Genomic DNA, 131,439 nt, shown 5'->3' on the forward strand with positions numbered 1-131,439 from the left:
TTATCCATAGTTTCAGAGATGGCAATGTTTCCAGTATACAGTGGTGCTTGAAAGTTTGTGAACCCTTTATAATTTTCTATATTTCTGCATAAATATGGCCTAAAACATCATCAGATTTTCACACAAGTCCTAAAAGTAGATAAAGAGAATCCAGTTAAAGGCGAAATTAGACTCAGGTGTTTTCAGTCAATGGTATGACAATCAGGTGTGAGTGGGCACCCTGTTTTATTTAAAGAACAAGGATCTATCAAAGTCTGATCTTCACAACACATGTTTGTGGCAGTGTGTCATGGCACAAACAAAGGAGATTTCTGAGGGCCTCAGAAAAAGCATTGTTGATCCTCATCAGGCTGGAAAAGGTTACAAAACCATCTCTAAAGAGTTTGGACTCCACCAATCCACAGTCAGACAGATTGTGTACAAATGGAGGAAATTCGAGACCATTGTTACCCTCCCCAGGAGTGGTCGACCAACAAAGATCACTCCAAGAGCAAGGCATGCAATAGTCGGCGAGGTCACAAAGGACCCCACGGTAACTTCTAAGCAACTGAAGGCCTCTCTCACATTGGCTAATGTTTAATGTTCATGACTCCACCATCAGGAGAACACTGAATAACAATGGTGTGCATGGCAGGGTTGCAAGGAGAAAGCCACTGCTCTCCAAAAAGAACATTGCTGCTCGTCTGTAGTTTGCTAAAGATCATGTGGACAAGCCAGAAGGCTATGAATTCTGAATTATACCAGCAAATTCTAAAGGAAAATGTCAGGATATCTGTCCATGAACTGAATCTCAAGAGAAGGTGGGTCATGCAGCAAGACAATGACCCTAAGCACACAAGTCGTTCTACCAAAGAATGGTTAAAGAAGAATAAAAGTTAATGTTTTGGAATGGCCAAGTCAAAGCCCTGACCTTAATCCAATCGAAATGTTGTGGAAGGACCTGAAGTGAGCAGTTCATGTGAGGAAGCCCACCAACATCCCAGAGTTGAAGCTGTTCTGTACAGAGGAATGGGCTAAAATTCCTCCAAGCCAGTGTGCAGGACTGATCAACAGTTACCGGAAACGTTTAGTTGCAGTTATTGCTGCACAAGGGGGTCACACCAGATACTGAAAGCAAAGGTTCATATACTTTTGCCACTCACAGATATGTAATATTGGATCATTTTCCTCAATAAATAAATGACCAAGTATAATATTTTGTCTCATTTGTTTAACTGGGTTCTCTTTATCTACAGTACTTTTAGGACTTGTGTGAAAATCTGATGATGTTTTAGGTCATATTTATGCAGAAATATAGAAAATTCTAAAGGGTTCGCAAACTTTCAAGTACCACTGTACATGCAGTGTGTTAATGCTGTGTTGAAGGCAAGGTTGCAACTTATAATTTCCCGAAAACGCCCCCTCGATTTGAAATTTCAACTTGTCAACTTGGAGTTGTCTTATCAACTACTAGTTCCTTCCCCGTTTACAGAATGAAATCACATCAACATGGCTGCCCACACTGTAAATAGTGTCAAGTTCCCTTATCTACTTTTAAATGAGTCTGTAACAGGCTTTGGCTTTAGATCAGCAAACATATAGACACAGTATGTGGCTAAATCTATAACACTGGCCAACGTCTCATGTTTTGAGAAGGTAATCATCAACATTAGAGTTATCAGTCGTATAATTAACATTAGCTACCGGTAGCTAATTTGTTGCTAAGCTACTCCCTATTGTGTTGCAGTTTCAATCACATGGATGTTTGAAGTTCACTACAGAAGAATAATACCAATAACTACTCAGGTCTTTAACTGTAAAAATGCAGTGAAAGTAGCTTTTTATTAGCTTTATGTGCTGTGACAGAGCAAATAAAAGCCATGCATTTGTGGAGGTGTCCATATTTTCTTCCACTTTGCACGTTGAAAGTGCCAAGGTGAGAAATGACGTTACTGCAACTTAGAAGTTACCTCTTACAAAACACTATGAATGCAGCATTAAGCAGAAAACACTGGCAGTATGGTACTTGGCAGAATATAGATATTCTATCTGACAGATGTTATCACTTTGACAGATGAAAGCTTATGAAATAATTCTGCATGGTACATCCAGAACATCTTGGATACATATTCAATGCAGGTGCTGAAATGTAAAAAAAAAAAAAAAAGGACATTAAAATGTTCACATTATAAAACATATGGCCAATTAACTATAAATGCAAATCTCTTTTAAAGCCTAAATCCAGATTTCATTTATGAGCCTTCTGATTGCTGGATTTGCACAGGTCTCAAGATATACTGTATATACACTCAATAGCCACTTTAATAGGAACTTGTTCTTGAGTTTAAGATTCCTGTTCTTGGCTGGCAGGAGTGGAACCCAATGTGGTCTTCTGCTGTTGCATGCTGAGATGCTTTTCTGCTCATCACAGTTGTAAAGAGTTGCTATGAGTTACTATATCCTTCCTGGCAGCTTGAACCAATCTGCCCATTTTCCTCTGACATCTCTTATCAGCAAGGTATTTGTTTCCACCCATAGGACTGTCACTCACTCAATGTTTCTTTGTTTTTCGTACCATTCTGTGTAAACTCTAGAGACTGTTGTGTGTGAAAACCCCAGGAGATCAGCAGTTTCTGAAAGACTCAAACTAGTCCATCTGGCTCAAACCAACACCCATGCCACAGTGAAAGTCACACTTTCAGATCACAATTTTCCCCATTCTGATGTTTGAAGTGAACATTAACTGAAGCTCATAATTTGAATCTGCATGATTTTATGCATTGTGCTGCTGTCAAGGAATCGGCTGATTAGAGAACTGCAGAAAGCAGCAGGTGCATGGGTGCTCCTAATAAAGTGGCCAGTGAGTATATCTAAAGTATATCATGGTGTCAGTGAGCTCTCTCTGGAGAATAAACAGATTATAATCTTTGCTGTAAAGTTGAAAGGATAGGTCCATTAGATCATCTCAAATGAATGTGTAGTGCTAAATAAAGACCTACCATCATCCAATTGACTGAACACATTAAGCGTAATCCACAAGCAACAAGATATATTAAAATGGCTGCTCATTACACTATACCCAGTAACAATAGAAAAATATACAATAATAAGTAAGGAATACAACATGACTGGGTGATATTGAGAACTAACATGTTGTGGAGGTTCTACAAAATAAAACTGATCTATAAACAGTTCAAAAGCATGAAGTCCTGTTCATTAATACATCAAAAATGGCAAATATTGGAAACTTGCTGTGGATTAAGAGGAATAAAACACTGTGGTGTGCTGTAACAGTTTAAAAAAATCCACAACAGGTTGTATGATACGTACTGATGCAAAGCCAAATAATCTACCCAAACTGGATTATTTTCTGATAACAGTACATCCTGAAATGCTGTATTTCTCTTATAACACAGCGAATTGCCAGCAACTGCATTTTTTTTTTCATTTAATGACAGTTTATGCTTTTTACCAGTTTATGGTTACATTTAATGTTGTAGAACATCTAGAAGAAAAGTTAGTTCTTGTTATCACTTACAACCCCAATTCCAAAAAAGTTGAGACGCTGTGTAAACTGTAAATGAAAACAGAATGTGATAATTTTCAAATCATGGAAACCCTATATTTCATTGAAAATAGTACAAAGACAACATATCAAATGTTGAATCTGAGAAATGTTATTGTTTGAAAAATATATGCTCATTTTGAATTTGACATCAGCAACACGTTTCAGAAAATTTGGGATAGGAGCAACAAAAGACTGAAAAAGTTGTGTAATGCTAAATAGAAACTAATTAGGTTAATTGGCAACAGGTCAGTAACATGACTGGGTATAAAAGGAGCATCCCAGAGAGGCGGAGTCTCTCAGAAGTAAAGATGGGGAGGGGTTCACCACTCTGTGAAAGACTGTGTGGGCAAACAGTGCAACAATTTAAGAATAACATTCCTCAATATAAAACTGCAAAGAATTTGGGGATCACATCATCTATGGTACATAATATCATTAAAAGATTCAGAGAATCTGGAGAAATCTCTGTATGCAAGAGACAAGGCTGAAAACTGACATTGGATGCCTGTGAGCTTCAGGCCCTCAGATGACACTGCATTAAAAGCAGACATGTGTTTGTAGTGGAAATCGCTGTATGGGCTCAGGAACACTTCAGAAAACCAGCGTCTGTGAAAGCAGTTCATTACTACATTCACAAATGCAAGTTAAAACCAGATATAAACAATATCCAGAAACACAGCTACCTTCTCTGGGTCTGAGCTCTTTTATGATGGACTGAGGCAAAGTAAAAAATTGTTCCAAGGTCTGATGAATCAAAAGCAGAAATTATTTTTAGAAATCATGGACACCACGTCTTCCAGGCTAAAGAGCAGAGGTGCCATCCAGCTTGTTATCAGTGCACAATTCAAAAGCCAGCATCTGTGATCATATGGGGGTGCATTAGTGCGGTGCTTCTCAACCACTGGGCCGTAGCCCATTAGTGGGCCACAAAGTGCCATCTAGTGGCCGCAATTTTTTTCCCAAGTTGAAGGTAATTTTTACTCCTAGTAGGGTACAATTGCTGGGTTACATCTGATGTCACATCCACCTCATTAAGCTATGGTCACGCTACAGCTTGCAATGCTTTGCGATGGGTTATTGATGAAAATGAGGCATTTTGGTGGTGATGCATGGCGATACACAGATGAGCTAAAAGTTGTGGTTATACAGCAGGTGAACACTTGACTGTCACGCCTTTGCGCACTTGAGTCTGGTGAAACTCAAGCAGTTGTGCGCACTCTTGGGACCCAGTCATTATGAGAAACACCTAATGCTGATTTGAGCGCAATCACCACATGCAGATACAGACGCTGTTTTCACAGAGGCTTTGCAAAGTATTATTATTTATCACTGTCACATTTGTTTTGAGCCATTTTTATAATTGTTTAAATACTCTGCTTTATGAGTCCGCTGTGCTTTCGTTTGTGTTTTGTTTTCATAAATATCACGCCTGCTAATAAACACTTCCTGCACTTAGATCCGTCTACCGCCGTTTATCTTGTAGTGTCCTGATCCCCAGATCTTTAACCCAGCCACATATAAAAAGTTGTACGCCTCCATTCTCTTCCAGGTTTTCATCTATGTGTCCATGTAGAACGAAGTCTACAGCACCAGGTAGTCTGAGACGTCGGGGAACCCAACGGATGGATAATTTTCCCACTCGTAGGAAAAATCCTTCTTCATTAGCATGTAAGGATCTATCCCCTTGAGTGGTTTCTATATCCACTTCTTTTGATTGTACTTCCTGGTTTTAATAACTTGCTTTTTGCTGTACACAAACATGGCAATAAGTTCTTGTGTTAATCATTAAAAGTTAAAAGTTAAGCCAGACTCCACTTTTGGCTCTTTAATCCCTTTTGACTGAGAATGCCCTGCACGCATGGTTTTATATTAGCTTCTGGCACATCCATACAGTTTTAAATACAATACCTACAATTAAAAAGTTTGTTTTTATTGCACTTATTTAATTCCTGGGCTCCCATCTGTAACAGGGAGTAATGTTGCATTCCATTAATACACTTTACAATAGATTATTAGATTCTAATAGAATAGATAATCCAAAATTATTGGGGATTTGTTGTTGTTTGTTTTTTTTTTTTAATGGGCCCCGACTTGTTAGGAGTATGAATAGGTGGGCATTAAAGTAGAAACATTTGAGAACTCCTGCATTAGTACACATGACATGGGTAGCTTGCACATCTGGGAAGGCATCATTAATGCTGAATGATATATACTGTATATGTTTCAGAGCAATATGCTGCCATTCAGACAAAATCTTTTCAGGGAAGGCCTTCCTTCTTTCAGCAAGACAATGCCAAACCACTTTCTGCACATATTAAAACTGCATGGCTGTGTCGTAAAAGAGTCTGGGTGCTAAACTGGCCTGCCTGCAGTCCAGACCTGTCTCCTATTTAAAACATTTGGTGCATTATGAACCGTAAAATACAACAAAGGAGACCCCGAACTGTTGAGCAAATGAAATTGTATATCAGGCAAGAATAAGACAACATTTCTCTTTCAGAACTACAGCAATTCGTCTGCTCAGTTCCTGAATGTTTACAGAGTGTTGTTAACAGTAGAGGTAATGCAACACCGTGATAAACGCCCCTGTCCCAACTTTTTTTGAAATGTGTAGCTGACATCAAATGCAAAATTATCATATATTTTTCAACAAACAATAAAAAATTCTCAGTTTCAACATTTGATATATTGTCTTTGTACTATTTTCAATGAAATATAGGGTTTCTATGATTTTGCAAATTATCACATTCTGTTTTTATTTACAGTTTACACAGCATCCCTACTTTTTTGGAATTGGGATTGTACTTTACAGCAGCTGTAAACAGTTGTTCCTTCATCAAGATCTCTCTCTCTCTCTCTCTCTCTCTCTCTCTCTCGTGTAGTTATTAAGGCTATAAAAAAAGAACATTACCATGAATCAGAACCTGAATCAGAAAGCGCCAAGTCCTCTATCCTGAAGCCTTTTTCATGTTGGAAAGCACTTTAATATTAACACAGCACTGACATTGGAGACTCATTCCATAAATGTTAAATAAACTTAAATACACTGAAATAGTTACACGTTTTCTTAATCTATTTTTATTAGACTATGATTATGTGTAGTATCTGCTGTCCAGGTCCCTGGGAATGAATTGTTGTTACTATGGAAAAAAAATTACATACTTGAGGAAGTCATTAACATAACCCTATTATTTAAATTACAGCAGGAAATACTGTCAGAGCTGCAGTTATAGAACATAAATCCACATGTTCAGATGCAAGAGTTCAACATCATTGTGATATAAATGATACAAATGGTAGAGATAAAGGCCATTAAAAGACAGTGAAGCATTAGATGTTGTAATATAGCCAAGACAAAACAACATGCATTGTAGTGCATGCAGAAAAAAATAGTGCATACAGTGCAATAATGTTAAACACTGTAATGGAGACGGTGTGGACGTGTGCAGTTGCAGGGGTGTGAAATATTCCCAAGCTTAGTGGCTCATGATATGACCAGTATGTCACCAGTAAGCCAAAATAAATAAACCCATCACTTTATTATGAAGAGATACAAAATGCGCATGTCGGTGTTTTATGTATGAACCTGGAGGTCTAAGTGCATCACAAATCCAAAGAGGAATAACTTTTCCACTTAAAGCACTGTCAGTATTTTTTTTTACCTTTTTATGGTCATGTTTTATGCATCACACCATCATATCCTGCAGTATATACATCAATATATATTTAATAATTGATGCCTTATTAGCATTCAAATGTACACAAAACCAAACAATGGTAATTGCACCCTCATTAAAAATACATTTGCACCTGAGATGTTAAAGCAAGGCAGTTTTCAGACTTTTTTTTTTTTTACTTTTTTAAACCCTCCATGTTGGTACAGAAAACACTTTGTGTTTATGGTGTACCGAGTGGTGAGTTTTTTATTCCAAGCAAGTTGGCACTTCCCCCAAGACAAAATGAAATAAATGAGATAAGTAACTGTATACTGTGCTGGGATTGTTAAAATGCACTTAACCTGAAACAGATTTTTACATTGTCACCTGATAATCATGGTTTAATCGCTGTATGTTTCGTCTCATTCTCATCTCATTATCTCTAGCTGCTTTATCCTGTTCTACAGGGTCGCAGGCAAGCTGGAGCCTATCCCAGCTGACTATGGGCGAAAGGCGGGGTACACCCTGGACAAGTCGCCAGGTCATCACAGGGCTGACACATAGACACAGACAATCATTCACACTCACATTCACGGTCAATTTAGAACCACCAATTAACCTAACCTGCATGTCTTTGGACTGTGGGGGAACCCAGAGCACCCGGAGGAAACCCACGCAGACACGGGGAGAACATGCAAACTCCACACAGAAAGGCCCTCGCCGGCCACGGGGCTCGAACCCGGACCTTCTTGCTGTGAGGCGACAGCGCTAACCACTACACCACCGTGCCGCCCCTGTATGTTTCATCTTCAATAAAATAACTTACGAATCATGTTTGTTCTACACTTTTTCCCTCATAAATTTGCTGCCCTCCCTAGTGTTGCTTGTCGTCCCTTTGCACCAAGCTGAGCATTAAATGTACATTTGATAAAACTTAATATATGGTTTCCTTCTTGTCTGGATGATTGTGTATACTTTCAGTCTGTCGTGCAGCACAGTGAGAGATCTGAGTTGGAAATGACAATATCAGAAAAAACTACAGGTAAATGGCAGAATGTTGAAAAAATCCTGACTGGTATGTGTTACCAGGGTGTCCACCCATTGTTATTCCAGCTGAAACCATTCTCTGAAACAGCAATTCAATTTGCGCCATAGCTTTCAGGATAGTCAGAGCCACGCTACTGGCACTTGATTTCTGGCATATTGTCAGTTCCATTCGGGAATGAAATCTGCTGGAATGCATCAGGAGTATGTGTATGCCATTGGGCCACTGCTGATTCATTTAAATTGGTTCAAAATTCATTTAAATTGGTTTGATAGCTACTTGTGCTGCAATCCAAAATAAATTCATAGGCAGGATTTAAACTCGGCATGGAGAATGTGTTAAATGTAAGAGACTCGAACATGGTCCTGCTGAGTTTATTTTATGAGAGGTATGATGGCATATCGGTACGAATGTGAGAAAACACAGCAGTGGAAAGAGTAAAATCAGTTTGATTGCTACTGTAGTGAAAATTTGCATGAGCTAAAACATTGCTCAGGTAAGTCTATACAGTATTTACTTTACAAATGACTTTTTCACATGTCTACAATTGACACAACTAATCTGAAAATGCTCCATTTTCTTTTTTTTTTCTTGTGGTAAATAAGCAAGTGGAGCTATGTTGTAGTGTGAAACACCACAATTACCAACAGTATATAGAGAAAAGTAACTTTTTCTGTTTAGTTAAAGGTACTGACTGCAAAGTAATTTGAAATTTTTACATTTTTGTATTGTGCATGGCACTTTCCTAGGTCTCTCCCAAGAACAATATCATGCGGATGAGATGTAATCATTTTGATGTGCTGAGGATCGCTTTTCTCTGTTTTGGGACCATTTTCCTACCTCTTGAGGTAAACAGTATGACCCTACGGAAACAGCCTAACGCGAGGAGCTTTAACTAATTAGCATAACTATGGAAGGCGTCACACCAAGATGGCGACACATGGGAAAGCATCGTGACTCTGCATCGACCTCAGGGAGTTTTGAGTCGCAGGAAAGTAATTTGTGGTTGACATTCGTGAATAAGTCCATGAAAGAAAAGATGTCTTTTCTCTGTTACTGCTTTTCTGTTATCATTTCTTTCTCTGTAACATCAAAAGATTAGGTGTATAACTCCATGCTCGCTGCCGTAGAGTCGAGCCCATGAATTCTAAAGCTAAGATAGCTAAGCACTAGCTAGAATGATTTAGTTATCTGTCCAGAAAAATCATCTAGCCTTGCTCTAGCTTGCAGTTGCACTCACTAGGCAGCATGGGCGATTGCTCTAAGACAACGAGGGAGGCTCAGCCTCCTCTAAAAATGACAAACATCGTGTAGGATGAAATTGTGCTAGGCTTATGTTATAGCCGACCTTATAACATTGCTATTTCAGATCCAGAATCATAGAAATATATGTGCTCAACCCAACTACAGTGCGAAATCATTCCATTATAACTTTCCCCAGTTCGCCTAATGTGTGCGTGAGTTTTTCCCCCTCGTGACAGCGCGATGCAGCCCAGCCTCAGTGGATTGGGAGCTATGTGCTTGTCAATCTCAAAAAGCAAGACGATTATTGGACAAATACTGCGAAAATGCCCGCCCACGGAGTCTCACGGACTCCCAGCCTCAATGGACTTCAATGGCATTTGGGAGCTATGCGCTTTTCAATCTCAAAATGCAAGACGATTACTGGACAAGTACTGCAAAAATGCCCGCCCACGGACTCCGAGCCTCACATGGGAGGGACATGGCAGTTTCCGCGAGGAGACTGGTGATTGGTGAAAGCGGCCGGATATTTTCTTTGATTGACAGCTCGTTTCAACTATAGACAGGCAGCAGTACAGTGTTGCCAGATTGGGGGGTTTCCCGCCCAATTGGGCGGTTTTAAGTGCATTTTGGCGGGTTTTGAACACATTTTGGGCTGGATAACGTCAGCAGTATCTGGCAACATCAGTTCAGTCCCAGGCAGATTCGCAAGTGCTGTGGTGTATTGTAAGAGATCAGCTTACATTTCAATTTCATTCATTACATACGGTTTCTACCAGCTTTTTTAGTTTGTATATATTTTCATTGTAAATAAAGTGTAAATATAGTGTTGTCAAGTTTGCTATCTTAGTTCCAGAAATTTCGTTTATTTGAGTTACTGAACTTGAACTTGAGGGGGCTAGTCAGCTAGCAAGAAAGCTGCGCACGGATGCCAAGCATCTCATCTCATCTCATTATCTCTAGCCGCTTTATCCTTCTACAGGGTCGCAGGCAAGCTGGAGCCTATCCCAGCTGACTACGGGCGAAAGGCGGGGTACACCCTGGACAAGTCGCCAAGTCATCACAGGGCTGACACATAGACAACCATTCACACTCACATTCACACCTACGGTCAATTTAGAGTCACCAGTTAACCTAACCTGCATGTCTTTGGACTGTGGGGGAAACCGGAGTACCCGGAGGAAACCCACGCGGACACGGGGAGAACATGCAAACTCCACACAGAAAGGCCTTCGCCGGCCCCGGGGCTCGAACCCAGGACCTTCTTGCTGTGAGGCGACAGCGCTAACCACTACACCACCGTGCCGCCAGATGCCAAGCATTGCTGATTTAATTTTGGCGAAGCCATTTGCCAGTCTTCCTTTCGAGGAAAAAATTAAAATTAAAGAGCAGGGTAGACCAACGCCTCAAATTGACTTGGTGAAAAAGGTAGGGAATAATACTCATTCCTTTCAGCTCTCCTGGTACGAGAAAGTGAATTGGCTAACAGCAAGTGACCCACATCAACAACAGTAAATAGGCTACTTTAGTAATATGTCATGGATGGACCAAAAATATAGAATCTATTTAAAATGTTTATGCTGAGTATATTATATTGGAATATATGTTTTTCTGGATATGAATTAAACACCGCTACAATTTGGAAAACATTTTTAAACAAAAACACAGCCGAGGTCAATTTTTAAACAACATGCCACAATTTTAAAATATAAAATGTTAAAATACACCCCCCCCCAACACCACCATCATGTATATTGGACAGTAGGCTAATGGGCCAAAAGAACCTGTTATTTCACAGTTTGTGACCCTGCCAACAATCAGCCAGATCAGCGGCAAGAGTATGGGCAAAATTTATGTTTTTTCTTTTAAAATCTGGAAATATCGTAACCGACCAGCCTCCCCTGTTTGAAAGACTGCCAGCCGCCACTGCTAGGCAGGCTTTCCTTTTCTTTTCCACTGGCTTTTAGCTGGCAGGAGAGCAGTCAACCATATTTGCCCATGCCAACTTGTTTTGGTTAAAAGCAGGTCAAGCACACCCCACAGTGGTCACATGATATTGTTGCTTATTTCCTTCGGCAATCTCTGGAATCGTAAAATGCGGGATGCGTTTTATCTCAGCAAAACACTTACACATAGGATACGCGGTGTGTGCAGCAGTGAAACATCTCAAAACTCCAACAACAATAGAAATAAAACATTTTGCCCAGAATTCAACTTTGCAGTCAGAATCTTGAACTTTAGCCAAATGCTGTTGGGGTTGCAGCAGCTTGCTAGGTTTGTTAGCTCATGTAAATTCATACGTTTCTATCTACTTACATAGTTAGCTTTCTCGCAAAGATACCCCTTAGACGTTATCCTATATAGGCTATAGCAGCAATTAGCTATATTTCCTACAACAGGCAGTCACTACAGAACATCAAACTGACATTTTACATTTAACACAGAGATTTCATACTGTAAAACAGCAAAAGATTTAACTAACTAGTTTAGCTTAGTCAGCTCGCTAATGGTTTATGCTAACCATACACTTGATCACTTTGAAAAGACTAAAGCCTGACACGTTGCATCTAAAGACAATGTGTCATTATTTGCAGTTTTTACTCACATCTTTTTGAGAGCTGTTACTGTACCTGCTTTGCAGTGGCGGCTGGTAGTCTTTCAAACAGGGGAGGCTGGTCGGTTACGATAGTTCCAGATTTTAAAAGAAAAAACACATCAATTTTGCCCATACTCTTGCCTCTGATCTGGCTGATTGTTGGCAGGGTCACAAACTGTGAAATAACAGGTTCTTTTGGCATATTAGCCTACTGTCCAATATACATGATGGTGGTGTTGGGGGGGGGTATATTTTAACATTTTATATTTTAAAATTGTGGCATGTTGTTTAAAAATTGATTATTGAAAGCAGCTCTTTGTCAGGAACCTCAGCAGTAGAGCTGGGTGCCACACATTTCATTCAATGACACTTTCCCTATATTTTACTTATTTTGACTGAGAAATGTTTTATTGACAATTTTGATAACCCTTCACTTTTAATCCAGGTCTGTAGTGTGAAATGTTCTCGGCTGTGTTTTTGTTTAAAAATTTTTCCAAATTGTAGCTGTGTTTAATTCATATCCAGAAAAATATATATTCCAATATAATATACTCAGCATAAACATTTTAAATAGATTCTATATTTTTGGTCCATCCATGGCATATTGCTAAAGTAGCCTATTTACTGTTGTTGATGTGGGTCACTTGCTGTTAGCCAATTCACTTTCTCGTACCAGGAGAGCTGAAAGGAACGAGTATTATTCCCTACCTTTTTCACCAAGTCAATTTGAGGCGTTGGTCTACCCTGCTCTTTAATTTTAATTTTTTCCTCGAAAGGAAGACTGGCAAATGGCTTCGCCAAAATTAAATCAGCAATGCTTGGCATCCGTGCGCAGCTTTCTTGCTAGCTGACTAGCCCCCTCAAGTTCAAGTTCAGTCACTCAAATAAACAAAGAACTAAGATAGCAAACTTGACAACACTATATTTACACTTTAATCACAATAAAAATATATACAAACTAAAAAAGCTGGTAGAAACCGTATGTAATGAATGAAATCGAAATGTAAGCCGATCTCTTACAATACACCACAGCACTTGTGAATCCGCATGGGACTGAACTGAGATTCACCGCTGCCTGTCTATAGTTGAAACGAGCTGTCAATCAAAGAAAATATCCGTCCGCTTTCACCAATCACCAGTCTCCTCGCGGAAACTGCCATGTCCCTCCCATGTGAGGCTGGGAGTCCGGTGGGCGGGCGTTTTCGCAGTATTTGTCCAATAACCGTCTTGCATTTTGAGATTGAAAAGCGCAGAACTCCCAAATGCCATTGAAGTCCACTGAGGCTAGGAGTCCGTGGGACTCCGTGGGCGGGCATTTTCGCAGTATTTGTCCAATAATCGTCTTGCATTTTGAGATTGAAAAGCGCAGAGCTCCCAAATGCCATTGAAGTCCACTGAGGCTGGGCTGCATCGCGCTGTCACGAGGGGGAAAAACTCACGCACACATTAAAATTATAAGGGAATGATTTCGCACTGTAGTGGGTTGAGCACATATATTTCTATGATTCTGGATCTGAAATAGCAATGTTATAAGGTCAGCTATAACATAAGCCTAGCGCAATTCATCCTACACGATGTTCGTCATTTTTAGAGGAGGCTGAGCCTCGCTCGTTGTCTTAGAGCAATTGCCCGTGCTGCTTTGGTGCTTCCTGTTTGGTGCTGAAGATGGCTCAACTATTGATTCTTGACACTGTGCACGTCACTATTTGCATGAGCCAAGGCTAAAAATTTTATAATACTGTATTAAACACGGTTGATTTTATTGTTGCATCAAGACAAGAAAAAGACTGACTTAAGACAGCTTTCCTGACACCTTAAAGCAAGCGATCAAGATGACTGGAGCACACCACAACTCTAGCAAAATTCTCATGATGTTATTCCGACACTGGAAATTTACACTCACCAGCCACTTTATTAGGAACACCCATCCACCTGGTGTTTTATGCAGTTATCTAAATAGCCAATTCCTTGACAGCAGCACAGTGTGTAAAATCATGCAGATACAAATCAAGAGCTTCAGTTAATGTTCACTTCAAACATCAGAAAGGGAAAATTGTGATCTCAAAGTGTGACTTTCACTGTGGCATGGGTGTTGGTTTGAGCCAGATGGACTAGTTTGAGTCTTTCAGAAACTGCTGATCTCCTGGGGTTTTCACACACAACGGTCTCTAGAGTTTACACAGAATGGTGCGAAGAACAAAAAAACATTGAGTGAGCGACAGTCCTATGGGTGGAAACAAATACCTTGCTGATAAGAGATGTCAGAGGAAAATGGGCAGATTGGTTCGAGCTGCCAGGAAGGATATAGTAACTCATAGCAACTCTTTACACCTGTGATGAGCAGAAAAGCATCTCAGCATGCAACAGCAGAAGACCACATTGGGTTCCACTCCTGCCAGCCAAGAACAGGAATCTTAAACTCAAGAACAAGTTCCTATTAAAGTGGCTATTGAGTGTATATACAGTATATCTTGAGACCTGTGCAAATCCAGCAATCAGAAGGCTCATAAATGAAATCTGGATTTAGGCTTTAAAAGAGATTTGCATTTATAGTTAATTGGCCACATGTTTTATAATGTGAACATTTAAATGTCTTTTTTTTTTTTTTTTTTTTTTTACATTTCAGCACCTGCATTGAATATGTATCCAAGATGTTCTGGATGTACCATGCAGAATTATTTCATAAGCTTTCATCTGTCAAAGTGATAACATCTGTCAGATAGAATATCTATATTCTGCCAAGTACCATACTGCCAGTGTTTTCTGCTTAATGCTGCATTCATAGTGTTTTGTAAGAGGTAACTTCTAAGTTGCAGTAACGTCATTTCTCACCTTGGCACTTTCAACGTGCAAAGTGGAAGAAAATATGGACACCTCCACAAATGCATGTCTTTTATTTGCTCTGTCACAGCACATAAAGCTCATAAAAAGCTACTTTCACTGCATTTTTACAGGTAAAGATCTGAGTAGTTATTGGTATTATTCTTCTGTAGTGAACTTCAAACATCCATGTGATTGAAACTGCAACACAATAGGGAGTAGCTTAGCAACAAGTTAGCTAGCTAATGTTAATTATACGACTGATAACTCTAATGTTGATGATTACCTTCTCAAAACATGAGACGTTGGCCAGTGTTATAGATTTAGCCACATACTGTGTCTGTATGTTCGCTGATCTAAAGCCAAAGCCTGTTACAGACTCATTTAAAAGTAGATAAGGGAACTTGACACTATTTACAGTGTGGGCAGCCATGTTGATATGATGTTCCTTCCCCGTTTAGAGAATGACTAGTAGTTGATAAGACAACTCCAAGTTGACAAGTTGAAATTTCAAATCGAGGGGGTGTTTTCGGGAAATTATAAGTTGCAACCTTGCTTTCAACACAGCATTAACACACTGCATGTACAGTGGTGCTTGAAAGTTTGCGAACCCTTTAGAATTTTCTATATTTCTGCATAAATATGACCTAAAACATCATCAGATTTTCACACAAGTCCTAAAAGTAGATAAAGAGAACACAGTTAAACAAATGAGACAAAATATTATACTTGGTCATTGTAAGGTTCCCTACGCGTGGGTGGAGCACAGAGGACAGCAGGACAGAGATCAGGTTCACAACAAGGCTTTATTGCCACACTTTTCAGTGATCAATATTTTACACAACCAGACACACACACAACCAGCGTCTAGTTCAGGGATGAGCTCCTCTGCTCTCGCTCTCCCTCCTTAAGTAGGGCGCGGTCACTGGGAAGACACACACAAACACAGGTTAATTGATGTCAGGTGTAGTGATTCTGCCGCTTACCTTCCCCGACTCCGCCCTCCTGTCACAGACCGGCGCTTGACCATGCCCCCGCTGCCACAGTCATTTATTTATTGAGAAAAATGATCCAATATTACATATCTGTGAGTGCCAAAAGTATGTGAACCTTTGCTTTCAGTATCTGGTGTGACCCCCTTGTGCAGCAATAACTGCAACTAAGCGTTTCCGGTAACTGTTGATCAGTCCTGCACACCGGCTTGGAGGAATTTTAGCCCATTCCTCTGTACAGAACAGCTTCAACTCTGGGATGTTAGTGGGTTTCCTCACATGAACTGCTCACTTCAGGTCCTTCCACAACATTTCGATTGGATTAAAGTCAGGGCTTTGACTTGGCCATTCCAAAACATTAACTTTATTCTTCTTTAACCATTCTTTGGTAGAACAACTTGTGTGTTTAGGGTCATTGTCTTGCTGCATGACCCACCTTCTCTTGAGATTCAGTTCATGGACAGATATCCTGACTTTTTTTTTTTTTGCAAAAATTTAGCTGAGGCTGGATGTTTTTCTTTGTAGGAAAAGGTTTCTTTCTTGCAACCCTACCCCATCATCCAGACATACGGAGAATACGGGAGACTGTTGTCACATGTAGTACACAACCAGTACTTGCCAGAAATTCCTGAAGCTCCTTCAGTGTTGCTGTAGGCCTCTTGGCAGCCTCCCTGACCTGTTTTCATCTTATCTTTTCATCAATTTTGGAGGGACGTCCAGTTCTCGGTAATGTCACTGTTGTCCCATATTTTCTCCACTTCTTTCACTGTGCTCCATGGTATATCTAATGGCGTGGAAATGTTTTTGTCCCCTTCTCCTGACTGATACCTTTCAACGATGAGATCCCTTTGATGCTTTGTAAGTTTTCTGTGAACCCTGGCTTTTGCTGGAGGGTGCAACTGAGTAAATGTCTGAACTTTATTTGGGGTTAATCAAAGTCATTTTAATTGATGGCAGATGTGAACCCAAAAAGACCGAATGCTGTAATTAAATCAAAAGGTGTTTCAACAAAGTATTAGTTTAAGGGTGTGTACACTTATGCAACCAGCTTATTGTATGTTTTTTATTTTTTATGCTTTTCCCCCAACAGATTTGTTTGTTTTTCAATTGAATTGTACAGGTTATAGGTCACATTAAAGGTGGAAAATGCTTTGAAATTATTTATTGTGGTCTCTTTTTTTTTTTTTTTTTACATCAGAAAAACCTATCATTTTAACAGGGTGTGTACACTTTTTTTTTATATCCACTCTGTGTATAACAGTGAAATCACTTGAAAATTTGTCAGGCTGGCATTACTTGTACAGCAGGATGGATGTTGGCATAATTTGTTCAGATAATTTGCAGAGCATTATCATGCTGTTTTTTTGAAGCATGTCAAATAGAACATACCTGATAAATTGTGCCAAGGATAGTCATCTTTCTGCACTGTCTCAGTCATTGCTGCTAAGTATTTGACACCTGAAGCGTCGACTCTTCTCGGCTCATTTTAATTGGGTCTTGAATAATATAATTTCATTATTTAAGATTCACACATGCTGCCTTTTAATTTGCTTGTAATGTCTTCCAAGGTTAAATGCCTTATTATTTTTGACTCTGTAATGACGATCAAAATTAAATGCAGTAAAATTGTTTTTAAAAATCCATTACAGTGAAATGTACTCAAGTACGGTCATCGAAATGCATGTCGTTTGTTACTTTCCACCCCTGCTGCAATAGTTCTCCAGTTTAACCACTGAGGTCACTTACAAAAGCATTATTCTAGGTGCAGATTTTTAAAACAGGTTAAATTGCTTTTTGAAGAACAAACCTATTAGAGGCAAATGAAAAATGAAATGCGACTTCGATATTGTTTTTGATAATATAAAGCTTGCACTGCTGCACGGTCTTATTTTTCTTTTAATGTCGTTGTCTTGGGTCGTAAGATTTTTCATTATGTTCCACCCCTAATTTGTGCTGAGTTAGTGTCTGTGCAACAGAACAAGCTTGCCAGTCTTTTTCCTATAATTGTCTATGAAGTCTGTAGATGAGCTTAACATACCCATAGGGCTAACATACTTTAGTCTGCCACATCATATTGTTTAAAATATTTCTACATTATCCACACTTCCATATTCTAATCATGTTCTCCTCATTTCCTAATTTTCTTCAGTGGTGGAAATAGCTTGGAGCAAGGTTAGCTTTTGAAAGTGCTCCTCTTTATACAGTTCAGAGGAAAATGTCTCTAATTCAGAGACTCAGGACAAAGTTCATAGTAATAAGTGTAGTGTGAGAGTGAAATTAATGATGTGTCTGTAATATGTCCCAGAATTATCCATGAAGATGATACATGAAAGTTTGGTGGTTGATATTTGTTATGTATTAAGTTGAATTCTTGAAAATTCTCAATTGGTGTATTGGTGTGTTACAGCATGGTTCGGACAGCAAGTAGCGCTGGTACAGGTATGTGTACAGTGGTGCTTGAAAGTTTGTGAACCCTTTAAAATTTTCTATATTTCTGCATAAATATGACCTAAAACATCATCAGATTTTCACACAAGTCCTAAAAGTAGATAAAGAGAGCCCAGTTAAACAAATGAGACAAAAATATGATACTTGGTCATTTATTTATTGAGGAAAATAATCCAATATTACATATCTGTGAGTGGCAAAAGTATGTGAACCTTTGCTTTCAGTATCTGGTGTGACCCCCTTGTGCAGCAATAACTGCAACCAAACATTTCCAGTAACTGTTGATCAGTCCTGCACACTGGCCTGGAGGAATTTTTGCCCATTCCTCCATACAGAACAGCTTCAACCCTGGGATGTTGGTGGGTTTCCTCACATGAACTGCTCGCTTCAGGTCCTGCCACAACATTTCCATTGGATTAAGGTCGGGACTTTGACTTGGCCATTCCAAAACATTAACTTTATTATTCTTTAACCATTCTTTGGTAGAACAACGTGTGTGCTTCGGGTCGTTGTCTTGCTGCATGACCCACCTTCTTTTGAGATTCAGTTCATGGGCAGATGGCCTGACATTTTCCTTTAGAATTCACTGGTATAATTCAGAATTCATTGTTCCATCAATGATGGCAAGCTGTCCTGGCCCAGATGCAGCAAAACAGGCCCAAACCATGATACTACCACCACCATGTTTCACAGATGGAATAAGGTTCTTATGCTGGAATGCAGGGTTTTCTTTTCTCCAAGCATAACGCTTCTCATTTAAACCAAAAAGTTCTATGTTGGTCTTATCCGTCCACAAAACTTTTTTCCAATAGCCTTCTGGCTTGTCCACGTGATCTTTAGCAAACTGCAGACGAGCAGCAATTTTTTTTTTGGAGAGCAGTGGCTTTCTCCTTGCAACCCTGCCATGCACATCATTGTTGTTCAGTGTTCTCCTGATGGTGGACTCATGAACATTAACATTAGCCAATGTGAGAGAGGCCTTCAGTTGCTTAGAAGTTACCCTGGGGTTCTTTGTGACCTCGCCGACTATTACACGCCTTGCTTTTGGAGTGATCTTTGTTGGTCGACCACGCCTGGGGAGGGTAACAATGGTCTTAAATTTCCTCCATTTGTACACAATCTGTCTGACTGTGGATTGGTGGAGTCCAAACTCTTTAAAGATGGTTTTGTAACCTTTTCCAGCCTGATGAGCATCAACAACACTTTTTCTGAGGTCCTCAGAAATCTCCTTTGTTCATGCCATGACACACTGCCACAAACATGTGTTGTGAAGATCAGACTTTAATAGATCCCTGTTCTTTAAATAAAACAGGGTGCCCACTCACACCTGATTGTCATCCCATTGATTGAAAACACCTGACTCTAATTTCACCTTCAAATTAACTGCTAATCCTAGAGGTTCACATACTTTTGCCACTCACAGATATGTAATATTGGATGGCCAAGTATAATTTTTTTTTCTCATTTATTTAACTGGGTTCTCTTTATCTATTTATAGGACTTGTGTGAAAATCTGATGATGTTTTAGGTCATATTTATGCAGAAATATAGAAAATTTTAAATGGTTCACAAACTTTCAAGCACCACTGTATATGGTTCTATAATGTACAGCCAATTCACATCATGTTGTCATTGATTATTGGTCTATAACAGCATGCCCCATTGAGTCTTTTTTTATTTTTATAATCAAATGTACCAAGTTACTCAGCTTAAGCATATTGATATGACCATGCTATACCATGCTATGAAATGACTGAGTGTTCGGGGTGAGCCCCACTATGGTCAAATAATTCTGCCTTGATGTGTGATGGGTTTTCATCTCACAGTTTCTCTGACTCACCAACTTTGATGATGGCTGTAGTGCAGCTCTGAGTCTAGCACTGCCAAGAAAGTTCTTGATGCACTTTCAAACTTCTCCAGCTCTTTGTAGATTTGGGGAAAATAAACCTGCAATGCAGGGATAATTTCAGTGCAATTTTAGTGCAATTAGATAATTTTGCCAAATATTAGGTGTCATGAAAATCATGCAGGTAGGTGGAGTGTCCCTAAGTGTGAATGAGTGTGTGCATGGTGCCCTGCGATGAACCAGCATCCGGTCCAGGGTGTATTCTTTCGTCTTAGAGACTCCGGATCTACTACAACCCTGACCAGGATAAAGCACTTTCTGAAGATGAATGAATGACAAGTCTTTACACGATGGTGCAGTGGTTATCACTGCCGCCTCATGGCCAACACAGAGTTTGCATGTTCTCCCCATGACTGCATGGGTTTCCTCCGGGTGATCGGGTTTCCTCTGACAGTCCAAAGACATGTGGTTGAGGTCAACTGGCTACTCTAAAATGCCCATAGGTGTGAATGTGAGTGTATGAGTGTAAGTGGCTGTTTTTCTCTGTATTGGCCCTGTGATAGATTGCCAGCTTACCCAGGGTATACCCGCTTCTCACCCAAAGTCAGCTGGGATTGGCTCCAGCTCCTGCCACGACCCTGAAGGATAAGCGGTATAGAGAATGGATGGATGGATTATAAGTCTTTGTAATGTAACACACACACGTTCAGTTGAAGAGTTGGCCATGATTCTTTTTTAACATCTGCATCCAGTCACTGCTGATGGAATGATTTAATAAAGCTTGCCATTTGAAAACTGAGTCTATCTGTAGAGCCAAAAAACAAAACTGGATAATTTCAGCAATAAAACATTCCCTTCTGATCAATAAAAAAGTTAAGAGCCTACTTAAGTTAAACACTGTTCTCAGGAGTAGCTAAATAAAACCTGCCATTCTTCATCAGTTTCACAGGATATCAACTCACGCAAGCTTGTTATGATTACACAATGATGAATTCGTCTTTGGACTCCAATCTCTACTCATCCTATCCATGTTCTATAGTTGATGTTAAAAATGAGCAAAAATAATCCAAAATTATACAACTCCCTCTGATGGAAATGTCATCGTATTTATGAACTTGACACACTGTTGAAGCATCATCAGTGGACGCACAGGGCGGCACAGTGGTGTAGTGGTTAGCGCTGTTGCCTCACAGCAAGAAGGTTCTGGGTTTGAGCCCAGTGGCCGACGGGGGCCTTTCTGTATGGAGTTTGCATGTTCTTTCCATGTGTGCATGGTTTTCCTCCAGGTGCTCCGGTTTCCTCCGACAGTCCAAAGACATGCAGTTAGGTTAATATGGGGCAACCATGGCCTGAAGGTTAGCCTGAAATGCCCTTGAGCAAGGTACCTAACCCACAACTGCTCCCTGGGTCCACTGCTCCTGGTACGGTATGTGTGTGTGCTCATTGCTCACTTGTGTGTGCATGTGTTCACTGCTTCAGATGAGTTACTGTACATGCAGAGGTTAAGTTTCACTGTGTCTGTGGTTAAGTGTACATGTGACAAATAAAGGCTTCCTGGCTTAGAAGAAATTGATTTCTTGTTAACAATCTGTAAACATATATATGAATATTAAACTATACGGGAATTTATGTATGACCAAAAGTGTTTTTTAAGCTACATGCCTAGAAAATACCTAGTTTCTTCAGGAAATATGTTAAAATAAACTTTAACTACAACCCCAATTCCAAAAAAGTTGGGACAAAGTACAAATTGTAAATAAAAACGGAATGCAATAATGTGGAAGTTTCAAAATTCCATATTTTATTCAGAATAGAACATAGATGACATATCAAATGTTTAAACTGAGAAAATGTATCATTTAAAGAGAAAAATTAGGTGATTTTAAATTTCATGACAACAACACATCTCAAAAAAGTTGGGACAAGGCCATGTTTACCACTGTGAGACATCCCCTTTTCTCTTTACAACAGTCTGTAAATGTCTGGGGACTGAGGAGACAAGTTGCTCAAGTTTAGGGATAGGAATGTTAACCCATTCTTGTCTAATGTAGGATTCTAGTTGCTCAACTGTCTTGGGTCTTTTTTGTCGTATCTTCCATTTTATGATGCGCCAAATGTTTTCTATGGGTGAAAGATCTGGACTGCAGGCTGGCCAGTTCAGTACCCGGACCCTTCTTCTACGCAGCCATGATGCTGTAATTGATGCAATATGTGGTTTGGCATTGTCATGTTGGAAAATGCAAGGTCTTCCCTGAAAGAGACGTCGTCTGGATGGGAGCATATGTTGCTCTAGAACCTGGATATACCTTTCAGCATTGATGGTGTCTTTCCAGATGTGTAAGCTGCCCATGCCACACGCACTAATGCAACCCCATACCATCAGAGATGCAGGCTTCTGAACTGAGCGCTGATAACAACTCGGGTCATCCTTCTCCTCTTTAGTCCGAATGACACGGCGTCCCTGATTTCCATAAAGAACTTCAAATTTTGATTCGTCTGACCACAGAACAGTTTTCCACTTTGCCACAGTCCATTTTAAATGAGCCTTGGCCCAGAGAAGACGTCTGTGCTCCTGGATCATGTTTAGATACGGCTTCTTCTTTGAACTATAGAGTTTTAGTTGGCAACGGCGGATGGCACGGTGAATTGTGTTCACAGATAATGTTCTCTGGAAATATTCCTGAGCCCATTTTGTGATTTCCAATACAGAAGCATGCCTGTATGTGATGCAGTGCCATCTAAGGGCCCAAAGATCACGGGCACCCAGTATGGTTTTCCGGCCTTGACCCTTACACACAGAGATTCTTCCAGATTCTCTGAATCTTTTGATGATATTATGCACTGTAGATGAGATATGTTCAAACTCTTTGCAATTTGACACTGTCGAACTCCTTTCTGATATTGCTCCACTATTTGTCGGGGCAGAATTAGGGGGATTGGTGATCCTCTTCTCATCTTTACTTCTGAGAGCCGCTGCCACTCCAAGATGCTCTTTTTATACCCAGTCATGTTAATGACCTATTGCCAATTGACCTAATGAGTTGCAATTTGGTCCTCCAGCTGTTCCTTTTTTGTACCTTTAACTTTTCCAGCCTCTTATTGCCCCTGTCCCAACTTTTTTGAGATGTGTTGCTGTCATGAAATTTCAAATGAGCCAATATTTGGCATGAAATTTCAAAATGTCTCACTTTCGACATTTGATATGTTGTCTATGTTCTATTGTGAATACAATATCAGTTTTTGAGATTTGTAAATTATTGCATTCCGTTTTTATTTACAATTTGTACTTTGTCCCAACTTTTTTGGAATTGGGGTTGTAAATCTTAGTTATTTTATGAAGTAAGGATTTACAAACACTGGGATGGTTTGATTTGACCCGTTGTGATGCACATCCCAAAGTGTGTTATTATTCTTATACTACAGCAATTAGATTTCACACCAGTATTTATTAATGAATGACCCATTGTATTTTTTATCTGTTTACAGTTACATTTAATGTTTTGGAACATCCATGAAACAGATTATTTCCTGAAAGCGTAAACTCATCCTTCCTAAAGGAAATCTTACTGACTGTTACAACATGCTGACACTGACAACTTCCATAACTATAAAAAATAAAATAAAAATCTCCTCACAAGAGATCAGTGGTATCAATGATGATGCATTTTCTTTATATTTCTTCAATCCATCCAGTACGACTGCATTAATATGAACCTATCATTTGTGTTACACCCGGAACCACTGTGCGCTGTTGTAGAAAATGAATCCACATCATCTGATTGGAGAATTCAACAGTGCTATAGGGTGTCACACTAAAGTAAAGTAAAGCATTATCACTATGTCTTTTTTACTTCTAATTTTCCTGACTGATTCATGAAAATGATATGGCAGAAGGTTTCTGTTCTTTTTAAAAGTAGGCTATATATTCCTAAATGTATATTATAACTGAGAACATCTCATAAAAACATTTGTAGCTCAGAGATAATATACTGAATCATAGCCGTGATTAGGTTTATAAGAAAGACAGCAGGCGATACAGTGGCATAAGCTGGCTCTGCATGGTTCATTCAAAACCAACATGGCTTCAGATGCACAAATTGCTCAGGCTGTCTGAACAAGCAGCTGGGACAAGGAATGGTTGTTAAACTACTCTTGACTATTACCAAGTACTGTAATTCATTTTGTGCTACTGGATGTTTCTGTTCTATTCTTTGTGCTGAAAACTGGCAGATCTTCAAAACACTTATAGCCATTGAAGGATTCGCTGTGAGTGTAAATGTCTGGTGCACTCAGCAGTGGGAACATTCGCAGACATTTTGGCCCACCCCATCAAATGCCAACCAATCACTCTTCTTCTCCTTTCAGGTTTACTCTAACGCTCGAATGAATGCTCCCCATTTAAGCATCATTTCTGGTTACTGTCTGTGCAGAGTTTCTCCAATTCTCGTAGTGTCTTCTTGGGTTTCCTCTTAAACAACCCCCCCACCCCCCCACCCCCCCCAAAAAAAAGCCAGTAAGTGGAGAATCTGTGCCAAATTGACAATAATTTGAATGTGTGTGTGCATGGTGCCTTGTGATGGATGGTCCAGGTGTTCCCAGGATAGACTCCAGATCCACCACGACAACAGGAAAAAGCAGTTACTGAAGATGAATGAATGAATGATCCCCATGAATTAGTACATAAAGAATTATTCTGTGACCAAGACAAATATTAAGCAAATCAAAATTATTTTGTATTTTAAATTCTTTCTTCCTAATGAAGCTTGGTACACTCTTTGAATCTTCAACAGTCAGCTTCTCTGTTTCTACTGTACATTCAAAATGAAAATTGATTTTTTTAAAAATGTTGATTTATTTAGTCATCTTGAGCAACTACTTTACCCTAGTTAGGGTTTCCATGGATCCAGAGCCGAGCTCAGGAACACTGGGATGAGGTGATGAGGTGGGAATATACCCTGAATGTGCTACCAGTCCATTCCACTGGCCTTTAATAGTTTTTAAATAAAAACTACTTATTAAAAGGCATTTTAATTCAGAAATAAATTGAAAACTGTACATGGGCATTAACTAAAAAGCAAGTTTCAACTATAAGCCTTTATCAAAAGACAAAATATGTATACATTACAAGTCAAAAGTTTGTACCCACCTTCTAATTCAATGTTTTTTCTTTTTATTAACTAAGACGCTTCATGTCTTAAAGTAATGATGGATGTCGTATCTCTTTACTTAGTTGTTCGGTTTTTGACATTATACGGATTGCTACAGTTATGGAATAGGGCTATTTATCCATCCATCCATTATCCGTAACCACTTAACCTGTGCAGGGCAAACTGGAGCCTATCCCAGCTGACTATGGGTGAGAGACGGGGTACACCCTGGACAAGTCACCAGATCATCACAGGGCTGGCACATAGACACAAACAAACAATCATTCACACTCACACCTACGGTCAATTTAGAGACACCAGTGAACCTAAGCTGCATGTGTTTGGACTGTAGGAGAAACCGGAGGAAACCCACACAGACACGGGGAGAACATGCAAACTCCACACAGAAAGGCTCGAACCCAGAACCTTCTTGCTGTGAGGTGACAGTGCTGACCATTACACCACTGTGTTGCCCCTTGGGCTATTTGCTGTATTTTTATTATTTACTATTTACTGTTTGATCTCAAACACATTAAGAAGGCAAGAAATTGCACTAATTAACTTTTGACGAGGCGCAACTGTTAATAGAAAAGTATTCCAGGTGACATATGACCAGGTGGCTTGAAGCCGGTTCAGATAATGACAATAGTGTGTAAAGCATCATCAAGGTAAATGGTGGCTACTTTGAAGAATCTAAAATATCAACCATATTTTGTTTTTTAATACTTTTTTGTTTACCGCATAATTCCATATATGTTCCTTTTGTTAGTTCATAGCTCTGACGTCTTCAGTATTGTTCTATAATGTAGAAAATAGTCAAATTATAGAAAAACCTATGAATGCATCCAAACGTTTGACTGGCACTGTATATACTCAATCTAGGCTGTTTTTTGTTAATGTTGAACTTGAACTTGTACACCCAAACACCAAAAACCTCCCACTCTGTGATCAACCCCCCCAAGAATCTTGTAGCCCGTTTTAGAGCTGAGGCTGTGCAAGTTATATTTCATGCTGTCACGCTTGCTGCAACATTTGGACAGAGCATGGTTTCGACAGGAGATTTTTGACTCATCCACTGACTTAATGTATTTGGTGTGGTATTTTGCCCACATCTCCCAGTTCTGCGATTCACCTTCCCACAGCAAATCAATGTGTAAAAATTGAGCCTCATAATTTGGTGTCAGAGTGGTTTCTCCGATCAGTGAAGCATGTTTCCCATTGATGCGCCAGTGCCATCATGTGGTTCTCTATTTTGCAGTGTAGTACACTCCGTTTCACACTGTCCTACAAGCAACAATAGTTTTGAGTGCTGCAATCTGTTACAGACCGTGGGATCTTGCCCAAGTAAGTGTGCAAACACAATCAATATTTTTCCATAGGGTGAAATGATATATCATGAGGTGACATCTTGTAAACATGCTTGGGGGGATGAAGTGTAGGATTTATGGATTGCCTGAGTTTCCATAGAAACATGACTTCTAAGCAAATCATTTCCAGTGATTAAATATGCACGATTTAATTAAAAGTCAAATTCAAAGTCTAAACAACCTCAGTTTTCACTACATTTTAATTATTTTAATCAAATTCCCATTGAAGCACATTGACTGCTTGAACAGTTTCATCAGCAAAATGAGAAGGTTAGAAAAGAAACTATTTTTACTTCATATTATATCTGAAGTGGTTAATCATCTTGTGAAGGCAGAGAAGAAAGATAATGAAAAGCAAAATGAGAGCAAGGCGAAAATGAATGTGCTTCCTGCTAAAGAGATCTATGACAGTAAGATTCAACTAAACTTCCTCTATGTTGCTAAAAATATGTAAAGCAAATCAATGTCACAGACTGAGCCTGTAACAAGGCTCCAGTCCATGCAAGACATTCCATAAACATGAAGTGCGTGGAACATCTTACGAGTAGGTAAACAGACATTATGAAAGATGCTGATGCAATTTTAAAAGGTCTGACTGTTGTTATTGCTTTTGTGCGTGCATAGGCTGAAAGAGTGTGTGAATGTGTGACATGTCATATAAGCAAGACAAGCACAACGCCGTGAAAATGATTACTACATTTTTTTTAATAACATGAATGCAAGCAGAAGTTCATGATGGTGAGGACAGGAGAGGACATAAGTGGAGAAGAGGTTTATCTGAAATGCTGTCGTAGAAACCCAGCACTCTGCGGGCCATCCATCCAAATGCCTCAAGATTCCACCACCTGACTGAAAGTGCAGCTTTTAAAAAATAGAGATATATAAAGTAAACATCAAACACTGGCCATTTTTCACCAAAGGACCTCCAGGAAGAGGCAGCCAAATCCATTAGAAACCCACACCACTTAAGCAAGCCAGATGTCAAACAGTTAGCACTTCATTTTTTTAGGTGGTGGAAAAGGAATCTAATATAACCTGACACCACCACCATCCCGAAATTTTCACTATTTATGTACTTTACTCAATTCATTAGAGTCTATAAATCGAAACAATGTCAATGATGAAAAATGGCATCTTTTTAATGTAACTTTCAGTATACCGTTATTCTTTTTTCTGCTGCTTCTTTTTGTCCAGAAAAGGACACCTTACTTCCTCCGGGAAAAAGGTGCGGACTTCATGCCAGTTGATTTGACACCTGAGGATGGGGCTGTGGTCTTGGCAGGGGCAGGAGCAGGAGTGGGGCTAGATGCCTTGGGGGTAGGGAGCACAATCGGCTGAGTTGGGGGTAATATTTTCTTGGGGGCAGGTGATGGCTTGATGTCAGGTATCTTGTCACCATGCTTGTAGACACTGACAAGGACATCCGCTAATTCACCACCGTATCTGTTCTGCACACATATGGTAAACTTGCCCGAGTCATCTAGGCTCACGCCCTTGATGGTGAGGCTGGCGAACTTGCCCGAGTCCAACGAGATCAAATATTGGTCGTCCTGCTCCACCTCCTGGTCATTCTTGAACCAGGTGATCTGTGGTTTCGGGTCACCACACACCGTACAGGTCAGGCTCAGGGTCTATGGAGAACCAAGAGCAGAGAGGATGTAATAAATGGGATTACATCATTTCAAACAAAGGGATTTTAATCTTAATAGATCTAGTGTGCATAGAAAAGCATTTCTCCAAGGATTTGGGGGTAATCATGGGTTCTCAGTATCTATGACAAGGAAAACTCAGGGTTGTAGTCTACAGTTTTCATCATTTAAATCAAATTCCCACTGTAGTATATTGATTGTTGGTTGAGAATTGTATAAAAACATATTAAAAAGCGGGCGGCACGGTGGTGTAGTGGTTAGCGCTGTCGCCTCACAGCAAGAAGGTCCTGGGTTCGAGCCCCGGGGCCGGCGAGGGCCTTTCTGTGTGGAGTTTGCATGTTCTCCCCGTGTCCGCGTGGGTTTCCTCCGGGTGCTCCGGTTTCCCCCACAGTCCAAAGACATGCAGGTTAGGTTAACTGGTGATTCTAAATTGACCGTAGGTGTGAGTGTGAATGGTTGTCTGTGTCTATGTGTCAGCCCTGTGATGACCTGGCGACTTGTCCAGGGTGTACCCCGCCTTTCGCCCGTAGTCAGCTGGGATAGGCTCCAGCTTGCCTGCGACCCTGTAGAAGGATAAAGCGGCTAGAGATAATGAGATGAGATGAGATATTAAAAAGCTTCATTTCTGAAAAATTCTTCTACCAGTTAAGCTACAGTCCTTGGATGGGTTATACTGCTTCAGGAAATCAGCAAAATACACAGGCGCTAAACAGTTTTGAGGTTTAATCATCATAAATCATAACTTTGTAGTCAATCTAGAACTTGCTTGAATAATACTGGGATAATATGGCCTATCTTTCTCTTTCAGGTAAAGTCAAAGTCTGCATTCTCAACTAACTGAAATTTGATTAAAGGGCCAGCAGGGCAGCCAGCCAGCAACACATTGCCATAGTCTATGAATAATGTTTTTTCCAATATTACTCTCCATTTAAACTAAGGTTTGGGTCTTGATGCAACATGTCCATCCTGCTTCTCATGTTTTCAAACATAGGAGCCATGATACAACACATTTTGGGGAGAGGGATGTTAAACTAAATATTCCACCTCAAGTGCATTCAATACACCTGCAACTGTATTTCCCATTCACAATTGATTCAGAAGTTACAGATGTGTGCAAAGCATGTAGAAAAATATCAGATCAGACCCGATGTACATAAAAATCTAGGGGATTTTCACTCTGTATAATCACCTTTCAGGCACTGTGAGACTGCTTGAGTCTACAGCCTGGGCTAGAAAGAAATCAGCCACAGCATTATTCTTAATGCTATTCTGTGTATTTGTTAACAGTAAATAATCTGATGTGGTTGTCAAAATTGAAGGACAGTGTACTTATACTGTATATATCAGAGGTGGACAAAGTACCCAACTTCATTACTTAAGTCAAAGTACAGATCCCACTGGTTAAATGTTACTCCGATACAAGTGAAAGTTGTCCAGTCAAATTTTTACTTAAGTTAAAGAACTAAAGTACTTGCTTTTAAAAATACTTAAGTATTAAAAGTACATTTTCTGTCAACGCATTGTTGTATTATTGAAGAAGAAACCTTTATCAGTCACTTTACAGTGAAATTCATCCTCTGCATTTAACCCATCTGAAGCAGTGAACACATGCGCACACACTCAGAGCAGTGGGCAGCCACACCAGAGCGCCCGGGGAGCAGTCAGGGGTTCGGTACCTTGCTCAAGGGCACCTCAGCCCGAGGCTGCCCCACGTTAACCTAACTGCATGTCTTTGGAGTGTGGGGAAAACCGGAGCACCCGGAGGAAACCCACGCAGACACGGGGAGAACATGCAAACTCCACACAGAAAGGTCCTCGCCGGCCGCTGGGTTCGAACCCGGAACCTTCTTGCTGTGAGGAGACTGTGCTAACCACTACACCACCGTGCCACGCCACAGCGCTTACAAAACCTAATGCCTCTGAAGCAACCGACTGGATTTACTGACCAGCTTGTAGAACCTGTAGAATAAACATCTTTCAACACAGATTTCTATATTCTGTTTATTTGGCAAGATTATGCTAAAATATATTTCTGAAAGGACTTCAGATAAGTTAACATTATTCATGTTAGCGTAACTCCGTTTTTACATGCTAACTGTCCAAGTTAACTAGCTGTGTGTTAACATTAGCCATGGACAAGGCGACGGCAACTTGGTGGGCAAACCCATGGAAATTCATTTGACTAACCAGACTGCATAGCAATTGCAATGTTATTGCTAGCGCTAAAAGCACAGACAATTTCAGTGCAAGCTTTCTCTTGGAATAAAACGTTTACATCCCTCAATATGCTTCCGCAGGTTGGACGGCGAGTTTTTATAGGCCGTGACATGGTTCGTTTTAGGCAAACAAAACAAACAATTAAAATGAAATTAATCTTTAATCCGTACAGAAAACTGAAACATGGGTTCATGGGCCATGGGTGCCTGCATTCCCCAGAAGAACCGCCTCCTTCTGTTCGGCCGTCAACTGATCGTGTTAAATAATGCTGCTGAGAAATCATTGAACTTGATTTTATAGTCTATGAACGTGACATGACCCTAGTGATGACTGATCGGCTGTCTCAGTGTCACCTGCAAAAAAAAAAACCCAATTACGTTTTAGAAAAGAAGATAAAAAACATCCACTTTCAAAGCTGCTTCATAGTAACAAGGACCTTGATAAAAATATAGTGGAGTAAAAAGTACAATATTTGTCTTTCAAATGTAGTGAAGTTAGTCATAAGTTTCCAAAAAATTAAGACTCGTGTAAAGTACAGATACTCAAAAAGTGTACTTAAGTACAGTACTCAAGTAAATGTACTTTGTTACTGTCCACCTCTGGTATATATTATATTAACAACAAAAACAACAACAAACATCATCCAGGTTTCCCAAAGGCAAAGCCATGGCTTTAGTGGGTTTATGGTAAATAGATTTTTCAGACTATATTCCCGACAAATTTTCTAGTGAACATTCTGCTCCAGCATGTAACGGACACTCAACTTGTGCTCTCACTAACAGGCATAAACAAGGTTGCTCATCTGGACTCATAATGCTTCTGTGGCTATAATAATGGACCTGCTCCAGCAAGACCTTGGGATTTCTTTAACAATAACCATCTTATCCACTCTCTAGCTTTAAGGGAGCTCTCATTAGAGCAGTGTCCATTGTAAGAACCCCGCTAATGCCCCATGTGGTAGCTGCTTGCCTTTTAATGGGATCTAACAGCTATGAACTTACTGCATTCACTTGCTGTTAAAGAAAGAGTATGTGTGTGTGTGTGTGTGTGTGTGTGTGTGTGTGTGTGTGTGTGTGTGTGTGTGCTTGACATTTCCACTGTTGTCTATTCAGATGGAGCCACTGAATAGACAACATTCCTTGCAGCTTCCTCGACAGTGGATTACAAGGCTGGAGACAATGGAGTATCATCCAACCCCCCAAGCACACGCTATTCGTAATGAAGAGAGGAGATGATCCTCTGGCTTGTTCACACACCACCACACACCATTCGGGATCACTACAAAACTGCCCGGTGGTGTCTAGGATCACTAATGCAATCGCATCATTACCACGGGGGCCAAATTAATGGTCTGCAAAATGCAGAACAAAATTCTCCACTACCCAATACAAGCTGTGCTGATTCTGTCAGTACTGCTTTCCTCCAAATTCAAGCAATTTCAATGCCCAAACAAAACCATGCGTATGGCTTTCACTGATGATCCATAGGGGCAACTGGGGCATCATGTACAGCAAACATTAATCATAAAGTTCACAACTCAATGCATTTTAAATTACATCAAAATATTTATAAACTCTTTTGGAAGCTGGAAACTGCAGCAAGTGCTAAAAGAGGTCCACTGGGGAAGGAATCACGCTGCCCCATGCATGCTCTATGAACACTTTCAGTGTGGAAGGAACAAAGGATAGGAAAGTAAATGACAGAGCTGCCAGGGTTGTGATGTTTACACAAAAGTGATAATAGTTTTAAAATACTCTGCAGCCAACAGGATTGTGTTTTATGGCAAATAATCATCTCATTATCTCTAGCCGCTTTATCCTGTTCTACAGGGTCGCAGGCAAGCTGGAGCCTATCCCAGCTGACTACGGGCGAAAGGCGGGGTACACCCTGGACAAGTTGCCAGGTCATCACAGGGCTGACACATAGACACAGACAACCATTCACACCCACATTCACACCTACAGTCAATTTAGAGTCACCAGTTAACCTAACCTGCATGTCTTTGGACTGTGGGGGAAACCGGAGCACCCGGAGGAAACCCACGCGGACACGGGGAGAACATGCAAACTCCGCACAGAAAGGCCCTCGCCGGCCACGGGGCTCGAACCCGGACCTTCTTGCTGTGAGGCGACAGCGCTAACCACTACGCCGCCATGCAAATAATCATAATTGCATGTAATAAATTTCTGCAAACCAAGGCAAAGTGTATGTGCAGACAGTGTGTCTATGCTGTACAGAACCATTAAAATTCTACATTATTGTCTCCACAGTGACTGGATATGAGCAATCTCACACTCTGATTGATTGGCTACTCTACTACTAGGATATCAGCTCATATAATGTGAGTAGAGAAAAAAAAAATAGTGGAGCGTGTTGCTGAACCAACCGAGGACAAAATAAAAACTCTACTCAAAAACAAAACCCCAAAAAATACAAACAAAGCAATAAAATATGGAATAAAAGTATTTGATGGTGTCAGCCCTGTGATGACCTGGCGACTTGTCCAGGGTGTACCCCGCCTTTCGCCCGTAGTCAGCTGGGATAGGCTCCAGCTTCCCTGCGACCCTGTAGAAGGATAAAGCGGCTAGAGATAATGAATGAATGAATGAATGAATGAATGAAATAAAAATGCTGTGTTTCTCAAAATCCAGTGAATGTGGATAAAATAAAATACTTATTCCATTCAATCTCATCATACATGGCTTATAGCCAACTCAGCGCTACGTGCCTCATCGTCTGTCAGCTCGCGTCTCATCTCATCTCATTATCTCTAGCCGCTTTATCCTTCTACAGGGTCGCAGGCAAGCTGGAGCCTATCCCAGCTGACTACGGGCGAAAGGCGGGGTACACCCTGGACAAGTCGCCAGGTCATCACAGGGCTGACACATAGACACAGACAACCATTCACACTCACAGTCACACCTACGGTCAATTTAGAGTCACCAGTTAACCTAACCTGCATGTCTTTGGACTGTGGGGGAAACCGGAGCACCCGGAGGAAACCCACGCAGACACGGGGAGAACATGCAAACTCCACACAGAAAGGCCCTCGCCGGCCACGGGGCTCGAACCCGGACCTTCTTGCTGTGAGGCGACAGCGCTAACCACTACACCACCGTGCCGCCCATGTCAGCTCGCGTATGACTCGATTTTGCGTAATAGCTGTTAAATATGCCACAAAGATTGAGTCAAGAAAGAGGGATTATAGAGAGAGTAATAGCTGTACATCAGAAATACATTTGCATCACAGTGGCCTTATTTTCGACACAAAGGCTGAGAAAATGAAGTAAGAATGTGTCTCCCTTTTCCAATTCCTGATTTTTTTTTTCAGGCTAGTTTCAGGTCTATCCAAAGAAGCTTTTTAAGATGTAATGGAGCTGGAAATTTAGTTCCAACCTGACAACCCTGGTTAATGATATTACCGCCATGACGATGGTCATGGGAAACATACCTGCTTGAAAACAAGCTGCTAGACTGTATACTGGATTATTTTATGAATTCTTACCTTTATAACATCATTGTAACTTAAGGTACAAAACATTAAAATTGTTTATTGGTAGTGTGCATGAAGTAAGGGTTAGGGCTAGAAAACTAATCATATACCTAGAAGGGTAATTGCAGTATACTTCAAAACTAAAAAGTGGACTAGAAGTGTGTAACGAGTAAACCAATAGTATATTTCCAGTATACTATAAAGTATACTTTAGTAAACTCATAAGTGGACTAGAAATATAAAATAAGTAAACTCATAGTATATTTCCAGTATACTATGAAGTATGCTTTTGTAAACTAAAGAGTGGACTACAAGTATAGAACTAGTAAACTATTCGTATATAAAAGTTTACTTGTGGTATACTTGCAGTACAAAATAAAAAAATACTAGTTGTATACTCAAAGTTTACTTCTCTTAGACTTAAAGTATACTTTTTATAAAACAAAAGTGGGTCAATTTAGTCCCAAGAAGTATTAGATTAGTTTACTTACAAGTATACTGTAAGTACATTGATATCAGTATACTTGGTACACAAAAGTATACAAAAGGAAATATACTTTACTTAAGTATACTTAATAAAATTAACTTGAAGTATACTTCTTTTTGATAAGGGGAGGCTGTCATTATTAATGTAGCCCTGCCTAACAAAAATTTATGGTCACAAGCCACTGCAGATGACTTAAGGTTTGTTATGGGACACCAATGCTGAGGTGATGCCAAACCTTCTTTTCCATGATGGTTGCGACATCAGGCAGTCCACCAATGACTTTACCACGATCTGAAAATACAAACGTTGCACCCCAGTCAGACTGAAGGATGTAATTATATCAATAAAAGAAGCTGTGACAAGCGCCGACGACTTGAATGAGTGTACTCACTCTTTTCAGCATATGCTTCCGCTCTGAAAGGCAACAGAAGAATGGTGTTGTTAGCAGGATCATTAGCGCACACGCTAATATTTTATCCACACACTGACATGTGCCACACATGCTCTGCATTTCTAAACATTGAAGGGAAGACAAGAGAAGCGAGCAGCCTCCCAAGCAATGATGATCTTACTTGAGTCTCTGGAACTCTGCATAAGCATCATCATAGACTAGAGGGGTGGATAAAGGGGAGAAAGAAGATAAATGTTAAGCACACACCAAATGAGACACAAGAAAGAGAAAAACAATTTCACGTTAGAACCCTCTAAGGGACAGCATAGAAAAAAATAATCTCTAATTATTTTAATAGCTATATTTTACTGCATTACAAGGTATAACTGTTTTTTTTTTTTCTATTTAATTACTGTCTTTACTCTACTGATTCCAACGTTTTCAGGCAGCACATGTGACAGGCTGTGGACGATCTGCTGCCAAAGCCAGGATCTGCACCTTTGTTAGGTTGTTACCAGTAACTCTACTGGAATTACCCAATTAGATCACTGGTATTTACTGCTACAGCACTGGCCTTTCCTTTCAACTCAAAATCCGTACGGGTATGTGTAGCAATGGCCATAGATGACATTTCGTAGAGATGAAAATGTTCAGAGGGCAAGGAATTTAGGATATTTTTAAAAATAGTTCCTGAGATTAAAAGACCTGCCAGATGCTTTGGCAACACTACTTGCGAACACCATTCCACATGGAGCTTGGAGCTGGCATTAATGTTGTGCTTGGAATCTCAATCGAGGGTGTGCTGTTTTGCAAATGCATTATGTTTAATCAGAGATCAAATAGTGTGCACAGTTAAAACCTTTGTTTTTAATTAGAACTTGCCTACAAGACTGCTTGTGCCAACAAGACTGCTACTGAACTGCACGGAGAATTCTATAAACCATATGAAATCTCTATTTTTAAGGATGAAGCAAAGGCAAGCAGTGTGCAGCATTTCTTACCTTGCCCAGACAGTTCAATGGTGCGAGTGTACGTCTTCTCAGTGTCTGTCATCACGAAGGTATATATTCCTTTGTCCTTTTCAGTAGGTTCAACTATCTCCAGACTGGCCATGGCTGGGGTGCCACCAACACGCATCCTTTCAGATGCAGTAATTTTAGTGTTCCTGTTAAACACAAATCAAAATTACATATAAAGCTGATACAAATCTGTCGCTACTATTACCTTTGCAAAGAGTGATAATACTGTACATTATTATACATACAGGCTACTTTTTCCATGGAATAAAAATGTATATTCTATTCCCTTCTAGTGAGTTTATTGATAGCATGCAATATTATCATATCGCTTATCCTCTGTGTATTATGCCACTCTCCCCAATGGAGAATGAGAGTGCAACATTGTTATAATATTGCATGTTGTCAAGACAACACGACGTCACACATCGGAGCTCATGCAAAGAGCCAATGACAAAACTTTTCTGCTGCGCATGCGCACAATCATTTCTTTGTCAGCCGAGAAAGAGAGAAGACGAGGCTAATCCAGTGCTAGGTTTAAGCACAAAATAAATAAACTGAAAATTGAAACTAAAGATGCGCTGAACACCCGAAAGGTTACCAAAACTTCATTATATATTCTTCACGCATAGTTACAAGAGAAAAACATACCAACGGACATCGAAAAACCGGTAAAGAGACATGTTGGAGATGTAAAACTTGCATGCTAGTGAGTGACTGTGACAGTTTGTAAACAAACATGGCCGCGAGGTTTGCTTCGTTAAAAGCGGAAGATTTTGAGAGAGTTTGGCTGGCAGGTCGCTCCTTTGTGTGTCGCTGTTGATGTTGATTTTAAAAGTAACTAAGTAAATTACACAGGGAAAATAATAATAATAATAATAATAATAATAATAATATTTGGCTTGACTGCGCTAGCATTGGCCTTTGCTAACACTACAGCAGCTAGAAGGTAACTGGACTGCCGAGCTAACAGCACTGAGTCGCGGGTAAGCTAGCACTGGCCTTTGAGAATGCTGACATGAAGAGTGTGTATGTATGTATGCATAATAATAATAATAATAATAATAATAATAATAATAATAATAATAATAATGGCTTTTTTCGTGGTCTATCAGATATAGTCCATTCAATTAGCGTGATCATGAACTCATCTTCAACTCCTTCAATATCATGCTAGCTGAATGGAATATATCTGATATACCACTCAACGCCAGACAGTATTATTTATTGTGTTCAATAGAGTGTTCAATACAAATGTGTAATTGAATGGAATAACCTCCCCCTCCACCTTAAAAGTTTTACATCCATGATTAGTTTTAAACGTAATCTCAAAAACCACCTATTCGCATTCCCCAGCCACACTTGGCCTTTATCTTTAAGTAAAGTTCAGTCTTGGATCAAATTGTAAAATATTACACTACATCATGCACCAGGCTTCTGTTATTAGTACAATATTCATTCACCATTTGAAATCAATCAATTACACTTTTTTTATTTTATGTATAGATCCTAGGTTACATTTTATTTGTTTCTTATTTTCACTAATTAACTTATATTTTGTTATCTGCAATTGACATTTTGTTTATATTTGTTATTTCAGTTATGATACCAGTTACAGTTGAATGTATAATTTTATCAATTATAATATTATCATTATTTGTTATTATTTGTTATTATTTACTACTGTTAATATAGTTATTCTCTAATTTGTTAAATTTGTATTAATTACTTGTTAATTTAAATGGGGAAGACTTAGAACACGCCATTGTGCTTTTTTCTTCCCCCAGCACGTTTTCTGTTTTTGTTCCATTTATGTTTATCTTGTAAATTTCTTTTATCATGTGCAAATAAATAAATAAATGAAAATATAATACACAGAGCAGTGTATTGGTAAGCAGTTTGCTTTCCCAATCATTTACTGATAGAAATGTATAATTTTTTCATATATTCAGTGGTCTATGGAAAGGAAAATCATTATGTAACTGTAAAAAAATGCTTTCCGTATCCTCTCAGTGCACACTTCAGTGTGGAAATAATTCGGAACATTCAGTGTTGTTTCAGAACATTTAAATGATATTGGCTGGCGTTGAGTGGTATATCAGATATATTCCATTCAGCTAGTATGATACTGAACGAGTCAAAGACGAGTTCAGTATCATGCTAGCTGAATGGAATATACCTGATATACCATGAAAAAAGCCATTATTATTATCTCATTCATCTCATCTCATCTCATTATCTCTAGCTGCTTTATCCTTCTACAGGGTCGCAGGCAAGCTGGAGCCTATCCCAGCTGACTACGGGCGAAAGGCAGGGTACACCCTGGACAAGTCGCCAGGTCATCACAGGGCTGACACATAGACACAGACAACCATTCACACTCACATTCACACCTACGGTCAATTTAGAGTCACCAGTTAACCTAACCTGCATGTCTTTGGACTGTGGGGGAAACCGGAGCAAACCCACGCGGACACAGAGAGAACATGCAAACTCCTCACAGAAAGGCCCTCACCGGCCACGGGGCTCGAACCCGGACCCGGGTTTACGCACACTTCACGCCAGTTTACGACTAGTTTGTGCACTGGCACGACTCGAGTCGTGCCAATGCGTGCCACGGAATCGTGCAAGTGTCAGCCTAGCCTTAAACTCCTCCACTTGAGGCAGGACTTCTCCACCAACCTGGAGAGGGCAAGCCACCCTTTTCCAGTCGAGAACCATGGCCTCGGACTTGGAGGTGCTGATTCTCATCCCAGCCACTTCACACTCGACTGCAAACTGCCCCAGTGCATGCTGAAGGTCCTGGTTTGAAGAAGCCAACAGGACAACATCATCCGCAAAAAGCAGAGATAAAATCCTGTGGTTCCCAAACAGGATTACTTCCGGCCCCTGGCTGCGCCTAGAAATTCTCATCTCATTATCTCTAGCCGCTTTATCCTGTTCTACAGGGTCGCAGGCAAGCTGGAGCCTATCCCAGCTGACTATGGGCGAAAGGCGGGGTACACCCTGGACAAGTCGCCAGGTCATCACAGGGCCGACACATAGACACAGACAACCATTCACACTCACATTCACACCTATGGTCAATTTAGAGTCACCAGTTAACCTAACCTGCATGTCTTTGGACTGTGGGGGAAACCGGAGCACCCGGAGGAAACCCACGCGGACACGGGGAGAACATGCAAACTCCACACAGAAAGGCCCTCGCCGGCCTCGGGGCTCGAACCCAGGACCTTCTTGCTGTGAGGCGACAGCGCTAACCACTACACCACCGTGCCGCCCCATTATTATTATTATTATTATTATTATTATTGGGTGGCACGGTGGTGTAGTGGTTAGCGCTGTCGCCTCACAGCAAGAAGGTCCGGGTTCGAGCCCCATGGCCGGCGAGGGCCTTTCTGTGTGGAGTTTGCATGTTCTCCCCGTGTCCGCGTGGGTTTCCTCCGGGTGCTCCGGTTTCCCCCACAGTCCAAAGACATGCAGGTTAGGTTAACTGGTGGCTCTAAATTGACCGTAGGTGTGACTGTGAGTGTGAATGGTTGTCTGTGTCTATGTGTCAGCCCTGTGATGACCTGGCGACTTGTCCAGGGTGTACCCCGCCTCTCGCCTGTAGTCAGCTGGGATAGGCTCCAGCTTGCCTGCGACCCTGTAGAACAGGATAAAGCGGCTAGAGATAATGAGATGAGATTATTATTATTATTATTATTATGATGCATACAGATTCCTTTCGGATGTTCAACGCGTCTTTCTCTTTCAAAATTCTCTCAAAATCTTCCGTATTTAACAAAGCAAACCTGGCGGCCATGTTTGTTTACAAATTGTCACAGTCGCTCGCTAGCACGGAAGTTTTACGTCTCCGACATGTGACATCACATTGTCTTGACAACCATGCAATATTGTAAACCATATTCAACGCTCATTCTCCATTCGGTAGAGTGACATAATACATGTAGGATAAGCGATATGCTAACAATATTGCATGCTATCAAGCCAAATGAATGAAACCTGCTTGAAGGAAATAGAATACACGTTTTTATTCCATCGAAAAAGTGCCCTGTATATATAATAATCACTTATATTGTCCATACAGTACTAAAATGCCCATGTGTGCAAGATGAGCAAAGGAAGAAGATTCATCTCATGTGTTAGTATTCTACATGCATCCAGTTTGCACCTCGGGGCTGAAGTATTAGGTGACTGTAGATCTGATAGATTTGATTTGTATTGACAGTCTCGTAGGTCTCTTGTCACTTGGCCCTGCTAATTTCCCATTGTTCAATAATCGGTTTCTTGCGCCACACACTAAAGCAACACAATTATAGACAAAAATCTCCAAATCGTGTTTACATGCAGGGCCATCGTCATGCTCAGAGGTGTGAGCGAGCATGCATATCTCAATTCCATGGCTATTTCTATCACTCTATTCAGGAACTTTGCTTCTCAAGAGGGAAAGCAGGGAGAGAATAAGCATACTTGTGCATCCAGTGGATCTTCATTTCTTCTGTGTAATATTTCATATGGCACTGCAACATGATGCCCTCGGCAGTGCAGTGGACAACCAACTCGGACGCACTGGACCCTATTCAAGTCAAAAAAAAAGAGAGGCACTTCCTCAAATTTAAGTCAGGCTGTAGTTTTTTTTCTATTACAGAACACATGAGGTCTGGGTTGAGGTGCTCCTTAGGGTTTTTGGGGAAGAGTAATTGGTGATTGGTTTGGGAAAAGGGGATTAGTGCTGGGATGTTGGAAGACGTGCAGTACTCCAACAACGCAGAAATACGGCTAATGAGAGGCTCAAGGTGATTTGGCCAAAACGATAGGCCGCTTTCTTCGAACTAGCTAGTTAAAATTCATAATGCATAATAAACTATCACGTCTGGTCACTTATGATGTGTGTATTTTTATTTACTCCTGTAATCCGTGTATTTTGTTCTCCAGCCTGTCAACAACATTAAACATGCCTGATATAATCCAGATACAAAAACACAACTTCTGATAGACACTATTTGGCTGGAAAGGAAGATAAAATTATCGGAATTTCTTTCTTTCGATTCCTTCCAACAATGCATTACCTTTTCATTTTTCTGTCACACCTTTCTTTCCTCACTTATAGTCTCTAATTTGGTTTGTGTACACGCTCACTGTCTTACTCTTTCTCTCCACTGATTGGTTGTCACTTGTCACCAGGTAGTTGCATTTCTTTTCTGTACCTGACGTTGGGTCCTGATGGTATTTGACACATCTGAGCTGGGACACGACGTATTCATACTAATTTTACTCCGATTCTGACCTGAGACTCCTGACAACGCACCGAGTGTCAATTACTATTACAGGACAAATCAGCATGATGAACAGCAGTTCAGAGACATCCTATTTTTCCTCCCTTCACTAAATAATCATGGTTTTCCTTTTCATTTTCAACAACAAGCAAAACATTTAATTGGGAACATAGAGACAATGTCAAGTCAATATACATTACTGTATATTTAAATATGAAAGTCTTGTTTAAAAGTTTGGCATTTAACATTTAACTGGACTATGATATTAATTATAGTTCTGTTTAAGATAGCACAGATCTTTCTGTCTACTGAGTGAAATCTGATGGATTTGACATCAATCTTTGGTTATGTACTGAATGCTGACTAGCTTTAGAAAAGTAAAATGAGAAGCACAGACCACAGATATACCAAAATACCAATGTAATACATACCAGCAATACGTGAAAGCTCGGTAATGATGTTGTCAAAGGCTGCAGGTGAGAGAAAAGGTAAATTCAGGAGAGTTTAAGTGTACAAATATTTGCGAACCTGCAACAATCTGAGGTGAGTGCACTATTACCTTTCCCAGAAATATCAACCTGAGACTCGTCTTTTCCTCTGTCATCACTGATAGTTGCTTTGTACACAGCCACATCCTTCTTGGAGAACTGGAGGAAGAAATTCAGAACACGGTGTTTGCTAAAACAGGTCACTGGAGTATGTTTTCTGTGGGCTACTCATTCAACACAGCTCGTTTATGTAGTATTATATGTTCTTTTCCCATTACTGGGACTTCAAAATGAAATGTTAGGCAGCGGTGGTTGGGTGAGTGGGGGGGTTAAAAACGCCCACTGCCAGAATAACCAAAGTGTTTTGATTACTGCTAAAGCACAAACCTCCTTTCAAATGTCTGCTCTGAGCCCATGTCTTGGAAAGGAAGTGATCATAATTAGCTCTGGAAACACGTCCGACTCCCTGATGTTGTGCAATTATGTAATTGACCACAATGTCGACCATCTAGTGTACAGTACATTTCCACAAGGACTTTTATGTTTGATTGCTCGTTAACTCACTCACTTTAAAAGCCTGAATTAATACTTTGCTGTATTTTACAGTGTTTTTATAATGTTAAGAAAAACATGACTGTTTCAATCTGTCCAAGTTGTGGTATCTGTTAGTTATGGAGCAGGAAATGTTTAAATGTCCTATCAGAACAGCAGACCTTTACATTGATGCCAATGCCTCAAAATCAAAATAATCGTATTTAGGTTAGGAATAAGAAGGCATTAGTATAAATACGGAGGTGATTATAGAAAAATGTGCGTGCTGATTGGTCAAGAAATTTGGACTACTTTTTAATAATCACCTCCAGTGACTCGGCAAAATGGTGACCAGTCACCATAAAGAAGGAAGAATTAGAAATTATGAAAGAAAATGCCGTTCCTAAAAGCACGAAAGATCCTACAATGTTTGGTCTAAAACTATTCAAAGGTAAGGCGGAATTGTGATTTATTTTATCTATTTTAAAAGAAAATATTTTATGTGAGTCGGCATAGATAAGTGACACAGGTCTGCGCCGTGCTGTTATTACATTTGCATACTGCTTTTGTAATTTGAAATAAATTATTTTTCAATATGATTTTTTAATTAAATACCTGTGTATTTATACTAAAATGGTTATCCACCTCAAGCTCAGTGAATGTCAGTGAATAATAACATCAACTTCATATCAGTTATTATTCAGCAATATTCACTTCGCCTTCAGCAAATATTTGTTAAATATAGTTTTTATGACTTCATGTTCAGGATGCAACTGAATACAAATACCCGTACATTATTCAGAATGAAGAGGGGCCGCACGGTGGTGTAGTGGTTAGCGCTGTCGCCTCACAGCAAGAAGGTCCAGGTTCGAGCCCCGTGGCCGGCGACGGCCTTTCTGTGCAGAGTTTGCATGTTCTCCCCGTGTCCGCGTGGGTTTCCTCCGGGTGCTTCAGTTTCCCCCACAATCCAAAGACATGCAGGTTAGGTTAACTGGTGACTCTAAATTGACCGTAGATGTGAGTGTGAATGGTTGTCCGTGTCTATGTGTCAGCCCTGTGATGACCTGGCGACTTGTCCAGGGTGTACCCCACCTTTCGCCCATAGTCAGCTGGGATAGACTCCAGCTTGCCTGCGACCCTGTAGAACAGGATAAAGCGGCTAGAGATAATAAGATGAGAATGAAGAGATCGTACAATTCCAAAAAAATTCCAAACCCAAATTCCAAAAAAAGTTGGGACGCTGTGTAAACTGTAAATACAAACAAAATGCAATAATTTGCTAATCATGGAAACCCTATATTTCATTGAAAATAGTACAAAGAAAACACACCAATGTTGAAACTGAGAAATTTTTATTGTTTTTTGAAAAATATATGCTCATTTGAATTTGATGTCAACAACACTTTTCAAAAAAGTTGGGACGGGGCGTGTTTACCACTGTGTTGCATTACCTCTATGTTTAACAGCACTCTGTAAACGTTTGGGAACTGAGGAGACCAATTGCTGTAGTTTTGAAAGAGAAATGTTGTCCCATTCTTACCTGATATACAATTTCAGTTGCTCAACACTTTGGGGTCTCCTTTGTCGTATTTTGCGCTTCATAATGTACCAAATGTTTTAAATAGGAGACAGGTCTGGACTGCAGGCAGGCCAGTTTAGCACCCAGACTCTCTTATTACGGAGCCATGTAGTTTTAATATGGGCAGAAAGCGATTTGGCATTGTCTTGCTGAAAGAAGGAAGGCCTTCCCTGAAAAAGATTTTGTCTGGATGGCAGCATATTGATCTGAAACATGTATACATCATTCAGCATTAATGATGCCTTCCCAGATGTACAAGCTACCCACGCCATGTGCACTAATGCACCCTCATACCATCACAGATGCTGGCTATATACTGATAACAACCCGGCTGGTCCCTGTCCTCTTTAGCCTGGAGGATGTGGTGTCCATGATTTCTAAAAAGAATTTCTACTTTTGATTTGTCAAACCTCGGGACAATTTTCCACTTCGCCTCAGTCCATTGTAAAAGAGCTCGGGCCCAGAGAAGGTGGCGGTGTTTCCGGATATTGTTTATATCTGGTTTTAACTTGCATTTGTGGATGCAATTATAAACTGTTTTCACAGACGATGGTTTTCTGAAGTGTTCCTGAGCCCATACAGTGATTTCCACTACAAACACATGTCTGCTTTTAATGCAGTGTTTCCTGAGGGCCTGAAGATGACAGGCATCCAATGTCAGTTTTCAGCCTTGTCTCTTGCATACAGAGATTTCTCCAGATTCTCTGAATCTTTTAATGTTATTATGTACCACAGATGATGTGAAACCCAAACTCTTTGCAATTTTACACTGAAGAATAATGTTGCACTGTTTGCCCACACAGTCTTTCACAGAGCGGTGAACCCCTCCCCATCTTTACTTCTGAGAGACTCCACCTCTCTGGGATGCTCCTTTTACACCCAATCATGTTACTGACCTGTTGCCAATTAAACAAATTCGGGGGTTTTTTTTAGCATTACACTATTTTTTCAGTCTTTTGTTGCCCCGTCCCAACTTTTTTGAAATGTGTTGTTGACCTCAAATTCAAAATGAGCACATTTTTCAATAAACAATAAAAATTTCTCAGTTTCAACATTTGATATGTTGTCTTTGTACTATTTTCAATGAAATATAGAGTTTTCATGATTTGCAAATCTTCGCATTCTGTTTTTATTTGTTTTACACAGTGTCCCAAGTTTTTTGGAATTGGGGTTGTACCGTATGTTCTGAACAAATAAAACTGTAGCTATGAATAGGTGGCATACTATATGTTTTTTTTTGTTTTGTTTTGTTTTTTTTAAGAAAGCTGACCAGAACGGTTCACAGATCATCTGGCTAAGACTAGAACTCGACAACAAGGGATTAGGGAGTCAAACAAAAAACTACACAAGAAGGAAGTTTTTATTTTCATGTGATCGACAGGTCAGATATGAAGGTTGTGAGTGTGAGCAAGCAGTCAGATCGCGTGACAAAGAAAGACCACATTTATTACTATGAATGTGAGGCCCTGCAAAATTCACTTAAAAGTTTGAGTCATTCATTCTTAGTAACTTCTTGGTTTAAATTATTCTGCTAGTTTGTTTATATTTTGGGAAACAGAACCAACTGAGTTTGTTCGAAAATATCGTAGGCAGGTTCAAACAAAAATAACTCATCTCGTGCACATCTACTGTATAGTTAGACCAATTATGAACGGTCAACTGCTTTCATATGAACTTTCCAGTATTTCCAGTAGGTTAATATTCCTTAAGTCCTGATTTAGGCCACACCCACTTTAGGTTTAAATCTGAATACAGATATGAATATTTGGAGCACTAAACAGATACATATCTAAGATTGTAATCCTATGTGTTTGGTTCAACAGTTTTCTTTTCATCTTCAATTCATTTTCTCCTGTTCATCTTGTTTTCTCCTGAGAGTAACAAAAACTTTTAATCATGCAATTACACAGATCGTCTAAGTTATTAGTATGAGCATCTGTAACATCGTCATTCCCATTAACCGACATCAAAGCTTTGAATGCAATCTGCTGAGACATATAAATCGACATGTTCACGATTATAAAACCAAAAGACTGCAAAAAAAAAAAAAATTTGACGAACTTCTGCAAACAATGGGAACATAAAAATTATTAAGGGAGCCAATTCAGCAGGAATCGTGCAATTATTCAGATTACATTGTATACTGTGTTGTGCACTTGAAAGACATCTGTTGCTTCTGAAGGTACCATTATTACAGCAGTCCCTCAAAATAGTTCTCTTTTATTCCCTAGGTTGAGTTAATGCATTGCTGTTTTTTTTTTCATGAACCCAAGATCTCACCAGAGGCAGGGGGAGTTTGCAGACTCCAGAACTCAGGTCAGCAGGCACGTCAGGTATCACCTCTACATCATTTTTAAACCAGTGGAATGCAGACTCTTTCTTCAGATTAGCCACCTGAGGAGAGGAGAGGACAGGACACACATCAGGCGGTGGGCAGCAACAGTTGAGCCAGCCTGAAACATGGCTGCTCAGTGTGCCTCTGAACACCAAGCCACCACAATGATATCTTTATGACTGAGCTGAATAAAGCATGACACATTAGTCATTCGGACTGGCACTGACAATAAACGCAGGCCATTTGTTTGAGGTGTGTTGAGGCACAAATATGGCTTCGCTTGCCTTGCAGATGAGGCTGACACTAGCATCTTCCCCAATGTGAACAGACAGGAACTGGCTAAAATGAGGTCCTAGCAAAAGGGAGATTATTGGCAGTTGATGACACAATCACAGCAGCAATGAAAAATGAGCAGATTTACATCTGAAGGATGACAAATGCATCCGCCTGGCTTTTCAGAAATTTGCATTTTGGGTTTCTGTATTCTAGTCTCATGAGTAGAATAACACCATCTATCCATGTCTATAAATACATCCTGTAATTGAAACCTAATAACTATAATTCAGGCTTAAATTCACCTAATATTTTTTGCTCCATTTTCATCTTCACTTCTTTAATTTATTAATGAGCTTCAAGCTTCTACTGTGAAAAATGGTAGCTTTATACTTGTTACAGAAATGTATATTTATTCAGAATGAACAGATAGTGTTTGAAACAAATACAAAATACAGATACGGATACGAGGCACACTATTTTTTGTTCCCTTTTTTTAAAGTGACTACTTGTCCGGGGTCGTATATCTTGGGAGACAGCCTGCTCATAGGCATCGTATAGGCCGTTATCATAGGCAGGTATAAACATAAACAGTAACTCTGTGAACAGGAATAAAATAAACAGTCCCGTTATGAACTGGATCGATGTAGTGGAGGTTAAGGAACTGTCAGAGCCAGAATTCACAGACTATACTGACATTTATAGCTCTGAGTTTTTTGTCCAGTGTTTTCCCGTAATATTTAATTTAAAAAAACCTTCCAGTTTTACCATCTTTGAGTTTAAATCTGAGTACTGATACAGATATGTATATATGTATAGTTGGAGCACTAAACAGATACATATACAAAACTCAGATAGTGTCACTGCATTACACCTCTAGTTTATAAGTATAGGTTTTAGGTACGGTACATAAAATGTATATAGAGGATGTGTATTAATAAACCACAGATGAATGTTTCTACTCCTTCTCTTTGATTTACTATACCCTCTTTCACACGGATGTACTCCCTCCTCTGATATTCAGCCTCAGCCAGAGCTGCCTTGAAAGCTGGAGTAAAAAAAGAAGCTAGGGTTAAGTGTCTGCAAACCAAATCATAATGGAAATATATACAGTATATCTTGTGTGTGTGTGTGTGTGTGTGTGTGTGTGTGTGTGTGTGTGTGTGTATATATATATATATATATATATATATATATATATATATATATATATATATATATATATATAAAATTCCACAAAATCAAGTCGTACATGAGCTGATAGCCAGCGAGGCATGTAACGCCAAGATTGAGTGGAATAACTGTTTTATTCTGTCCACATTCACTGGATTTTGAGAAACAGAGCATTTTTTTTTTTGCAAATTTGATAAATAAAAACTTTATACAAAATGACAATCAGTTCCCCTTAGAATGTAAACAAACTGGTGAAATGACATGAGCAATTTGTGAAAAATGCTATAATAATAATAATTCTTAAAAAATAAAAAAGATGTTCTTACCATCAGTCATTCCATATTTTGTTGCTATTTTTTGCATTTTTAGGGGTTTTGTTTTCGAGTAGAGTTTTTGTTTTGTCCTCATTTGGTTCAGCAACATGCTCCGCCATTTTGTTTTTCTCTACTCACGGTATATGAGCTGATAGCCTTGTAGTAGAGTAGCCAGTGGATAGAATATATATATATGTATATATAAAAAAATTTTTATTCCAAAAAGGTTGGGACACTGTTATCAGTGCAGCTTATCAGTGCACAGTTCAAAAGCCAGCATCTGTGATGGTATGAGGGTGCATTAGTGCACATGACATGGGTAGCTTGTACATCTGGGAAGGCATCATTAATGCTGAATGATATATACACATTTCAGAGCAATACGTTGCCATCCAGACAAAATCATTTTCAGAGAAGGCCTTCCTTCTTTCAGCAAGGCAATGCCAAACCGCTTTCTGCACATATTAAATCTGCATGGCTCCGTAATAAAAGAGTCTGGGTGCTAAAATGGCCTGCCTGCAGTCCAGACCTGTCTCCTATTTAAAACAGTTGGCACATTATGAAGTGCAAAATACGACAAAGGAGACCCTGAAGTGTTGAGCAACTGAAATTGTATATCAGGCAAGAATGGGACAACATTTCTCTTTCAAAACTACAGCAATTGGTCTCCTCAGTTCCCAAACGTTTACAGAGTGTTGTTAAACATAGAGGTGATGCAACACAGTGGTAAACATGCCCCTGTCCCAACTTTTTTGAAAAGTGTTGCTGACATCAAATTTAAATGAGCATATATTTTTCAAAAAACAATAAAAATTTCTCAGTTTCAACATTGGTGTGTTTTCTTTGTACTATTTTCAATGAAATATAGGGTTTCCATGATTTGCAAATTATCACATTCTGTTTTTATTTACAGTTTACACAGTGTCCCAACTTTTTGGAAATTGGGGTTGTGATGTATGTATTGAGGAATCACAAACGTGCAGACGGCCTCACCATCTCCAATTAGCACCAGAGAGGACTGAGCCTTTCCTTTTCCATCCTGAATCTGCACGGCGTATGTGCCCTCATTGTCCTCAGTGAAGTGATCCAGCACCATCTCAATCACACCCGTGGCTACATCGTGTTTCATTTTAGTTTGCTGGAGCAAAAACATGAAGAAAGCAAAACAAATAAGGAAGCAAATTGTCCTCATTGGTGCTTCTACTAGCTTTATGGGAATTTCAATTTGATCGGATCCATTATTACGTTTTCTTGGAGGCATTCACTGTGAGACTGTGCATAGTGCAGTGCATGTTCGGGTCAACTTAATATAAAACCTAAAGCAGTTCTCACCATGCACTTGAAGATTTATTCCGATGTCACAAGCTGTCCATGACGCTCATTGCTTACCTCACAGTTGACAAGCTCCTTGTGATTGACAAAGAATTTGTAGGTCACAGCAGAGGAGATGTTCTCAGCTTGCAGCCATAAGCGCACACGACCTCTCTCCAAAATTTTGTACGCAAGCTCAGTCTTCAGAGGGATAACTGAGGCGAAAACAGAAGCGGCAGAGATGAATATCATGTGCTCTCATGCTTCACACATACATATGACCTTGAAAATGACACACAAATCCTCACAGGCTCTGAGAACACATTGGCTAAGAAGACACTGGTCAAGGCTAATGCAATAATTCTCAGTTTTAACTCAGTTTCTGAGATAGTCATGGAATGAGTCGGCAGAAACATAGCAGGACAGCAACAGTTACTTGGTTACTTACTTGGATGGCGGATATCATGGCTGAGTGCCAGCATTTTCTGAAGCTCTGAAATCAAGAAAAATGCATCAAATACTGCCAAATATCTGTGAGCACTGTGCAAGAAAAATGATAATTTGAAATGCTGCATATGGTGCATTGTTTTTGACAACCTGAGATTACTTGCCTAATGACAGTGATTTTAAGACATGATTATGTTCCAGTGGACAAAGTTGGAAAAATCTTTAACCCCAAATTATGCTTGTGCACAGTTCATGTGACATCACATTATACAAGGTGTTTTAAAATATTTGATATAATTTCACAATCCAATAACTTTACCAGTTCTCATTCAACTGACCTCAAATTTTAACAGCACGTGTGGAAACAGGTCGAAAATTTATGTTTAATGTTTTTTGTTTTTATCTTTTTAGGAAAAGAAATGCCATTCACTGGAAAAGAAAATGCGTTTTGTGTGTTCAAGTACGCTCGAACACAGTCGAACAAGCCTGTGCAGCGTGCATTTAAGAGATAATTCTCTAAAAATGCACCAACTGCAATGCAGATTTGGACATGGCACAAAAAGTTCAAAGAGGAAGGCTGTGTGTGCAGGGCAAAAGGATCTGGATGACCACCAGCGTCGGAAGAGACAGTCGAGCGGGTTCGCGAATATTGAAAATTTGTGAAATCGTTCAAGGAATCCACATACCTTTTGAATTTCCCATTGAAATTTTGAGGAATAAATCTTACCGGTATACTGCTCAACATTAAGCCTGGTCAGTTTCATTTGCCTAGACTATGTAGTTTCTGGGATATATACATCTCAAATAATATCAATTTTTTTTAAACACCCTGTATAATCACAGCTATTTAGAGAACTGAATAAGACACTGGCTGCATCAATGTTATTGTCAGGGCTTCATCAAGAAGATTAATTTTCATTTATACTGAGAATCGACCGTCCTAATACACTTGACTATATGCAATACATCTTCAACAAGCAGCAATACAGCCGATCCGCCCACAGACTCACTGAAACTGAGCAGTTAAAGATTGGAAAAAAGACAAGGTGACATTTCTGCAGTCTGCCCACTGTGTCCACCGTAGCCTTAGATTCCTGTTCATGGCTGACAGCACTAGAACCCAATGTGGTCTTCTGTTGTTGTATTTCTCCTCACGTTTGTTTGACGTGTTCTGAGATGCTTTTCAGTTCATCACGGTTGAAAAGAGTGTTTATTTGAGTTCCTGTCAGCTTGAACCTATCTCCAGAACTACCACTCACTAGATGTTTTGTTATTGTTGTTGCTGCTGTTGTTGTATTTCACCCCATTCTGTCTAAACTCAAGATATATTCTCGAGTGTGAGAAAATTCCAGATCAGCAGTTTCAAAAAATATACAAGCCATCCCAACTAGCATCACGGTCAAAGTCACCGAAATCACATTTTTAACTCATTCAGCTGTTTGCTGTGAACAATACACTGTAAATGCAAATATTCAAATTAATTAGAAATGATTAGTGAATCAAACTTAGAAATCATCAACCTGTTGTCAACACTAATATTAAATAAATAACTGCTAATTTCAAGTTGGAGAACACACTTAACTTAGTGTACTCCACTTCAGTTAAATTAGAAAATATAATTTATTGTCCCAGAGTCCTTTGGGCATTGTGTTTAGACATGCGCAGACCTGCCCCATCTACGCGCGGTCTTTTCAGCACATGCACCAGGATTAACAAAAGTGGAACATGTTTCCAGAGCCTTAAATGATGCGTTGTTTAGCATTTAAAATAAATGTTAATTGCAAAGTAAATCCAATGTGTTCACCATTCATTTGTTTGGGGGCTCATTACCTTGTATTGTGTGTTTTTGTTTTTTTTTTTTATTAAATTAGCATGTGTCCTATTGTCTTTCGCAAAACTCTTTGGTCAAGAAAATTAAAGTTAAATTGGCCTCAATATGAAGGATGAGTAAAACTAGAGAATTAAGCTTTCACAATTCATGAATATTAAGTTAAATTTATGAAAAAAGATATCTGAAAGCCATTGATTTGAGTACTGTAAACTTAAAATAAATAAGTTAATGTAATCAAACTAATCTAAGTTAATTTGAGTACTGCAAACTCACAAAAAATAAGTTAATGTAATCAAACTAATCTAAGTTAATTTGAGTACTGCAAACTCACAAAAAATAAGTTAACCCAATCTAATTTATCTAAATCAACATAAATGACTTTTTTTGAGGCAACGACTTTGCATATTTTTTTTAAGTAAAGTCAACTTATTATATTTTACAGTGTACCTAAAGCTCTTGACCTGTAGCTGCATGATTTTAAACATCTGTGCATATGTTCCGACTAAAGTTTTCTGCCAGTCAAAGTGGAATCTGCATTCAGGGACAGTACATAAGGATCAAGGTCTAGTTCATTGGCTTTGCTGAAGTGCTGTTTATTCTCTTCTGAAGTGAGGTGAGTAAACTTTTGCCTCTAGTTGCATTTATGCTGTGCAGCAATGGCTGCATATGGCACTAGGATATGAAATGACTGTGGTTTGTCACATCTTTGGCCACTCAGATGATAATTTCTGGCTAAACATCTATGCATTCAATGTGTTGAGAATATCAATAATGACTATAGTATATTGTTATACATGCAGGACACTTTTGTGATGGAATAAAAACGTATTCTATTCCCTTCTAGCCGGTTTCATTCATTTGGTTTGACAGCATGCAATATTGCTCACATATCGCTTATCCTACTTGTATTATGTCACTCTACCCAATGGAGAATGAGTGTGCAATATTGCTACAATATTGCACATTGTCCAGATAACACAACGTCATACTTCAGAGTGTGAATATCCAATGAGAAACTTCTCTCATTTCTGTGCTCGCCGGGAAAGAGAAAGACGCGTTGAACACCCAAAAGGCTACCAAAACTTCATTGGATCTTCTTGACACATATTTACAAGAGAAAAACATACGTCAAAAGACTTGAAAAGAGACATGTCAGAGACGTAAAACTTCCACGCTACCATAGCAAGCGACTGCAGCAATTTGTAAACAAACATGGCCACCAGGTTTGCTTCATTAAATACGGAAGAGTTTGAGAGAATTTTGGCTGCCAGGTCACTCCGTTGTGTGCAGTAGTTGTTGATGTTGATTTTAAAAGTAAATTACATAGGGAAACGAATACTTAAGTCTGAGTGAAAAATACTGTGGCAAGTGTGCATGGAAGAAGAATCTGGAGACAGAAATTTTCATTTCTCCATCGTTAGCCTGTGTTACTAGCTCTCGGTAGCACTGGCTTGACCGCTTTATTAGCATTCGCTAACATGACTGATGAATGCTACACCAGCTGGAAGATAACTGGACTGCCGCACTGACAGCGCCAACCCACGGGTAAGCTAGTGTTGGCTTTCAAGAATACTGGAGATGCTGATATGAAGAGAGCGTGTATGTATAATAATAATAGTTAGCTAGCTTTTATCATGGTATATCAGATATATTCCATTCAGCTAGCATGATATTAAACTCATCTTCGACTAGTTCAATATCATGTTAGCTGAATGGAATATATCTGACGTACCACTCAACACGAGCCAATATTATTTAAGTAGACTATAGTACTACGATAGTATATGCATTATATTTCTTCCTTAATCACCATCTCTCACCTTCTGATGAGATTTTGTAACTGGCTGAAGCACCATCAGTGTTGGTGACAGAAACCGAGTAAGTGCCTATATCCTCTTTGTCTGGGTTCTTGAACAACAAAGTTGAGCTTTAACAAGCACAGAGAAGCAAACGACACACTGGGTCAGTGCACAAACAGGCTTAAATATGTTTTAATACATATGAAGCTGTTTCAGATGCTTTTCATAACAGCTAGCCACAAATACTGCTTACCAACTGCCTGATGTTTTAACTGCAATATCTTTGGAGAAATCTGTGATTTCTTCATAGGACTTCTTCCACACAAACTGGGATTTCTCGGTCATCTGACAGCTCTCAAAAGACAGATAAATGTCCCCAGTCTCCTTGTCCACGCCACACTTGATTTCCTGAGCACCTTCAAAAGAACACGTATAAAAACAAGTGTATACACATAAATCAGCCTAACTTCAGAAATGTGTAAGGGATATTGGGTAGACATGTCGGATTTATGGCATGGATACAGTGGGATTATGGGGCACACTCGCCTCCAACGCATCTGTCCTTCATTGTCCGATGGTGTCCTATCCTCACACTGTCTCTCTCTCTCTCTCTCTCTCTCTCTCTCTCTCTCACACACACACACACACACACACACACACACACACACACACAAGTCCACAGTGCACTCTGCTGGTGGAAGGGTGTGCCTTCCTTTCTCGTGTATGAATGTTTTAACCAGTTCAAGATGAATCATCTCGTTTGCTTTTTTTTCTTATCTACAGCCAGGCAGACATCTGCCTCCTGCACCACTTCAGAGTGCCGTCTCCCTCCCTCTTTCTATTTCTCTCTCTTTCTTTAACATGACCTCTCACACTGCAAGCTGTTTACGTTGTTCCCGTTTCTTCAGCCTGATGCCTCCCGATATAGCTGAGATGGTTGGCAGTCCATGTAGTAGTGGGCGTGTGGGCTGCTTAAATCTATGTGTTCGTGTGTGTGTGTGTGTGTGTTACCTGGAAGCGCCTTGGCACACACGGAGTCAGAGGATATCGAAGTATTTCCAATTCCTTGGGCGTTCTCAGCACGCACACGGAACACGTAGGATGATCCCATCTCCAAGTCCTTCACCTAAGAATCACACATTACATTGTTTTTTGTGTTATACATTATGTGTATTTTATACTGTATACAGTGGTGCTTGAAAGTTTGTGAACCCTTTATAATTTTCTATATTTCTGCATAAATATGACCTAAAACATCATCAGATTTTCACACAAGTCCTAAAAGTAGATAAAGAGAATCCAGTTAAACAAATGAGACAAAAATATTATACTTGGTCATTTATTTATTGAGGAAAATGTTCCAATATTACATACCTGTGAGTGGCAAAAGTATGTGAACGTCTAGGATTAGCAGTTAATTTTAAGGTGAAATTAGAGTCAGGTGTTTTCAATCAATGGGATGACAATCAGGTGTGAGTGGGCACCCTGTTTTATTTAAAGGACAGGGATCTATCAAAGTCCGATCTTCACAAGACATGTTTGTGGAAGTGTATCATGACACAAACAAAGGAGATTTCTGAGGACCTCAGAAAAAGCGTTGTTGATGCTCATCAGGCTGGAAAAGGTTACAAAACCATCTCTAAAGAGTTTGGACTCCACCAGTCCACAGTCAGACAGATTGTGTACAAATGGAGGAAATTTAAGACCATTGTTACCCTCCCCAGGAGTGATCGACCAACAAAGATCACTCCAAGAGCAAGGCGTGTAATAGTCGGTGAGGTCACAAAGGACCCCAGGGTAACTTCTAAGTAACTGAAGGCCTCTCTCACATTGGCTAATGTTAATGTTCATGAGTCCACCATCAGGAGAACACTGAACAACAATGGTGTGCATGGCAGGGTTGCAAGGAGAAAGCCACTGCTCTCCAAAAAGAACATTGCTGCTCATCTGCAGTTTGCTAAAGATCACGTGGACAAGCCAGAAGGCTATTGGAAAAATGTTTTGTGGATGGATGAGACCAAAATAGAACTTTTGGGTTTAAATGAGAAGTTTTATGTTTGGAGAAAGGAAAACCCTGCATTCCAGCATAAGAACCTTATCCCATCTGTGAAACATGGTGGTGGTAGTATCATGGTTTGGGCCTGTTTTGCTGCATCTGGGCCAGGACGGCTTGCCATCATTGATGGAACAATGAATTCTGAATTGTACCAGCGAATGTCAGGACATCTGTCCATGAACTGAATCTCAAGAGAAGGTGGTTCATGCAGCAAGACAATGACCCTAAGCACACAAGTCGTTCTACCAAAGAATGGTTAAAGAAGAATAAAGTTAATGTTTTGGAATGGCCAAGTCAAAGTCCTGACCTTAATCCAATCGAAATGTTGTAGAAGGACCTGAAGCGAGCAGTTCATGTGAGGAAACTCACCAACATCCCAGAGTTGAAGCTGTTCTGTACAGAGGAATGGGCTAAAATTCCTCCAAGCCAGTGTGCAGGACTGATCAACAGTTACCAGAAACGTTTAGCTGCATTTATTGCTGCACAATGAGGTCACACCAGATACTGAAAGCAAAGGTTCACATACTTTTGCCACTCACAGATATGTAATACTGGATCATTTTCCTCAATAAATAAATGACCAAGTATAATATTTTTGTCTCATTTGTTTAACTGGGTTCTCTTTATCTACTTTCAGGACTTGTGTGAAAATCTGATGTTTTAGGTCATATTTATGCAGAAATATAGAAAATTCTAAAGGGTTCACAAACTTTCAAGCACCATTGTATGCTGTACACTTTTTGTCCAAGTGTCAAACTGACAGTCCAGTAAAATGTTTTTGCATGCTTACTTTCACATAGACATCACCGGAGACATTACCTTTAGGTAGCAGTGGGTCACAGCACTGGCATTAGTAGTGATCCAGGTATCAGTACCTGTCTTACACATGTCCACATAGTACCCAGTGATGGAGCTGGCACCACTGTAAACAGGAGCCTTCCACTGCACCACCATAGAGTCATCTCTGACTTCAGTGACACTCAGATCATAGGTTGGACCTGGGCAGAAAGTTTCCAAAAGTCGGAGTCCACCATCCTCAATAATTGTTTTCAATTCATCATTTTTCTAGTAATACTGATCATAAATCAAGGCAGTGTCATGGGTGGGTGATATTTTGATACATGAACATTATTCTACAACTCTACATTGTCTAAATGTGTGTCAGATGTGCTACTGAAATCCAGTCGAATCTATATCACACCCCAATCTACAGGGTGTCCCCAAAAAATGTGCTCACATTTTGACTCCTCATAACTCATTGGATTTTTCATTTCTTTTCAGATCAAATTAGCCCTAATAATGGCAGAAGTACGACTAAGTTTTGAAGAAAGAAAATGTATCATAAAGTGCTACTTTAAAGTGTTTAGAGTGTTTCGGGGGGGGCTTCTGTTTATGCCACGCCCATTTTATGTTGAAATCCAAATTATAGATATGTACATTTTTAGTGTAAAACACAGATAGAGAAACAATTGTATTATTATAGCACTCAGGACTAACTTATATCTGCAAGGAAATGAAGTTTGATTTAAAAATTTGATACCTACAATCGTTTAAATACTTTTTTTCACCTGATATTTGGTGTCTGAGGTTTACAATTTCAATAAACATTAATGTAGCTAACAACTGATGGATGTTCCATAAATCTATGCTCAGATGACACTGTAAAACTTTGAAATCTCATTTTTAATTTGTGATCGTGTCAAACAGACGGCATAGTCCATGGGTTCAAAGTAAAAAAAAAACGTATTATCGTCAGTGTCACTTCAAGCTTTCTGGTACATTACATTACAGGCATTTAGCAGATGCTCTTATCCAGAGCAACGTACATTGACCACACACACACACATATCCAGTGCCTGGAGAGCAGGTAGGGGTTAGGTGCCTTGCTCAAGAGCACTTCAGCCATGGATTTTCCTGCCAGTTTAGGGAATCAAACCAGCGACCCTTTGGGCCCAAGGCTGTGTCTCTCACCTTTAGGCCATGGTTGCTGGTATAATTATGAAGACTTCCAACTACTTCTATTATCCAGTGAAAAGCTAACAAAGTGAATACTAAACACTAGAAATGTTTTGGCTTGGCTGAGAACATGTACAGAAAATTGTTTCAAAGATTTTTTTCACCAAACGATGACTAATTTTATTGGGGAAGAAAATGCAAAAGCATTTTCACTTGCATTGTTTAAGGCTTTCATCAGGTCACGTAGTATTTCTTTAATGTACAGTCTGTGTGGTGTTTGTTACCTGGCTCAGGCATGTTCCATGCCTCACATACGAACGGAGGGCTAACAGCAGATGGATCACTCAAGCCGATTAAATTAGCAGCATAAACCCTGAACTGATACACTGACCCAGGAGTCAGGTTTGGAACCTGTAGACATGGAAAAGAAAAATGACACATCATTTGAAATTTTTCATCTAAAACTAACGTCAACCATGGCAGAGTGTAGCAGGTAAATTTGTAGAAACCTTGTATCGCCTCTCCTTAAGGGGAGGGACGTTGACTTCGTGCCATGCTTTCTTGGCCACATTGTACTTGTCGATGTAATAGGCAGTGACCTCAGCTCCCCCGCAGCGGACAGGATGCTTCCAGCTGAGCACCATGGATTGGCCATCGCAGTGGAGGAGAGCGATGTCGTATGGAGCTGAGGGAGGCTCTGCACACAAGATAGATGACTTGCGCTTTACGTGCCTATTACTCAATGTCCACAGCAACACGCTGTACTCTGGCTATCTCTGGCTTTTAATAAAGTCAATTCGTGACCATTTATTGTCTGCTGTGACTTATAATGCAGGAATGATTTATGGTGGATGCAATACATTATGACTGGTATTTGTTGCGAATTATGAATACGAGCCTGACATGAAAGTGGTTGTTTAAATCAACATTCAGAAAGTTTTCTATGCTAAGTCACAATGCATCCACTGTCATAAACTCCTGCAGTATTAAGGCCACACACTGATTTATGAAGCAATTTTATTTGCTTCAGCATTATGCTGAACGTAATATGGATGACTGTCTGGGCACATACTGATTATTCGGTATATTTGATCTGAAATTTTTACGTGTGTAATGTATATTCACTCCCTCACTGGGTAACCACTTTATTCTGGTTAGGTTGTTCTTCAAGTTTCTATTTCAATGCTTCACATTACTTTCGAGGAAGCACAGTGATGTAGTGGTTAGCACTGTCACCTCACAGCAAGAAGGTTCTGGGTTCGAGCCCAGCAGCTGATGAAGGCCTTTCTGTATGGAGTTTGCATGTTCTCCCCGTGTCTGTGTGGGTTTCCTCCAGGTGCTCCGGTTTCCCCCACAGTCCAAAGACATGCAGGTTAGGTTAATTGATGGCTCTAAATTGACCGTAGGTGTGAATGTGAGTGTGAATGGTTGTCTCTCTCTCTCTCTATGTGTCAGCCCTGCGATGACCTGGCGACTTGTCCAGGGTGTACCCCACCTCTCGCCCATAGTCAGCCAGGATAGGCTCCGGCTTGCCAGCGACCCTGCACAGGATAAGCAGTTACGGATAATGGATGGATGGACATTACTTTCAGACTTGAAGAAAACCAAATAGGCTACAGTGGTCCACAGCATTGATTATGTGCAAGACTAGATTAATACCAGCTTTTTATTCTGAAAGACTTGGCGAAATCCAAAGGATATCTGTTGTCAGGTGTTGTGTTTCACACCCAGCTACAACCCTGATTCCAAAAAAGTTGGGATAAAGTACAAATTGTAAATAAAAATGGAATGCAATAATTTACAAATCTCAAAAACTGATATTGTATTCACAATAGAACATAGACAACATTTCAAATGTCGAAAGTGAGACATTTTGAAATTTCATGCCAAATATTGGCTCATTTGAAATTTCATGACAGCAACACATCTCAAAAAAGTTGGGACAGGGGCAATAAGAGGCTGGAAAAGTTAAAGGTACAAAAAAGGAACAACTGGAGGACCAAATTGCAACTCATTAGGTCAATTGGCAATAGGTCATTAACATGACTGGGTATAAAAAGAGCACCTTGGAGTGGCAGCGGCTCTCAGAAGTAAAGATGGGAAGAGGATCACCAATCCCCCTAATTCTGTGCCGACAAATAGTGGAGCAATATCAGAAAGGAGTTCGACAGTGTAAAATTGCAAAGAGTTTGAACATATCATCATCTACAGTGCATAATATCATAAAAAGATTCAGAGAATCTGGAAGAATCTCTGTGCGTAAGGGTCAAGGCCGGAAAACCATACTGGGTGCCCGTGATCTTCGGGCCCTTAGACGGCACTGCATCACATACAGGCATGCTTCTGTATTGGAAATCACAAAATGGGCTCAGGAATATTTCCAGAGAACATCATCTGTGAACACAATTCACCATGCCATCCGCCATTGCCAGCAAAAACTCTATAGTTCAAAGAAGAAGCCGTATCTAAACATGATCCAGAAGTGCAGACGTCTTCTCTGGGCCAAGGCTCATTTAAAATGGACTGTGGCAAAGTGAAAAACTGTTCTGTGGTCAGACGAATCAAAATTTGTAGTTCTTTATGGAAATCAGGGACACCGTGTCATTCAGACTAAAGAGGAGAAGGACGACCCAAGTTGTTATCAGCGCTCAGTTCAGAAGCCTGCATCTCTCATGGTATGGGGTTGCATTAGTGCGTGTGGCATGGGCAGCTTACACATCTGGAAAGACACCATCAATGCTGAAAGGTATATCCAGGTTCTAGAGCAACATATGCTCCCATCCAGACGACGTCTCTTTCAGGGAAGACCTTGCATTTTCCAACATGACAATGCCAAACCACATACTGCATCAATTACAGCATCATGGCTGCGTAGAAGAAGGGTCCGGGTACTGAACTGGCCAGCCTGCAGTCCGGATCTTTCACCCATAGAAAACATTTGGCGCATCATAAAACGGAAGATACAACAAAAAATACCTAAGACAGTTGAGCAACTAGAATCCTACATTAGACAAGAATGGGTTAACATTCCTATCCCTAAACTTGAGCAACTTGTCTCCTCAGTCCCCAGACGTTTACAGACTGTTGTAAAGAGAAAAGGGGATGTCTCACAGTGGTAAACATGGCCTTGTCCCAACTTTTTTGAGATGTGGTGTTGTCATGAAATTTAAAATCACCTAATTTTTCTCTTTAAATGATACATTTTCTCAGTTTAAACATTTGATATGTCATCTATGTTCTATTTTGAATAAAATATGGAATTTTGAAACTTCCACATCATTGCATTCCGTTTTTATTTACAATTTGTACTTTATCCCAACTTTTTTGGAATCGGGGTTGTACTTTGGAAATCATGGAACACACAGTAGTTAACATTTAGTTTTGAAAAGATCCCAAATGTCATTTGGAAGAGGTTTTTTTTTCTTTTTCTGCAATTTGACAGAAAAATGTGCTTGAAACTGTCCGTGAAAATAGTTGAAGTTTCAAATGCCTGGTTCCATACTAAAGCAAGTGTTGCAGCTATACCCACTGGATGACTAACAAAGATGGAAAGCTGCTGCTTTAAGGTCTTAATCAAAGTTGGTCAAAGAGGTACATGAGTATTTATATGGGGAAAGTTATGTGTATTCAGAGACGGGTTATTCCATTCCATTCCATTATCCGTAACTGCTTATCCTGTGCAGGATCGCGGGCAAGCTGGAGCCTATCCCAGCTGACTATGGGCGAGAGGCGGGGTACACCCTGGACAAGTCGACAGATCATCGCAGGGCTGACACATAGGCTACATCCACACGACAACGGCAACGAGATTTTTTTTTTTTAAATATCGCGTCCACATGGGCAACGGATCAGTAAAATATCAGGTTCATATGGCAACGCAATGCTTGCTGAAAACAATGCAATTCACATGCCACACCTCTACGTGCGCTGTAAGACGGTCCCATCGGAGACACCAGAACAATAGAAGTAGACGCATGCGCAGTTACTATCCCTGTCACTGTCACACGCACACACTTTCTCACTCCCTATCCTATGGATATGGTCCCTTTAAATCACGTGCTCGTTTTTTGAATGGAGACACCGAAAGAGGAATGAACAGGGGTAGATGGAAGCCGGTACGCCAACATTCTGATATCCTCCAGAATTCTTTAATGGTCCGGAATAAATTGAATGCTACACATTGATGGATTACTTTGTTCTTCTACGCCCTTTTTGAGGAATGTATTGTCGGACTTAAACCAACATCTGAAGAGGTGAGATCGCTCCTTTTTTTTCCCCATTTTTGCTGGCGGGATTGACTCTGCCCTAAGGGCTATTCTCTCACTCTCTCTCTCTCTTTCTCCTCTCTCTCTCACTTTGCACCATTACACAATAAATATCTCATCTCATCTCATCTCATTATCTCTAGCCGCTTTATCCTTCTACAGGGTCGCAGGCAAGCTGGAGCCTATCCCAGCTGACTACGGGCGAAAGGCGGGGTACACCCTGGACAAGTCGCCAGGTCATCACAGGGCTGACACATAGACACAGACAACCATTCACACTCACACCTACGGTCAATTTAGAGTCACCAGTTAACCTAACCTGCATGTCTTTGGACTGTGGGGGAAACCGGAGCACCCGGAGGAAACCCACGCGGACACGGGGAGAACATGCAAACTCCGCACAGAAAGGCCCTCGCCGGCCCCGGGGCTCGAACCCAGGACCTTCTTGCTGTGAGGCGACAGCGCTAACCACTACACCACCGTGCCGCCCACAATAAATATTCACAGTGAAAATATTTTGTAAGCGCGTTTCATGAACCAAGTTATAGGATTTGTTGACAACTCGCATCGAGTTCGTTACACTTCTACCCGGCGTGAAGCACGTGGTTGTGACGTCATCGTAAACAAATCCGTTCTCCTCATCCAGACGACTTCGCAACGGCTCCGTTGCCAGATTTTTTTCACTCTGGAACCTGTTCTCAAAAGATTTCGTTTTGGGGCACCCAAAATGCCGGTGCCATGTGGACGCCAGGCCGAAATGATAAACAATTTTATCAGATTCACCTGAATCCGTTGCCGTGTGGACAGGGCCATAGAGACAAACAACCATTCACACTCACATTCACACCTCCAGTCAATTTAGAGCCACCATTTAGCCTAACCTGCATGTCTTTGGACTGTGGGAGAAACCGAAGGACCCGGAGGAAACCCACACAGATACGGGGAGAACATGCAAACTCCACACAGAAAGGCCCCAGTCAGCCACTGGGCTCAAACCCAGAACCTTCTTGCTGTGAGGCGAGAGTGCTAACCACTACACCACCGTGCCTCCCAAGAAGGGTTATGCATAGACTTCAGTGTTTTTCCTCTATGTGTGCCATCCTTATTATGCACTTGAATTGAGTGTCAGTTTTGGGATATTTCAAAAGCATCTTGACCACCACCTTTAAGTGCAAGCGCTTTCCTTAAAACCTGAAAGAAACTGGGGATAGAAAATACTGACTTCAGAAGCTGCTCTTTTTTTTTTTTTGCTCTTAAGTGCAATACAAGGTAAAAGTCATTAGCACTGAAGTCAGACAGAATAGGCAAGTTTGAAAAGGGGTGTTTTAAGATGGGATTTGAAGGTTAGAAGACAATCAATATTATGAATGTCATGAGGAAAGAAAAGCATTCCAGAGGTGATGGGCGACACGACTGAAAGCTCTAAACCCCATGGTTATGATGGAATGAGTTGGAGGTATAATGAGATTGATGGAAGAAGAAGATCTAAGAGTACGAGAAGGTGTGCAGATTTGAAGTAAGTCAGAGAGAGTCAGAGGTGCTCGGTTATGAAGTGCCTTAAAAGTGAGAAGCAGAACCCAGTCAATACAGTTTTTAACAGGAAGTCAGTGAAGCTGCTGGAGGACAGGAGTCATATGTTCTCCTGAAGGAGTTCTAGTAATGATACAGGCAGCTGAACTCTGAACCAACTAAACTTTATGAAGAAGTTTGTGAGGAAGACCAGAGAGGATAGAGTTATAATAATCAACTTAAATTTATTTTGATTATCATAATTAATGTATGAGACCAATAAAAAAAGAAAAAAGACCAATATGATAACATGGTGATTAAATAAACATCTCAAAGGAATCTAGTATATTGGCAATATATTGCTGCATGAATCGGCCTAGTATTAATAGTCCTAATTATCATATTACATATCATGGCAACTTTCCATCTTTCCTGGTTAAGACAGTGGACTTCTGATAGGAAGGTTGTGGGTTGAAATCCCAGCACCACCAAGCTGCCACAGCTGGGCCCTTAATCCTCAACTGGTCTGTTGTATAAATGTAATATTACATAACTGAAGTCGCTCTGGATAAGGATGTCTGCCAAATTTCATAAATATAATTATTATACATACAGGGCACTGCTTTGATGGAATAAAAACATGTATTCTATTCCCTGCTTGCAGGTTTCAGCCATTTGGTTCGATAGTATGCAATATTGTTAGCATATCGCTTATCCTACTTGTATTACACCACTCTACCCAATTATGAATGAGAGTTGAATATGGTTTACGATATTGCATGGTTGTCAAGACAACGTCACACATCGAAGCTGATGTGAATATTCAATGAGTTTTCTGCTGCGCATGTGCAGAACCATTTCTTTGTTCGCCTGGAAAGAGAAAGACATGTCGAACACACAAAAGGCTACCGAAACTTCATTAAATGTTCTTCATACATATTTACAAGCAGTGACGAACCATTACTATTAGAGCTGGGACTTCAGCTCAGCCAAAATTTAGCCAGACACCAAAAAAGCAACAGGCAAAGGATTTTGTAAGGGATTAGCAGCAGGCTGCCAGTTAGCTCCGTTGTGTGTAGCTGTCGATGTTGATTTTAAAAGTAACTAAGTAAATTACATAGGGATATGAATACTTCAGTATGAGTGAAAAATACTGAGGCGAGCATGCATAGAAGAAGAGTCTGGAGGCAGAAATCTTAGTTTCTCAGTCATTAGCCTGTGCTACTTGCTCTCAATAGCACTGACTTGACTGCTTTATTAGCATTCACTAACACTACTGATGAACGCTACACTGGCTGGAAGGTGACTTCACTGCCAAGCTAACAGTGCCGACTCGCAGTTAAGCTCGCGTTGGCCTGCAAGAATGCTGATATGAAGCAAGTGTGTATAATAATAATAATATTATTATTATTATTAGCTGGCTTTTTTCATGGTCTATCAAATATATTCCATTCAGCTAGCATGATATTGAACTCGTTTTTGACTTCAACGACAGGCTTGACAGGCTTCCACCCTGATTGTTCTGAAATTTGTACAGTAGCACTTGATCCAGCTTGTCCCATTTTGCTTAACTGTTCAGACTTAACATATGTGCAGAATGTAGGATATTTTATCATGCTTTAATTTGCTATATTATTTTGTCAAATTAATAAAATAATGCCAATTCTATGTGCTCTTCTCAGAAGAAAATTTGCCCACATTGTAATTTATTGTTAACTCTTAACTACATACATTTTATTAATCTCTGAACAGGGTTGAGTTTACTTTTTTTTTATTCGTGCTTTCCATAATGCTTTTTAGTCCATCCCTGTCAGTGCAATAGCAAACTGGCAAAGACAATTGATTATTCTCCTAAGAAGACAAAATGGACTTTGTGTCCCAGCTTGACAGAGTAGTGGGCTTGGTCATGCACATACGTACTGAGAGCAGCTTTGACAGTCAGTGGCGCTGATTCCTGCGACTCCTCACTGAGACCCAGCTCATTGATGGCCTGCACGCGGAACGCATACGTTTCACCTGTTTTAAGACCGTGAATGACAAACCTGAAACACAAGCAGCGCTGCTTAGGTTTAAATCCAAAATGGTCAGAATAACAGATTTTGAGTATCACTTAAAATTAAAACACTTTTCAACTTGTACTTGCTACATTTCCAAACACATCACTACATTTCTCTGTTATCATATTTGTAAAGCCATAAGGTGACTTTGTTTTTTGCATCAAACAGCTGAGTTGATTGAAATTCCTAACAGAGATAACAGTAAAAATGAGACCTGATACCAATCACTGTAATCTGTCTGTTATTACTTACACTTCATACATTTATCAAAGCAGTTTGTACTGTGACAGCTAGCTATTAGCTTGTTATTATCTTGCTAGCTAGCAATTTGAGAGATTACGATTAAAGCTATTGCGAGTTACCTTAGCTAATGTTTTCTACATTCCTTTGTGAAAAGGCCACTAATTTAGCATCAGCAAGTAAAATCTGTGTGGGATGTCAATCAGATGTCTTTTTCTTTTATGAATATTTCTTTGACTTTTAGCATAATACTTTTAGTAAATTTCGGAGTGTATACTTTTCTACTTTAACTTGAATGAAGAATTTCATCTTTTACTAAAAGATGGGTAATTACATTATTTAGTGAAGAGTAAAGAATTTCTGTACTTTTACCACCTATGATCCTAGAAAGCTTCTTTTTTCTTTTAATGATTTATACATTCTATTTACCACTATCAGACTGAAACTTGCTCAGGAAAGCTCAGAAAACTGCAATATGCATTACACCGTTTTGATTAGAGGACATACTCTGTCTTCTTGTGCGGCTTGTGGTTGGCAGAGATCCAGTTCTTTGATCCTTTAACACACAAGTCAATATAATAGCCAATGAGGTTATTTGGCTCCTTTGGAGGGGCCCACTGGATCAGAACAGATGTATTGGTTTCTCTTGTGGCCACAACCTGACCAGGAGCTGAAGGAACACCTGGAGAATCAGAGAACCTCATTACAATGATCATCCACTGCTGATTAAACTTCCAGATGACTTTCAGAGCATGCATTTGTTACGGCTTATAGCAGCATTGGCAATTTAATTACTGTTCTCCTGATCTAGCCTTGAAATCAACTTCCATTTTTGGCTCACTCTTCAGGTCGAAGTGTAGCTATGGGGGGTGTTCAGGGTAATTCCTAATGTGGGTGGTTGGCAAATACTTATACCACGTGTTTGAGTATGTATATACACACAGTATTTGCACCTAAACATCAAATAAATGTGTCCTTTAGTTTGTTTAATCACATTTCTTGGCTGCTTTTATGAGAAACAGGATTAAAAAATTAAAAGTCTGTGTGTTCCAGCTACACTCTGAGCATAGGGATATTGAACAGATGAAATACTGGAGGCTCACTGTGCCATGTGTGCCCAGAATATATATAAAATATTATATATATATATATATATATATATATATATATATATATATATATATATATATATATATATACACACACACTACCGTTCAAAAGTTTGGGGTCACTTTGAAATTTCCTTATTTTTGAAAGAAAAGCACTGTTCTTTTCAATGAAGATCACTTTAAACTAATCAGAAATCCACTCTATACATTGCTAATGTGGTAAATGACTATTCTAGCTGCAAATGTCTGGTTTTTGGTGCAATATCTCCATAGGTGTATAGAGGCCCATTTCCAGCAACTCTCACTCCAGTGTTCTAATGGTACAATGTGTTTGCTCATTGCCTCAGAAGGCTAATGGATGATTAGAAAACCCTTGTACAATCATGTTAGCACAGCTGAAAACAGTTGAGCTCTTTAGAGAAGCTATAAAACTGACCTTCCTTTGAGCAGATTGAGTTTCTGGAGCATCACATTTGTGGGGTCGATTAAATGCTCAAAATGGCCAGAAAAAATGTCTTGACTATATTATATATATATATATATATATATATATATATATATATATATATATATATATATATATATATATTTTTTTTTTTTTTTTTTTTTTTTTTTACAAATCATATGGTGGTTTTATTTAGTATATTTCTTTGAAATTCATTCCTGGCTACACCACTGACTTCAGATGACCATTTCTGTAAAATTTATTTCATAAGACCCAATTAATCTTATCCTCCTAACTATAAGCAATATAAACACCCAAACAAAACACACCATTCACATGCTTGAACATCCTCTTAATGGCAGATGTGAGGGTTATAACAAAATACAAAAGACATTTGAATAGGAAAAAAAACACTTTGGAATAGAAATACATAAATAAACATATTTCTATTTGTGAAATCATGCCTGGGTAGAAAAATAAAATGCCTTGAACCATTTTGTTCAAGTTCTTACCACGCAGTTCTTGAGTTTTGATGGGGGCAGTGGGCTTGGAGGGCTCACTGGTGCCATACATGTTCGCTGAGAGGATGCGGAAAAGGTATTCCGTCCCTTCAGCCAGGTTGAAGACGGCGTAGCGCGGTGAACGCACTGGCACTTGAGTGTTCACTCTCTGCCAGGAGTTACTGCCAACCAGAGTCTAAGCCATTGAAAAGCACTCCATTACTTCACCCAGCTGTGTCAGCTGACAATCAAGAAACTCTTACAATAATTCCAGTCTCTCAATTCACAGATTTAAATAGATGGTTAATTACAACTGTCTTTAAAGTGTTAACATCAGCAGTGAAATTGATTTGATGGGGGGGTAGTGAGCTTTGTGGAACAGAGAGTGAGATTAAAATCGAGTGTGTGGGTTTTTTGTTTTTTTTTATCACTCTTTGCCAGCAACGGCTTCCATCCAGAGATTAAACCAATCCATCAAAAAGCACTCCATTACTTCACACAACAATGCCAGCTAGCAATCGAGAAATGCTTACACCAAACTGCTCCTCTTAGTTTATGTGCATAAACTGATGGCTAACTGTAAATAAAAGTGTGAACGTGATACGGACTAAGTGAGCATCAAATGGGTTACCTTTATGGCACTTTATGACTGTACCAACCTTCTCGATGTAATACCACATGGGGGTCCTGTTGTGGTACACCGGGGGGGTCCAGCTGAGCACAACATATGTTCGATCAGTCTCAGAGGCGTAGACACTGGATGGCGCTCCAGGAGGTGTTCCCTCAGCTGCAGCCAAATCACATCAAACAGAATTACTGCATGCGAAAAACAGTGTTTCATCTTCAATCCTTTTCTCATCCACAAACACTTCTCGAAAACATCTCAGTGTCATTCGTTATGCTTTCAAAAGATATTATATGATGGGACTGTTAAAATGTGAGCATCATCTGCATTATTGGTGTAAACACCCACACAAACACACACACTCCTGACAACAGTTGATGTGTTAATTCCAGTTTGAAAAAGTGCCACAGATGGTCGGACACTCCTTTCCTGATGGAATTCTCATCAAAATCTAATCAGCACCTCTCGATTGGTGAGCCAATTATGGCCGGGATAATTACTGTTTTTTGCAACAACAAAAAAAGATAAAACCATGAGAGGAATAATGAAAATAAAACAAACAAAAGGTGATGGGCCAAGGTTTAATTGTATCTACAAGGAATAATACGAGTAAAGCTGATCAGAGGAAAGCAAAACAAACAAAATATGACTGAATAAAGTACGGTGGTGCTTGAAAGTTTGTGAACCCTTTAGAATGTTCTATATTTCTGCATAAATATGACCTAAAACATCATCAGATTTTCATACAAGTCCCAAAAGTAGATAAAGAGAACCCAGTTAAACAAATGAGACAAAAATATTATACTTGGTCATTTATTTATTGAGGAAAATGTTCCAATATTACATATCTGTGAGTGGCAAAAGTATGTGAACCTCTAGGATTAGCAGTTAATTTGAAAGTGAAATTAGAGTCATGTATTTTCAATCAATGGGATGACAATCAGGTGTGAGTGGGCACCCTGTTTTTCAATTTAAGAACAGGGATCTATCAAAGTCTGATCTTCACAACACATGTTTGTGGAAGTGTATTATGGCACGAACAAAGGAGATTTCTGAGGACCTCAGAAAAAGCATTGTCGATGCTCATCAGGCTGGAAAAGGTTACAAAACCATCTCTAAAGAGTTTGGACTCCACCAATCCACAGTCAGACAGATTGTGTACAAATGGAGGAAATTCAAGACCATTGTTACCCTCCCCAGGAGTGGTCGACCAACAAAGATCACTCCAAAAGCAAGGCGTGTAATAGTCGGTGAGGTCACAAAGGACCCTAGGGTAACTTCTAAGCAGCTGAAGGCCTCTCTCACATTGGCTAATGTTAATGTTCATGAGTCCACCATCAGAAGAACACTGAACAACAATGGTTTGCATGGCAGGGTTGCAAGGAAAAAGCCACTGCTCTCCAAAAAGAACATTGCTGCTCATCTGCAGTTTGCTAAAAATCACGTGGACAAGACAGAAGGCTATAGATAGTTTTCACTGATGTCACGGCATTCCGGGGAACGCCCCCCAGCCGCCATCTTGCGGGGCAAACAAAACGGACCATCGCCACTACCGGCTACGTTATCTCGGACGAATTTATGAAGTTATATAGTCAGTTTTCTAAAATAAAGATCAATGTCGGCAAAATCAAGCAAATAGAAGTATATAGATACATTAGACGACATCTCACGACAACGGTATGCAGCCAAACTGGCCTTGATTGGGGGAATTGACCCCTACGAAGTGGACAAAGATGCATTTTCAAGTGACTATGCAGGGCTGCCAAAGCCTGAAACTGCCAAAGCCTGCTCCAAAGCCTGAAACTGACTTCATCAAACTTTAAAGGCTGTCTGATATATACAACTTTATATATTCACAGCCATCGGCGTCGCCAGGGGTATTTTACTGGGGCACGTGCCCCAGTATAGATCTGTAGTGCCCCAGTAAAAAAAATCCAGTGACGAAACGCTCTGAATTTTAAACTTGGGAATAGCTGCAATTTAATTAATTCATAACGTGGGGTAGGCTAACCGATGCGCGAAGAAGACCATCTACAATGCTTTTACATTGGTAGTTTTGGCTGGCCTCGCGCACACTAAGCAATGTGAAAAAAGTGTGCGCGTGACATGAGTAACATCTTGGTTGCTATGGGGACCGCAGACTCCAGCAGCCCTCAGATGCAATGAAATTCAGAGCAGGGGAAACCATCTCTCCGTGTTTTTCAACTGTTTACAGGTTAGTAGACAGTAATTCCACTGTCATTTTTGTAACACACACACACACACACACACACACACACACACACACACAGTGGTGCTTTTAGAGGCTTTTGGATTGTGTTTAGAGATGTTCAATGCTGAAAATGCGTGTGCTTACAAAGATATGTTTGGTGATTTAAAAGGTATCAAGTGTGAATACTGTTGGCCATTAAGTACTCTTGGTTGAGTTTAAAAACTCGGCGGTGTTGTATTGTATGTTAATATGTTCTTTTACAATATTACCAACAGTATAAGTATTACATTGCTATTATCACAAATGTTGCAAATATTCATACTGTTATTATTAAATGATTGACCTGGATTCAGTGTCCTCGTAATCATTTTGAGTTTTACAGCTCTAGTGACTAGTTTTAAGCAGGCCGTTTCTAAATATAAATATCAATATATAAATATATATTACATAAAATATAATATATATTACATAAAATGTAATATATATTATATAAAAAATATAAATATAAATATAGTGCAAAATTTTTAGCTCGCGCGCTTCGCGCGCTCGCATACATTTCCTGTGCCCCTTTTGTGCCCCAGTATGGTCTTGGGTCTAGTGACGCCCCTGTTCACAGCGCGCCTTTTGTCAGATGCCGCCTGAATCGCGCGGATCCGATTTTTTTTTTTAGGGGGGGCGTTGGAGTGTCTGATTATAATTTCAAAGTAAATTCTGTATTAAAATTACTAAATAAGCAAATCCGTTACAGTCCATGAAACAGGAAGTATAAGGATGAGAAAAAAACAGTTTAAATCGGAAAGCTGCGCACATTTGCGCAGTCCTGCACACCGGATCTGCGCGATTCAGGCGGCATCCACCAAAAGGCACGCTGTTTGCATCCCAAACACAAATCAAATCATACAGAATAGACCTAAAATGTTTTTCAAAAATTACCCTTGCGTGAGTGAAGTGACAAGTTTCAAATAGAAACGTGACAAACGAGCGATATTAAGTGTACATTACAATGTAAACGTACACTCAGTGGTTCCAGTTAGGCATTCTCCAGAGATTGTTCACATGATGTTTTGGTTTCCAAAAACAAACTTAAACACAATTGATTGTTTATTTAAACAACTTACCACTTATAAAATGATCGGAGCAGACTTTGCTGTGTTTGGAAGGCTGATAATCCTTGCGGTTGATTCTCGCAAGCCATAGATTTCTCCTTTGTATGCTGAGTTTCTTTGTTTGCTCACCTTTGTGCTCCCGTACAGTGGGAATTCCATAAAAGCTCCGCTTGACGTCATCATCTGACCTATTACGACAGCCGTGAATACAACAGGTGTGCACCATTGCTAGCTTTAAATAGCCTGCTTGGGTTCTTTTGAAGACTTTGTACTCGCGCGTTACAATGTGTGCTCAGTCACCCGTACGGTAAGCTTGACCCACAAGATGGCCGCCACTAGGGAATCCCCGACTCTGTGACGTCATGTGAAAACTATCTATTGGAAAAATGTTTTGTGGACGGATGAGACCAAAATGGAACTTTTTGGTTTAAATGAGAAGCGTTATGTTTGGAGAAAGGAAAACACTGCATTCCAGCATAGGAACCTTATCCCATCTGTGAAACATGGTGGTGGTAGTATCATGGTTTGGGCCTGTTTTACTGCAACTGGGCCAGGACAGCTTGCTATCATTGATGGAACAATGAATTCTGAATTATACCAGCGAATTCTAAAGGAAAATGTCAGGACATCTGTCTATGAACTGAATCTCAAGAGACACTGGGTCATGCAGCAAGACAACGACCCAAAGCACACAAGTTGTTCTACCAAAGAATGGTTAAAGAAGAATAAAGTTAATGTTTTGGAATGGCCAAGTCAAAGTCCTGACCTTAATCCAATCAGAATGTTGTGGAAGGACCTGAAGCGAGCAGTTCATGTGAGGAAACCCACCAACATCCCAGAGTTGAAGCTGTTCTGTATGGAGGAACGGGCTAAAATTCCTCCAAGCCAGTGTGCAGGACTGATCAACAGTTACCAGAAACGTTTAGTTGCAGTTATTGCTGCACAAGGAGGTCACACCAGATACTGAAAGCAAAGGTTCACATACTTTTGCCACTCACAGATATGTAATATTGGATCATTTTCCTCAATAAATAAATGACCAAGTATAATATTTTTGTCTCATTTGTTTAACTGTGTTCTCTTTATCTACTTTTAGGACTTGTGTGAAAATCTGATGATGTTTTAGATCATATTTATGCAGAAATAGAGAAAATTCTAAAGGGTTCACAAACTTTCAAGCACCACTGTATGCATTTATTGATTTCCTTTATTGATTTTTGGGTCAAAACATCTAGATTTAGGAAAGTTAATTTTTTTTTATTATTTCAGCTCTTTTTGAAAGAGATAAAATATTTAACAATTTTTCCACAAAATCGAGTCATACATGAGCTGACAGCCGATGGGGCGTGTAGCACCAAGTCGGCTATAAGCCATGTATGACAAAATTGAGTGGAATAACTGTTTTATTCTATCCACATTCACTGGATTTTGAGTAAGAGAGCAGTTTTATTTTTATTTTTTTCAAATTCAATAAATAAAAACTTGATACAAAACATCCGACTTCGACGTTCATTTCCACTTCGAATGTAAACAAACCGGCGAAATGACAGTAGCAATTTGTGAAAAATGCGAAAATAATAATTCGTGAAAAATAAAAAAGATACATTCTTACCATCAAATACTTTCATTCCATATTTTGTTGCTTTTTTTATATTTTGGGGGATTTTGTTTTCGAGTAGAGTTTTTATTTTGTCCTCTGTTGGTTCAGCAACACACTCTGCCATTTTGTTTTTCTCTACTCACAGTGTATGAGCTGATATCCTCGTAGTTGAGCAGCCAATCAGAGCATGCGATTGCTTATATACAGTGAATGTGAATAGAATAAATTTGAATATCCTCTTTGGACATGGGTTTTTTCTTTATTTAATCATCATAAACTGATATTTTCTATTAAATTAACTGCTACTGACTCAAATAATACATTAATGACTAGTCATTATCTTGTGTAAATAAAATTGATGGAATAAAAATGATTCTTGATGAAAGTCAAAATTTGTGACATTAACCATTTCACGTTAATATGAACACCTGTACAGCTGCTCATTTGTGCAAGATTGGAAAAATATCAGTTTCAGCGAGTCTGTGTCCTCACAGTCATGTTCTTGGCTTACAGAAATGGAACACGATGACACCTTCTGCTATTGTAGCACATCCGCACCAAGGTTCAGCATGTTGTGCATTCTGAGATGCTTTTTTGCTCACCACGGTTGTAAAGAGTGATTATTTGACTTACCATGACTCTACTTATCAGCACAAACCATTCTGATTATTTTCCTCTGAATCGATCTTTCACAACAACAAGGTTTGTTGTTGGTTCCCCCCCCCCCCGTACCTTCTGTGAAAAGTCTAGAGACTGTTGTGTGTAAATATCCCAAGAGATCAGCAGTTTCTGAAATACTCAATCCACATCATCAGGCCTCAACAGCCATGCTAAATTAGGAAAAGTCATTGTCAAAGTCAAAGTTCTAAGCATTGCACTGCTGCCCCATGATAATTGCATGAATGAGAAGGTGTGCAGGGGTTCCTAATAAAGAGGTCAGTTTAGTTTTGAAAGAACTGAATGATCACATGATTCCACACTACCTTCAAGGTCATCGTGATGGGTAACAATGTCAAGTTTTCCACCGAGTCTTGCAGCTGTTAAAACAAAAAGCAGGAGTTAATCCAGAATCTGACACACACGATATCATTTATAACAAATTAGAGATTTTGCTTATTTTTACCATGAAGTCTCTCAAACTCGGTAGGATCCACTGCAGCGATGGGTTCAGACATTCTGGAAGGTCTGCTGATGCCATGTGCATTAACAGCACGCACACGGAAGTAATAGGAATGACCCTCGAACAGGCCGGGCACGGGGTATTTACAGATCTTAATGGGAGAGTCATTACACTGCACCCAGTTCTCCGTTCCAACCTCACATCTGTCATGGGGTTCAAGCAGAGACAATAAAATGGACAAGGACAAGAAAATTATTTTTCCTAAAAGCATCCATTATGACTGTCTCACCATACAATTGAAAAGTCAATGAAAATTACAGTCCATTATTAAAATGTGTAAGTGTTTAAGACATTTCGTGCTTACTCATAACAGACAAACTCTTTTCTTTTTTACTATTTTCAGAAAGAAAATCCCATAGCATGTTACGTTTCCAATGATATGATCACTATTGTGTAAAAACAAGATTTCCAGACCATATAATAAGGAAAAGCCTCAAAATGTGTGTAGTGTTCTGACGTCTGTGTCTGTTCCTGAAACTTAAGCTTAATTAAAAAAAAAAAAAGCCTCAATGAGGCTGTAGCTCATACCAGCCACTGTTTTTGTGTGGGAGTTTGAAATGCAATCAATCCTGTGGGAGGAGTAGCGATTTTCGTGAAATTGCACGTGACCCCTCTGTAGCCTCAGCCATGATAGGTGGCGCCACCTGGTGAACAATTCTTGTTGTAATATGTCTTTAGAGTCTTCTGGGTGAGTTTCAGTGAAAACATCCCAGCAGTTTACGAAGAGCACCGTTTAATGTGACAAGTCACCCAAAAATTTCAGACGCCAATAAAATCGTAAATATGACAGGTGGTGCAACTGTCTTGACAACTTTTTATACATACCAACCTGGGGAACATTCCATAGGAGTTTGATCAAAATTGGATCACTCCTGTAGGAGGAGAAGCGATTTTCGTGAAATTGCACGTGACCCCTCTGTAGCCTCATCCATGGTAGGTGGCACCACCTGGTGAACAATTCTTGTTGGAATATGTCTTTAGAGTCTTCTGGGTGAGTTTCAGTGAAAACATCCCAGCAGTTTACGAAGAGCACCGTTTAATGTGACAAGTCACCCAAAAATTTCAGACGCCAATAAAATCGTAAATATGACAGGTGGTGCAACCATCTTGATAAGTTTTATGCACACCCACCTGGGGAAGATTGTATGCGAGTTTGATCAAAATCTGATCAATCCTGTAGGAGGAGTAGCAATTTTTGTAAATTGTGGACAGACAATGATGGACGACGGACGGACGGCGCATGATTGCATAAGCTCATCCAGCCTGGCCTGCAGCCGGATGAGCTAATGAAACCACCATTTCCAAAATACAGTATCATATAGTTTGATGACGCAAACAAACCTGTTCCTGTATGACTCATGAAAGGTCTTATTTGACAATCTGGCTTGCTTATAGCTCAACCAACTTGTGCCTTGGAAAGTCAAGTAGTGAATAAATAAAATTACAAAAACCTCACTGAGTGCTGGTTTGTAATTCAAACAAAATGGGGAAAATCTTTTTTTACTGCTAAACTGTGAAGCTGTGAGTGGATTTCCAATTATACATTTTTATATGCATCTCTGTGACAAGATTTAAAGAATTTCAGTGCATTTCTATGCCAAATAATACCTACATTTGAAAGCAATAGGTAAGACATTAGTTTTGGCACTGGCAGCATCACAGAAGGGTTAAAGTTGCCTTAAAAAGAAAGGCAAATACTTCCTCCAAATATTTTTTTCACTCATTTTTGAAAATGACTAATTAAAATGGCTCGAAATTACACTCCCAAAACACCTAATATAATATGTTTGTAAAATGAGATCCCTTTGATGCTTTACCATACTCTAGCACTCAGCAGCAATTAGTTAAGTTAGTTAGTTCGTCATGAGAGTAATCAGATACGTCAGCCCGCTCAGTCACCTATCAACAAAGTATCCAATGATGGGGCCTTCAGTGGTGGTGTTGGGTGGCTTCCAGGATACAATGACATAATCCCTGTTTGCATCATGGATCTTAATGTCCATGGGGGCTCCAGGGGCCAGAGGAACTGGAGGGGGACCATCTGTAAAAGAATCACAGCTCTGTGAAATGCTCAAGAAGATCTGCTCTTGTTACCATTTGAACATAATATAGCACACAAAATGATGTCATTATTTAACATAATTACTGTAAGTAAATCCAGTGTACTTCACTAACAAATACATAAAAAGTTCATCACAGTATACGGTAAAGTTTTCAGGGGAACAGAGCATTTTTGACAAAATTCCATAAGATGTCCTGCACATAAAACACACATGCCTGATAGCTGTACAACCCCAATTCCATAAATTTGGGACACTGTGTAAAATGTAAATAAAAAACAGAATATGACGATTTGCAAATCATGGAAACCCTATATTTCATTGAAAATAGTACAAAGACAACATGTCAAATGTTCTAACAGAAATTTTGTTGTTTTTTGAAAAATATATGCTCATTTTGAATTTGATGTCAACAACACGTTTCAAAAAAGTTGGCATAGGGGCATGTTTACTGCTGTGTTGCATCACCTCTACTTTTAATAACACTCTGTAAATGTTTGGGAACTGAGGAGACCAATTGCTGTAGTTTTGAAAGAGAAATGTTGTCCCATTGTTACCTGATATTTTACGCTTCATAATGCAGCAAATGTTTTCACTTGGAGACAGGTCTGGACTGCAGGCAGGCCAGTTTAGCACCCGGACTCTTTTACTACAGCGCCATGCAGTCTTAATATGTGTAGAAAGCGGTTTGGCATTGTCTTGCTGAAAGAAGGAAGGCCTTCCCTGAAAAAGATTCTGTCTGGATGGCGGCATATTGCTCTGAAACATGTATATATTATTCAGCATTAATGATGCGTTCCAAGATGTACAAGCTACCCATATCATGTGCACTAATGCAGGGGTTCTCAACCTTTTCTACTTTGAGACCCACCTATTCATACTTGTAATGAGTCGAGGCCCATTAAAAAATATCCCCAATTATTTTGGCTCATCTATTCTATTAGAATCTAATAATCATTTGTAAAGTGTATTAACGGAATGTAACATCACTCCCTGTCACAAATGGGAGCCCAGGAATTAAATAAGTACAATAAAAACAAACTATTTTAATTGTAGGTATTGTATTCAAAACTGTATGGATGTGCCAGAAGCCAACATAAAACCATGCATGCAGGGCATTCTCAGTCAAAAGGGATTAATGATCCAAAAGTGGAGTCTGGTCCATTAACATAAGAACTTATAGCCATGTTTGTGTACAGCAAACAAGCAAGTTATTAAAACCAAGAAGTACACTCAAAAGAAGTGGATATAGAAACCACTCAATGGGATAGATCCTTACATGTTAACAAAGAAGGATTTTTCCTACAAGTTGGAAAATTATCCATCCATCGAGTTCCCTGACATCTCAAACTACCTGGTGCTGCAAACATCATTCTACACGGTCAAACAGATGAAAACCTGGAAGAGCATAGAAGTGTACAACTTTTTATATGTGGCTGGGTTAAAGATCTGGGGATCAGGACACTACAAGATAGACAAATCTAAGTGCAGGAAGAGTGTTTATTTGCAGGCATGATATTTAAGTCAAGTTTATTTGTATAGCGCTTTTAACAACAGACATTGTCACAAAGCAGCTTTACAGAGAATTAAAGACTTCCAGCATGAGCTAATTTTATCCCTAATTTATCCCGGTGGCAAGGAAAAACTCCCTCAGACTACATGAGAAAGAAACCTTGAGAGGAACCAGACTCAAAATGGAACCTATCTTCATCTGGGTAATGACAGATAGCATGATTATAAATAACTTGCTTCTATAACTGTGTCCTATATAGTCACAGAGTATAACTGTGTAACCAGGAAAATCATTATAGTTTTAACATGAAGTCTGTTTTGTTGAAGTTATAAACTGTTCATTGATGGAAACTTGAGTTCAAAACTGTTCATGACAACTGCAGTCCTAAAGTTAGCAAGTCGACTGTAGTCCTCAGCCATAAAAGCATAACTGTAAGTGTCCAGAGCCACCTTCCAAGTGGTGTTTTTTTGTTGTTGTTTTGTTTTTTAACAAAAGCAGAATCATAAAGCAGAGTATTTAAACAGCGTTATAAACATGGCTAGAAACAAACATAGCAGTGATCATGATAAGGCTTCGCAAAGCCTCCGTGAAAACAGCTTCTGTATCTGTGCTAATTGTGCTCAAATCAGCATCAGGTGTTTCCCATAATGTCCGGGTCCCAAGCACGCAGCCACTCGAGCTGCACTAGACTCAAGCGCACAAATGAGCAAAAGTCAAGTGTTCACCTACTGTGTGACCACAACTTTTAGCTCACGTATATATATCGCCATCAAAATGCCTCTTCTTCATTGATAATCCATTGCAAAGCATCATGAACTGTAGTATGACCGTAGCTTAATGAGGCGGATGTGATGTTGGATGCAACCCAGCAATTGTACCCTACTCCGAGTAAAAATTGTGAATAAAAAAAAAACCTTCGCCCCAGAGCAGCTTTTCCTAATGAATAATACACCATTATTAGATACCTTCCTTCTGGTCTTTGACTGTATAATTTAGTCTAATTTAACAATAAATACATTTTTTAATAATAATAATAATAATAATAATAAATAAATAAATATTTAGAATAAAAATTAGCTTCAACTTGAAAAAAATTCGCAGCCCACTAGATAGCGCTTCACAAGCCCATTAGTGTGCCACAGCCCAGTGGTTGAGAAACACCGCACTAATGCACCCTCATACCATCACAGATGCTGGCTTTTGAACTGGGTACTGATAACAAGCCAGATGGTCCCTCTCCTCTTTAGCCTGGAGGATGTGGTGTCCATGATTTCGAAAAAGAAATTCTATTTTTAATTCATCAGATGTCAGACAATTTCCCACTTTGCCTCAGTCCATTGTAAAAGAGCTCGGGCCCAGAGAAGGTGGCTGTGTTTCTGGATATTGTTTATATCTGGTTTTAACTTGCATTAGTGAATGTAGTGATGAACTGTTTTCACAGACGATGGTTTTCTGAAGTGTTCCTGAGCCCATACAGTGATTTCCACTACAGACACGTGTCTGCTTTTAATGCAGTGTTGCCTGAGGGCCTGAAGATCACAGGCATCCAATGTCAGTTTTCAGTCTTGTCTCTTGCATACAGAGATTTCTCCAAATTCTCTGAATCTTTTAATGATATTATGTACCATAGATGATGTGATCCACAAATTCTTTGCAATTTTACATTGAGGAGCGTTAATCTTAAATTGTTGCACTGTTTGCCCACATAGTCTTTCACAGAGCAGTGAACCCCTCCCCATCTTTACTCATGTCAGTACCAGCGCTGAAAACCTGAGTTCGGCGCAGTCTCCAAACATGGCCGCTCTTGACTACACTTCCCAAACGCTATGGCACCCCTCATCACCAGAATTCTAACATCAACACCTGTCTCTAATTTACCAGCAATCACCTTCCCTATATAAGCTCAGCTCTCACACTCTGACTTTGCGAAGTATCGTTCTGTGTTCCATGTCTAACTTTACTGAGCTATTTGACGAGCTGCCATGACTTCCCGTTATTGAATTCCATTTACATTTATTTCTGATTGTTGTTTCGCCAGATCTCTGATATTCTGTTCGCCGATCAACTGACCCTTGCCCATCCCTGACTACGTCTCCAGTTTCCCAATCTGGCTTTGTTTACAGTTTGCAATGCACCCACTCTCCCCTGCGTTTGTATCCGTAAGTGCCTGCACCCTGACAACTCCTGAGAGACTCCGCCTCTCTGGGACGCTCTTTTTATACCCAATCATGTTACTGACCTGTTGCCAATTAACCAAATTAGGTTTTTTTAGCATTACCCAACTTTTTCAGTCTTTTGTTGCTCCTGTCCCAATTTTTTTAAATGTGTTGTTGACATCAAATTTAAAATGAGCATATATTTTTCAAAAAAACAATAAATTTTCTCAGTTTCAACATTTGATATGTTTTCTTTGTACTATTTACAATGAAATATAGGGTTTCCATGATTTGCAAATCTTCACATTCTGTTTTTTTATTTACATTTTACACAGTGTCCCAAATTTATGTAATTGGGGTTGTACAAAGAAAGCAACAACAACTAGGTTTGAGCTCTGACTATGCAAAAGTTTAGGCACCCTAGATGTACTTCTTTATTTCACACCTACTGCAGTAGTGTCTCAGTAGAAAAGGAAAAAATTTTATACATTCTACACACTTACTATTTTTAAAGCAATGTTAAATAATAAACCAAGGTTCTGATAAAATGTCATCAAGGCTGTCTATGATTTTACATTCGAGAATGCATGCACTTTTAAACCTAAAGGCAAGTTATGGATTGACTATATTGTTTTACTGTTCAGTTTCATTTCATTCTTTTCAAAGGCACCTTCACTTCACAGAATTTCTTGCACCCAAGACCTTTGCACAGTACTTTATATATAAATTATAGCAAGAATGTTGTGTCAGCATTAAGGTTAAATATGTTTACCTTCCTCATAATTAGGAAGGAATAAAGAATTCATTGACCTCTTCTTTGAGCTCAGAACTTTTTACCTTCCACATAGACGTAAGCCCTGTGCACTGCATCTCCTCCTTTCGTCACCATGCGCAGGGTATAAAGACCTTCATCATCCTTAGCGAGATGAGTCAATGTGAGCTTAGCAACACCTCCCCCAGACTCCATTTTCACCCACTTTGACTCCTTCAAAAGGTGCTCTATAAGTTTTAAAAGACACAGCTCAGCATAATATATCTTTTTCACCCCCAGTGTAAATGAAAAATAAGCCTTCCTTTCAAATATCCCTGTGATGTGCAACAAAGGTGTAATTGAATCATGTTTTTGAGACCAGCAGCTGAGGAGGTGAGAGTCTGAGTCACAAAATGGAGAAATATCTCAAGGTCTGTGTCACAGATGGATATTTCATGACTGATAGTCGGAAAAAAAGCATAGAAAAAGTATATGTAAAAGCTTACAGGTTGCCATTATAAATGAATGCATGTTGTAGAAAGCACATTTATACCTTTAACCCCTTAAATTCACATCATATTACATTACATTACAGGCAGTTAGCAGATGCTCTTATCCAGAACGATGTACAACATACCCAGAGCAGCCTGGGGTTAGATGCCTTGTTCAAAGGCACTTCAGCTATTCCTGCTCCAAGGAATTGAACCAGTGACCTTTTCGCCCCAAAGCTGCATCTCTAACCATTAGGCCATGACTTCCCCAATCATATTCACTTGTTAATCTTAAAGCATATTACTATGTACAGTTGTGATCAGAAGTTTACATACACTCATCATGGGCATCAACATCATGGTAATTTTGGGCTGTTAATGATTTCCTTGAACTGTTCTTTTTCCAGGGTGGAATGATTGTATAGCATACATCTTTACTGACTTCAAAAAACAAGAATTGAGTGTACAAGCTTGAATTTATTTTGAATTTTCTCTAATCCACACAGGGTCAAAATTATACAAACAGACTCAAATATATACATACATTCACTTAAATCTGTTAAGTGGTGCTGAAGGTTCTACAATGTCTTTTAACTTGACAAGGCCAAGACCTATTAACTTCTCATAAGTGATCATGATTGACTACAACTGGTAGTTTCTCTTTGCCAGCATAAAAAGGATTTGTTTGACAGCACTCATTGGATTGACCAATACTCAAAACCATGGGAAAGTCCAAGGAACTCACTGAAGATCTAAGAAGGAGAATTGTAGATTTACATAAGTTGGGAAGGTCTCTTGGAGCCATTTCTAAGTAACTGAAGATTCCAAGATCATCAGTTCAAAGAACTGTACGTAAGTACAAGTTATTAGGATACGTCACCACTTTGGCAAGGTCTGGAAGAAGACCCAAACTGTCACCCTCAGATGAGAGGAAATTGGTTAGAATGTTCAGGAACAACCCAGGAACCACCAAGGCTCAAGCCTGCCATTATCTGGAAACTGCTGGAACACCAGCATCAAGGTCCACAGTGAAGCAAGTTTTATATCGCCATGGACTGAGAGGATGCCAACCAAGAAAGAAACCCCTGCTCCAAAATCGACACCTTCAGGCTGAAATGAAATTTGCAGCTGCTCACATGGACAAGCCAAATTCATTCTGGAAAAAAGTTTTATGGTCAGATGAGACAAAGATTGAGCTATTTGGCCACAATGACATGAGGTATGTTTGGAGGAGTAAAAGTGAGGCTTTCAAACCTAAGAGCACTGAACCAACTGTCAAGCATGGTGGTGGTAGCATCATGCTCTGGGGCTGTTTTGCTGCCAGTGGGACTGGTGCATTGCACAAAGTGAATGGAAGAATGAAGGAGGACTACCTCCAAATTCTTCAACTTCACCTCAAATCAACAGCTAGATGGTTGAAACTTGGAAACAATTGGGTGTTCCAACAGGACAATGATCCCAAACACACATCAAAACTGGTTTTGGAATGGATAAAGCAGGCTAACATTAAGCTTCTGGAATGGCCTTCCCAAAGCCCCAACCTCAACTCTATTGAAAATTTGTGGACTACTCTTAAAAGCCAGATCTGTGCCAGGAAACCAACCAATTTAAATGAATATCAATTCTGCCGGGCGGCACGGTGGTGTAGTGGTTAGCGCTGTCGCCTCACAGCAAGAAGGTCCTGGGTTCGAGCCCCGGGGCCAGCGAGGGCCTTTCTGTGTGGAGTTTGCATGTTCTCCCCGTGTCCGCGTGGGTTTCCTCCGGGTGCTCCGGTTTCCCCCACAGTCCAAAGACATGCAGGTTAGGTTAACTGGTGACTCTAAATTGACCATAGGTGTGAATGTGAGTGTGAATGGTTGTCTGTGTCTATGTGTCAGCCCTGTGATGACCTGGCGACTTGTCCAGGGTGTACCCCGCCTTTCGCCCGTAGTCAGCTGGGATAGGCTCCAGCTTGCCTGCGACCCTGTAGAAGGATAAAGCGGCTAGAGATAATGAGATGAGATGAGATCAATTCTGCCAAGAAGAGTGGTCAAATATCCAGCCAGAATTATGCCAGAAGCTTGTTGATGGCTACCAAAAGCATCTGATTGAGGTGCAACTTGCTAAGGAACATTTAAGCAAATATTAGTGGGGGTGTATGTATATATTTGAGCCTGTATGTATAATTTTGACCCTGTGTGGATTAGAGAAAATCCAAAATAACTTGTGCACTCAATTCTTGTTTTTTGAAGTCATTAAAGATGTATGCTGTACAATCATTCCACCATGGAAAAAGAACAGTTCAAGGAAATCATTAACAGCCAAAAATTAACATGACATTCATGCCCATGATGACTGTATATAAACTTCTGACCACAATTGTACATATAGTGAAACTCACTGCAACGTTTATGTATTTAAGGGTCTAAAATAATACTCATTATTCTGTCAACACTCACTGGATATGAGCAATCGTATGCTTTGATTGGCTACTCTACTACTAGACTATCAGCTCATATACTGTGAGTAGAGAAAAACAAAATGGCAGAGCGCATCAAGTCTGTTATATCACTTTGTTATCGAGTGTTTAAAAGAAACAGAAATAGCTAAAAGAATATAATTTTTTCCCCCCAATATCTCCTGTTCCACACTCCAGTCCAGTCGGTGGCGGTAATAATGCACCTTCAAGTTGGTTTGCCAACTGGCAAAAAACCCTAAAGAAGAAGAAGAAAATGGTGGCGCGTGTTGCTGAACCAACCAAGGACAAAATAAAAATTTGAATCGAAAACAACCCCCCCCAAAATACTAATATATATACACACACAGTGTATATAAAAAGTATACACACCCCGTTAAAATTATAGGTTTTTCTGATGTAAAAAAAAAAAATGAGACCACTATAAATAATTTCAAAACTTTTCCCACCTTTTATGTGACCTATTACCTGTACAATTCAATTGAAAAACAAATCTGTTAGGGGGGGAAAGCATAAAAAATAAAAAATGTACAATAAGCTGGTTGCATAAGTGTGCACACCCTTAAACTAATACTTTGTTGAAGCACCTTTTGATTTAATTACAGCATTCAGTCTGTTTGGGTCGGAGTCTATCAGCCTGTCACATCTAGATTTGGCAATATTTGCCCACTCTTCCTTGCAAAAGCACTCCAAATCTGTCAGATTGCGAGGGCATCTCTTGTGCACAGCCCTCTTCAGGTCACCCCACAGAGTTTCAATTGGATTTAGGTCTGGGCTCTGGCTGAGCTGTTCCAAAACTTTAATTTTCTTCTGGTGAAGCCATTCTTTTGTTGATTTCAATGTATGCTTGAGGTCATTGTCGTGCTGAAAGATGAAATTCCTCTTCATCTTCAGCTTTCTAGCAGACACCTGAAGGTTTTGGGACAAAATTGACTGGTATTTAGAACTGTTCATAATTCCCTCCACCTGAACTAAAGCCCCTGTTCCAGCTGAAGAAAAACAACCCCAAAACATTATGCTGCCACCACCATGCTTCACCGTGGGTATGGTGTTCTTTTGGTGATGCACAGTGTTGTTTTTGCGCCAAACATACCTTTTGGAATTGCGGCCAAAAAGTTCAACCTTGGTTTCATCAGACCATAACACATTTTCCCACATGCTTTTGGAAGAGTTGATGTACTTTTTTTTGCAAAATTTAGCCGGGCCTGGATGTTCTTCTTTGACCCTATCTCATAGTCCAGACATACGGAGAATACGGGAGATTGTTGTCACATGTAGTACACAACCAGTACTTGCCAGAAATTCCTGCAGCTCCTTCAGTGTTGCTGTAGGCCTCTTGGCAGCCTCTCTGACCAGTTTTCATCTGGTCTTTTCATCAATTTTGGAGGGACGTCCAGTTCTCGGTAATGTCACTGTTGTCCCACATTTTTGATGACTGTCTTCACTGTGCTCCGTGGTATATCTAATGCTGTGGAAATGTTTTTGTCCCCTTCTCCTGACTGATACCATTCAACAATGAGATCCCTTTGATGCTTTGTAAGCTCTCTGTGAACCCTGGCTTTTGCTGGAGGATGCAACTGAGTAAATGTCTGAACTTTATTTGGGGTTAATCAGAGTCATTTTAATTCATGGAAGGTGTGAACCCAAAAAGACTGAATGCTGTAATTAAATCAAAAGGTGCTTCAACAAAGTATTAGTTTAAGGGTGTGCACACTTATGCAACCAGCTTACTGTACTTTTTTTTGTTTTCCCCCAAACAGATTTGTTTGTTTTTCAAATGAATTGTACAGGTTATAGGTCACATTAAAGGTGGGAAAAATTTTGAAATTATTTATCGTGGTCTCATTTTGGGGTGTGTACACACACAGTGGATATAAAAACTGTGTATATATATATATATATATATATATATATATATATATATATATATATATATATATATATATATATTTGTTGGTAAAAATGTATCTTTTGTATTTTTCAAGAATTATTATTACAGCATTTTTCACAAATTGCTACTGTCATTTTACCGGTTTATTTGCATTCTAAGCAGAAATGATTTTGTTGGGCGTTTTGTACAAACTTTTTATTTATCGAATTTGCAAAAAATAAAAATGCTGTTTCTCAAAATTCAGTGAATGTGGATAGAATAAAACCATTATTCCACTCAATCTTGCCGTTCATGTACGACTCGATTTCATGGAATAACTGTTAAAAATTTCTAAATGTGTGTAAACTGTGTTGTAGGCAGCATGTTGTATGTTTTATGCTTCGTACCATCTCTGTACCACTTGGCTTCAGGCTGAAGATTTGCAAGATTGGGGTTTATAGTCATCTTACAGGACAGAGTCACACAGTCACCCTCTTTACCAAACATCACATCGAACGTCTCCAAAAAGTTGATGTTGATCTTTGTATATTTAATCTCTGGTAAAATTGCATCTAAAAGAAAACAATAAAAAGCATTTTTTTTTTATTTCAGATATTAATAAAGATAATGTAGAATAAAGATATGGGTAATATTTCAGTATAACGTAAATGTAACAACATTGGGGCTCTAAACAAGTATAAATGTATAATTTGTAAGGAGTAAAACACAACAGTGCATGCTGTTCTAGGAAATTAATCCACACTGGGATGGTTTGATTCTGTTACCAACCTAAAGTGGATTATTTTCCTATAACAGCATGTCCTGAAGTGTTTTATTCCTCTTATACCACGGCAATTTGCCAACAATTACATTTTTTTTTCATTTATTAATAAATGACATTTGCTTTTTAACATTAGAGACTCCTTCCATAAATATTACACATCTAATAAAGCTTCAGCATATCAGCAAGTACACATTTTTAACTCCAATATTATTATCGTCCCTCATTTATGTGGCGTGTCCATCATACAAGTCCCTGTGAATGTGTTGTTACTATAGAAGTGATAACTTATTAGAATGAGAGCATTCATATAAACCTCACATTTAAATTCCAACCAGAACTAATGTCAGAGCTGTGCTGTTATAGAAAATTAATCCTCACCTTCGATAGTGTTGTGGGATAAGGCGCAGAAGTAAAACTTGCTTATGCAAGGTGAACATGAATGTAAGTGCATTGATAAATAATATATAGACAACAAAATGTTATCAAATAGCTTTTAGACTTACAATGATATGGCATCCAAGAAAAAGGGCAGGTTTTCTCTGCATCTTTGAGCCCTATGCAATGTGCACAACAAAGGGTTACTTCCCAATTACTGAAACAGTGTACAACACCATTCATATAGAAATTATTAAAATAAAACAACTTATGAAGAGTTTATATGCAGGAGAGTTCGCTAGTCTGATTTGGCTACCAGGAACATTTTCTATTTTACCATTTATTCAACATTTAATGTATTGTATATGCATCATCTATCCCAGACTGCCCCCCCTCCAAACCACCAGAGGGCACCCTCTTCTAAATAATAAACCCACTTCCTCTGTGTTATTTGCTAGTTCCTGTAGAACTGCTATATAAAGCATATTTAGTTTTCCTGCATTCTTGTAGGATGTTTCTCTGTGTTTGATTTTCCTTTTGGTCTGAGGCTATTTTTACTATTTTTGGTATTTTCACCCTGCCTTGTACCTTGACGTTGTGCTTGGACTGTGCTTTAGATCTTTTCCTGTTTGGGCAGTTTTTCTGGCTTTGAACCCTGCCTGTTTTTGACTTTGTGCCCTTGTCTCAATAAATCTCGTGCATATTGATCCTTACTCTCTGAGTCCCATGTTATAATTAACAGTTATTCCACGAAATCAAGTCATACATGAGCTGATAGTCGACGAGGTGCATAGCACCGAGTTGGCTATAAGCCATGTACGATGAGATTGAGTGGAATAACTGTTTTATTCTATCCACATTCACTGGAGTTTGAGAAACGGCGCATTTTTATTTTTTGCAAATTCGATAAATAAAAACTTTATGCAAAACATCCGATAAAATCATTTCTGCTTAGAATGTAAACAAACCAGCGAAATGACAGTAGCAATTTGTGAAAAATACTATAATAATAATTCTTGAATTCTTGGATTTTGTTTTCAAGTAGAGTTTTTATTTTGTCCACTCTGCCATTTTGTTTTTCTCTACTCATGGTATATGAGCTGATAGCCTAGTAGTAGAGTAGCCAATCAGAGCACACAATTACTCATATCCAATGAATGTGGATAGAATAATACAGTTTATCTTTTTAACCTAATTTTCTCCAAATTTTTTGTCATTTCCATTTGTCACAAGGCAGCTAGTAAGGTGCTTAATGTCCACTTCTGTATACATGCGCTCACAAATGCCCATGACTGGCTAGAGAATCTAGTTACTGAAGATTCACTGATTCATTAGTGAGTATTTAAAATTTTGTTAAACTTAACAATTTCTGAAATCCTTGCCCAAAATTTAAAAGTCTATTTAAAAAAAAGCTTTAGCTGTACCATACAGCCGGGACATTACACCATCTCATCTCATTATCTCTAGCCACTTTATCCTGTTCTACAGGGTCGCAGGCAAGCTGGAACCTATCCCAGCTGACTACGGGTGAAAGGTGGGGTACACCCTGGACAAGTCGCCAGGTCATCACAGGGCTGACACATAGACACAGACAACCATTCACACTCACATTCACACCTACGGTCAATTTAGAGTCACCAGTTAACCTAACCTGCATGTCTTTGGACTGTGGGGGAAACCGGAGCACCCGGAGGAAACCCACGCGGACACAGGGAGAACATGCAAACTCCACACAGAAAGGCCCTCGCCGGCCACGGGGCTCGAACCCGGACCTTCTTGCTGTGAGGCAACAGCGCTAACCACTACACCACCATGCCGCCACATTACACCATACAAAGCACTATTCTTCTTCGCTATCCACAACTTCCTGGTAAATACTCTTTGCAAAGTCTTGCCAACTAGCTATTTACAAGTTCTGAGCCTTGATATTTTTCTGACTGCTTTGACCTTTTTTTTAAGATTACTCTTTGGATTACTGTTTTGTTGTGTTGGATGCAGATTGGGGTGGCACGGTGGTGTAGTGGTTAGCGCTGTCGCCTCACAGCAAGAAGGTCCGGGTTCGAGCCCTGTGGCCGGCGAGGGCCTTTCTGTGTGGAGTTTGCATATTCTCCCCGTGTCCATGTGGGTTTCCTCCGGGTGCGCCGGTTTCCCCCACAGTCCAAAGACATGCAGGTTAGGTTAACTGGTGACTCTAAATTGACCGTAGGTGTGAATGTGAGTGTGAATGGTTGTCTGTGTCTATCTGTCAGCCCTGTGATGACCTGGCGACTTGTCCAGGGTGTACCCCGCCTTTCGCCCGTAGTCAGCTGGGATAGGCTCCAGCTTGCCTGCGACCCTGTAGAACAGGATAAAGCGGCTAGAGATAATGAGATGAGATGAGATGGATGCAGATTATGAACTTTTGCATTGAGTTTTGAAATAGCACATGGATCCTCAACACTTTGCCAAGTCCTTTTTTTATCCTACTGTATGGCTGTATGTTATCCCGATAGCTTGTTTAAGGAGGTACTCACTCTTGACAATCACTGCAGCCTGAGAGGAGGCCTGGCCGTGAACGTTAGCGGCAACAGCTGTGTACTGAGCAGTGTCATCAAGATCGCACCTGCACAAGGAACACACACACACACACACAGGAATCAGTGTGAACTCGGATCAATGTACAGAATCAATAACAACTTCAATCTCATTCGACTTGTTAATCAAATGATAAACCTGCCAGGGCTGCATAATGTCTGCTTTGATCAGATATACAGCATGGCAATTTCCTAATTGACAACTGGACAGTGTGCAAAATTCTCCCTAGTGTATAATACAAAAAGCTGCCTTTGATCCAGTGCTGTGGGGAAAGTAAGCATGCTAAGCTGCATGCAGTAGAGAGCTGCTTACACACAAGATTAAGAACAGATAACCTTTTTTACACACTGCTTGATTTCTTGAGGTTCTCTCAATACAATCAGCTGGGACTGAAAACCAAACTGACAGAATTATCTGAATGGAAAGGACCTGGTCAGCGGTGAAGTGTAAATGGCAAATGTACTGAGCTGCCAGGAGAAGAAAGAGTCATGGTAATGTGACCTTCACCTCAATGTTGCTTTTTTAAAGCGCTTTCATCTCCCTTGCTGTAGCAATATACATATAGTACACTACCGTTCAAAAGTTTAGGGTCACTTTGAAATTTCCTTATTTTTGAAAGAAAAGCACTGTTCTTTTCAATGAAGATCACTTTAAACTAATCAGAAATCCACTCTATACATTGCTAATGTGGTAAATGACTATTCTAGCTGCAAATGTCTGGTTTTTGGTGCAATATCTCCATAGGTGTATAGAGGCCCATTTCCAGCAACTCTCACTCCAGTGTTCTAATGGTACAATGTGTTTGCTCATTGCCTCAGAAGGCTAATGGATGATTAGAAAACCCTTGTACAATCATGTTAGCACAGCTGAAAACAGTTTAGCTCTTTAGAGAAGCTATAAAACTGACCTTCCTTTGAGCAGATTGAGTTTCTGGAGCATCACATTTGTGGGGTCGATTAAATGCTCAAAATGGCCAGAAAAATGTCTTGACTATATTTTCTATTCATTTTACAACTTATGGTGGGAAATAAAAGTGTGACTTTTCATGGAAAACACAAAATTGTCTGGGTGACCCCAAACTTTTGAACGGTAGTGTACATGCTTCCCTTGCTTTAAAGCGACAAGGTTTTTGAAAAAATGTCGGGTGTGGAAAATTATTAAGAAATGTTAGTCATATGTGTAGTACAGGGGTGTCAAACCTGATCCATAAAGGGCCTTGTGGCTGCAGGTTTTCATTCCAGCCATGCAGCAGCACACCTGACTTGGCTCATTCAATCAACTGAACTGTCTTCACACAGTCAAATACTTGCAGCCACACCCACCCTTGATTAAAGGGTGGGTGTGTCAGTTGATTGAATAAGCCAAATCAGGGTGCTGCTGCATGGCTGGAATGAAAACCTGCAGCCACACGGCCCTTTATGGATCAGATTTGACACCCCTGGTGTAGTAGCTGTGTAAGAGCGGAAATTTGAGAAAGCATTAACCTTGTCCTGAATTTTATTGTGATTCAAAATGTGCCCTTTTACAGAAATAAAAGATCACGTTAAAAGCTCAGAAGCAAAAGACGATTTTGAAGTGAAGGCCCAAGTGGAGATTATAGTGATATCAATGTACGAAGGGATAGAGAATGTGATCCTGAACACTTTAAAGCACTGGCAGGTCGCATGACGCTGAGCTCAGCACTTGGGTATGAACAGCTGACGGGAGCTCAAGACATGTTAGGGCTTAGACTAAATTGGGATAAAAGCTCTCTCTCTCACACACACACACACACACACACACAAGCTTCCTTTTGTGGATGAGTAGAGAGCACTGTCCAAACAAAATGGCTCACATTCATTAAAAATTTGTCCAAAATACAGTACTGTGCAAAAGTCACCTTAGGCACCTTATTATAATTTTTTTTTTTTTTTTTTAGTGCAAACTTTGTTAATAACCTGGCGACTTGTCCAGGGTGTACCCCGCCTCTTGCCCTTAGTCAGCTGGGATAGGCTCCAGCTTGCCTGCAACCCTGTAGAACAGGATAAGCAGCTACAGATAATGGATGGATGGAAACTTTGTTATAGATTTCTATTTTATACCTCTACTTTATGGAACCAGTACAAAAACACTTTAGATTTCCAAGCATTAGTTTTCCAGCACAAAATGTTGTTTGTATGTCAGTAAAGAAAGCAGCATATTACATAAGAGAGCACTTTTCAGATTAAAAAAGAAAACATAATGAAGGCTACTGGGTTTTGGTGCAAAATTAAGAAACGACTGTGACAAAGTGTCCAGAAGAACTGTGTCTGGTTCTGTAAGATGCTCCGTAAAACCTACAGCTCATTTCCTTATAAAACTGCACTCATTGTACCCGAGACTACTATTTTTTTTTTTAAGCAAAGGGTCGTCTCACACCAAATATTTACTTTTTCCATTCATTGCTGCTTTCTGGTCTTTCTGGTATTTTTTTAAATGTAGAAACATTTAATTCCATTATTTTTGAAGGCATCTTTGCTCTACAGCATTTCATTGCATGTGCCTAAGACTTTTCCACAGTGCTGTATATCAACATGCCTTCTGGCTTTAAATGCTAAAGAATTCAGTGAGGATCTGATCCTTAACCTGTAATCTTATCCCGAGGCTCTGGAAGGGGAAGGATATGAGCCAATCATAATTTTCATGACAGGATTATGAAAAACTATAGAAGGGAATAGGTGTAGTGTGATGTATTATGTGAAAAATTCAACAATCGCCCCTATTCTTTCCAAGCTTGCAAAGAGATTGGTTATTCTAGACAAACAAACAGTAGACACAACACCCTCTTATGATGATTTAACATCCAGTGGATGATAAAATCCACACTAATGCCTTGATTACTTGATGATGTTCAGGCAGTGAATTCCACCATTTCTTTCCACAAAGTATTTCCCGGAAGAAATGTCGATCAGGATGTCATCCTTGAACCTGATAAAAGCAAAACAAAGAGTAAAGAAAGATGATTAACACTTTTAATGAGGATGTTCGGGATGACTTTGTGCAAATTTCAGCCCATATTGCTTCATGCACCTGATTTAATGTGTGTATTAAATTTCTACTCTGTCTTTAGATTTATATTTAATATGTTTTCAGTCACATTCTCGCCTAAATAATAATGTGGAAGAAATGCCACAGTGACTTTGCCAAGGCAGATGATTGATTTGCGACATCTTGATGTAATTCTTATATCCAGTCCAAGTCGACAGATTTATTTTAAATTTAGTGAAAAATATTCAAATAATGGCGGCACGGTGGTGTAGTGGTTAGCGCTGTCGCCTCACAGCAAGAAGGTCCGGGTTCGAGCCCCGCGGCCGGCGAGGGCCTTTCTGTGTGGAGTTTGCATGTTCTCCCCGTGTCCACGTGGGTTTCCTCCGGGTGCTCCGGTTTCCCCCACAGTCCAAAGACATGCAGGTTAGGTTAACTGGTGACTCTAAATTGACCGTAGGTGTGAATGTGAGTGTGAATGGTTGTCTGTGTCTATGTGTCAGCCCTGTGATGACCTGGCGACTTGTCCAGGGTGTACCCCGCCTTTCGCCCGTAGTCAGCTGGGATAGGCTCCAGCTTGCCTGCGACCCTGTAGAAGGATAAAGCGGCTAGAGATAATGAGATGAGATGAGATGAGATGTTTTCAGTCACATTCTCGCCTAAATAATAATGTGGAAGAAATGCCACAGTGACTTTGCCAAGGCAGATGATTGATTTGCGACATCTTGATGTAATTCTTATATCCAGTCCAAGTCGACAGATTTATTTTAAATTTAGTGAAAAATATTCAAATAATGGCGGCACGGTGGTGTAGTGGTTAGCGCTGTCGCCTCACAGCAAGAAGGTCCGGGTTCGAGCCCCGTGGCCGGCGAGGGCCTTTCTGTGTGGAGTTTGCATGTTCTCCCCGTGTCCACGTGGGTTTCCTCCGGGTGCTCCGGTTTCCCCCACAGTCCAAAGACATGCAGGTTAGGTTAACTGGTGACTCTAAATTGACCGTAGGTGTGAATGTGAGTGTGAATGGTTGTCTGTGTCTATGTGTCAGCCCTGTGATGACCTGGCGACTTGTCCAGGGTGTACCCCGCCTTTCGCCCGTAGTCAGCTGGGATAGGCTCCAGCTTGCCTGCGACCCTGTAGAACAGGATAAAGCGGCTAGAGATAATGAGATGAGATGAGATATTCAAATAATTTTAATTTGAAGTATTACAAAGATCATATTTTTGGTCATTTTAACCAATAAGACAAGTAAAAGTGTGGAAAAGTGAACAGTCTTTATAAATATGAAGTGTAAAGGTGACGACAGACCCTGTTTAACCTCTTACCTGACTCCACACATACCTGAAATGAGGTCCTCACTCACTAACAAGCATGTGAAGAGTTCTAGTGCACTTATCTCATCTATTTCTAGATATGCGACTTGGCGAACAGCATATCAGTTGGACAGAAAAGAATGAATCGTGTTTCCCTTTGTATCTTTGACAGGGACTAACCATTTGACGTGTGGGGTGGGGTATCCTTCCACAGTGCAGAACAGCTTCACCAGACTGTTTTCAAACACAGTGTGTGACCTGAGCCTCGTCAGGAACCTGGGGCCCCTGATCATAGATGATTCACGGATGTACTTTTCAGGAATCTTCCTGTGCACCTGTCAGAATGGAAAAAAAAAGGACCATTTCATCATTTGATCTTGATGTGGGGATATATACAGTATACACACATTCATTTCAAGCCTGAGATTATAGAACACATTGTATAAAGCCTGTATTTATTTCTGAGCCAATGTATTTATTTCCAACCCTTTAAACTCTCGGCGTTTTTTGTTAACGTCTATTCTTCAGTGACTACAATGAAATCCAAGAAGAAGCACATAGTTATGAAAATGAGGAAAATGAGGCGACAGCCAGATTGTAAATGAACCTTACCACATTCTGGACATTCTTCTGCGTTTGGTATTCATATCTCACTTCTTGGACTTCAGAGCTAAAAACACAGTCATTCATATCCTTTACAAATGACGTCATTGACTGTACATTAACTCACTCACGTACACGTCGGTATGCAAACATTTCCTGTACATCCATCGTCGAATGAATACACAAAGAGAAATATATTGTAAATTCAACAATTGGAAGATTAACATGCATTATTTATTTGATGTTGATTAAAAACAGGCCATGACTTTCAGCCCGAAAGTGAACTTAATTCTATATCCAATGTAAAGGTTTTTCTCATGAACTGGTCATTCGCTAGATACAGTGAAGTAAAATGCAAACCATGATGACAGAAATTACTTTTAGGAAGAAAAACTGTGTCAAAAAAACCAATGTGCAATGTGTGTGCAGTAAAGTGATCCCTGATGACAGAAATGATAAGGGCGGAGATCTTTAGTCAAACCCTTCATACAAAATCCACCATGCACAGCATCTTACCTGGAGTACTCCTTGACCACGTATCTTGACTGCTTACTATGATAGTCGTGAGTGAAGTGCTTGTGTCTGGCGATGGCTGCAGCCATGTTCAACTACCGGAAAAGGGCCTGTGAAGTGAAACCAATCATGAAGGCATGCACTTTTGCAAATACAACGTAACGAACAATTGAGTAATTTAGTCATGTACAAAAATGCAATCTTAAGCTACTCGAATTCAAAGTTATTTTCTGTGATTTAGGTGCTCCATCTTTATGAGATATTACAGCATGCATAAAGTCATGCTCGAAAGCAAAGAGCTTGTCGGTTGGAAGATCAGAGAGGACTAAATTATGGGATGTAGAACATGAGCAATGATCTGTGCAAGAAAAAAAAAATCACTTGAATGAAATGACTTGTTCATGTTCATTAAAGGCTTTATTACAGCCACAGTTCGAAGATGTTTAAGATGGAGGAATACACATTATTCATTATGATTTGTTGAAGGAATCCAGTGATCTGTGTAAAATATTACGTAATTCAGTGAAATTATTTGATTACTTATGGTACTGTTAATGCTAATATATCATATAGTTGGTAAACAAATATTCAGTTCCCTGTTCAGTTTTAAATCATGTGCACATAATAGACACCATATTATATGTGTGATATTATAATGATCAGAAACAGAGCTTTATATTAAGCAACATTTACGGCAAGGACCGAGATAGCTCAATCACCAAGATTACATTTCAGTCTTTTTCAAATAGATGTATAAAAGGCATAATATGTTTGTTTGGTTTTGTTTTGTTTTTTTAAATTTCACCATATTCATAAGTCAAGTTGCATGGAAATTTGCTAAATGTGCAATATACACCCATCATGCCAATCATTAATTTTGTACTAGTTGTATTAATTACAATTGGGTCGTTCCAAGCTTAAACAAGTACAAAACTATAAGCATGCATCTAAGCCTGAAATATTAAACATGCCTTTTCGTTTGCAGAAATATTTATATATTCAACAGCAAAGCACTCCTCGCTTTGACACGCCCAAAATGTCAAATGAGCTTCAGACATGCTTGAGGAACTGAACTATGAACAGAGACATTAAAATGGCATGTAATATAGAAAGAGATATATACAGAAAGATAAGAAATGATACAATTCTTCAGTTTCCTATTACAGTGCTGTAGTTCCTAGGTTGCCAGCTCATGCACGAATTCCCTTTTTGCATGATGTGTAATTAATAACAGTCATGATCCGTCAACAGCAAAGCTAAAAATATAAAATAGCTTAATCAGGCCAATCAGGCTATCATATTCCATCACTCTCATCATCATCATTATTATAATGATCATCATCATTATAATAATGATCATCACTGTCATTACTGTTCATTTAGGCACTCAAGCACAGAACTCATTCCCAAGATGCAGTTTCAGAACACAGCCTCGTGCAGTAATCGATTTTTCCACTGTAAATAAAGGCCATGTTAAAGGCTTTAAGTGGAGAAACATTACATGAAGTGCACACTTTACACACTTACCCAGGCAGAGTAGAGAGCAGCGCTTAACACACACACACATCAGACTCAGCTCGCCTGGGAGTCAGTGGCTGATGAAAACAAAACTCTTCATGCCCCCACACGGAGCTCTCCACATCCCTGGACACCATTTATGGACACGCAACAAGATTATATATAGCATTTAAACTCACGTCCCACCATCATTTCTTACAGAGAGATGCTTATGTCTTAAAGGACAGTGGATTGTACAGTAATGGCTCTGCCAAGTGTTTCATAGTGTGTAATGATGGATTTGGTAGCTTCAGCAAACAGCTGCTTCTCAATTAGTAATGATAAATTTTAGGCCTGGACTGAGCATTAAGGTATATGACTAGCTATATAACAATTCAGTTATGTTTAAAACGACCCATTCTTATGTTTTATTAGCTTGTTTTAACATCCAGTTTTCAAGCACCAGTTCCTTCAACACAACTGTGCTCCTAGAGTCTTACGCTGGTTTCTGAGGCATTTGAGACGGCCTTGTAAAGACTGCAGTACCTCCAAGTTCTATTTTTAACAGCAGATTAAGTTTACAGTTTACAGTGAGGACGATAGCCCTCAAGTGAAACACCCAGAGACACTCACTGGCCACTTTAATCGAAACACCTTATCCAATCAGCCAATCATGTAACATTACATTACATTACAGACATTTAGCAGACACTTTTATCCAGAGCAACATACCCAGTTGGGGGTTAGGTGCCTTGCTGAAAAGCACTTCAGCCATTCCTGCTGGTCCAGGGAATCTTTTGACCTTTTGGCCCCAAAGCTGTTTCTCCGACCTTTAGGCTATGGCTTCCCCCTGTAGGAGCACAATGCATAAAATTATGCAGATATAGGTCAAGAGCTTCAGTGAATGTTCACATCAAATATCAGAATGGGGGAAATTGTGATCTCGGTGACTTTAACCATGACATGGTTGTTGGTGCCAGATGGACTAGTATTTCAGAAACGGCTGATGATCTGGGGTTTTCACACACAACAGTCTCTTGAGTTTACACAGAATGGCGCAAAAAACAAAAAACATTGAGTGAGCAACAGTTCTGTGGGTGGAAACAAACACCTTGCTAATAAGAGAGGGTCAGAAGAAAATGGCCAGACTGGTTCGAGCTGCCAGGAAGGATATAGCAACCCTTTACAACCGTGGTGAGCAGAAAAACATCTCAGCATTCACAAAACGTTGAATCTTGAGTTGGATGGGCTATAGCAGCAGAAGACCACTTTGGGTTCCACTCCTGTCAGGCAAAACAAGAATCTGAGGCTGGCATGGGCACAGGTTCACACTAACCATACAGCTGAAGGTTAGAAAAAAAAAATCACCTGGTCTTTTTCCAGTCTTCAACAGCCACGGTTGAGTGAATCTGTGCTCATGATAGCCTCGGATTCATTTACAGGCCTCGAGTCTGGAGGAAGCGTGGAGGCACAGAATCCAAGGTGTTTGAAGTCCAGTGTGAAGTTTCTGCAGTCTGTGATGATTTGGGGTGCCATGTCATCTGCTGGTGTTGGTCCACTGATTTTGGACTTGATAAAACACAACGCAGCCATCTACCAGGAGATTTTAGAGCACTTCATACTTCCATTTGCTGACTAGCTTTATGGAGATGATGATTTCCTTTTCCAGCAGAACTTAGCACCTGCCCACAGTGCCAAAACTACTGCCAAATGGTTTGCTGGCCATGATATTACTGTGCTTGACTGACCAGCCAACTCACCTGACCTGAACCCCGTAGAGAATCTACAGGGTATTGTCAAGAGGAAGCTGAGAAACACCCGACCTAAAAATACAGACGAGCTGAAGGCCGCTATCAAAGCAACCTGGGCTTCAATAACACCTCAGCAGTGCCACAGGCTGATCACCTCCGTGCCACACTGCATTGATGCAGTAATTCATGATAAAGGAGCTCCAAGTATTGAGTGTACAGTGCCTTGAAAAAGTATTCATACCCCTTGAACTTTTTCACATTTTTCCACCTTACAACCACGAACTTAAAAGTTTTTTATTGAGATTTTATGTGATCGACCAATGCAGAGTGGCACATAATTGTGAAGTGAAACAAAAATGATAAATGGTCTTCAAAATTTTAAACAAATAAAAATCTGAAAAATGTGTTGTGCATTAGTATTCAGCCCCCTGCATCAATGCTTTGTAGAGCCACCTTTTGCTGCAATTACAGCTGCAAGTCTTTTGTGGCATGTCTCTACCAGCTTTGCACATCTAGACACTGAAATTTTTGCCCATTCTTCTTTGCAAAATAGCTCAAGCTCAGCCAGATTGGATGGAGAGCATCTGTGAACAGCAATTTTCTAGTCTTGCCACAGATGCTCAATGGGATTTAGGTCTGGACTTTGACTGGGCCATTCTAACACATGAATATTCTTTGATCTAAACCATTCCATTGTAGCTCTGGCTGTATGTTTAGGGTCATTGTCTTGCTGGAAGGTGAATCTCTTTCTCAGTCTCAAGTCTTTTGCAGCCTCCAACAGGTTTTCTTCCAGGATTGCCCTGTATTTAGCTCCATCCATTTTCCCATCAACTCTGACCAGCTTCCCTGTCCCTGCTGAAGAAAAGCATCCCCACAGCATGATGCTGCCACCACCATGTTTCACAGTGGGGATGGTGGGTGCAGGGTGATGAGCAGTGTTAGTTTTCCACCACAAACAGCGCTTTGCATTTAGGCCAAAAAGTTCAACTTTGGTCTCATCTGACCAAAGCACCTTCTTCCACATGTTTGCTGTGTCCCCTACATGGCTTCTTATGCCTGTCTTTCAGCAATGGCTTTCTTCTTGCCACTCTTCCAAAAAGGCCAGATTTGTGGAGTGTATGACTTATAGTGGGCGGCACGGTGGTGTAGTGGTTAGTGCTGTTGCCTCACAGCAAGAAGGTTCTGGGTTCAAGCCCCGTGGCCGGCGAGGGCCTTTCTGTGCGGAGTTTGCATGTTCTCCCCATGTCCGCGTGGGTTTCCTCCGGGTGCTCCAGTTTCCCCCACAGTCCAAAGACATGCAGGTTAGGTTAACTGGTGACTCTAAATTGACCATAGGTGTGAATGTGAGTGTGAATGGTTGTCTGTGTCTATTTGTCAGCCCTGTGATGACCTGGCGACTTGTCCAGGGTGTACCCCGCCTTTCGCCCGTAGTCAGCTGGGATAGGCTCCAGCTTGCCTGCGACCCTGTAGAACAGGATAAAGTGGCTAGAGATAATGAGATGAGATGACTTATAGTTGTCCTGTGCACAGATTCTCCCACCTGAGCTGTGGATTTCTGCAGCTCCTCCAGAGTGATCATGGGCCTCTTGGCTGCTTCTCTGACCCTTGCTCGCTCTGTCAGTTTAGGTGGACGGCCATATCTTGGTAGGTTTGCAGCCATACTTTTTCCATTTTTGAATGATGGATTGAACAGTGCTTCTTGAGATGTTCAGAGCTTGGGATATTTTTTTATAACCTAACCCTGCTTTAAACTTCTCCAGAACTTTATCCCTGACGTGTCTGGTGAGTTTTTTGGTCTTCATAATGCTGTTTGTTCTTCAGTGTTCTCTAACAAACCACTGAGGCCTTCACAGAAGAAGTGTATTTATGCTGAGAGTAAATTACACACAGTAGGACTCTATTAACTAATTAGATGACTTCTGAAGGCAATTAATTGCACTGGATTGTATTTAGAGGTATCAGAGTACAGGGGGCTGAATACTAATGCACACCACATTTTTCGGATTTTTATTTGTTTAAAATTTTGAAGACCATTTATCATTTTCGTTTCACTTCACAATTATGTGCTACTCTGTGTTGGTCTCTCACATAAAATCTCAATAAAAAACTTTTAAGTTCGTGGTTGTAAGGTGGAAAAATGTGAAAAGTTCAAGGGGTATGAATACTTTTGCAAGGCACTGTATGATCTTCAAACCCGGTGCCAGTCAAAGCTCCAGTGGTGTCTAGAGAATTCTAGGTGCTTATGTTTACGGTTATTTGGAAGAAAAGGCTTTCTTCTGCTACACCAGGGGTGTCGAACACATGGCCCGCAGGCCACATCCGGCCTGCACAAAGATTCAAAACGTCCCGCTCATCAACCAAAGAATGTAGGTTGTGTCAACCATTACTCCAAAACACAATTCATCATCCATCTACTAGGTGGTGACAACCTATTTCAGGTAAACAGCTAGTCATTCATGACTAAAGAAAGATCGCGAGCTAGCTTCTTGCTGTCAAGTGTCAAGATGCTGTCAAAGAAAGGAAAAGTTGATAAAGACTCGAAGCTTTCAGGAATAGTGGACAAATGCCTACTTATTTTGGGAAATTAAGAGTAAGCCAATTTGTTTAGTTTGTTCGCAGCAAGTCTCCCTCTCTCTCTCACTCACACACACACACACACACACACACACACACACACACAATCAAATACGCTTTTTACTACCACATAGTTTTTGAATGGTGAGGACAGGCAAGTTTATAGCTTATATCGAATGTAAATTGTTGGCTGCACTTATTTTCATTAAATGTTAAGAATTCTACTGTGTTAAAAACATCAAATGAAACACTGGAATATACTTGATTATTATACATATACGACACTTTTGCGATGGAATAAAAACATGTATTCTATTTCCTTCTAGTGAGTTTCATTCATTTGGTTTGATAGCATGCAATGTTGTTAGCATATCACTTATCCTATGTGTATTACGTCACTCTACCCAATGGAGAATGAGCATTGAATATGGTTTACGATATTGCATGGTTGTCAAGACAACATGACGTCACACGTCAGAGACGTAAAACTTCTGCACTAGCAAACAACTGTGACAACTTGTAAACAGACATGGCCGCCAGGTTTGCTTCGTTAAATACGGAAAATTTTGAGAGAATTTTGAAAGAGAAATACGTGTTGAACATCCGAAAGGAATGTGTATGTTTAATAATATTAATGCTGGCTGGCTTTTTTTGTGGTATATCAGATATATATTCCATTCAGCTAGCATGATATTGAATGAGTCAAAACAAGTGGAATATTTCTGATATACCACTCAACGCCAACCAATATTATTTAAATATACTGGGAATGAATGAATGAATGAATGAATGAAAGTTGAATTTTAAAGATGTTCCTACTGAAACCAAACTTAAGTTTTTATTACCACACAAGTTTATAGCCTATTGACATATAAATTGATGACTGCACTTATTTTCATGTTTCAATGTTAAAAGATATCAAACAAAAAGTTGGAAATGTATTGAAATGGAATCAAATGAAATGAATGGGAAATTAGCCTAGTCATTGTTTTACTGATTCTCAATGAAACAGCGTTCAAAATTTCTTGAATAAACTAATCATTTTGCCAGGCAGATTTCATGGTTGCCCTTTTTAAATGGATGTTCAGTGATTATTTGGCCCTCGATGACCTAGAAATTTAGTGATGTGGCCCTCAGTGAAAGAGTTTGACACCCCTGAGCTACACCTTCCAAATAGTTTGTTGTTATGGAGGTGGTGTCTAATTTGAAAACTTGGTGGCCCCAAAATTCTGCCATCTTCTGCAAATCTTCACAGATCCCTGAGGGTCCCCAGACCCATGGGCGTAGCGGACGCGGGGTACGCAGGGGACATGTCCCCCGCACTTCCCGTATTTGTGCCCTCTGTCCCCACACTTTTTTACAGCCATTACAACCACTCAATTCATTTTTAACATGTGGAAACGCGTTTTTCCGAGCCGCCTCTAAACGCATCATGAGCAGGCGGAGCTAAGGCAGCAAATAAACACCGCTGTTGTGTGTGATCAGAGACGCTTTAGAAAATATTGTATGAGTATCTTTGGTGTGATTCAGATCTGGGCAGTGCTTCTGTATGTTCAGCAAACCAGCCAAGAGGCTAAAGACTTGACAGTTTTTTCCAAACAAACCGTGTAAGTTGAGTAATGCTGTTGAATGTAGATAATGTTTAGCTAAAAGATGGCAAATAGATGTCAATTTAGTTAGTTAAGCTAGCTAGCTAACAAAAGGGGTGTTCACACGGCACATATTTGCATCGATGCTGCACCGATGTATTTTGTTGCGATATATCTTACACCGGTGTAAATTTTGTGGAGCGTTCACACATCACAAACCTGCTTACTAGAGAGAAGCGTGTTAGCACCGGTGCAGCCCCACTTGCGTTCACACGGCAGTTTTTGCGACCGTGCTATACGATAGTAATAATGCGGAAATGAAATATGCGCATGCATGAAAATGTACTTCCTTTTCCCGCCTTGTTTGTGATTGATATAGGCCTATCGAAAAACCATGGTTTATACTTCTCCAGAGAAACTTTCTACGTTGTGGTCTATCAGACACCGTAAAAGGGTAAAAGAGAGAAAGGAAAGGTTGCACAAGTACAAGAGAGCACGAAAACAACGCATTCATTCGGCAACAAATCGACGACCTTGTGTCATTCATGGCCATGTGGATATTTGCCATTTTGGAACGCTACAGGGTGTAGCGTTCAGACATACCATTTTATATCGGTGCTGCCCCGCAAACTAGCATTTACTCCGGAGTAAATTTCTTAAACCACCTCCCGAGCAGGGTTAGATTTGCACCGGTTTAAGCAGCTTTCAGGGGCTACACCGGTATAACTTTGTACCGTGTGAACGCTCTACCGGGGCAGCCCCGGTGCTACACCGGAGTAAAAGTTGCCATGTGAACACCCCTTTAGAGGCGGTAGTAACTAGTTACATTTACTCCGTTACATTTACTTGAGTAACTTTTTGGATAAATTGTACTCTTAAAGGAACAGTCCACCGTACTTCCATAATGAAATATGCTCTTATCTGAATTGAGACGAGCTGCTCCGTACCTCTCCGAGCTTTGCGTGACTTCCCAGTCAGTCAGACGCAGTCAGACGCGCTGTCACTCCTGTTAGCAATGTAGCTAGGTTCAGTATGGCCAATGGTATTTTTGGGGGCTGTAGTTAGATGCGACCAAACTCTTCCGCATTTTTCCTGTTTACATAGGTTTATATGACCAGTGATATGAAACAAGTTCAGTTACACAAATTGAAACAGCGATTTTCTATGCTATGGAAAGTCCGCACTATAATGACAGGCATACTAACACCTTCTGCGCGCTTCAGCAGCGCATTGATACGGAGCTCAGATATCAATGCGCTGTCGAAGCTGACTAGGAGGTTGCGCAAAGCTCGGAGAGGTACGGAGCAGCTCGTCTCAATTCAGATAAGAGCATATTGGTTTTTTGAAGGATTATTATTATTAGGGCCCGAGTACCGTTCGGTGTGAGACCCTATTGTTTTTTGAAGGATTATTATTATTAGGGCCCGAGTACCGTTCGGTGCTGTCAGGACCCACAGAGACAGACAAGACAAGAACTCAATCCAGGGTGATTTATTGTAGCACACAGTGTCAAAGGCAACTTAGGAAATCTTCTCTTGGACATTCCATGGAAAAACTAAAACAAGCCAACAGGCAAAAGTTCAGAAGAGAGTTCGTACCGTACTTGAAGAACAAAGGAACACCAAACATCAACAAAGGAGGGTTTTCGGTACGGTTTCAGTGTCAGAGTCCAAGAGTCTTGTGGCATCCGGTGAAGAGGTCAGAGACAGAGTGCTGGGTGAGTGGGACTTAAGTAGGGAGCAGTCTAACGACATGCAGGTGAGTGATGACCAATCAGGAGAGAGAGAGAAGGAGCAGTGGGGACCAGGGGTGTAGTGGTAAAAAAAGAGGTGGGTAAACTATAAATTTTGGGATCGGGGGACCACGACATTGTAAGGGCCAATTCATAGTCGACGCAAGCATGACGGAAGGATGCTACGATGCGTATTGTATGAAACAACTTTTCTGACACATAGGAGTGTGTGTGTGTGTGTGTGTGTGTGTGCATGACAGTGCATGTGTGTGTATATGACAGAGTGTTTGTGAATGTGCATGTGTGTGTACTTGTGTGTGTGAGTGCATGCATGTATGTGTGTGACAAGGGTTCCCTGAGGTCTCTACTCTATATCATTCATAAAACAAGATACACAATAAGTATGTTTGAGGTTTATTAAATCTTAATAAAGAGAAATATAATGTCAGTGTGAAAGAATGGCAAATTACACATACCAACAGTAGGCCATATGAAATCCATAAGCTGACAGATATATCACAGCAGTAGACCTTGCACTAGAAGAATGTTAACTTTTGTATGTGTGTGTATGAAAGTGTGTGTGTGTGTGTGTGTGTGTGTGTGAGTGTGAATGTGCATGTGTGTTTACTTGTGTGCATGTGTGAGTGAGTCCAAGCATTTGTGTGTGTGTGTGTGTGTGTGTGTGTGTGTGTGTGTGTGTGTGTGTGTGAGAGACACCAAGTAGAGTGGTGTTTATGAAATCTAAATAATCAATAAAGAGAGAAAAATAAAGACTGTGTGTAAGAATGGCAAATTACACATACTTTCAGTCCAGATGTGTGGATGGCATCTGATGCTTTCTGATACTGTCTCAGTTTCCTCTGCCTCCATTTTGTCTGTCTCTGCATCTTCTCTGTCTGATTCTCCTCCCTCATTAGGGCCCGAGCCCTATAGGGCGAAGGCCCTATTGTTCTTGTAAGAGTTCACTATTATTATTCTTCTTTATTTTTCTCCGCTGTTGGGCCATTTTCGGGGCGCTTGCCATGGGCGAAAACGCGCGAAATTTGGCGCCACTTCCGAGAATTGCCACCGCTACTCAGAACCAAAAGCCCACACTTGGCCGGGGCTCAGGGCCTCTATAGCGCCCCCTAAGTCGTTGTGATTTTGGCATCCCGCTTTAAGGTGCCTGGTTGCCATATAGTTTGTAGTAGTGGCATGCCATTTGATATGCATATGTATCTTACTAAGCCGGACAAAAATGTAATGCCAATGCATTAGCCACGCCCAACAGGAAGTGAGGTAATTTCACTTTTGTGTGAAATGCATGGCCACGAAGACGGCGCAACTCCTCCTAGACCGTTCATAGGAATGTCACCAAAATTGATACACATCATCTACAGACATGCCTGACAAAAGTTACTAAATACGTTTCACGTAGGATAAACCGTTCAGAAGTTATACGTCAATCAATTTTCACTTCAAAATTTTACATGCTAAAAAATTCATAACAAATCTTCTAATTGCTCAACACTGCTCATACTTCACAAGCTAATCACTCATTGGGCTTCTGACATGTTACCCAATTTCTGTGATATTTCGCCACTGGGGGCGCTGTTTTTGGGCAAAAAATCCAATCTTTCCTCAAATTTGGTCAAACTTCACGGCCACCCTCTTACTACCTCCCATGTCATGTATACCACATTTTGGGAATTTTCGTCCATGGGGGGCGCTGTTTTTGGCCGACGCAATTTCTCCAAAACGGGTTTTTGGTAAATTATTCCATAATGCTTTTCCTTTACACCACTACCTTGTGATAGTGCGTTGCTGTTGTGGACACTTATTTTTCCATCTCATAATCACTCATGTACAGCATAGCGCCACCTACTGACATGGGAAAAACCAAAAAATTTATTCTTCAAAAATCTATATCTCATCTTCTGTTTACTCAATTGTCATCAAACTTCATACGCAAACTCTTCATAGCTCACCTGACATGTACGCCAAATTTTGTGCACTTTCGCCCCTGGGGGTGCGGGTTATGGCAGAAATGATATTGCAGCTTCTGATTTGTCAAACTTGGCAAGCAAACTCTTTACAAGACCCTTTTTGGGGCGCTTGCCATGGTCGACATCGCACGAAATTTGGCTCCTTTTTCTTAGACTCCCACCGCTACTGAGAACCAGAAGCCCAGATCCAGGCGGGCCTCAGGGCCTCTATAGCGCCCCCTAGCTCATTGTGATTTTGGCCTCCCGCATTAAGGTGCCTGGTTGCCATGTAGTTTGTAGTAGTGGCATGCCATTTGGTACGCATATGTATCTCACTAAGCCGGACAAAAATGTAATGCCAATGCATTAGCCACGCCCAACAGGAAGTAAGGTAATTTCACTTTTGTGCGAAATGCATGGCCACGAAAACGGCGCAACTCCTCCTAGACCGTTCATAGGAATGTCACCAAAATTGATATACATCATCTACAGACATGGCTGACAAAAGTTCCTAAATACGTTTCACGTAGAATAAACCGTTCAGAAGTTATACGTCAATCAATTTTCAATGCAAAATTTTACATGCTTAAAAATTCATAACATATCTTCAAATTGCTCAAAACTGCTCATACTTCACACGCAAATCACTCATTGGGCTTCTGACATGTTACCCAATTTCTGTGATATTTCGCCACTGGGGGCGCTATTTTGGGGCAAAAAATCCAATCTTTCCTCAAATTTGGTCAAACTTCACGGCCACCCTCTTACTACCTCCCATGTCATGTACACCTCATTTTGGGAATTTTCGTCCATGGGGGGTGCTGTTTTTGGCCAACGCAATTGCTCCAAAACAGGTTTTTGGTAAATAATTCCATAATGCTTCTCCTTCACACCACTACCTTGTGATAGTACGTTGCTGTTGTAGGCACTTATTTTTCCAACTCATAATCGCTCATGTGCAGCATAGCGCCACCTACTGACATGGGAGAAACCAAAAAATTTATTCTTCAAAAATCAATATCTCATCTTCTATTTTCTCAATCTTGATCAATCTTGATACACACACTCTTAACAGGTCACCTGACATATGTGCCAAATTTTGTGAACTTTTGCCACTGGGGGCGCTGTTTTCAGGCAACAATTTATATCTCGGCTTCTGATTGGTCAAACTTGATCAAACTTTACAAAACAACTCTTCATAGGTCCCTTGACATGTATACCAAATTTGGTGAACTTTCACCACTGGGGGCGCTCATTGCGCTGTAGCAGTTGCAGGACAGGTGTTTACAATCATGAGGCACCAGGAGTATGTTGTTTTGGTTGCCTTAAACACACATGACTTGTGGACCACTGGGGGCGCTCATTGCACTGTAGCAGTTGCAGGAGAGGTGTTTACAATCATGAGGCACCAGGAGTATGTTGTTTTGGTTGCCTTAAACACACATGACTTGTGGGGAATGGGTAGGCAGTCGGGAGCAAGTGTTGTAGCATAGCGCCACCTACTGACATGGGAGAAACCAAAAAATTTATTCTTCAAAAATCAATATCTCATCTTCTATTTTCTCAATCTTGATCAAACTTGATAGGCACACTCTTAACAGGTCACCTGACATATGTGCCAAATTTTGTGAACTTCTGCCACTGGGGGCGCTGTTTTCAGGCAACAATTTATATCTCGGCTTCTGATTGGTCAAACTTGATCAAACTTGACACAACAACTCTTCATAGGTCCCTTGACATGTATACCAAATTTGGTGAACTTTCACCACTGGGGGCGCTCATTGCGCTGTAGCAGTTGCAGGAGAGGTGTTTACAATCATCAGGCACCAGGAGTATGTTGTTTTGGTTGCCTTAAACACACATGACATGTGGGGGATGGGTAGGCAGTCGGGGGCAAGTGTTGTAGCGTTACATACAGACTAATAGATGTCTAACAGAAGATAATCCTATGTAGCTATAGCTTGGTTACTGATGAGGTAAATACATTAATTTGGTTGGGAAGCCATGGCATAAAATCTTCTGTCCATGACAACATCTCAGCGCACCGTGTACTCTTTGTCCAATTCTGTGCTTTGTCGCCATTGTGGGAGTAATGTCTCTTGCCGAAGAAGCTGTGGAAGGTATTTCGCGGGGACGCATGCCCCCACCCCCCTTGGCCGCTGGCGCGAGGGCCCGTCGAGGCCGCTTGCGGCTTTAATTTTCTCTTCCTTCTGTTCCGTCTATTTCTGTTTTTCTTCCCTCATTTTCTCCTCTCTCTGTTTCTCCCTCAGTTTCCTCTATCAAAGTTTCTCTTAAAGGCCTATCTGATTCTCCATCCATTTGCCTTCTCTCTTTTCCTCCCTTTTCTCCTCTTGTAGTTGATCCTGTTTCATCCTCTCTTTGCCCTATTTTCCTCCTCTCACTCTCTCCTCCTTCTGTCTCTCCTCCTGCTGTTTCTCCTGGCCCCGCAACACTGTCTGTCTCTCCACCACTATCTGTAAAATTAAATTAAAACGGCTAAGTACACCAATCATGTGGACAAGTATTTCTGCCCAATCTGAATGCTATAGCCTTCTTTAAAAAATAAACACCCACACCCACACACCGAGAAGGGCGGGGAGGAGTGACTTGCCTAACGTTACTTTAGGCTAAGTTCTCTATATTATGTCCGTGACATGAAGCTAGCATGCTGTCATCATGACTTCGAGATTAACATGAAATGACAACTATTTGTCTTACAATGCGCTACAAATACTGAATTTATGTTGATATAATAATTACCAAAAACTTTAGACTGCACTAACAACGTCATTTGTCTGCCAGAAAGGTAGGCTAATTTGTTGGCACAAGTTAACAACCTAACGTTAGTTAGTGGCATGGTTCACAAACCAAAACGATGGGGAGTTTATCCTAAAAATGTGAAGTTCAGGATTCTTTTTGGACTCACTGTGTCGAGACGTTTTGCTGGTATCAGCTGGAAGGGTGATGCTCCGACGCTTCAGAAATCGCCTAATATCCATTTCTTCACCATTTCTTCACACACGTAATCAGTGACTAATGAATCTTGCAGTCTGCTGGCTCCCGCAAGAGGGCGAGCGGTAGACAGACAATTACTACGCGTAGGCTACACAGTGTTGATAAAACCCACAAGAACTTGTGCAGGATCTACTAGGTGTAGGCAATTGAAAAATAACGGAAAAGCTGTTTTAATATCTGTATAAAACAAGAGACATACGTGCGTAAACTGTATTTAGAGGTGGGTAAACTATGCTTGGACGTGCGTAAACTATATTTAGAGGTTCATAAACGCTATTTCCTAAAATCTGGAGGTGGGTAAACGGCGTTTATGTGCGTTTACGCACCACTACATCCCAGGTGGGGACAGATTGGTTAATTAGTAAATTGGGGAGAGTGAGCAGGCAGGTGTGGTAGAGTGGGACTGATTGGCAGTTTGGGAACCTGGCCTGGCTGTGACAATACCCCCCCCTCCTGGAGACGCAACTGAGGACGAGGGTGCCCGGCGAAGCGGCCGGCCTCGGCGGCGAGGGGCCGGTCGACTGGGATGGGCTCAGTGGAACTCTGCAAGCAGGGAGGGGTCCAGGACATCATCCCTGTAGACCCAAGAGCGGTCCTCTGGACCATACCCCTCCCAGTCGATGAGGTATTGGAGACGGCCATTGCGACGTCGAGAATTGAGAATCTCTCTGATGGCATACACGGGACCCTCGTCCAGGAGGAGCGGCAAAGGGGGTTCTGAGACAGCGCCAGGTTCTGTGGAGGAAGGAGAGTGGGGTGAGTGATAAGGTTTCAAAAGAGACACATGAAAAGCAGGATGGATCTTATAATCAGGAGGAAGCTGAAGGTGATAAGTGACTGGGTTAATCTGCTTCATTATAGGGAAGGGACCTATGAATCTGGGACTTAGCTTCTTGGAGGGAAGACGCATGCGGATGTCCCGGGTGGAGAGCCACACCTTCTGTCCCACCTCATAGTCCAGTGCAGTAGACCGTCGGGTGTCTGCATGGTGTTGTTGGCGACGGACAGCCCGTTGTAGGTGACGGTGAGCTTGACTCCAGACCCTCTGGCTTTCTCGGAACCAGGTGTCGACCGCAGGCATTTCGGATGGTTCCCCAGACCAGGGGAAGAGCGGCAGTTGATGGCCAAGTACGCACTGGAAAGGGGATAGGCCCGTGGAGGGTTGACGCAGGGAGTTCTGAGCGTACTCAGCCCAGGGGAGAAACTTGCACCAAGCATTCTGTTGGTTGTGGCAAAAGGTGCATAGGAAACGGCTCACCTCCTGGATCTTCCTCTCTGTTTGTCCATTGGACTGAGGGTGGTATCCTGATGTCAGGCTCACAGTGATGCCCATCTGACGATGGAAGGCTTTCCAAAAGCAAGAGACGAATTGTGGCCCTCTGTCAGAGACAATGTCTTCCAGTATCCCAAAGTTTCTGAAGACATGGGTGAACAGTGCTTCTGCTGTCTCTGAAGCAGTTGGGAGACCTGGCAGAGGGATGAGCTTGCATGACTTGGAGAACCGATCCACCATTACTAGGATGCCGGTGTTCCCGTCTGAAGGAGGAAGATCGGTGATGTAGTCCATGCCTAGATGTGACCATGGTCTTTTTGGGATGGGAAGCGGAGTTAGTTTCCCTGCTGGAAGGCGTCTGGGGGTCTTGGCCATGGCACACTCAGCACAACCTGCTACAAACTTCAGCATGTCTTTGGCAAGTCCAGGCCACCAGTAGCGGTCACGGAGGAGTGATAGGGTTGCCCTGGATCCAGGGTATCCAGTGCCTGGTGAGGAGTGTGCTGCAGTCAGGAGCTGGGTGCGGAGACTACGGGGAATAAAGGTGAGATTAGCTGGAGTGTTTGGAGGGGCCAGATCAGCTTCTGTGGCTGCAGCAATCTGGTCATCCAAGGTCCACTGGATGGGACTCACGACCATACCAGCGGGGATGATGGTCTCCAGCTGTTCGAGATTGTCCTCTGTGCTGTGGATTCGAGAGAGAGCATCGGCTCGGCAATTGCGGGACCCTGGACAGTATCTGATGGTAAAGCTGAATCTTGTGAAGAACAGGGCCCATCTTGCCTGGCGAGGGTTGAGGCATTTGGCTTCTCTCAGATACTGGAGGTTCTTGTGATCCCTGAGGACCAGGAAGGGATGTTTGGAGCCTTCCAGCCAATGACGCCACTCTTCAAGGGCAAGTTTAATAGCTAGGAGTTCTCGGTTGCCTATATCGTAGTTGGTTTCTGCTGAGGAGAGCTTCTTAGAAAAATAAGCACATGGGTGGAGACGTGGTGGGTTGCCATGGTTTTGGGAGAGGATGGCTCCGACTCCTGAGCTGGACGCATCCACCTCCACGATGAATTGACGATCTGGGTCTGGTTGATGGAGAACAGGGGCTGTTGTGAACGCTTCCTTGAGATTCTGGAAAGCTTGGGAGGCTTCTGGGTTCCAGGACAGGGTTTTGGGTTTCCCACGAAGTAAGGAGGTTAAGGGTGTAGAGAGTAGGCTGTAGTTGTTAATGAACCGTCTATGGAAATTGGCGAACCCAAGGAAGCGCTGGAGGTCCTTGATAGTCTGGGGAACTGGCCAAGACAGAACTGTGCTCACTTTTCCATCATCCATAGAGACCCCCTGGGGGCTGCTGATGTAGCCCAGGAACTGAACAGAGGGCAGATGGAACATGCACTTCTCCACCTTGAGGAACAGATGGAACTCTCTGAGCTTGGTTAGCACCAGGGTGACATGCTTGATGTGTTCGCTGAGATTGGGCGAGAAGACTAATATATCATCCATGAACACAATCACAAATTGATTCAGGTAGTCCCGGAACACTTCATTCATGAAGCCCTGGAAGATGGAAGGGGCATTTGACAATCCATATGGCATGACCAAGTACTCATAATGTCCCGTGGGGGTCACAAAGGCAGTCTTCCACTCATCGCCCTGACGAATACGAACAAGATTGTATGCACTCCGGAGATCCAGTTTGGAGATGTTTGCTCCTCGTAGTTGTTCCAAAGCAGCAGGGATGAGAGGAAGGGGATATCAGAACTTAACAGTGATTTGGTTCAGGCCTCGATAATCGATACAAGGCCTAAGGCCACCATCTTTCTTTGTCACAAAGAAGAAAGGGGATGCAACTGGAGATTTGGAGGGGCGAATGTAACCTAGCTCAAGGGCCTCCTTGATGTAATCCTTCATGGCCTCTTGTTCTGGCAGAGAAAGGGGGTAGATCCTACCATGCGGTAGTGGTTGGCCAGGGATCAGGTCTATACTGCAGTCCCATGGTCGGTGAGGGGGCAGTCAGGACGCTCGTTGTGGGCAGAACACATCCTTGTAAGCTTCATAGGCCGATGGAATGTTGACAGGGCTACTCTGTTGGGGACTCTCTATGGAGGTTGCACTTAGGGTGACACCAGGTGGGGGGTTACGGCATAATGGGAGTTCAGGACAGCAAGATGCTATGCATCCATCACCCCAGCTAAGAATTTCGCCATTTGCCCAGCATACTGTGGGTGAGTGTTTGACTAACCAGGGACGCCCTAGAATAACATCTGCTGTTGAGTCTTCCAGCACAAAAAGGGAAATGGATTCTACGTGCAACAGCCCTACTTGCATGGATAGGCCCTCAGCTTGACTCTTAATTTGTTTGCGTGTTAAGGGCTTACCCACGATGGAGTTCACGTTGAAGGGGGTTTTGCAAGGGGTCCTCGGGAGTTTGAGGCGTTGGCAGAGGGAGCCGGAGATGAAATTCCCGGCTGAACCGGAGTCTATCAAAGCACAGACAGAAAATGAGGATGAGGAGTGGATCAACGTGACTGGCATGGTTAAGGGCTGTAAATGTACTTCAGGAGCACAGACCGTACTCACCAATGCTCGGGAGGGCCGTACTGTACACTGGGCGATGAGATGATTGGAGCCCGCACAGTAAAGGCAAAGACCTTGGGACATCCGTCTTTGGCGCTCAGTAGGGGTGAGATGCATTGTGCTTACTTGCATGGGCTCAGCTGGGCATCCTGGATCCGCATTTGTGTTGGAAGGAGCATGGGTTGATGGAGTGAACTGCAGATCCTGGAGGCAACTCTCTCTCCGGTGTGCAACCCGAATGGCCAGCTGAATGAAGCGTTCAAGGCCCATTGCGTCATCGTAGGCTGACAAGCTGGGGAACAATAGTCTGTTAAGGGTGGGAAGAAAGGAGGGAAGGGGGAAGAAGGGAAAAAGAGGAAAAAAGAGGGAAAGGGAAGAGAAAAGATTATTAAGGGCTCAGCTTATAATTTTTAGGATTTTTAAGTATTGAACCATGGTAAACATTAGTTGTGAATAATTTTTAAAAAATAATTTTTCTATTTTCCCATAAATATATTTGACTTTGGCATCGCCGGTTCGAATCCCACCTCCGGCGAAACAATTTGACATTCAGTACAATTGTAATATTTCATCAACTTTTATTAATATTGATATTAAACATGTTCCATCAAGTACTGTTGGCTTTTTTTTTTAAGGTTTTTGGCTGTTAAAGGTTTTTGATTGAGTGACAGCTAGTGTAAAGACTGACAAGTGTCTTTTGAATCACATCAGATTACATTATATAACATGTTAACACTGATTAAAATAGACATTTGCCTCATATTTTCATCCAAAGTGTTTTTGCTATCCATGTGGTGTTAAAGGTATATTCTTCAAAGATTGTATTATATTATTGCCACAATTATTCCCACTGGATGGAGCTTTTGTAGAATCCTTATTATAAAAACCTTAATTAATATATATATATATATATATATATATATATATATATATCAGCTGGATAGTACAGTGGTAATGCTCACTGACTATGACGCAGGAGATTGGGGTTCGAATCCCGGTCGGGGCAAAACATCATCCAGTAAGGGTCCTTAGGCAAGACCCCTCATGATATATCGGCCTACCTCAGGAATGAGTGAAGACATAACTGATAGAGTCATACCGGCTCAGACGTCGCCCGGGTCAACAAGGTCTGCGTCAGTTGCTAGGGACCTTAAGGACCTTCATCCAGAACTCAATGGAAATGTGGAAGACAACCCTAGAGGCCAACTCAAAACCCATTGCCCAAGTCAACATCAAGTGCGGCATATACCAAGGAGATGCGCTATCACCACTGCTGTTCTGCATAGGCCTGAACCCCCTCAGTCAGATCATCACGAAGAGCGGCTACGGGTACCGATTCCGTAGTGGGGCAACAATCAGCCACCTGCTCTACATGGATGGCATCAAGCTGTATGCCAGGAACGAGCGAGAAATAGACTCGCTGATCCACACCACCCGGATCTACAGCGATGACATAGGGATGTCATTCGGATTGGACAAGTGTGGCCGGATGGTCTCAAAGAGAGGCAAGATGATCCGGACTGAGGGGATTGACCTACCAGAGGGCAACATAGGTGATATCCAAGACAGCTACAAGTACCTTGGCATCCCACAGGCTAATGGAAACCATGAAGAAGCCACAAGGAAGTCAACCACAGCCAAATACCTCCAGAGAGTAAGGCAGGTCCTGAAAAGTCAGCTGAATGGTAAGAACAAGGTCCGAGCCATCAACATGTATCATCAACACTACCAGTCATCAGATACCCCGCTGGCATCATAAACTGGCCAAAGGAGGAGATAGAAGCCACAGATATCAAGACTAGAAAGCTCCTCACCATGCATGGAGGGTTCCACCCCAAGTCCAGCACCCTGAGACTATACACTAAGCGGAAAGAGGGAGGCCGAGGGCTAGTGAGCGTCAAGACCACGGTCCAGGATGAAACATCGAAAATCCGAGAATACATCAGAAAGATGGCCCCAAAGGATGAACTGCTAAGTGAATGTCTCAGGCAGCAGAACCCTGATGAGAGTGCAGAGGAGGAGGAGGAACAGACAACCTGGAGAGACAAACCCCTACATGGTATGTACCACCGTCAGATAGAGGAAGTGGCTGATATCAAGAAATCCTACCAGTGGCTCGATAATGCAGGACTGACAGACAGCACAGAGGCACTAATCATGGCAGCACAAGAACAGGCCATAAGCACAAGAGCCATAGAGGCGAGGATCTACCAGAGTAGATCAGACCCAAGATGCAGACTGTGCAAAGAAGCCCCTGAAACAGTCCAGCACATAGTAGCAGGGTGTAAGATGCTAGCTGGATCAGCGTACATGGAGAGGCACAACCAAGTGGCTGGGATAGTATACAGGAACATCTGCAACCAGTATGGAATAGAAGTACCCAAGTCCCAATGGGCCAGACCACAGAAGGTGGCTGAGAACAACAAGGCCAAGGTTCTGTGGGACTTCAGCTTCCAGACTGACAAACAGATCCTGGCTAACCAACCGGACATAGTGGTGATGGACAAAGAGCAGAAGAGGGTGGTGGTGATAGATGTGGCGATCCCAGCTGACGCCAACATCAGGAAGAAGGAACATGAGAAACTTGAGAAGTATCAAGGGTTGAAAGAGCAGCTGGAACGGATGTGGAAGGTCAAGGGTTGCGTGGTCCCCGTGGTAGTGGGGGCACTTGGGGCAGTAACCCCCAAACTGGGAGAGTGGCTCCAGCAAATCCCAGGAACAACATCTGAAGCCTCAGTCCAGAAGAGCGCAGTCCTAGGAACATTGAAGATACTGCGCAGAACCCTCAAACTCCCAGGCCTCTGATAGAGGACCCGAGCTTGAGGATGACATGGATACCCCCCCCCCCCCCCCCCCGGGGGTGAGAAGGATATATATATATATATATATATATATATGAAAGTACTTAAGTCACAAAAAGACCCATTTTGATATATTTAAAAAAATTTATTTCACATTTATTCATAGAAACATATTTCACATTTATTCAAGATCACACAAAGAGTTGGGGCAGCGTGTCCCCCCAAAAAATAACAACATATTTACACATTCAAAACAACAACAGCTCCTCTCTAGTGCAAACAAACAATCTGCAGCCTGCCCCCAAACAAGAACAACAAATCACAGACTGTACCTTTAAGGAGGAGTCCTACACTTTTTTAAATTTATATAATTAAACAGTGAATTAATGGCACTGTAATGTTCACAATTAATGAACAGCATTCACCAGCTTGCTTCAGCTTTACTCACTTGCGGGTCAGGATAAGCCTGAACATCTGGGCGTGCGGCAGGTCCAGCTGCTCCCGGACAGCTTGACTGGTTGGCAAGTAATTCAGGGAACAGACCGTGCACCTGAGGGTTTCGGTCAGCATCAGGTAATACCTGTCAATGTCCAGGACTTTACGGGCCCTTTTATGGACACCATATCCAGTCAGCTGCTTTCCACAGGAGGGGCAGAAAACTCTCACTTTCCACAGGTGGTAGGGCATCCACACCATCAGCCTATGTGTGAAAAAGCGGTCTGGAGTCGGGGTCTGGTGGTAAATGAGTGCTGGGACTGGGGGCTCATACCACAACTTCAGATCCGCTCGTAGTCTGCCAGACTGGAATATGGTGTTGGCAATCCAGCACTGGTCCTGTATGGGGATCGTCTTCCTCAACTCCCCTGGCAACCAAAATGAAGCTCCATCTCCTGCTTCATCCTGATAGGTTGAAGATCTCATCTCATTATCTCTAGCCGCTTTTATCCTTCTACAGGGTCGCAGGCAAGCTGGAGCCTATCCCAGCTGACTACGGGCGAAAGGCGGGGTACACCCTGGACAAGTCGCCAGGTCATCACAGGGCTGACACATAGACACAGACAACCATTCACACTCACATTCACACCTACGGTCAATTTAGAGTCACCAGTTAACCTAACCTGCATGTCTTTGGACTGTGGGGGAAACCGGAGCACCCAGAGGAAACCCACGCGGACACGGGGAGAACATGCAAACTCCACACAGAAAGGCCCTCGCCGGCCACGGGGTTCGAACCCGGACCTTCTTGCTGTGAGGCGACAGCGCTAACCACTACACCACCGTGCCGCCTAGGTTGAAGATAAAATAAGAATTAGTTTTATGCATGAATACAAGTTAAAACTCAGCAAATAAAATGCAGACACACACATATGCACACACATACACCCCCCCCCCACACACACACACACACAGACACACTCAAATAATCTGTGTGACTTCTGTAGTGTGTTATTCCTACCAGGCTGCTGGTGTGGGTATCGCCATGTGGACATGCAGGAGGAGGAAGAGGAGCAGGGCTTGGGGTCCTCACGGAGGATGCAGCAGAGGGAGCAGGGCTTGGGGTCCTCACAGAGGATGCAGCAGAGGGAGCAGGGCTTGGGGTCCTCACGGAGGATGTAACGGGAGGAGCAGGGCTTGGGGTCCTCACAGAGGATGTAATGGGAGGAGTAGGGCTTGGAGTCCTCACGGAGGATGTAATGGGAGGAGCAGGGCTTGGGGTCCTCATGGAGGATGTAATGGGAGGAGCGGGGCTTGGGGTCCTTCTGGCCACTAGATGTGGCTTCAGAGAGGCTGACTGCGCCCCGCCAAAACGTTGCTTGGTGAACTGAAAGCAGTTAACATTCAGTAAGACTTCAATGAAAACAGACACAGAACACTTAAAGCTCAAGTGGGACGGCATCATTCAAAGCAATCAGTATAAATCATATTCACCACTGACAGGCTTGGAGGAGGCCGCAAGAAAGTCTTCTGAGCAGCTGCAGGGGCCACAGATCCCTGACTGGCTGGCGCTGGCTCTCCTGCCGCTGGTGACTGTGTGGCAGGCTGCTAAAATGGAATTACAGAATGGGAAGAGATAGTTGACAGCACATGAGCATGTTTTAGTACCACAAAAGCTTGAAGAATCAGTCAGCACATCACATAGCTCACCTTTGTGGTATGGAAACCACAAGTGCAGCCTGTGGGCCCACCAAAAAGTGTTGTCTGCCCACATGTCTGGAGGGGGCATTTCTCTATCTACAATGACATCATTATCGTTCAGTCAAGAATGAGTTACTCAGTGTTCAACATACTAATCTCTGTTAAGCAGTCAGTACTGTCTTCCTACTTTACCTTTTGATAGAGGTCATGCCATTTTTTTTGCCTTGGCGCTGGTCTGTTACCAGAGCCAGAGGGCCAAACTCCACTGGAGGCAAAAGTTCTCAATCTCGCCATGCACTCCCCCTCCCCCATGCCTTTATGGCTCTTACTCATCTGAATGAAGAAAACGTAAAAATAAAGACAGTGATCACAATTTCCATTTATATAAAGATAGAGAAATAGCTTGGATACACACATTAACACCCTTTATTCTTACACTAATGCTGGGACTGGTGCACACTTACTGTAAACAAGCCATATTGAGGTAACATTACAAGAGAATGCTAACAAACAAAATGCTAAACAAATTCAAACTATTGTTGGTTTATCATTGAATATCAACCCTGAGTCAAGATAAATAGCCTAACGCACGTTTATAATCAACCATCATATTACCATCGTGGCAGAAGTTAAACTTAATGTCCAACCACAAAATTACCATCGTAGCATAGGTTAAATATAATGTCCATCCTTACGTTGCAGAAAGCTAATATTATGCTAACATCATTCATATGTAAATCTATGTCTTTTGATCATCATATTTGCTTTCTTTACATCAATACCAGTAATTTCGCAAACGCTGACATGCCATTGAATTGATATATGATCATTTTCCACAGGTATTAAACGTTAGCAAGACAGTAAACTTATCTGACGTTATGACGAATAAAAATATAAGGCGTCTACACAATTATCTGTTCTGACAATCGTTTGTTCGTTGCTGAATTTACACAGAAAGTTTTTACAGAAAACTTTTATTCATAATATGGTCTTACTTTTAGTATTGCTGGATTGATGACAGCCGCTGAAAAAAGTGAACTGAGCGAAGATTCTCCGTTGCTAGGTACGCAGGCAGCTAGCAACACAATCCAATGTGAGATTGGAAAGCAGCGTAGCGATTGGCTTGTGAGATTGGACAGAAGCGTAGCGATTGGCTGTGACATTGGAGAGAAGCGTAGCAATTGGCTGTGACATTGGAGAGAAGCATAGCGATTGGCTGTGACATTGGAGAGATTGGACTCAGAGAAACAGACTGTCGCTCGCCAGGGGGCACCAAGTGGCCAGTGTTAGTAATTACCAGTCATACACACCGCCTAGTGGTCAGTGTTAGTAATTACCAGTCATACACACCGCCTAGTGGCCAGTGCTAGTAATTACCAGTCATACACACCGCCTAGTGGCCAGTGTTAGTAATTACCAGTCATACACACCGCCTAGTGGCCAGTGGTAGTAATTACCAGTCATACACAATGCCTAGTGGTCAGTGTTAGTAATTACCAGTCATACACACCACCTAGTGGCCAGTGCTAGCCAGTAAAGAAATAAAACAAAAGAGACTGGCTATGATATAAGAAAATTCTACAACCCAGAAACAGATGGGAGCTCTGCTTTTAGGCAGTGCCTAAATCTATATATTAGTGACCTGCCATCATTGTGCATTTTGTTGCTGACATATGAAAACTCTGCATGTACACACACACTGCAGACACAGGAAAGCTAAGATGACTTAATATTACAGCGTGAGATAGAGATAAGGAGAAGACACATGTATAGTTTTGTACATATATAAATGTACATTTTCACACCACAGAAACACACACACACACACACACACACACACACTTACAGTCTTTGTCTGACTATCTCTCATCCGTCAAGCAGACATGGCATTTGCAACATGCACATCACTTTTGAACATTTGATGAATATATGACATGTGAGTGTTTCGTTGGGTGGCGGGATGTCCTGGGTTGCGGAACCACATGTGCGAGGGCCCGCCAAGGCCGCTAGCGGCTTTAATTATTATTATTATTATTATTATTCTGTCGCATTTGGCCTTATTTGAGACATTTCCCATGCACGAAAACTCATGAAATTTGATACACACATCAGTCATTGTCACCGCTACTCAGCCACAGACGTTTGGCCCCAGGCATGGCCCAGGGACTTCATAGCGCCCCTTTTTCCATTTCCCATTGAAATGAATGGGTACGACTTTGGAGTGATGATGTCATAAGGCCATTTGGAGTGAAATTACACATGGTCATTTCTAACGTACTCCTCCTAGACGGTTCATCAAAGGGGAGTCCCATATACAATTCGTACATTGGGGGAGTGCCTTTTAGAGAGCGCACTTGTCCTGGGCCATCGGCATAGTGAGGTAGTGTGGCCAGTTCCTTTCCTCGCCGCCTTTAACTTCCCCAGTGTTTCCACCAGGTCCCCATTCACTGCTGGGTGGACAGGGAGCGAGCCCCAGATCCCCGTCGAGCCGAGGCTCGAACCAGGGACCGTTCGCTTAGTGGTCAAGCGCTCTAACCACTTGGCCACCTGCGCTCCAGACGGTTCATCAAATTCATGTCAAACTTGGCAAACATAATGCCAAGATATTGCTGAAGTTGAATTGTGAAGGGATTTTTGATATATTGTAATATGTTGAACTATTATAACATATAATATGCCAAGATATTGCTGAATGTTGAATCTGATATCTTGTGATCTGATTCTGATTCATTTCATTTCTTTACAAACGTAACATGCCTAGGCATGTCCTAAACAAAATGTGGTGTCACAACATGAGTTTCAGGCTTGTGACTTGTAACCCACTGTGGTGAAAACAAAACACTACACCTCATTAAACTGCATTACAATCACATATCACATATTGTAACTTTACAAAATATTGGATATCGTGAGTCTGATGATATATACAATTCTGTGCACACTCATACACACACTCACAGTCATAAGAATATTTATGCATACACACATACTGGAATGTCCTGGGTTGCGAACCCACACGTGCGAGAACCACACGTACGAAAGCCCATCAAGGCCGCTAGCAGCTTTATTATAACTGTATTCCTAATTCTATTTCAAAATGTTGCTTTCCACATGTTTTTTAATCTTTATTGCCACAATAGAAAGAGCAGGGTGAGAGAGGAGACAGTGGACCAGAGATCAACAGGGATGATTATGCAGGGTCACAGGTGAGAAGAGAATATAACTAGCAATGTCACTACTACTATTCTTAATTCTATTTATAAATTTTACTTTATAGATTTATAGATTTTGATTTTGTGATAGTATATCATTTTAAAGAACTAAAGTCGCTTCCCTGGTGCTGTGCTGTTTGTAGTTATGTGGTTCTTTAGGTGCTAAGGAGAGGTGCAATTGAATGCGAGAGGATGATAAATCACTCAATAGACCTCTGAACAATTTGTCCCCCTCACTTCTAAAATGATGGCTACGCCCCTGCCCAGACCCCATTTTGCTACCCACTGCTCCTCCTGATGAATGACTAAAGTGAATTTGACCTGTGTGTGTGTGTGTCACCTCATATTTATACCTCAGGAAAACCGTTTAAGGGTTCCTGCACACTCTGGGTAACTTTAAAACCAGAGGTGGAAAGAGTACTAAAATATTATACTCAAGTACAAGTACTGTTACTCTGATGAAATTTTACTTAAGTACAAGTAAAGTTACCAGACAAAAAATCTACTCAAGTAAAAGTAAAAAGTAGATCATTTAAAATGTACTTTGAGTAAAAGTAAAACGTTACTTTTAACAATGGGTGTTTTCTGCCTCCATTGTGTTGTGCAAAAATGAAAAAGAAGAGGAAACAAGGATATATGTACATCTCAACCCAGATGTTTTATTTAAAGGAAGTGTATCAAATTGAATGCTTAGGATAATGCTGCATTAAAACTGAGACAAACAAAAAAGGTCAATACACAGTCATGTCATTTACATCGCCCTGACCACACACAAAATATTGTACACGAAATATGAAAGTGAAATGTTGCACCGAAATCTTGTAGCTTGCCTGTGTGCACTGTGTGTTATTGAACAATTCAATTCAAACATTATTTGTTTTGCTTAGTATTCCTTTCTGACCTGTTGGATGTAGAATGGTAGGAGGACTGATCACGTCAGGTTGGCGAGCTAACTTGCTTGCATGATTAGCCAACCGAATAACAGACTAGTTACCGTTATGTTACAGTACCAACAGGTTGCTACTTCAACATTAGCAATGCCATCCACTATTTTTGGAATATAACCAGCCTATTGTCGGTTTTACTATGGAAAGGAAACATTATGATCAGGGGTGCAGATACGTTTTTTGAACTGGGGGGGACAAAAAACTGGGGGGGACAAAGCTGCCAGCAAACCAACCCCAACCCTGATATGCCTGTCAAACTTGTTGTGGGTAACCATAGCAACCAAGCTTGAGCTCGAAACCTGTGCAGTCTGCGCAGCTCAACCAACCGAATATCAGTCTTTGTTTTGTTTTATGTGAGTTGTTGCAACTATGTATACACTGCTGTGCACCTCAATAAACCGAATGGTAATTAGTCTTTTGATTTTTCCGTGAGGTTTGCCTTATGCAAAGAAAGACAGCATAGATGTTTTTTCCTCCCTATAAGTGGGGGGGACTGAACGAGGTGAATTTAAATCTGGGTGGGACGAATCCCACCCGTCCCACCCTCTATCTGCGCCTGTGATTATGATGCCAATGACAATACTTACCTCAACATGCTTGTGCAGATTAGACGTCGAATTTTTGTATGCCGCAATGGTTGTCTTCTTGGGCACACAATCTGCATTGCATAATGAAACTGTCACCCCTTTTCTCTATGAAGCTGAAGTGATCACGTATGTAGGGCCAGGGGTGCACTTCATTACTGGAAGAAATTGCGTTTTCTGCAGGGTCGTCCACCACAGGTTCCTCGGTCTCCTCCATGTCTGCAGGGGCGCTTTATCAACACCCGTGGCCCAGGGGCTAGGCCCCTCATAGGCTACCTGTCAACCCTACCCTTACCGTTGGCCAGGAAAACACTCTTATTTTATTTGCAATACGTGTCAAGCATTTACAGTGTAAGCATGTAATTAGCCTAGAAGCCTACGATAGGTTATGTTTGGCTCAGCGTAGCTGCGCAAGGCCCACGCTCACATCGCTCAACACATCCGACCACAGAGGGAGAGAAGAACGTGCGCATTATCATTACAGAGCCGGTTCTGATTATTACCACGGACAGGACAGTGATACTGCGTAACTTTCACGCAGGGGCATGGCCAGAGATAACCACACAAGCGCGCGTGCGCTAATGTAGACCTATGTGTTGTAAACATAAAACACACACACCTACAGACAAGTCCTTTTAAAAAATAAAATACATAAAAATAGCTCGGCGGCATGAAAACAAACATTCACTGCAAGACAAGGTGCCCTAGAATCGCCATCAGTTTTTAAATATCTATATGGACTTTGTTGTCAGGATTGCACAGCATGAGATATCAAAACTGTACCCAGATACAGGCTTCAAGTTCAGATATTGCATTCCAAATGAGGTATCCACAAGAGAAATGCGTACGATTGCACGAGCATCACGAGAGGGTTGCATAACAGAGATTCTATACACAGATGATCAGGCCATACTCGCTGGATCCATCGAGGAGCTTCAGAATATTCTTCAGTTGTATGATAAGACCTACACCCGCTTTGGTTTACAAATATCATATGTCAAAACAGAAACAATGGCTTTTAACGTCAATGAGGATATCAAATGTAAACCAAGTATCATTTCCCTTGGCGACACTAATATTAAAAACGTCCGCACCTTTAAATATCTTGGTTATAATGTCAGCAACTGTGATGAATCCTCACACTTCCTGCATGCTAGGATAAGTGCTGCATTCATGAAATGGAATGAACTGAAACACGTTCTAACCGACCACCGAATACTACTAAAAACCCGTATAAAGTTCCTAGTGGCATGCGTTCGATCTCGTCTCCTGTACAGCACACAGGCATGGCAACTATCATCCAGTGAAATTCACAAAATTGAGGTAGTGTGGCACGGCTTCCTAAGGAAAATGATTAAAGGTGGATATAAACGAAAGAATGCCCCTGACCAAAAGAACACTACAAATGAAGATATAGACTGGAGCTACAAGATGTCCAATGCTGACCTCCGGAAACTGACAGGAACCCAGGATATAAAACTATCCTGCTACGTACAACAACTAAAATATATTGCTCACGTGCTCACGTTTGCCGGATGGGCAATAACCAAGTGCAAAAGCAGCTCCTGTTTGACAAAAATGGTTACAAATGGACGAAATGGGAAAATCTGCTGGGCATAGACACCCAACAGATAAGACGTATGATGATGGACAAATCAAACTTTGAGCAGCTGCTGCAACTGCTACAGCAGAAGCACCCCTAGAGAGTTTAACTTTTGACAGGGGAACATGATGATGATGATGATGATGATGAAGGTACTTGGCTCGGCGGCCACATGAAACGTAAACACCATGGACAGCGGCCAAACTCATAACTCTACAGACCGAAATACACGAAACCGAGTCCTACTAGGGTCTATTTTACCGATCTATGTTCAAGCATCATGCAAGTCTTCCTTCTCCTTGAATAAGACCGTGCATTCAACTGCCTTTTTGACATGACTGCATCGAAATACCACTCAACAATATTTCACACACTCCATCAAGAAGTTAAGTTAAACATGATGAACACGGGCATACTGTTTTGAGCATACGATTTTTTAAAAAGAAACTAGCTACATCAAAGTCCTTCAATAAACCCATCCTTTAGCGCAAATGAGCTTAACCTAGTTCAAAGCATGACGCTAGCAGTAGCTGCATAAGGCAAAATCATGTGGGCCTTTCGTCAACAACAAGCCACGGTGGGCAAACATTAATAATCAAGCGTCCTTACCTTAAAATGTTGTCTTGACCACAGAACTTCTCAAGTATTTCACTTAAATCCACACGGGTTAACAACACACCCAACACAGCTAGCGAGAAATGTGGATCTGCGCTAGCTTTGTATTGCTATTCCCCTCAGTATGCTTACTCTGTCTGCTGCCCGAACTGTGAACATTATAGGCTACAATCTTTTCATCAATTTCTTCAGTAGATGCCGTTTTAGACATTTTATTATCCCCATCGAAATATGCTATTATACTAACAGGATTATAACTCAAATCACACGACACGTATTCAAATCACAACTGATTTATTTTACTGTTGGACAGATCATAGCATATCTAGCCTAGCTGCACATAGCCTAGCTGCTGGTAGGCTGATAACTGATAAGTAGCTGATATTCTGAACAGATTGGTGATCCTTACCTTAAAAAAGTCTGTGACTTTAGGCAACGATTCTATCATTACCTGCATCTCTCTCTTTTTTCCTTTTATGCGCCCCGCTAACATGTGAACGCTTCATCTTTCAAAGCCTCTAAATTTGTGTCTCTGTAGTCTGCAGTCTTTGGCATGCTTTCGTGCGTGACATTACATTTTGTTACATTTTATTCTGGTACAGTTGTGGGTGTTCGTTTCGCGAACCACATCCACCATGTCTCTTACAGCAGGCTACTGTGCGCTCATTTATTTCTAACCTTATTTCTATCCGTACATTAATGTAGGCCCACGATTCCGACAGTTTATTATTTTATTAATATTACAAGGCCCCTGATTGGCTGTGGCCCAGGGGGTTGAGCCCCCCGAAGCCCCCCCCTTAAAGCGCCGGCGCATGTCCGCCATCGTCTGTGTGAGACTCGCGCGCGCGACAACTGTCCTTCCCGTGATTCATTTCCAGAACGCATTTCCCCAGGGGCGTCAGAAGCATTTTTAATGTGGGAGGGACACACTGGTGGGGGGTCCTCCGCCAGAAAAATTTTAATTAATTTTCAACAATAAGTCCTCATTCAACTAGTCCATATATTCATCAGCCTGTTTTTAAACCCACCGCTATGCCTAAGATAATGAGATGAATGTGACACAATTTATCACCAACAATGACTTTATGGGTGCATTTTACTTTTTATTTTGTGTTTTCTATTTAGTTTTAGATGTAACACAACATGCCACTGGGCCAAGCAATAGTGACACTCAACTGTATGTTTAAAAATAAGAATATTCATAATCTCACACAATGAACAGGCATGACATGGCATCATGCAAGGCAAGGCAAGGCAAGTTTATTTATATAGCACATTTCATACACAATGGCAGTTCAATGTGCTTTACAGAAGCAAAAACAGTAAATAATAGAGAAATAAAATTACATAAAATAGTTTTATTTTTAATCTAAAACAATTAATTAAAAGAATTAAAAGAAAATAATAAGAATTAAACAACAGTAGAACTAAAATAATAAAATGCCAAAAAGAAAAAAGGAGAAAAAGAAAAAGAAACCAGCGGAATAAAATAGAATTAAATTAAAGTAAATTTAAAACATGCAGAGAAAATAAAGATTATAAAAAATGTAAAAATATTAATTATTTAACAGAAAGCATCTGAAAACAGCTTGGTCTTTAACCTAGATTTGAAGCTGCCAACAGCAGGAGCATTTTTAATGTCCTCTGGCAGTTGGTTCCATAGATGTACTGCATAGTAGCTAAAAGCTGCTTCACCACACTTTGTTTTAACAACTGGTTTTAATAGTAAATTTTTCTGTTGCGATCTGGTAGATCTGATTGGGTTAGGCCGCTGCAACATATCAGAGAGGTAATTGGGCCCTGTACCATTTAGAGATTTATACACCAGCAGCAATGCTTTAAAGTCAATTCTGTAGCTTACTGGAAGCCAGTGAAGGGACCTTAGAATTGGGGTAATGTGCTCTGTTCTTTTTGTTCGTGTGAGAACCCTCGCCGCTGCATTTTGAACCAGCTGAAGTCGTTTGATGGTCTTTTTTGGCAGGCCTGTGAAAAGGCCATTGCAGTAATCAACCCTACTAGAGATGAAGGCATGTATTAGTTTTTCCAGATCATTTTTTGACATAAGTCCTCTTAGTTTGGAAATGTTTTTTAGGTGATAAAATGCCGTTTTAGTGATTGCTTTCATGTGACTGTCAAAGTTTAGCTCGCTGTCAATGAAAACACCAAGATTTTTAACCATTTCTTTAGTTTTAATCCCTTTTGTGTCAAGAATAGTGGTAATCCTGAGTCTTTCATCTTTTTTTCCAAATAGAATTACTTCTGTTTTATCTGTGTTCAACTGAAGAAAATTTTGTGACATCCAGCTATTGATTTGATCGATGCACTGGTAGAGACATTCAAGGGGGGCATAGTCATTTGGTGATAGAGCAAAATAAATTTGGGTATCATCTGCATAGCAGTGATACAAAATTGAATTTTTATTGATAATTTGCCCAAGTGGGAGCATATAAAGGTTGAAAAGTAATGGTCCAAGAATCGACCCCTGGGGGACACCACAGGTCAAGGGCATTGACGTTGAGGAACAATTTCCCAGGGTAACAAAGAAGCTTCTATCTTTTAAGTATGATTTTAACCAATTGATAACTTTACCAGTCAATCCAACCCAGTGTTCAAGTCGATATAGCAGTATGTTGTGATCAACAGTAGCAAAAGCTGCACTGAGGTCCAGTAATACCAGGACCGATGTTTTGCCTGCATCAGTATTAAGACGTATGTCATTTATAACTTTAATCAACGCTGTTTCAGTGCTATGATTGGCACGAAATCCTGACTGAAAATTATCAAAATGGCTGTTTGATATCAAGAAGGCAGTTAATTGATTGAAGACAATTTTTTCCAGGGTTTTCCCTATGAATGGTAGATTTGATATTGGCCTGTAGTTATTTAACACTGAAGGATCCAGATTATTTTTTTTAAGAAGGGGCTTTACAACAGCTTTTTTTAGGGACACAGGAACAACGCCAGTCTCCAAGGATATATTTATAATTTGAAGCACATCTGTAATTATAAGATGAAGAACAGACTTAAAAAAGTTGGTGGGCAGAATGTCCAATTCAGATGTTGAAGAACTGAGATTTTGTACAGTTTTTTCAAGAGTCTCATAATCAATTAAACAAAATTCTGACATTGTGTTAAAGTTATCTATCTGTGTCATTGGTGATTGCAGTTTTTCATTTTTTTGCAACTGAGATATATTATGAGAAATATTCTGCCTTATTTTATCAATTTTACCTTTGAAAAAAGATGCAAACTCATTGCATTTATTAACTGATAGAAGTTCAGGTGCTAATTGTGGTGGGGCATTAGTTAGCTTCTCTACTGTTGAAAATAGCACACGGGCATTGTTCATATTCCTGCTGATGATGTTGGAGAAGAAAGACTGTCTTGCTTTACGAATTTCATAATTATAATTACAAAGCATCTCTTTATGGATTTGATAATGGATGTGAAGTTTAGATTTGCGCCATTTTCTTTCAGTCTTTCTACATTCTCTCTTTAGCAGTTTAACAGCCGGGTACTGCTTCCATGGTGCTTTCTGCTTATCATTGACTCTTTTTATTTTGAATGGAGCAATATCATCCATAATTTGGGTCATATTTAAATTAAAAAATTCCAGTAAATCATCTACAGAGTCTGACATTTTGGTTGAGTTCTGTAAGAGAGCTTGCTCAAAAAGAACACGTGTTGTCGTTTATGACTCTCCTACCTATAGTCGTTGAGCTATTCTGAATGTGAGGAGACATAGAAACTTCAAAGAAAACACAGAAATGATCAGATAATGCCAGGTCAACAACAGTATAAGAAACAGTAAGACCCTTTGTGATGATGAGGTCAAGAGTATGACCACAAGAGTGGGTCGGTCCCTGTACATGTTGTACCAGGTTAAAGTTATCAATAATTGCAAATAGTTCTTTGGCATAAATGTTATCAGTATTATCTACATGCAAGTTAAAATCCCCAGATATAATAAGACAATCAAACTCTAAGCAAATGACTGATAACAGTTCACCAAACTCTTCAAGAAAGACTTTGGCTGAATGTCTCGGAGGCCTATAAATAGTTAATAATAATATGTTAGGAGAGCATGTAACAAGTGCACATAAGTGTTCAAAGGACGTAAAATCACCAAGTGAGGATTGTTTACATTGAAAAGAGACTTTGAATATATTTGCGATCCCTCCACCTTTCCCTTGTCGGGTAACATTCAAAAAATTAAAATTTGGGGGAGCTGCTTCGATAAGGGTGGTAACACTATTTGCTTGATCCAGCCAGGTTTCAGTTAGAAGCAAAAAATCAAGATTGTGTTTACAAATAAGATCATTAATTAAAAATGACTTGTTTAAAAGTGATCTAATGTTCAGAAGAGCTAGCTTTACAGAAATTCTTGAAGCTATATTTGGTTGTGCACTTTGATGCTGTTTTAAAACAGGAAGGAGATTAGATTGGTTCACCCCCAGGGTTAAATGTGCTCTATGTTTTCTGTTTCGTATCAACACAGGAATAGTGTCAACATCGGGTCCCAACTTTTTTTCAACATTACATCCATTTGCAGGGACCCAGACTACATCAAACAAGACTTTCTAAATGTTCCATTTGGTTTGAGGGTGAAAGGACTGGAGATGACATGTATCTTTTGGATGGTGAAAAAGATTTGTAGCCAGCTGAAAGTCCTGGACAAACACAATTTTGATGTACTGGATACACTGCTTGTCGCGACAGATTTGGGCTGGAAAAGGAAAGTGTAGCCATTGGGAGCAGTTTTTTCATGCTATTTGGGAAATCCATCGGAGGAGAAGTGGAGTCGTCTGTCCTTGAATGTTGGGAGGCCTGCAAGTCAGATGTTTGTGTGTCCTTGATGATGACTTGCAAAGATGATTGTTTAGGCTTTGTAACTATGTCAGTCTGCGACATCTTATCAACTGTTTTCCTCGGTGCTGGCTGAGAAAAGATTGCAAGTTTGTAATGGTCTGCTAAGACTTTGGCTCCAATCCAGCTGAGTTCAGTGCTATTTGGCTTGTAAAATTCTTTGCGATTCCAAAAAAGGTTAAAATTGTCTATGAAATTCATACCAAATGAAGAACAAGTTTTTCCAAGCCAGGTGTTAAGACTGAAGAGTCGAGAAAAAGCAAAACTTCCTCTCACTGGGAGTGGGCCACTGATAAAAGATTGAATTCCAGTCTTATAGAGCTCAGAAAAAAGTTTTCTGAAATCATCTTGGACAAACAGCTGTTTTCTGAAAACATCGTTTGCTCCCACATGCACAACGATACGTTTGATAGTTTTATGCTCGGACATGAGTTTCAAAATGCTGTCTTTGGTGTCAGAGATGGATGCATTTGGAAGACAACAAATAATCATCTCATAACCTTTTAATTGTCTTACAGTGGAATCACCAAGAACAAGGGTTGTGGGATCAGGTGGTGTTACGAGCTGCTTTTTGCCTCTTCTCACAGCTCTTCGATCTTGGTGTGATCTCTTTTTACTATGTGTTTGTCCGCTTGACAAATCCTCTTCCACATCCCTGAGGCATTCAAATTTGTTCTGAAGCCTTATAGGCTGTGGATTTTCCATAGGATTGTAGATCCTATTGTAATTTGTAGAACGAGCTGGTGTTGAAGTAATTACTCTTCTGTTTTTGTTTTTTGGCTTAGCACCCATCATTCGCCAGTTTTCAGTACTTACAGGTTGAGTTATGAATTCTTCCACTTGGTCTGCAATGTCCTCAGTCTGTCGGAGCGCAATCTCTGCATTCTCAGCCACTGTTTCAGTACTCCTTTCCTGAGATATCGCTTTTAATTCATCCGTCTTTGGCAGAGCATTAATCTTTGATTCCAGAATAGAAATCCTCTGTTCTAATTCCATGCATTTTCTGCAGGATTTTTTGCTTCCTGGCATTTTTAAAAAAAAAGTGGAAATTAAATTAAAATTAAATTAAAAGCTTATAAAGATAAAAAATTAAAAAAAAGAATAAAATAGTGGAAAGTCAATGAGAAAGTAAAGTATAGAAATAAAGATTAAGAAAGCAGGAGCAAAGCAAAGAAGCGTCCTACTCGCTTGAGTAGGAGGAGCAGAGTTCCTCATGCAAACTTCATAACACAAAATCACACTGTGTCAAGCAACGGTGACACATAAAAAATAACTTCACACAATGAACAGGTGCAATTTTGTTCACCACCAACAGTGACTTTAGTGGGTGCATTTTACTTTTTTCCGATTTAGCGATACTCATAACAAAAATGGCATGGCATCATGCAGTCTTCATAACACAAAATTACACTGGGTCAAGCAATGACACATAAAAGAGAACTTCACACAATGAACAAGTGCAGTTTTGTCAACCTACATGCAATGGTGGTACTACAGTAGCATTTACAGATTAGTATAACAAATAGATTTATAGATATAACTCCTTCTTACATTGGTGCCACCACAATTTCTACCACTTCATAACTTTTATCCCCCTTTCCTTCACAATCCACCTGGAATAACATCCATCTCTCTCCATCGCTTTCCTCTCTACTATTCCTTCCCCATACACTGATATCCCATCTTACTTTCCAGAAAACTGCCAAAGACCAGACAAAACAAGGAATCAATAAATATCATCAGAGCAGACTTGACCTCATTCTTGGCATTACAGTAAGGCAGACCTACTGGGTTTGAATGAAATGATAGCTAACGTTAAGCTAGCTGATACATCTCCTAACATTGACTAGCCAGCTAACTGCACTAAAGGCCCGGTCCCACTGGCCGATGGACACAAAACGTATGCAAAAAGGACACAGCGGATGAGCAAAATTTCGGGGGTGGCTCTATCCGTTTTCATCTGCTCCAGAAATGGACAAAATTGGCAAAAATTTGTGAAAACAGAACGGAAAAGAACGGACATGGGTAGTATATAGCGGGGATGTTAAACGCATGTTCATAGGAAGCCTAGCGGATGG

The 131,439-nt window shown here is 40.6% G+C and overlaps 1 protein-coding gene across 1 annotated transcript; it reads right to left on the bottom strand.

Annotated features, from left to right (window-relative positions):
* Positions 1-27,911: 27,911 nt before the first annotated feature.
* myom2b (myomesin 2b) lies at positions 27,912-96,173 on the bottom strand. The gene is made up of 36 exons (XM_060924625.1): positions 96,162-96,173; positions 94,638-94,744; positions 94,131-94,188; positions 93,699-93,853; positions 92,068-92,154; positions 89,148-89,236; positions 86,763-86,813; positions 85,883-86,047; positions 80,746-80,907; positions 76,079-76,220; positions 74,123-74,322; positions 73,983-74,036; positions 68,116-68,243; positions 67,469-67,652; positions 65,910-66,084; positions 65,026-65,147; positions 57,841-58,028; positions 57,616-57,742; positions 56,195-56,373; positions 54,331-54,445; positions 53,573-53,735; positions 53,341-53,447; positions 49,691-49,735; positions 49,321-49,457; positions 48,925-49,069; positions 47,430-47,492; positions 46,456-46,523; positions 46,117-46,230; positions 41,798-41,885; positions 41,670-41,708; positions 40,433-40,538; positions 35,945-36,108; positions 35,125-35,161; positions 34,944-34,966; positions 34,788-34,843; positions 27,912-28,337 (listed from the first exon to the last, which is right to left on the bottom strand). Exons 2-36 carry the CDS (start codon positions 94,721-94,723, stop codon positions 27,912-27,914), a joined length of 4,248 nt encoding a protein of 1,415 aa, XP_060780608.1. The 5' UTR covers positions 94,724-94,744; positions 96,162-96,173.
* Between the last annotated feature and the right edge of the window lie 35,266 nt (positions 96,174-131,439).

The sequence above is a fragment of the Neoarius graeffei genome, chromosome 7 (assembly GCF_027579695.1).
Source record: "Neoarius graeffei isolate fNeoGra1 chromosome 7, fNeoGra1.pri, whole genome shotgun sequence".
Taxonomy (NCBI): Eukaryota; Metazoa; Chordata; class Actinopteri; order Siluriformes; family Ariidae; genus Neoarius; species Neoarius graeffei.

What these genes read in the sequence shown, in the direction of transcription:
- myom2b (XM_060924625.1), bottom strand. Translation starts at nt 94,723, where the DNA reads ATGGCTGCAGCCATCGCCAGACACAAGCACTTCACTCACGACTATCAT. An exon ending in GTGGTCAAGGAGTACTCCAG is followed by an intron (nt 94,189 to 94,637) that starts GTAAGATGCTGT and finishes CTGTGTTTTTAG; the next exon opens with CTCTGAAGTCCAAGAAGTGA. An exon ending in CAAAACTCAAGAACTGCGTG is followed by an intron (nt 66,085 to 67,468) that starts GTAAGAACTTGA and finishes CTGATTCTCCAG; the next exon opens with GTGTTCCTTCAGCTCCTGGT.